This window comes from Lynx rufus, unplaced genomic scaffold (assembly GCF_022079265.1).
Source record: "Lynx rufus isolate CCGP_SWC_20201006 ecotype Redwood Valley unplaced genomic scaffold, mLynRuf1.p SCAF_1, whole genome shotgun sequence".
Classification (NCBI taxonomy): Eukaryota; Metazoa; Chordata; class Mammalia; order Carnivora; family Felidae; genus Lynx; species Lynx rufus.
Genome location: NW_025814823.1, coordinates 160,210,402 through 160,354,580, shown reverse-complemented (window position 1 = coordinate 160,354,580; position 144,179 = coordinate 160,210,402). Strand labels below are relative to the sequence as shown.

Here is a 144,179-nt window from a genome sequence, read left to right as displayed (position 1 = left end):
AGATTCTAGAGTCCCTCTCATAGATTATGATTTCAAAGGTCCAGGAAGTCATGTTTGAAATGACCTTATTAGGGGATTTTTATAATCAGGCACACTTAAAAGATACTAAGATTACTTCTAGGGCTCTATTCTGCTCTATATTTCCTGTTCTTTGTCTATAATTTCATATGTCTAGAAGAGGATGAAAGTGTGGGACAAAGGTGAAGAACATGGTTTAAGATGACTAGCTGGAGTTTGGTAACTAATACTCATACTCTCTCCTTTAGTCTTCCTTTTCAAGAGCAATTTTGAGTTTATAAGCCTGGTAGATAAGTAGGAATATCATTAGAGTATAGGGAAAGTAAGAGGAGAAACCGACTCAATGTATATACAAATTATAAAAATACTTTAGCCAACTTTCCATGAATAATCAAAACAACACCTTACACCTCTACAATGTTTACAACTTTCAAAATACTTTCCACTTCCTTTATCTGTTTTCATACTTTATGACAACCCTGTAAGTTCAGCAGGGAAAAACAGATGGGCAGACAACAATCATTATTCCCATTTTATACAAGTATTTTCTGAGTGACATTTGAGAAAAAAATAGAGCATTTAATATAGAAAAAAGCTATAATCTCCAATGCACTTGAAAGAAGTAAAGCTATCAAACTGTGTATGCACAGGCAAGGAATTATTGGACTAAGATGGAAAGATATCAAGATAATCCAAGGCCATCAAAATCTTCTTTTTTTCCCATCACCAATGGAGAGTTATTTAGAAAATTTCCACAAAAGACTTCTTGATTTTTAATTTACCCTTTAAAATAATTTCAGGGGGCGCCTGGGTGGCGCAGTCGGTTAAGCGGCCGACTTCAGCCAGGTCACGATCTCGCGGTCCGTGAGTTCGAGCCCCGCGTCAGGCTCTGGGCTGATGGCTCAGAGCCTGGAGCCTGTTTCCCATTCTGTGTCTCCCTCTCTCTCTGCCCCTCCCCCATTCATGCTCTGTCTCTCTCTGTCCCCAAAATAAATAAACGTTGAAAAAAAAAATTAAAAAAAAATAAATAAAAAAAATAAAATAAAATAATTTCAGAATGACAGGAAAATTACAAATGTAGTAGAGTTGCTTTATACCCTTCATCCAGCTTCCCCAGTGTTAACATTTTACATACCAGAGTATGGTCATCAAAACCAGGAAGTTAATATTGGTACACTACTAGGACTAAACTACAGACTTTAAACTGGTGACCATTTTTCTACTAAGGCCCATTTTCTGTTCCATATCTAATCCAGGATCCCACATTGCATTTAGTTGTCCTGTCTCCTTAATGTCCTTAAATCTGTGACAGTCCCTTGGTCTTTCCTTGTCTTCCATGACTTTGACACTCTGGAAGAGAGTCCTGGTGGACTTATTTTGCCACATATCCCTCAATTTGGGTTTGTCTGCTTTCTCCTGTTTAGATCAAAGTTTTGCATTTTTGGCAGGAACAGTCCAGAAATGGCATTGTGCCCTTGTCAGTGAGTGTCAGGAGACATAGTAGTATCTGCCAAGTTTCTCTACATAATCATTCTTTTTCCCTGGTCATTAATAAATGTCTTAGGGGAGATAATTTGAGGCCATGCTAATATCCTGTTTCTCCAAACTTTGCCCACTAATTTTAGCATCTTTCAATATATTTGGCCTGTGATAATTATCACTATGGTGTTTGTCTAATAAAGATTTAGATTTACCTTATTCCCTCTACATATATTAATGGGGATTTTTCTCTAAGGGGAAGCCATCCCGGGGTGCCTAGGTAGCTCAGTCGGTTGAGCATCCGACGACGTCAGCTCAGGTCATGATCTCACACTCCGTGAGTTCGAGCCCCGCGTCAGGATCTGTGCTGACGGCTCAGAGCCTGGAGCCCGCTTCAGATTCTGTGTCTACCCCTCTCTCTGCCCCTCCCCTGCTCATGCTCTGTCTCTCTCTGCCTCAAAAATAAATAAAAACATTTTTTTAATTAAAAAAAAAAGGGAGAAGCCATCCCTTCTCTCTCAGTTATTTATTTATTTACCTGTGCCCTTAATTTTTGCTTGTGTGTTCTTCTGCTTCCCTTCCTTCCCAGGCCAGTAGGAATTTAGCAAAGCAAACGATAAAAGTGAGTATCATTTGAAATGTTGATTCACAAAGAATTTTCAAATTTTTTACACTATGCTGTCAAACCAGAGGGCCTAGTCAAACAACAAAAATGTTAGATTAATGTCAGACACAAACACCATTGATCAAAGCAACAGAAATTCACAAGAAACGAATTGACCACAAAAGACAAAAGATGTCCTTACAACTGCCAATGGTCTTTTGTGGCAATTTTCTAAACACTTTAACTCTTGAGAGCAAAAGATAAGTCAATGCATTTTTTGATTTACGTTCATTTTGTTCCTTTCTCTTATACTGGGTAAACTTGTAAACAGAAGAAAAAACGAATTGTTTTATTTCAAAATGGATAGTAGCTTCTAATTTTTTTTAATTTTTTAATGTTTATTTACTTTTCAGGGACAGAGAGAGATGGAACACGAGTGGGGAGGAGCAGAGAGCGAGGGAGACACAGGATCCAAAGCAGGCTCCAGGCTCCTAGCTGTCAGAACAGAGCCTGATGTGGAGCTCGAACTTAAGAGCCATGAGAGCATGACCTGAGCCAAAGTCGGATGCTTAACCTACTGAGCCCCTTCAATGGTTTATTTTGGGTTGGAGCTTTTTCTCTCCAACCAAGACATCTATTATTTTTCAGAGAACAACCAGCAAATAAATTCTTGGTACTGGATTAGTATGCCTATTGATACCATCAAATGTTTTTACCTTAAAAAATATTATTTCTATACCTATATCAATGAAATGTTTTGCAAAATACATTGTTTTTGCAACAGACTGGTATATGATAAATTAAAAAAAATTGTTTGCATATGAGAAGAATAATTGTTGATTCTGGAAATTAGCTGCAATTTCTTGGATGGCCTAAGAACAAGTCACCAAACTTGCCTAGACCTGATTCTCCCATCTATGAAATGATCATAGTTTTAACTACCTAATTAAGAGATGTCAGGCATTAATTAATGTTCATAATGGGTTTGAGATCTGTGATTAAAATCTGTTATCCTTGATGGAAAACAGAGCCATTCAATCATTAAGGAGTAGTAAACAAATCAAAGAAGATGTGTAGACAACTAGAAGAAATACTAGAGTGAAAATGTACTCTGGAATGATGAGTTGTGTCTGGGACAAGAATCTCTTTTGACGAATAAAGTACCTGTGCACTTTTTTTCTTCAAAGACTTAAGCAATACACATTTCCAATGTCTCAATAAAGAAACTTCTTCCTTATACTAAGGTCCTTAACTTTTTTGTGCCATTGACCTTTTTCACATTTTAGTATAACCATAGACTTCTTCTCATAATAGTTTTTAAATGAATTAAAAATATGTAAAATTAACAAAAATAAAATGGATGAAAGACCTAAATGTGAGACAGGAAACCATCAAAACCCTAGAGGAGAAAACAGGCAACAACTTCTTTGACTTCAGCGGCAGCAATTTCTTACTGCACACATCTCCAACAGCAAGGGAATTAAAAGCTAAAATGAACTATTGGGACCTCATCAAGATAAAAAGCTTCTGCACTGCAAAGGAAACAATCAAAAAAAACTAAAAGGCAACCAATGGAATGGGAAAAGATATTTGCAAATGACCTATCGGACAAAGGGCTAGTATCCAAAATCTATAAAGAGCTCACCAAACTCCACACCCGAAAAACAAAAAATCCAGTGAAGAAATGGGCAGAAAACATGAATAGACACTTCTCTAAAGAAGACATCCAGATGGCCAACAGGCACATGAAAAGATGCTCAATGTCACTTATCATTAGGGAAATACAAATCAAAGCCACACTCAGATACCACCTCAGACCAGTCAGAGTGGCTAAAATGAACAAACCAGGAGACTATAGATGCTGGTGAGGATGTGGAGAAACGGGAACCCTCTTGAACTGTTGGTGGGAATGCAAACTGGTGCAGCCACTCTGGGAAACAGTGTGGATGTTCCTCAAAAAACTAAAAATAGAATTACCCTATGACCCAGCAATAGCACTACTAAGAATTTACCCAAGGGATACAGGAGTGATGAGGCATAGGGGCACATGTACCCCAATGTTTATAGCAGCGCTTTCAACAATAGCCAAATGATGCAAAGAGCCTAAATGTCCATCAACTGATGAATGGATAAAGAAGATGTGGTTAATATATACAATGGAATGCTACTTGGCAATGAGAAAGGGAAGGAAGAGGAAAAAAAAATTTACAAACAGAGAGAGAAGGAGGCACACCATAAGAGACTCTTAAATACAGAGAACAAATTGAGGGTTGATGGGGGGTGGGGGAGAGGGGAAAATGGGTGATGGGAATTGAAGAGGGCACTTGTTGGCATGAGCACTGGGTGTTGTATGTAAGCCAATTTGACAATAAATTATTTTTTTAAAAATATGTAAAATTATGAAAGAATCCAATTTTATTGAGGCATAGTTATCAAATGTTTTTTTTTAAATTTAATTTTAGAGTAATGTGTTCTTCTTTAACAAATGAGATCTAATGGCAGTCAACAACCACCATAATTTCATAGTAGTGATATTTGGAGACAACATTTCAAGATATTTGCAACAACTCTAATGTGACATGAAAATATCTTTTTTCTACTAATTATAAGGTTAGAGGAACTGCTCTTATTTCCATGGCTCATTTCCTACATTTATAATTTTTTAATGCTAAGGTTTAGTTGGAGGTTACTAAAATAAAGATGTATTTTTTTTTTTTTTTGCCCATCCAAGTTTGTGGACACTCTAAATTTTAACCAGGAGTTGCTTGGGGGTATTTGGATCTCAGATTAAGAAACTCTGTTTTATAACAATATCAAAACAGACAAGAAATAAAATGTTGGTGATAATGTAGGAGAAAACCCTTGTCCACTGTTGGTGGAGATGTAAATTGGTGCAGCCACTGTGGAAAACAATATGAAGATTCCTTTAAAAAATTATAAACAGAAATACCATATGACCCAGTAATTCCATTTCTGGGTATTTACCAAAAAAAAAAAAAAAAACCCTCCAAAACCACTAGCTCAAAAAGATACATGCATTCCTATGTTTATTGCATCATTATTTATTCACAATAGCCAAGATCAACAGCTGAATGAATAAAGAAAATGTGGTGTATATATGCAATGGAGTATTACACAGCCACAAAAAGGATGAGATCTTGCTATTTGCACCAACATGGATGCACTAAGGGGGTATTACACAAAGTGAAATAAATCAGGCAGAGAAAGACAAATACCATATGACTTCACTTATCTGTTGGATATATATATAAAAAAAAACAACAATAACAAATGAACAAACAAAGAAAAACATACTCTTAAATACAGGGAACAAACTGGTGGTTTCCAGCAAGGTAGTGGGTGGGGAGATGGGCAAAATAGATAAAGATTAAGAGGTACAAACTTCCAGTTATAAAATAAATAAGTCACAGAGATAAAAAGTACAGCATGAGGAATGTAGTCAATAATACTATAACAATGCTGCGTATAGATGGTGACTATACTTAACTATGGTAAGTACTGAGTAATGTATAGAATTGTCAAAACAGTATGTTGAACACCAGAAAGTAATGTAACATTATATGTTAATTATACTTAAAAAAGAAAACAAAACAAAAGAAAAAATAAAGAAACGCTGTTCTATACCTATCTTGGGATCACTCAGATAGTCAAATACTTAATGTTATTTCTCCAAGTGGAGTCAGGTGATAACAGTTATGGAGTGTTTATTAAAAATGCAAATCTCGGGGCACCTGAGTGGCTCAGTCAGTTAAGCATCTGACTCTTAATTTCTGCTCAGGTCATGATCTCATCATTCATGGAATAGAGCCTCGTGTCAGGCTCCACACTGATAGCACAGAGCCTGCTTGGGATTGTCTCTCTCCCTCTGCCCCTCCCCCCACCTCTCTCTCTCAAAATAAACAAATAAACTTTAAAAATGCAAATCTCTTGGCCTTTTCCTAGATGTGTTGAATCTGTATTCTTAACACTCATCCAGACAACTGATATATACACTAAACTTTGAGAATTGCTTCAAAGGTGGTTACATCAACAGTTACCTTTGGTGGAACCGTAGTTATCAAGCCAGAGAGTCTTAAATATTAGTTTGAGATATTATAATATGATAGATCTGGAAGGCACCTAGAAATTTTAATTTTTTAACAAGCATTTCAAATATTGTGATGAATATGCTCTCAACTCCATTATGAGAAATATTCCTAAAGACACTAAAAGCCAAGTCAAATATCTGCATGGGAACAAGAGGAGCTAATGACTTTTGTATCAGAATCATCATAACAATATCCACCCCCTTTACCTTTTCCGTACTAGTTACACACCCTTCAACTTTCAACTACTGTCCTTTTTCTTCTGCCTTGCACATCTTTAGCCCTATCCTAGAACTGTCCTTTTTCTTCTGCCTTGCACATCTTTAGCCCTATCTTAGAACTCTGTAATTTGAGCTTTAGACCAGTATATCCAACTGCCTACTAGACTTTTGTCCCTGGATATCACAAAGAATTCAAACACTACAAGCCAAAACTGAACTCATCACATTCTTCCACATAATGGCTTTCTCTTTTATATTGTTTATCTTGGATATTGGTACCACCATCTAGAAAGATATTCAGAAATTGTCCTGAATGTCCCCCTATTTTTCATTAAGTTTTTCTTTCTTAGGGGATATTTTTGGAGTGATGACCAGTTTTAAATCTCCAGCAGTGGTCTGGTGCCCTTCGAGTCTGCACTTTTGGAGTGCCAACCTCTAATGTGGCCAATGTTCTAAGAGAGACGTAGTGATTGGAAGAATCCTCATATGGCTCTCATTCCCCAGACAATTAAAATATAACTTCAACCCTAAGAAAGTTTAGGAGGGTAGGTTTACCAACTCAAGTATAGGCCTCTGAAAGAAATGTCTTTTGTTTCTATGATTCATTTTGTCTTGTATTCTTGTTTTGTTGCCCTTCAGTCCATTCAAGCAGTATAATTTGAGGGTTCAGGTTTAGGGTGTAGGTCTTAGAAAATGGTCTGTCAGTCTGCCTCTAACCTACACAGGGAAATCTTTGGGAGTCACATGGTCCTGACTGAATCATGAGTAGACTACATTGGGGTAGGAGACCAAAGCCCAACCTAATAACCTGTACTTAGAGTTTGGAATTCTGATCACCAACATCTGGTGTAGTTAAGTGCACCAAAGTGATACATAGCTAAAGTTTGGGAGGTAAGATCACTCAAGAACCTCAAACTTCAAGGGCTGTTGCACTATTGACTGGTAAATTCCCACCAGAAGAGCACAGGTATTGCACCAGCACAGGACCAAATAAGTGGACCGTGGAGTTGATGAAGGCAAAGATTCAGTGCTAGAGTATCAAGATAGCCTCAAGGCAAAGCCTCAGTATATAAACTTCTCACTGGACTGCCAATTACATTGCCGAACTGCACTGTGCTCTCCACTCCAGGATCTATTTTCCTCTTTATCCTATTCTTCAGCCAGGGCAGAAGGAGTAATATGTAACTCCAGAGAAAATTGAGCAATTCCTTCTGGACCAGGAAAATGGGAAGCAGAAAAGATGATTATATCACTACAAGGAGACTAATCGCATGGCTGTGTGATTTCAACGCTGATGAAAGAGATGTAGGGAATGAGACTTGGGCAATGAGACATGGCAGAAGGGCTTCTGGATGAGCTCCTGCGTATACAGTGCTAGGCAGAACTTAGAATGGTGGTACGAGCAAATGAAGCTGGGGTTCTGCTGGGACTAAGGCAGTTTATAGAGTGGGCTCTGTTATTGAGCACAAGCCACGCTCAATTCAGGATTCTGGGGCCATAACAGTAAGAACCTTTAGGGATAACAGAATATTTCAGAAAAAGGGAGAAGAGGAGGATCTCAGGAAAGCCCGTGTCATGGAGGCGTAAACCTTACAGTCAGTGGACGTGGATTCCTGACTAACTGACAGGAAATGATTGGTCTGTTTTGTTTTGCTTTTTAATTTATGCATTATTTTACTTATTTATTTTTAAATTTTATTTTAACATTTTATTTTTCTTCTGTCGATTCCCTTACCCCAGAAAATACCAAAGCTCTTTTGGCCTATGGCTGGTAACAGCAATGCGAATCTAGACCTGCTGTTTCCAATCTAGTGGGCAGTAACCACTTATGGCTACCAACCACTTGAAATGTGGCTGGTCTAAATTAAGAGTTTCCTTAGATATAAAAAGTCTACTGAATTTCAAAACTTAGAACAAGAAAAGAATTTAAAATGTCTCATTAATTTTATTTTAATCACAAGTTGAACAATAGTATTTTGATAAAGTGGTTTAAATAAATACATTACTACAGTTACTTTCAGCTGTTTCTTTACACTTTTTAATGTAACTACCAGAAAATTCAAAATTACATGTGTGGCTTACATTACCTTTTTACTGGATAGTGCTCATCTAGACAGCGACATATATTGGTTCTGGGGCTATGGGTCTGTTGGTGCGTATGTGCTAAACAGAAGGAAATTAGTACTTAACCAATGGTTCTAAGTTTAGTTTGTTTAAAAATCAGCTGGGAAACACAACAAAATGCCATTCTTGTTCCCACCCTCCCAGCAAGATTCCAACTATTATAAGGAGGCAAACAATGAATTTGTATTTTCACTCAGTCCCCTAGAAGATTCTGATGCAGAAAGTTCTCCGACCATACTTTGAGAAATACTGGCTTAAGTTGTGCCTGCTGCACTGATCACATTTAATTCTAGAATGCTGTTTTTCAAAATTTTGTAGGTGAGAGCAGCTGCTGTAATAATCTCATGTTCCTGTTGACCCTCTGGAATGAGGAGAGAGGGAAATAAAATAGGGAATAATGGAATCTGGAAGGAGTTGCCTTTTGCAAATTATAATGAGCAAGTCTAGCTGAATAATATTCAAATTCAGTATTTATCAAAATTGCTAGCCAAATATAAAAAAATGTCTTTGAGTCAGATTACCCTAAACTCACAGTCAGCCACACATAGAGTTTACAGAATAGCCATGTGTCACCTCAGTTAAAGTAATGTCCCTTCCTATTTCAGATGTTTCTGAGGGAAACTCCAGGCACTGGAGAGGCTGAATGGCCCATGTCTGGGTGATGCAAAGGAACTGTGGTGAAGGATTATGTGCCCTTAAGGCATTTCCAATACACCGCAATCTCCCTTGAAAGGAATAGCAACACCTCAATGCTTGAGTGTTAAGACCATTTGGGTCAACAGGAGGAGGATAAAACATGGGTTACTATTGGCCATATTCCTGATGGAACTCAAGGTGTTTCTTGCTTCACTTCACACCCAAAAGAGGACAAGATAAAAACAAAAGTAGGTAACAATGCTGGTGGCTGGAGTTTTTAATGTGACAAATGAAAAAACTAAAGCAGTACTTTCTCAACTGGTTTCAGTTTGTGTCACAGCCTGAGGCAACTGGCATGGGTTTCTGATTGTCCGCCTTCCATCCCTCTATCTGCCCCAAAGACATACTTCTGACCCTTTCCTTTGAGAAGCACTATTTATAATCCCATGGGGGTACCTGGGCCACTCAGTCAGTCAAGTGTCTGACTTCAGCTCAGGTCATGATCTCATGGTTCATGAGTTCAAGCCCCACTTCAGGCTCTCTGCTGTCAGCACAGAGCTGCTTAGGATCCTGGGTCCCCCTCTCTCTCTGCTCCTCCCCTGCTTCTGAGCACTCATGTGCACACGCGCTGTCTTTCTCTTTCTCAAAATTAAACATTTAAAAATAAAATAAAATCCCATATACACAATGGTATTGTATATGGCTTTTCCTCACTTGGTTTTTCTCTAAGAAACTTGCCTCTGTTCTGGGTTAGTGACAGATGGCCCCAGGGCTCTTCCTAATTAGGAAGAGGGTTTCTCCTTTTATTTCTCTTCCTTTGCCTTTTTAAAGACTGTATGGGGAAAGAGGTCAAAGGGGTTATTTGAGTTGGCTATTCTTGGTCTTCAGGAAGAACATTGTTTTACTTGCAATATACTTTTGCTTGGGAGAGTTCTTCCTAACCTCTTCTTACCATCTGTGTGCCATCAAGAGGCCAGATTAGTAGGTGAGCATATGAGAAAGTGGTCAGGAGTGACAGATGGGCATTAGAAGAATGTGTTAAGATGTAGACACAGAGCAAAAGGAAAGCAAAGTTGCCTAAGCATAGTACAAAATTGAGAATCATAGTATTGATCTTTATCTACCAAGAGTTAGAATAACCTTGTTTAAGGTTAACCTTAGATTAAGATTAGTTGCTATCCATGTAAGATACTCAGAAGTATTAAGTATGGGAATGGAGGTGGTATATAAAACCTCAATAGTATTTCATAAAATCAGTCACAGCGGTACCTCTCTTGGTTGACACTCAATTAGGTCCTCACCCCGTCTGGCTGAAGTCCATGTTTTGATGAATCTTGCACTGAGGCTCCTTTCTAGTGCCTCCTACTCTCCAATATGAGTTGTAAACTTTCTTTTTTTTTTTTTAAATGTTTATTTATTTTTGAGAGACAGACAGACAGACAGACAGAGTGTGAGTGGGGAGGGGAAGAGAGAGAGAGGGAGACACAGTCTAAAACAGGCTCCAAGCTCTGAGCTGTCAGCACAGAGCCCAATGTGGGGTTCCAATACCCAAACTGTGAGAGCATGATCTGAGCCAAAATGGGACACTTGACTGACTGAGCCACCCATCACCCTGAGTTGTAAGCTTTCTAAGAGCTATATATATGTCCCCCAACTGATTTAAGTGAGTTGTGCTTATCAATATTATTAATAAAATGTTTATTTTTATTAAATTATAAGTAACTACTAATACTTTAATAAGATATTCTTAAATTTAATACAATATTTTTATTATATTATAAACAAGTGCCAAAATATAACAGTAAAATTCAAAACAAAAGAAATATGAATGTACAAGACAGTTTTTATCTATAAAAACTAAATTTAATGCCTTATAAAGACTCAATAAAGGTGAGTCATTTTTAAAAGGTTGCTGGCAAATTAGACTGTTCATGGCAACAGTAAAAATTGGGAGAAAGTCTTAAAAGTCAAAAGAGGCTGCACTCAAATTGCTTTATAAGTATCATTAATTCTTATTTCACTTTAAAGAAACAGAAACTACGAATCAGAAATGATGCAATTTGTGTATTCCATTATGACATTTTGAGTATTTTTTCATACCAGAAAGAAGACATAAGTAGACTTGCATTCAAAGAAAATTCATGAATTAATGGATATGCATGTATTAAGTTAAGATAAAATATTTAAGGTAGGTTTGTGCTTTTTTTTTTTATTTCCTAATCTTTATTGACTTTTGGTGTGAACCAAACAATTCTGGGTCATCTTTGGGTCCTACTATTAATGTTTTTGAAATTTGTAACTGAATGCATTTATGTAGTGCTTCATGGGACTATATTATTTTATTTCAAGGGGAAAAGAAATGGCATCATATTACCAGAGGATGTTCTGTTGTACCAGGCAATAATATATAGGGAGAGTGTGACAAATAGGTAAGTGATAACATAGTCTTCTCAGAATACAAATAAGCCATAACTTTAGAAACAGCCTTAAATAGCTAAATAGGATTTTTGGAGACTTTTTTGTTTTTTCACTTAACTTTTGTTAAGTGAACCCAAATTTTAGTGATAGTCTATAGGAATTAGTGAAAATAAAGTCATGTAATATAAACTGAAGTTTAAACATGATTTCTAGCACAAAATCACACTACTATTGAAGTTCATCAAGTTTTTATAAGGATATAGTACTCAGTTCCATCCTTTCTTTCTATCCCAAATTATATCATTTAATTTTAAGCTTTTATTTTTCTAAATTTTTTAATGTTTATTTATTTTTGAAAGAAAGAGAGAAGAGAGAGAGGGGAAGAGGCAGAGAGGCTCCTAAGCAGGCTCCAGGCCCTGAACTGTCAGCACAGAGCCCAACACAGGGCTCGAACCCACAGAATGGGAGATCATGACCTGAGCCAAAGTTGGACTCTTAACCAACTGTGCCACCGAGGCATCCCTAATTTAAGCTTTTATAAAATGCATAATGAATGTGCTAATCTGCAGGTGACTTTCAACAGACTAATTTTGCTGGGAAAACTGTGTAGCTAAAGAAGTAGTTACCCATTCATCTCTTTTTAGTGTGCTAACACACTTTAGAAAGCAAGAGATGAGGAGCAATATTAAATCCAGTGTTCAAAATTAAGGATTTTTACATAATGCTGTCAAATCACTTTTATTTATCCAATATTTATAAGCTTTATGCTTTTCATTGATTGGCTTTCTCATAGCAGGAGAACTTTTTAGTCACGATAACAAGTGACTAAAAGAAAAATTTTATGCCTAAGAGAAAATCTGAATTATTCTTACATTTAATTAAACATAAACAAACTTCTTAAAGTCCACATAAACTCCTGTCATAACTTGCCTGTGTCCCGTTAAAAAACATCTTCACTATCTCATTTAATTTATATTACTAGGAACAGTGATATGTTTAACATTACAGTAGAACGACTGATTAAAGCTTTAAATAAAATTCCATAACTCTTCTCATTAGAGCAGTTTTATGTGACACATTATGCCTCAAAAACTTACAATAAAACTCTTCTCTCTACTTAGGGATCCCAAAAGGATATAAAACACATTATGAAGTTCTACAATGATAATTAATTATGAAAATCTGCACTCTTAATGGCACATGTTTTTAAGTTGCCCCCCCCTTTTTTAAACAACCAAGGACATACACTTTTTAAATAACTGCATATCCCTCTTCACTTATAATGAATATGGAAATGAAATTATTTTGCTCTAACTGGATAGAAATCTTTATTTCTTCATTTAAAAAGTATTTATCGAATGCTAAATATGCCTGGCACTATTCTAGATGCTGGAAATCTAGCAATAAATAAAATAACCCTTTTGGAGTTTATATTACAGTAGAAGGAGGTAGACAATAATAAAATTAATAAGTAATTGATGACTAAGTTTTTCAGCCAGTGACAAGGGCTCAAAATAAAGCAGGGAAGGCAGATAGAAAGCATGGGGGATATGGGGGAATACAGAAGGCAGTTTGAAATTTTAAATAGGATGATCAAAATAGGCCTCACAAAAAAAGCTATTGGTAGGGCTTGCAGACATTTGTAAAGACTTTAACTACTATATTAAGTGAAATGGGAAGCTTTTGGAAGTTTGGAAATAAGTGACACAATCTGACTCATCTTTTAAAAGGATCCCTAGCTGCTGAGTTTAGCATAGAATGGTAGGCAGTGCTAAGAGACTGCAGGAGTAAGGGAGAATGCAGAAGATAAATTAAGAGGCTACTGTAGTAATAGCCAAATTATGGCAACAGCCCAAGTGTTCATCGATAGATGAATGGGTAAAGAAGATGTGGTATATATTTACAATGTAATATTATTCAGCCACAAAAAGGAATGAAATCTTGCCAATTGCAACAATACAGATAGAGCTACAGAGTATAATGCTAAACAAAATAAGTTAGAGAACAACTAGTACCATATGATTTCACTCATATGTGAAACTTAAGAAATAAAGCAAGTGAACAAAGGGGGGAAAAAAAGAGACAACACCTCCCCCCTCCCCGCCCAAACTTTTAACTATAGAGAACACACTGATGGTTACCAGAGGGAAGGTTGGTGTGGGGATGGATAAAATAGGTGGAGGAGATTAAGCATACACTTATCATGATTAGTACTAAGTAATGTATAGAATTGTAAAATCACCATATTGTACACCCAAAACTAATATAACACTGTATTTTAACTACACTGTAATTTAAAAACTTAATAAATTTCTTTTATCTGGTAAAAAAAAAGGCTAAAAGACTAAGATGGTTTAAAAATCATGAAAAAACTTTGGAATTGGGATATCTTTTGAGGGAGAATTCTAACAGACTTGGTAATTGGATGTGAGCATATTAAAAAAAAATCAAAGACTACTCCAAATTGTAAATTCCTTACTGTAAAACAGCACTCCGAAAAAATTAAATTAAGCCCTTGTTAAATAAGAGCATCTTTAAAAATAATAATAACAATAGCTGTATTACCAGAAAAGCCTAGATTAAGCAGCTATAAGGAAAGAAAAGGAAAGGAAAGGAAAGGAAAGGAAAGGAAAGGAAAGGAAAAGAAAAGAAAAGAAAAGAAAAGAAAAGAAAAGAAAAGAAAAGAAAAGAAAAGAAAAGAAAAGAAAAGAAAAGAAAAGAAAAGAAAAAGAAAAGAAAAGAAAAGAAAAGAAAAGGAAAGGAAAGAAAAGGGGAAAAAGGAAAAGTCTCAAATAAAAGTTAATTTCTTCTTTTAATACAAAGTTCATTGCTGGTTCAGGAGTTGTTCTGGGGCAGCTGTGTTCCACAGACTTTCCAGTAATTCAGATTGCTTTCATGTGTTGCCTCTTTCATCTCAACCTGAGCCCTCCTTCATGATCAGCAGGGAAAGAAAGATGAAGAATTGCAAATGGCCTTTTCACTACTCTGCCTTAAAGTGATATGCATCACTCTGTTCACATTTCATTAATCAAATTTAGCAGCACAACTTTATTAAATAGAGAGGGAGATGAGGACTAGCCTTCCATGTGTCAGGAAGGGGAGAAGAATGTATATTACTAAAAGCTAGCATTGTCTACTATATTGACTGACATTATATAGCATTTTCTATGTGATAAGCTATGTGTGCTGTGGCCCACAAATAAAGACTTCCAGTGGTATGTTCTCAATGGTTACCACCTTGATTAGAGCAGCACTTAGTCATGTTCAGTCTGGGCTTATTGTCCTAGACCACAACAGATGAGACTTCAAATGCTTGGGAAATTACCATTGACTTGGATTTACAAATGCTCTGAGAAAATTCAACTATTCCCAGATATGTACATGCAATAACAGGACAAGAATTATGTCTATCAGTTTCTACCTTAATTTGTGGGTCATAACATACCCCAGGGATGGTATTATGGTACCAACTAGAGACATACCCACGCAAATAAGCCACATGCTTAGCAGAATCCATGCTTGGGTATAAATATTCATAAACTCTGTTCTTCCAGTGTTTGGATATCAGATTTTATGTTTTAGGAAGTTGATAATGGGTCTGAAAAGATTAATGGAAGAAAGCCCTTCCCTGGGGCATCCTCCAACTTCATAAATGTTACTCCCTGACAACAAACAGTTAACTTTCACACCTCATAACACTGAAAGAAACCCAGGACATCAACATGGCACCATATAGGATGAAGATTCCTGAGCCAAGGACTGAATTTAGGCTCAGTGTTTCTGCTATGTTGTCATTTCCCTCAGGTCACTCATTGACCTAGAAGTCCAAGGGACTGTTAAAACCACTTTGACTCCCTCACATCTTTAAAAGGCATCCCACTACATTAATTGTCTCAGAGCCATTCTGCAATACCAAGTGGTGGTGGACAGGTTAATTATAATCAACAACTTATCTTTTATTCAAGGCCATACTCAGCCCCAGACATTACAATCTTTTGGTCCTCAATGGTACACCAAAACATATTCAGTTCAAGTTCAGTTTTTAGAAAATACAGACTCATTATAAAGGTGGAGAGATTTTTATTATCTTAAAAGCAAATGTAAAAATCCCTTTTATTGAAGAAGAGCTATTTTTACTTGGAAAATACTTAAAGTCAAGGGAAGGAGCTGGGGTCCTGAAAGTCTGGGTATTAGCTGGTATAAACACTTAAAAGGAAGGGAAAAGTAACTCTTCATAATAGAAACATAATAGAAGTTTGAGCTTCTGGGGAGTATTTGACAGGGGAAGAGAAGTGAGTTAAGTTGATGGATATATGAGCGAAGGGTCAGAGAGAATAAACCCCCACAGGCACGATTTCTAAGAAAGAACTTAAGAAATCAGTGACGTCCTACAAGAAAATGAACTGTGACATGAAACCATTCCTCCTTGTCCTCTACAGTAGCTCAAATGAAGCCCAGATTTATCACTAATATTTTAGTATGAGTCCATTTTTATACAGAATATCTGAGTTCTGCAACTTAGATGATATAAAGTAAAACAAATTGAGCATAAGGGGATGCAGTAGGCAAGGAAGAGGCAGTTCTTATTGTTACCTTTGTTATATCTTAAGACCACCATACCCAGGTTCTCTCATTACTGTCTACCAGATGGATTGTGTGACATGTGTTCTAAAAGAAATACTCTAATCTTATTACCAGCCAGTGGTTGTGTAGGAGAAATCAAAAGTACATTTAAGAGAAGAGTCAACAGTAGAGACAAAGGGAAATTTTTAGATCTTTTTTTGTGAAATTGTCTTACTTGATTAAGCCCATAACTCCATATTCTCTAAAATTGTTGCCTATCTCAAAAAGTATGGCAGATACTGTTTTAGATACCCCAAAATTCATATCTTTGCCTAAACACACAGATAGATGATATTTCCCAGCCTCCATTGCAATTAAATGTGTGATAAGATTGAGTTCTAGACAATGAAATATAAGCATCAATGACATAAGCCACTTTCAGCTTGACCCATAAAAATAGATCTCCTACCTGATTGAAGAGATCTTAGAGGAACTAGAATAGGGCACAGTCTGGGCCCCTGAAAAATACTTGGAAGCCCTCCCAATCAGGGCCACAAAAATCAGACTGCAAAAGAATAAGAAATAAATCACTATGTTAAACCACTAAAATTTGGCATTTAACTATTACAGTAGCTAATATTACAACTTAATTAATACAAAGAATAACAGTTTTAACTACAAGAAAAGACTCATGTTTTCTGATGCTTAAAAAAAGTCACAGAATTCTGGAGTTAAGCGTGAAATAAGAAATCATCCAGTCCAACATGTTCTGCATTTACCAAACCCCAAGATTGTCAATAATTCTTCATGAGCGCTCTTCTAAATGACATAATTAACTTCCGGCTCCATTTCTCACAGGCTCTCACTGTTTCCAGACTGGGTTTGCATATAGCTTCCCCAAATATGATATATGATATCTTAATTATTCAGGAATGGTGCTTGCTTTTAGGTTACTCCCAAGTGGCAATGTAAAGTCATAAGCAAATTACACATTATAAATAACAAGTTTTCAAGGTGCTAATGTTGTTTTGGAAGAAATTATACTCCAAACATTTCTGTAAGCATATAAATAAGGTTCAATATTTTCCTTTCAGATTAGTAATATCTAGGAATTTAACACTTAGACTATCGTTCCTGTTAAATAGTTATTGTGATTTTCCATGATTTTACCTTAGGAATATGTTTATTTCTCCTGAATCTATCTTTCTCATTATGGTTACTCTGTTATTTCAAAACAAGCTCCCACATATCTGTCACTGATGAAAAGTCTAGATTACTTTTGATCTTTGGCAAGCCATGATTCTTCCAGAAGCATCTTTTCAATATGGATTTTTTTATATATCCACACTTGTAAATATGTAATATATTTTTTGTATCACAAACATTTAGTCTCTATTTAAGAATCTTATTTCAGTGCTTAATAACATTAGCAACATCACTATATGATCTGCTTGATGAAATATTGTTTTGTGGTAAATCTTTCCAGACCACCTTAGGGCTTTCTGCTAACATGTTCTATTCCTTTTTTTACAAGCAGTTCACATTTAACCTTAAAGGAAGGACTCGGTTCACTTCTGTTGTACAAAAATGTCTTTATATCTCATATTCCTTTGCTACTATAAAAGTTTATATTATAGCAGGTAATATGCAACAAGATTTGTGTTCCATTACAGAGTCAGTAATCTCTTGAAAAGCCATGGAGCATCAAAATAGTTCTCTAATATTTGAAACATGTGTAGTCTTCCTGCTTTGTAGTAACAATTTCCATTGCATGTTTTCCAGCATATCTTATTTGCTTCCTTGCAAGATAGATCTCCTTTTTCTGACAAAACAGTAACAGAATTCCCATCATGTCTTAATAATTACAATCAAGATGTTTCATAAAACTTATGTTTAGTGTTACTATCTAGAAAACAATTTGATGAATTTTAGTATTATTTTAGTGGGGGGTTGTTTGGTTTTGAATATTTGTGATTCTTTTCATCTAACCCAATGGAAACATATACATTTATACTGATCAAATAGTGATGTTTTGTTTTCAGAATAAACAAATACCATTCCTAACTGTAAGGCTTCAGAATAGCTTCCCATTATATTATTTTTATGGACAATATCTATTAGAAAAAATAATATTTCTAATGCTTCCTCCATCTTAATGTCTCATGTATTATTTCTCTTTTCCTCTTTCCAATGACTTATCCTAGTGGGCTAGTTACTGATACCTTTGGATCAGTATGACTATCATAGATTCCTAATTATTCGCTCTCTCTCTCTCTCTCTCTCTCTCTCTCTCTCTCAAAACTTCAGTCTCTTCTATACACAATGGTCTTATTATTTTTCCTAAAATTATTACATCAGATCATTTTCTCATTCAATAACCTTCTATTGCTGACCAAAGTAGTAATTTCTTGGTCAATTGCATCTTATTCATTTTTGTAACCCTCACTCTAGTACCAAGTTCATCTACACTAAATAAATTATTTTAGCTAATGGCTTCAAAATTATTCCAAGTGGTACTAGAGGAGTACAAAGCAAAAAGCAAGTAATTCTGCAAGGCAAAGAGGAAAGTAAAGAAAAATACTATGTAATGAGCTCTTAGCATACTATCTTATATATTCCCCTCAACAGCCTGTGAGCTAAATATCATTATTTTCATTTCATAAATATGAAACTAAAGCTAAAGCTAAAGCTAAAAAGTTAAGTGATGGCCAAGTGCAGACAGCTAGAAAATGGCAAGCCAAAAGTCAAAGATGGGTTTTACTATAAAATCTTTTTTTTCCCCTTTTTCCGGCTCCAGGCAGTGCCATTCTTGTGTTGGAACACACATTTTGGTTTCTCAGCTGGGAAAGAAAGGGAAATTCTATGATAAGGAGAGGAAACAGTATGAACAAATAGGCTTATACACATGGGGCATTTGGGAAAACTTGAGTTGTCAACTATTGTTGAAGCACAGTTCCACCACTTCTTCCATTGGTGAATCAGGTAGATAGGCTGGGGAATCTGTCAGTGTTCCAGATCAGGACTTGGGGTAGAGGGTAGATTTACCCACTAAGCAGTTAGTGATATTGGTATATGTGTTACCAACGATACTGGTATATGTGTTCTGGAGCAAGATGGAGCTATCAGCTCTCGTATCTTCAAAGGTAACCATAATTCTAACTTCTGAAATTTAGTTTCTGAAATTTTTATTAATGGGACCATGAGTTATTTGACATCTGGTTTCTTTCAGTCAACATTATAAGATTCATCCATAATGTGTAGATTGAAATAAAATATGTTCATTTTCGCTGCTGAACAGTATTCTATTTTATAATAGTGCCACCCATTATTTATCCACTTTTTATTATTATTTTATTGTGGTAAGAATATTGTGGATTAACTGTAAGATCTATCCTTTTAACAAATTTTAGGGTATATTATTGTTGATTATAGGTACAATGGCAGAAAGCAGATCTCTAGAGTTTATTCCTATTGATTAACAACTCCCTATTTCCCTTTCCACCCAGCCCCTGGTAAACACCATTTTTATCTTTATGAATTTAACTATTTTAGATGCTTCATATAAGTGAAATCATGTAGTACTTGTCTTTCTGTATCTCGTTTATTTCACTTAGCATAATGTTCTCAACGTCCATCCATGTTGTCATAAATTATGGAATTTTCTTTTTTAAGGCTGAATAGTATTCCATTGTATAACATACATACCATGTTTTCTTTCCATTTATCCATTCTAATTCCATCTGGATTGCTTCCTGTTTGTAGTCATAGTAAACAATGCTGTTATGAATTTCCAGTGTAGTTTTGATGTTTATGTGTATGTGTTTCTATTGGGTGTATGTCTAAGACTGAAATCGCTGTCCATTGAGTGTACATAGGCTTAATTCTGGTAGGTAATATCATTTTTCCAAAGCTGTACCAATTATACTTCTACTAAATGGTATGAGAGTTCCAGATCAATACCAACACATGATATCCAAACCCACATCAACTTTTAGTATTGATATTTTTAATTTAGCCATTCTGGTCACTGCCTAATGTTAATTATAGTTTTTTTTTTAATTTTTTAATGTTTATTTACTTTTTGAGAGAGACAGACAGACAGAATGAGCAGGGAAGGGACAGAGAGAGAGAGACAGAATCTGAAGTAGGCTCCAGGCTCCAAGCTGACAGCACAGACCCCACACGGGGCTCGAACTCACCAACTGTGAGATCATGACCTGAGCCAAAGTCAGACGCTTAACCGACTGAGCCACCCAGGCACCCCATTGAATTATAGTTTTAATTTTCATTTCCCTATTGACTTTGATGAGTGCCTTTTCATATATTTATTGAAAATTTGAATATTATATTTTATGACATATCTATACAAGTTTCTTGTCCCTTTTACTATTGTTACCTATCTTTCTTATTAATATGAAGGGTTTATTTGTTATATGCATTGCAAATGTCTTTTCCTATCTTAGCTTGCTTTATCACTCTCTTGATGGTAGCTCTTGATGAAAAAAAGTTCCTAATTTTAATATTATCCACTACTTCAATATTTGCCAGTCTTTTCCTTTATGGTTAATGTACTTTATAATGATGGTCAAGAAATCTTTGCCTATAGAAATGGAATGATAAATAAGAAGTGTCTCTAAGAATCAGGAGTCAGTTAAGAACAAGATCAAAACAGATACAGAAAAAGAGCAAATGAACAAGGTCAAGTCTTGTATCTTTAGGTTCATGGTATGTGGATGTGTTTGGATTACTTAAGACTACAGAGTTGAAATGGACACTACATCGACTGAGATCCCCTCTGCCAAACAGGGCTCAGTCTAAGTTTCTTTGCAATGACATAAGAAAAAGCTGGTATATATTCAAAGCTAATCTTGGTAGGAGGTTAATTGCAGCATACTAGGTTACCAGTGTACTACTTTTACTATGTACTCAGATTCTGAAGCTATCTGAAGCTATCCCATCTGAAGCTATAGGTCCTAGATGTAGAGCAGTGTGTCTGTCAGCCAGGTTTGGCATGAAGAAATAAAAGATAGCATAAATGAGCAGGGGTAAATATAGGGGGGGGGATACTAAAGGGTTGGTTCACTCAGCAAATTATTTTAAAGAACCTTATAAATTATCCTTATAGAGATGCAAGTGTAAATGCCTATACGGTAGAGAAAGCCATCCAGTGTTTCCCATTGGTCTCTGTCTGCTTTGATATTTGGTATAGGTTCTATATACTTTATATTGTTCCTTCCATATTGGACAGTATATTATTCAGGTTTTCCAGTTTTGAGATTCAAACTGACTTCTGGAGAAAAGATAGGAAGGGGAGATAAATCTCTGCTTTTTTAATTGAAAAAAATCAAGATGTTTATAATTTCAGGCATAACTAAATATTCAGGGACTCAAAGACAACTTGGTCTCTGTCTCTCTCTCTCTCGCTCTCTTTTTTTCTGAAGTCTATGTTTTTGTAAGAGCTAATTACCAGTGTAACATACTGGTAATGAACACAAGTTCTAGATCCAGAATTGTCTAGGTTCAAGTCTCAGCTTTACCACTAGCTGTGAAACTTTGGGCAAAACATTTAGCCTCATTTACTGCATCTCTAGATTGGGGATGATAAATCTTTATCCTGCCTCTAAGGATTATTGTAAGACTACAACAACTTATAAGACTACAAGTTGTGTGGTTGACTGTCACATAGTAATTGCTCAATTCATATCATCTAGCCATATCTTGATTCTGTTTTCACCTGCATTAACTTCAATATCAGATAGGTTCTTCTTAAGCAGGCTTTTCACACATGGTGGCAAAATTGTCACTAACAGCTCAAGTTGTTTATTATTGGTTTAAATCTGTTATGAAGAGAGATATTTAGCTCCCCAGCAATTCCAAATATAGCTCAGAAATTATCTTCCTGTCTTCTGTTGCATAGTTATCCATGACCCAAGTACTATGGCTCGATTAATGTGATTCTCCAACTGGATCACATAATCAATCCTGGATCAAAGCCAGGAGAGGATCAGTCCCAACCTAATAAAGTGAATTAACAATGGAAGAGAGGTGATGCCCTAAAAAAAGCTGATGGCTTTGCCATAAGAAAAAATAACATGCTGGCCAAGTTGAAACATTAAATGTCTAAGAGAAGCAGGGACCGTACAGGTTTTCTTGAGCAGCTCATCCACGTAACAGTCAGAGCCTTGTATTTGGAAGGACAGGAAATGGGGAAGTAAGGATGGAAGCTTTGATTGCATGAATGTTGTGATTAGCTGAATGGGTAGAGCAATACACTCTGAAAATTACACTGTAGTGGATTATGCCTTGGGCTTGTATAGTAAGTAGCAGTGGAAATAATCTTCTAAAACATGGTTGGTGTAGTAACTGGTCTAAGACGGTCAGTGATGGACAAATGGATCTGAAGATACAGAACCTTGAGCAGAGAGTGTTGGAAGTATGTAGAATATCAGGAATAGGTAGTTTTTCTTAATAAATCATATGACAACAATGACTAGGGGAACTGAAGTTTCAGTAAAGAGAATGAGGCCTGCCATTTTGGTGAACACATCTACCAAGTTTCTGATGTGGTCTTTGAAAGATGTAAGTATTTTATCAATCTAGGGTGATGGTTTTGCAGATGGGCTAGGGGGATTGGAGTGAATAAAGAAAGTCTTCCAGAATGTCCTAATCCCAAAGAAAGAGATAGCTGGGTTGTGCCATAGTATAGGGCATTGTGTTTAAAGAGGGAGAACTGAAATTTCTAAGACCAACATCAGCATAAGAGTACAATTAAGACTTATGTCTGTATTTCCTCATTTAAATGGTGGAGCATGGTGTTTTTGTCTAGTTTAGGACCTGATGGGGGCTGTGTCTGGCTTACTACCAGACACTAAAAGGCATAATCTCTACTTGTTGTTTCTGCCTAATTGTCTCAATTATTGTCAACTGTGGCCAACTAGTGGACTCACAGTCTGGGCCAGCTTCCCAGTCAGCTCTCTCTTGAGGTCCTCCTGATCTAAGTCATAAAGTGTGGGCCAATTTCAGGCCAGTTGCTGCTAGAAGAACTTAAATTCTACACTTACACTTTCCAATACAGATGTGCTAAATATTCTGTTAGGGTAGGCTGGACATTTCAAACATAGTCTAGAAGATGGCCAGAAACCCACACACAATTCACCAATGGGAAACTGCTAGGTTACCTAAATAAAATTATGAATTTTCCTATGGCTAATTAGCAAAAGACTAAAAATATTACTTTTTAGATTCCATTTCCATTCATTAGAAAGTATTTATTGAGCACTTATTATGTGCCAGGAAACTCTGTGTGTGTGTGTGTGTGTGTGTGTGTGTGTGTGTGTGTGTGTGTTAAGTTCTGGGAATGTTTCTGTGATTACAGCAAATAAAAATTGCTGCCTTTATCTAGCACACATTCTAGTAAGGTAGGACAGACATTTTAAACATAGTAAGTAAAATGTACAGTATGGAAGGAAATGCCAGAATGTCTGAGATTTGCTTTAAAATATATCAAAAGTAGTGGGGGTATAGGTTAAATAACATTAGTAAAATATTGATAATTATTGAAGCTTGGTGATGAGACACGGCAATTCATTATACTATTCATACACACACACAATTGTTCATTTGTGATAAATGCTATATAGAAAAGTAAAGCAGAATAGGAGAATAAATGGTAGTTGGGGAACTATTATAAACAGAATGGTCAGAGAAGGCCTGTAGGAAGGTAACATCTGAGCAAAGATCATAGGGATAGGGTCACACATTTACTTCCTACACTCAGATATACAATAACTGGGGTATTTTCATTTTCTGTAACCTATCTGATCTTCCTTATAAGCCCCCACTAGCTTTTGGGAAGCACATAAGAAAAAATAAATAAATAAATCTAAACTTAATCCTGTCCAGGAAAACCGCAGCCTAATCTACTTGTTGCTTCAAAGGTGCAGGATGGGACACACTAATGAGGCAATGCAGACACACAAACTTTTATTATCTCTATACTGAACACGAACTTCTCAGTTAAATATAACAGGGCTAAGGCATCCAAGTACTTTCTATGTATGCAGGTCTATACATATTTATGCCTCACCCGAGTTTATTACCATTTTTATGTTCTCATCTTTCTTCCACAATTTCTCTCCCTTACCCTCCAATTGCTACCTTGTTTTTCCACAAGGTAACAATAAGTAGACCACAGGTTGCTCTACCGCTGTTTAACCATGACTTCATTTTCTTATTTTCTCTTCTTATTAAAATATCATTATCATGAAGAGGGATTACATTGCTCAGGACATCAGGAGTGTGGCCTTCTACAGCATAAGTCAGTTAGAGCCTCTCCTTTGGTCAAACTACAATTGTGGTCTTTAGCTCTTCCTATGCTTATCATCATAAGAATGTAAACATTCTGCAGTTGCCTCATCCTTATCTATTTTTCACAATGTTTTGCTGACCTTACACTTTCCCCTGAATTCAGTGACCTCATACATTTTGCTCTGGATAACCCACATTAATATAATTTCATCCTCTAATAGAAGATATTTTCCTTCTGATCAATTCTACTCCACATCAAGGATTTGAATAGTTTAATCCTTCTGATTCTCTCCCTTAAGCTTTGCCTCAGCCCCTGCTCTCCAGTCCAGAAACTGACTGAACCTTCCTTTTTCTGTCTAATTGAATTCTCCCTTTTAAAAAACCGCTAGGCTAGTTTTTTTGTTTGTTTTTTACTCTGATCACAGTTCAGTGTGTTGTGAATAGTGTATTAAAAAGAAATGAAATTATAATGAATAAAGTATATCAAAATACATTGCAAACAATAATTATGTAACAGCTTCGTTTCAACTATAACAGAGATAGATGATAGATAGAAAGATGGTGGATAGATAGATACTGAATATAATACATACAAGTGAACTGGGTCATAACACATTGTTTTCTATTGTGATTAGTGGTGCTTTGAAAGCCCAATAGCTATCAGGCCTAGCTTTTGATATGTTAAATGCAAGTAAGAGGAGTTTGGGAAAACCTTTTCACTCTCCAGGTTTGCAAGACAATTCTCTTCCTAGAGAGGTCAAGAAAGTCAGCTTTTGAGTCTAAAGCTCACCAATGTCCTTTTTGGTGCAGCTTCTTTTGTATAATAGTCTCTAGCTCTTTTTTGTGTAAGAAGTCTCAAACCCTGGGGGAGAAAAGATGCAAAAAAAAAAAAAGCACTAAATTGTATCAGTGTTATATTGTAAACTATTACCCTATTAAACATGCCAATTATAAGTCTTGGGCTTCCATGTAGATTTGCAGTTGCTTAAGCAAGAAAGGCATTTTTTCTCATTGACCTCCAGACATGTTTGAGGAGATGAAGCAATGTCGACTTGCAGATCCCTGGAACAGCTGTGGGAGAAGATGCTGGTACCTGCAGGACAAGCAGTTTCTCTTCTTAACTAACTAGTTCAGCCAGGTGGGTAGGTATAAATATTATGGTCAGCATTCCCCTCCCTCATCTCTGGGCTTCAACAGATGTGCTTATCCCACTAGACTACAAGCATTTTCGTTGACTGCTATATCATTAGCAATCAGAACTGCATCTAGCGTTAGTGTATACTCAAAAAATTTTTTTTGTTGAAAAAAAAAACTGATTTAAAGTGTATTTTTTGCACCTATCTTTAGGAAATGTATGTTCCTGGAATCAACAGCAGCAGAACGCCCATTGTCCCCACACAGGGATTAAGTATTAGGCTGCCCTGGGCTACAGACCTTCAAGCATGGGAATGACCACGGTAACTACATTGACTGCAGAGGCCCAGAATAAAAAAAGGTAAGTCAGAATCTCAAAATTCAAGATTTAAGAGCCAGAACATACACACAAATGCCAAGTTCAGGAAGTAGAAGACATGGAGTGAAGACTCAGTGTGTGTATAGGAAATGGACCAGAACCAGGGAAGCGGGGCCCAGAATGGGTTTTGCAAACACCACCGAGTAGTGTCTTTTATAGGCCTACAGTTAAGTGACCTATAGTGAATTAGACTAAGAGGTACAGGACTGAGAGAGAAAGTGGGGGATGGTTAAAGGAGCAAAACTTGATATTTTTGGGGGCTTTTGGGCAAAAAAAGTAACAAAAGAGAGAGAGCCTGAAGAAAGTCAAGGAAAAAATAGATTTGGGACACATTTGTTTTATTGTAATCTTCAAGATTTGGTGACCAAGTGTTTGCAAACTCTTAAGAATAACAATATTAAGGTAATCTACTTTGAGGAACTGAGAAGATAGTAATTGTATTAAAAAGGAATGGAGACTATGGGGGAGCAGTTTTGTTCGTTTTATGAGTTTACTTCTGAACATAATGAAGTGTCTGTAAAACATTCAACTTGAGAAATCAAAAAGGCCTTTGGAAAATTTTATGTACATCTTAGAAAAGACATTAGAGCTGGAACTAAAGACTTAGGAATCCAAAGCACCTGGGTGGCTCAGTCAGTTGAGCATCTGACTCTTGATGCTGGCTCAGGTCATGATCTTGTGATTTATGGGTTCAAGCCCCCACATCAAGCTCCTCACTGACAGCTCGGATCCTGCTTGGGATTCTGTCTCTCCCTCTTCCTGCCCCCTCCCCTGCGCGCTCTCTCTCTCTCTCAAAATAAAGAAATAAACTTTAAAAAAAGAAAGATTTAGGAATCCATTTGTAAGTGTTAATGAATTTCATAGGAGTAATTTGAATGTAAAGATTGCTCATGGAATCATATAGAGAAAAAAGAATGAAGCATGGAAGGATGAGGTAGTTTAACATTTAGGGATATATGGAAGAAGATCATCCAGTAAAAGGAATATAGATAAAATAGGGCCAGTGGTATTTAAGAAAATTTGTTATTCAAGTCTTATTTTCTTATCCTTCCCCCATGATTATGCTACATGTGATAGCGAAAATTAATCACTTCATTCAGATTCTTCCTTTCTCTCCTCCATTTCCACATATATAAATATGTATATTATTGCAGATTGGGATCCCAGGAAACAGACTCTAAGATTCTAAGATCTGCATGTAGGGGTCCCATGGAGGAGGGAGATTCTCTTGGAAAAAAGATCTGTGAGAGGTAAGAGAAATAGGATGGGAAAGAGGGAGAATTTGCTTATTTTTAAAAATGTGTATGTATGGGGCGCCTGGGTGGCGCAGTCGGTTAAGCGTCCGACTTCAGCCAGGTCACGATCTCGCGGTCCGGGTGTTCGAGCCCCGCGTCGGGCTCTGGGCTGATGGCTCGGAGCCTAGAGCCTGTTTCCGATTCTGTGTCTCCCTCTCTCTCTGCCCCTCCCCCGTTCATGCTCTGTCTCTCTCTGTCCCAAAAATAAATAAACGTTGAAAAAAAAAAATGTGTATGTATGTATGTATGTATGTATGTATGTATTGAGGCCAGAGCAGGGAGGGGGCAGAGAGAGAGAAAGGGCAAGAGAGAATCCTAAGCAGGCTCTGCATTGATGTGGGGGGGGGGGGCGGGGGTGGTGAGAGGAGAGGGGTTCAATCTCCAGACTATGAGATCATGACTTGAGCAGAAATCAAGAATCAGATACTTAACTAACTGAGCCACCCAGGCACCTCGGAAAGAGGGAGAATTTGAACTGTGATGCAGTTATAACACAGGCCTCAGTTAACCCACTTGGAGCTCGGAAGCCCCTTGAGAGAAATTCCCGACATCAACAGAGGGTGTAAATTTGATGCAGGAGTTTTTTTTAGGTCAAGATGAATTTCCAGAGAATACAAGTATGAACAGTCAGCAGCCAATACTCTAGGCAGATGCAAGCATGGGTGTCTCAGTCCTTAAAGGGTTGAAATCTGGGTGTAAAAGCACAGCATCCACTACAGACTCTCGTTTATATCTTCATAGACGTGAGCTCGCTCGCATGTGTGTGTGTATTTAGTTATTCTCTGGTTTATCAGTCAGTATATAGTAAAAAAATGATTATTGATGACAAAAGCATTTTGGCGATTTAACAAATATGTTGGTACACTGACTGAACCTGCTGTTGTTGTGAAGCTACTAGTAAGAACAATTTTCCAACTCATATCCCAGAGGTGGAAACAGCATAAACCTGGGTGGGAAAACCAAGGTCAAGAAAGCTTATCTCTTCCCTAAGAGAAACAGTCAATTAAAATGTCTATTTTGGGGTGCCTGTGTGGCTCAGCTGTTTAAGTATCCAACTCTTTATTTCAGCTCTGGTCATATCTCATGGTTTGTGAGGCTGAGCATTGAGGCAGGCTCCCCCTCCACTGGGATTCTCTCCCTCTCTCCCTGCCCCTCCCCCATTCTCTCTCACTCTCTCTCTCTCTCTTAAAATAAATACATATTTTTTTAAGGTCTCTCTTATGCCCTGATCTTTACAGTTTGCTTATATTGTAGCATTAGAATGGGAACTGTATTATATTATTCAGAGCTACCTACATAATAACAAATGAGATGTTTGCCAGAAATTTTCACAGCCTATCATAGTGCTTACTAAGGATAATTTTTAACAGACATATAGACATAATGTGTTGTAATGATTTTTTTTTTTTTTTTTTTTTTTTTTTGGAAGGGACTTACACTATTTCTGCTTGGGCTCATTTGGAGCTCTCAGAGGCACTTATATGACAGTGAGGGCCAGGCTCTGGCCAGGACTCTGGTGTCTGGAGGTTATGTGCACACAACATAACCAAGGTTTTAGCTTTTTGGTGGAAAGGAGGGGGGACCATAGTTCAGAGCAGGGAAAGCCCCCAGATGCACCATAAGCAGGGCAATGCAGAGTTCTTACTGACTGAATAATAAAAGAAGCATCTAGTCAAGCAAAGTAGTACAGACCTGGGATTTCATATGCAATTATTTTTATAGATCATCCAAACTTAATACTATAGTACAAAGCAAATCTAAGACTTCCACACTTTATAAAAATATGTTTCTGGGTTGTCTCAAATCCTCTTTGTAAAGAATTCAGATGTATGTAAATACTAACATAGTAACAGAAATAGTAGTAGTCAGTGAAAACCAGGAATAGGATCAGGAAGAGACATCAGATTTATTTGTGAATTCGGGTAATACAAATTAATAATTTTTGACTCATTTTTTTGAATTATTAAATAATTCTGAGGGGATAAACTTGACTTTATTCAAGCCTAAATTTCTTCAGATCTCTTCTAAATCTACTGCAAAGTTCCTAAGTAGTTTCCATTTCATGGACACATACTAAAAAAAATGGTTTGTTGTGTGGGTGATATTAAGGACAAAATCAAATTCTGCCATCAAGTGGTTACATAGTTTTGGATATATCACATAAACTCTTTAGGTTTTCATTTTCTTACCTATAAAATGAGGGGTTACACAATTACTAAGGATCCTTCATGCTATAAGGGATACATTTGAGGTATAAATGATTCATTAGTAATGAATTTTAAGAGCTTAAAGAACATAAAACTGAAGGAAGCATCTTAAAAGCAAAATTATAGAATTTTGCCTCTGACATATATGCTAAGCTATAGAATTCTTGAAAGTAGTCTGTTACTGCCCTCTCCTGTTAATTATATGGTGAAGATAAGAAATAAACCATAAGAAATGTGAAAGGTACTAATAGGTACATGAAAATATACACAATATCACTAATCATTTGGGAAATGAAAATTACAATCACAATGAGATATCACCTCACATCTGGCCATCATCAAAAAAAACAAGAGACAAGAAATGCTGATGAGGATGTGTAAAAAAGGGAACCCTCGTGCAATGTTGTTGGGAATGTAAACTGGTGCAGACATGACAGAAAATAATATGGAGGATCCTCAACAAATTAAAAATAGAACCACGGCATGGTCCGGCAATTCCACTTCTGGGTATGCATCCAAAGGTAATGAAAACCAACTCGAAAACACATGTGCACCTCCATGTTCACAACATTATTTATAATAGCCACGATATGGGACAATCTAAGTATCCATCAATGGATGAGTGGCAAAGCAGTCATTTACCCTCCTACCTATACACACAGTGGAATATTACTCAGCCATAAAAATCCTACCATTTGTTTTGTGACAACATGGACAAACTTTGAAGGCATTATGCTAAGCGAAATAAGACAGAGAAAGACACTCTATGGCCTCACTTGTATGTGGAGTCTAAAATAAACCAAAACCAAAAACCAAAAACCAAAAAATCAAAACTCATAGAAAAAGAGATCAGACTTGTGGTTAACAGAGGCAGGAGGGTTGGGGGAGAGGGAATTGGAGGAAGGTGGTCAAAAGGTACAAACTTATAGCTATAAGATAAATATGTATTAGGGATGTAATGTATAACATGATGACTACAGCTAATACTGCTACATGATATATAGAAAAAAAGTTACAATAATTCCTAAGAGTTCATCGCAAGAAGAAAATTTTTTCATTTTTCTTTTCTTTTTATTGTATCTATATGAGAAAATGGATGTTAGCTGAAGCTATTGTTGTAATCATTTCACAATATATATAAATCAAACCATGATTCTGTATGCCTTAGCGATGTATGTCAATTATTTTTCAATAAAACTGGAAAAAAGTAAACCAAATATGAAATATTTTTATTTTAAACTAACTTATTAGATTCCTAATACCTCTCCCAACAAATATTCATTTACTCAGAAAGGAGGAAAGATATTAAAATACTGCATTCATGTTGAGATTGATCAAACATTGTAAATTTTTATAGTTAATAAAAAAGCCCATGACTATCACTGCATTAAGAAATTGATTCAAGGAAATAATATGCAACATATGAGGCATCATGAATTCATGTTATTAAATTTAAGTGTAACACTTCCAAAGCAAAAAAAAAAAAAAAAAAAAAAAAAAAAAAAATTAAGTGCCATAAAGGATCACAGCTTATCTCATCACTATTTTGCCTTTGAAAAAACAGCAAGGAAATTTCTTTTATACGCAGGCTTGCCAAAATCTCAAAGTTCAAGGATATATCCCAAATATCTTTAATGTCTCCTGACAACTAATGCTGCTATTAGGTATTTTATGTATATTTCCTGTTTTTATTTTGTTTTCTCTTGTCTTTGGTTGTTGTTGTTTTATTCTGAGCATCAGAAATAAACATTTTACCCTACAACCCAGCAATTGCACTACTAGGCATTTATCCAAGGGATACAGGTGTGCTGTTTCGAAGGGACACATGCACCCCCATGTTTATAGCAGCACTATCAACAATGGCCAAAGTATGGAAAGAGCCCAAATGTCCATCAATGGATGAGTGGATAAAGAAAATGTGATATATATATATACACACACACACACACACACACACACACACACACAATGGAGTAGTACTCAGCAATCAAAAAGAATGAAATCTTGCCATTTGCAACTACATGGATGGAACTGGAGGGTATTATGCTAAGTGAAATTAGTCAGTCAGAGAAAGACAAAAGTCATATGACTTCACTCATATGAGGACTTTAAGAGAGAAAAATGATGAACATAAGGGGAGGGAAACAAAAATAATATAAAAACAGGGAGGGGACAAAACAAAAGAGACTCATAAATATGGAGAACAAACTGAGGGTTGCTGGAGGGGTTGTGGGAGGGGGGATGGGCTAAATTGGTAAGGGGCATTAAGGAATCTACTGAACTCATTGCTTCACTATATACTAACTAATTTGGATGTAAATTTTTAAAAAAATAAAAAATAAAGTTAAATCAAATAAAAAAACTGTACAGCATAGCACATTAACACTGAAATATAAATTTTGAAATATAATTACTAATAACTGTATTACCAGGTCATTATTTATTAAATATTGATATGTACAATCTGTGCATTAATTTTAGAAATGCTAGCATCTTGTAATGAATACATACATTACCTATAAAAATAAAATTCACAGGGAATAAGACAAAAAAAAGAAATAAACATTTTAAAATTGCTACATGAATTAACGTCTACATTCAAAATGCAACATTTTATTCACTCAACAACTTTTTTAACTGTTTATTTAGGTTTTGAGAGAGAGACAGGGCGGGGGCGGGGGGAAGAGATTGTGAGTGGGAGAGGGGCAGAGAGAGAGGGAGACACAGAATCTGAAGCAGCCTCCAGTCTCCAAGCTGTCAGCACAGAGCCCGACTCTAGGCTCTAACTCACAAAACAGGAGATCATGACCTGAACTGAAGTCAGAAGCTTAGCCGACTAAGCCACCCAGCCACTCCAGCAACTTTTTTAAATTGACATGTAACTCACATACCATAAAATTCACAACTCTAATGTATACAGGGCAGTGATTTTTAGCTAAGTCACAAGGGACAACAACTATTTATCGAATGCCTACCATGTTCCAGGTTTCTGGTCAATTTGATCTTCATGTACTAGCAGAGTTTTCAAATTACAACATGAAAATTCCTTATCTATACCACATAAATCAGTCAATGTTGGAATAATTCTTAGTTCCTGACCAGAGATGAATTTAGCCAATACAAAAAATGAAATATGCTTCCAGAGTTAAAGACAATTCAGAGTACAATCAAGTTTTGTTTCCCCTTTGGCATAGTCTGCCTTGTTTCATGAACCTAGATTAAATCTCTGTTATCACCTGGATAGATGTGGAATGGTTTATAAACAGGTAGAAGGAGATCATAGAATTTTCGGGCTGAGAAGTGCCTTAGAGATCACCTATATCCTATATCTCCACTGAGAAAATCAGGGAACCTAAGACCAGAGAAGGTTAATGACCAGCTCAAAATCACAAACTCAGAGCATAGCTTTCAAATTCTTACCTAGGGCTTATTTCTCTGTAACAGTTTCCCAGCTGCATTTGTTAGGGGCCCAGGATTCTTGAAGGAGCCAACAGGACTTCCAGGACTACAGAGAGGTAGCTGAGTGGAAGAACCTCTGCAGCCCTCCCTTACCTTCAATTCTACCATCTTTACTTTTACTTCCTTGATTGCCTATGATTCTAAACAAGTTTTTGTTTAAAGATAGCTTGCCTGCTAAAAAATAAATACATTTAAAATTTTGGAAATGCTTAACACCCAAAAAATAAATAATCTAATTTAAAAATGGGCACAAGACATTAATAACATTTTTCTTTTTTAAAAAAATGTTTGTTTATTGAGAAGGAGAGAGAAAGAAAGAGAATGAGAGGGGGAGGGGGAGGGGCAGATAAGGAGGGAGAGAGAATCCCAAGCAGGCTCCATGCTGTCAGTGCAGAGCCTGACATGGGGCTCAATCTCATAAACTGTGAGATCATGACCTGAGCCAAAATTAAGAATCAGAGGCTTAACCAACTGAGCCACCCAGGCGCCGCATGAATAACATTTTTCTAAGGAAGATGCACAGATGACCAACAAACACATGAAAAGAAGCTCAACATCACTCACCATCAGAGAAATGCAAATCAAAACTATAGTGAGATATTACCTCGTACCTGTCAGAATCACTAAAATCAACAACATAAGAAACAACAGGCTCTTATGGCAAGGATGTGGAGAAAGGGGAACCTTCTTACACTGTTGGTGGGAATGCAAACTGGTGCAGCCACTGTGGAAAATAGAATGGAGGTTCCTGACAAAGTTAAAAATAGAACTACCCTACGATCTAGGAATTGCACTAGTAGGTATTTACCCAAATAACACAAAAATACTAATTCAAAGGGATACATGCACCCCAATGTTTACAGCAGCATTATCTACAACAGGCAAACTATGGAAATAGCCCAGGTGTCCATCGACTGATGAATGTATACAGAAGATGGGGTATATATACACAATGGAAAATTACTCAACCATGAAAAAGAATAAATTCTTGCTATTTCCAACAACATGGTTGGAGCTGGGGAGTATTATACTAAGCCAAATGAGAAAGTCAAATACCATATGATTTCACTCATATGTGGAGTTGAAGAAACAAAACAAATCAGCAAAGGGAAAGAGAGAGAGAGAGAATGAAGGCAAACCAAGAAACAGATTCTTAACTATAGAGAACCGACCGTTACCAGAGGGGAGATGGATGGGGGGGATGGGTTAAATAGGTAACAGGGATTAGGAATGCAATTGTGATAAGCACAAGGTGACGTATGGAAGTATTAAATTATTATATCGTATACCTGAAACTGATATAACACTATATGTTAATTAAGTGGAATTAAAATAAAAACTTTAAAAAAATAAAATAAATTTTGGAAATGACTGAAGTACTCCATATTGTCCAGAGGAGGTATGCACCGTATTACTGCACACAGGGTAAATATTCTGCCTAGAAAACTGCTCAACACCACCTAAACACTTAAGAGGTTTCTTACTAAATGATATGTTTTACAAATTGCTCCTTTTTCATGCTAGCAGGATTTTAAAAATATATTGTGCATATTTGAAAGTCTAAAAAGGAAAGCATTTTTTCATTTACTGACCTCATATTCAGGTACTGAAACTACAGAAAACAAATACACATGGGGAGATGATTGTATTTATTAACTGAATGTAAATATACATGAAAAAAAAAAACCCAGATTCCTGACTATAGTTTCCATAGTATTAATTAATCCGAATTGAAAATAGATTAGCATCTTCCCAAGAACACTTGATTTTTAAAAGAATTTATAAAGGCTCGGGGCGCCTGGGTGGCGCAGTCGGTTGAGCGTCCGACTTCAGCCAGGTCACGATCTCACGGTCCGTGAGTTCGAGCCCCGCGTCGGGCTCTGGGCTGATGGCTCAGAGCCTGGAGCCTGTTTCCGATTCTGTGTCTCCCTCTCTCTGCCCCTCCCCCGTTCATGCTCTGTCTCTCTCTGTCCCAAAAACAAATAAACGTTGAAAAAAAAAAAAATTAAAAAAAAAAAAAGAATTTATAAAGGCTTTAAAGCCTAATTATGCCTAAAGGAGCAATATAGAGTAATACTTTACCAATTAGTTTACTCAAATATATACTCAGTACTAGTATCGTACTTGTACTAATATAGTATTTATTTCCTAGGGGAACCAGTCTTCAAGGAGTACAAAAGGCTGATCTGACACTTAGCGTGACCAGCTGAACTAGGGGGTAAAAAGAGTGGGGTGAACACAATAGATTACCAAAACTCTGAAAATCATGTCAATAAATTGTCTTCTGTACACTTTGATACTTTCTAGGTCACTTAGTATATTAGTTTTCCCCAAGAAAGTACCACAGATTGGGTTTCTCAGAAAACAGAAATTTATTTTCTGAGTTCTGTGATGCCAGAAGCTCAAGATCAAGGTGTCGGCAGGGTTGATTTCTTCTGGAGCCTCTCTCCTTCGCTTGTTGGCCATTTTCCCCCGCGTCCTCACACGGTCTTCCCTTCGTACCCATTTTCAAATTTCCTTTTTATGAAGACACCAGTCATATTGTATTAGCTTAATTCCCTCTTTTAAAACTTTATTCCCAAATGCAGTCGCATTCTGAGGTACGGGGAGTTGGGACTTCAACGTATGTATTTTGGGAAGGCACAATTTAGTTCACAATGCTTACCATGAAGCAATAAATGCTGCTGGTAAATGTTTAACAAGCAGCTCTCCAAAAAGGAAAGGTCCTGCATGGTAGCATTTGCTAGTTTCTATGATAAAAATTCTCCCACCACAGCCTATTTCAAGCTACCAATGTGATTTCTCTGAATACAGATTTGGGAAGGGATATGCCACAACACACCATTTTTAAAATTATTTCTGCCATAGAAATATACAGACATAACTAACCTTAAGAGAGAAGGAGTCAACAAACTTTTCCGTATAGTGCTAGGTAGTAAATATTTTCGATTTGCTCACCTCTTGTGTTGTAGGAAGAAAGCAGCCATAGGCAGTATATAAACAGAAGGTCATAGCTGTGTTCCAGTAGAACTCCACTTTCCCGTTGGCCTTTGCCTGGTGATACGGACTTGGAGAGATCTAGTGTTGTAATTGCTTCTTCAGTAGCTTTCAATCAGCCCTCCGTATTTCAGCCTTCCTTCCCATCCCCTGGATCAAGTTCTTTGGCTGCTTGTTGCTGGCACACCTGAGCCTTCTCAGGCTAGATCAGTAGGGCAGACATGGAAGTGCACTACTTCGATCTCCCTTCAAGATAGAACTTGCAGTTCAGCTGCAATTAATGCCATTAAAGTAATTGCCTCTACCTGCAGCATTTTTGAATTTTGATACAGCATTCCAGTGGAGACAACCTCTTCTCTGGTAGCCCTCAGCCAATGACTGAGCGTGGCAATCACACTAGGGCACAGCCATTTCTCCCAATGTAGGATTTCCCCAACAGGCAATATTTGTTCCAGAGCTCCATGTCGTGTTGTGTGAGCTTTTGTCAGATTTGTACCATAATCTGAAAGCTTTGTTTCCCGATGCTGCTGTCTTTCCCTTTACCTTTCTTCCAATAGACTTCCTGTACAACTAACTTCATGTCATCTTTTTCTTGGAACACTCAAGGCAGCACAGTTGATAAAAGGTGTCGTCTGAGAAAGCAGTAGATGGGGTTTGGGAAACTAAATCAGAACTGTCCCACTGTCAATGAACCTCACCACACATGGTATCTGGGGCACGGAGAGGCCCTAGGAGAAATGTGGTGGCCCAGTTATGCCAGTTGGCGCTAAGGCAATTATTCTGAAGCAGAGGAATGCCATGGCTGGGGCAAAAATTTCAGGCAATTCAAAAGTGTGTGTACATGTAGGAACAATACATACAAGGTCTTATGGAGTTGCACAAAGGCCTACAAAAGGTTAATGAAAACCAGAGAGCAGTTAACCAAGTGAAAACTCACTATTTCACTAGTAGCTTCCAAAGTCACTCTTATCCCCTACCCTGGGAAAACAGAAAAAGCTTGAACAGCAAACTCAAAACTTAATTAATCAAGAAAGTTTTAAAACAATTGAAGCCAAGGATAGGTAACTTGTTGGACAACTTGGGACCCTGACACATGGGATATGGACAGCTGTGCGTATGCCCCCAAATATTCTGGGTGCTGAGACTCATCTGAACACTCAGAGCCTACGTATGTTCCCCACTTTTCTGATTAAAAGTTAGCACTCCCTTCAGGCAGAAAGTTACTATAGTGAGTGGTTCTGAACAAAGCAAAAGGAGGCTCTCTCAGAAACTTACCTCACCTTCTCTCATGGCTGCCATACCAATAACTAGGGTTAAGTCATAGCATAATCCACATGGCAATAAGCTACCCCTGATTTATATCCCAAAGAAGAGCAAGAACTAGTCAGCATGTACTGATAGCAAACAGAGGAGTATTTGGGACTGGATTTTCAGAGTGCTTCATCAAGAGAGCTAGAACATAAACTAGACAAGGCTGAGCTTATTGACTTGGAAGCGTTCTTGGAATATGGGATTTAACACCCTGGCAGGGTCCCAGGGGGTGGTGCAAACCTCCTGTTAGGATGGTTCCTAGAAGTCTGGACAAAGTACTGGTATGCTGAGAGATGTTGAAATACCTGAATTGCCATGGCAAGCAATGGAGGGCGAGATTTAAAAGATCAGAAAAGTAGATATATTATTGAGGCCAGGAGCCCACAGGGAAGATTATGTTCCATGAGAGAGGTCAGAGGATACACCATTCACCAAAACATTGGGCATGCCCTGGTAAGAGAGGCATTACCCTTACAAAGAAGTTCAGTGACAGCTTGCCTTTAAAGGCCAGAGTTCATAATAGGTGATATTATCATAGAACTTGGCTTATTAACAGCAACAGGAATGTTGGGACCCAAATGCACAATAGATCCAGAAGACAAAACTTAATGCTAGAAGTCAGGGTATTCACAATTATCCTAATAAGTGTCAAAACCAGCATGATAGCTAAAGGAGTTAACCTGGAAAGAGTTGTAGAGATGTTTTCTAGAACTCAGTGTTCCTAGGGGGAGAAATTGATGGGCAGTCAACAAGGATACTGCCTAATATATGTAATCAAAGAAAGCAAGAGTGGATGAAGATACTTGGTCATAATAGAAAAAAAAGTCATGATCCCTTGCCCAGTTCCCAGATCTGAGCTCATTTTCAGGCCCAGAACCTGTTGATTATAGAGGCAGCCAGGTCCTGGAGGAAAGGACTCCACAATACTATGGAAAATAGATATTATACTGATTCTTCTAGTTAGTCCTTCTCCCAAAGGAACCTCGGCCATTTTCTCAGGTGACTGAACATTAAGGAAAAGGAAATATCCAGACATTTCAGGGAAAATTGGACATAGGGTATGAGTTGACATTGATACTTGGAGACCAAGAGTATTATCCTGGTCTCCCCATTAAAAATAGGAACATATAAAGGCCAGGTAATAAATGTAGTCCGGGACAGATCTGAGCTCGCAGTGAGTACAGTGCGTCTGTGGAAACAGCTAGCGCTCTCATTTCTTCAGTCCCTAAAGGTTACGAGTATGATTGACATATTCGGCAGTTGGAGTAATCCCCACATTGGGTTTTAGGTCCTAAAGCAAGAGCTGTTACAGTGGGGAAGGCTAAATAGGAGTCTTGGAAACTAATACCCCGTTCACTTCTGACTAAACTACAACAAAAACAAAGCAATATATCATATTTTGGGTACAGATGGTAAAGATGAGTGCCACTCCTAAGGATCACAAGGATGCCTGGGTGGTAGTCTGTAACGGTTAATTTTATGTGTCAACTTGACTGGGCCACAAGGTGCCCAGATATTTGGTTAAACATTCTGGGTGTGTCTGTAAGAGTGCATCTGGATCCAAATTTACATTTGAATAGGTGGACTGACTAGATTGTCCTCCCCAATGTGAGTGGCCCTCATCTGGATTTATTGAAGACCGGAATAAAACAAAAAAGGCTGAATAATGGAGACTTTTCTCTGTCTGTCTTAGAGCTGGGAATCAGTCTTCTGCCTTTGGACTCAGACTCAGACTTGAACTTACAACATCAACTCTCCTGGGTCTCAGGGCTTTGGACTAGGACCAGAACAATACCATCAGCTCTCCTGGGTCTCCAGCTTGCCAAATGCAGATCTTGGGAATTAGTCTCTAAAGCATGAGCCAATTCCTTAAAAAAAAAAAATTTAAAGATATATATATTCATCTAGCTCCTATTATTCCATTCCTCTGGAGAATCCTAATACATGGTCCCTATCATATCTGCATTTAATTCACTTGTCTGCCCCCTGCAAAAACTGGGTGAATCCTGGAGAATTATCATATACTACCATAAGCCCAAACAAGTAGTAGCCTTGGCTGCAGCCCAGGCTTGGCCTGTCCCTTTAATAGAGCATATTAATATGGCTTCAGTTACAAAGTATATGGTAAAGCAAACTGAGCACAGAATCTTCTGGAAGTTTATGCTATTTTACTTTTTTTTTTTAATAGTTGCCTCACACACACACCTCATTTATCTGAATATTCTTGGCCAGTTCTTTCAGGTTTTCAAAATCATTCCCAAAATTTTTGTAGAAACTAGTTTCCCTTCTTAGTTCACCAGTTTATGTAATTTTTTTCAATGACTTAACTACAATAACAAGTACAACTAGCATTAACAGGCTTCAAAGAACAAACACATAATTTAAAATATGCAATTCAACTTATAGGAGCAGAAATGTATATTGCACTATAGTAGCTTACCACCTATAAGCCTTTAGAAGTTCAGCGTGCTGATGACAGCAGTCAGTGTGTTTTACAGAGGGAATAGAAAGGGTGGGTTCTTCATTCCAAGGAGGTGTAGTGGATTTAAGATTAAGTGGCCCTCAGTTGTGATTATGTTTATACTCAGAAAGGACATGATTCTCCTCTCCTTCCTAGAGCCATGTATGTGTATATGGTGGGAGTGCAGATGAAATGAAAGGCAGTGGTACAGAAATGTACTTTTGATCTTTCCAACCCTAAACAGATCTGATCTTATCCTTTGCCTGCCCCAGACCATTGCTAGTTCTCATTGCTCTCAAGACAAATAAAAACTCCTTCAAAGTGCTGTGTAAATCCGTTCACCAGCTCAGAGTCCCTGTGTTTTCAATCATATTTGTACCTTTTTCCACTTCCCCCACCGACCCTCCTGCCCTGCCAAAGCAGAGGGGATCATGCTTTTCCACTTGCTTATGACTTTGCCACTCAGTCTAGAATGAAATTTTCTTTCTTCTTCAGGGTGACTATATAATTTACTGTCCAAACTGGTACATACTTGAGAGCAAAAGGGGATACGAACCAGGTGTGACAATGGGAGAAAATACAAAAACTGGGTTTGTCAATATTCATTATGGGCCCACTGATTTCCTCACTTCTGTGATCTCAGTGCCTAACACTCAGAGGATGCTCCAAAAATTTTGGTTGAAAATTGATTATTATATTCTATGATCTTCTCCTACTGCTGTTTTTTATTTCCCTCTAACACATATAGAAACTGTGTGAATTATCGAATGTGCCCTTTCTTCATGGCAACAAATTCCAGACTACATAGCAAGAGGACACAGGCTGGATTTCAGCCACTACTTTCCTCTCACGCGGGCATTTTTCTGTAGTGAAAAAAAAATTAAATGTGTCTCCAATTATTTATCCTATAAAAAATTAAGTGGTTGTGGGAGATACAGAAACACTCCACTAAAATATATGTTAGACAACATTTGAAATCTGGATGAGAAAAGATGCAAAGTGAATTTGTAGTAAGAGGAGGAAAGTATCAAATTATCCATCTAGAATTTTATGCAGAGTGAACAAGAGAGCACTGTGAAAATCTATAGGGGAACGATAAATTTGCTTCACATTGAAACAGGAAAATATTTTACAAGAGGAGCATGGGTCCATAATATTACTTAGAGAAAGCATACTGTCAGTATCAAACTAAAAAAAAAAAAAAAGAAAAACTGATACTCTTATTGCTCAGAAACAGGTTATAACAACTGTATACATAAAATGCTCATTTTGTTCTAAGAAATCTTAACAAACAAGAATTCAGTATTGTTTGGGTTGTTCAATACTTCTGCAGCATAGTACATACATTTAGAGATATTATCCACTGGGCACTTTAAAAATAGACAAACCTGCTAACTTTTTATCTTTTAAGAGCCTGCCTTTCTTTCTATGTGCACTCTCTATACCCCACTCTTCTATTACCATTCTCTACATCTAGGATGTCAGATACTTTGGTTAAAAAGTAATTAAAAAATCATTTTTTTAATGGACTCAGTTTAAAATTCTACACTTTAGGGTGTCTGGGTGGCTCAGTTGGTTGAATGTCTGACTCTTGATTTCAGCTCAGGTCATGATCCCAGGGTTGTGGGATCCAACCCCGAGTCAGGCTCTCTGCTGAGTATGGAGTCTGCTTGGGATTCTCTCACTCTCTTTCTCTCCCCCTACCCTCTACCCCTCTTCCCTGCTCATGTTCTCTAAAATAAAATAAAAAATTCTAAACTCCTTTGGTTCTTTTTGAAAAAGTCTAAAAAATTAAAGTACATGGTTAAAAAAATGAAGTAGTTTTGATGGACTAACAACTAAAAGAATAACCAATGCCTCCTTTCTCTTCTCTTCATCTCTGGGCCCTGAGGCAAACACTTTGCAGGTATTTAAAGCTGTTTCTTCTGTTAACAAGCCCCATTTCCTAAATAACATATATTAAAAGCTATTTTATTTCTTTATTTACATATTTTAGACAATGTCTCTTCACTTGTTAAGAGACTTATTAAGACAAACCTGATAGGGCAGAGGACACCTGCGTGGCTCAGTTGGTTAAGTGCCCAACTTTGGGTCAGGTCATGATCTCCAGTCCTGACAGGGTTTTGTCAGGTAGGATGCCTCAACTTCTAGTAATATCAATCCACCTCATTTAAGAAATAAGAACTGCACTGATTTCCACAATTGGAAGCCCAGAGTTTATTGTGAACCCGAGTCCACTTCCAGTGGCACTGGCTCCATTTCTCTGTGGTTCCCTCAGTTCTACTATCCTCAGTATGATGTCCCCATCCTTAGACTGCCTCTCCTGTGGAGGTAAATGGGTTGTAGGAATTCCTGGTTTCACATTAACACAGCTGACATCCAAAAGAAAAAGGTCATTCTCCGATTTTTCACATTAAAACAAAGAAATCTCTTTTTCTGAATACCTAGACAAACCACCTATAGACCTCTACTACAAATTGGGTTATATGTTCATTCCTGAACCATTCCCTGTAATCTAGGGGATGCCATGAATTTATTGGCTTCGAACTGCCTATCCACAGATTTATTAGAGTAGCAAGGGGAATTGGAGTACAATAATTGATTTCCTCAGGATGAGCTCTAAAGGGACTACATGACCACTATGCAATGGGGAAAGGGTGGAATGGATGTTGGATCAGCAATGCCAACTTCCACCATAGGCATTTAGCACTCACTTACTACATCCACCCCCTACCACTCCAGGAGGATTACATTGCCGTATGTATTAAAATCCCTAATAGTGTCAACTTCATGATAGCCATGAAAAAGATGGCAAGAGGGTACTACAATTTTATTTCCTTTCTGTAGAATGTTTGTTTTACCTGTAATTTTTAATTGCTTTTAAAAATCCTACCAAAAAAAGTTACTTTTAACGTATCCTCAAACTTTTCCACATGTTTCATCGTATCAACTGATCAGGAAGATTATCTTGTAGTAGGGGAGAAAACAATAGGCCAGTAAGACAAGTAAAATGAGATAACTGTAAATCCTAATCACTATTTGTATGAGGAAAATAAAGAAGGGAACTAGCAAAAGTAACTGAGGAAAGCCTCTTTAGAGAATGCTGTTTAGAGGGCCTCTCTGAGGAAGTGACATCTGACCGGAGACCTACAGGATGACGGATAGCCTGCAGGAGAAGAGCTGAGAGAAGCATTCCAGGCCTAGAAAGGACAAGAGCAAAAGCCTGCAAGTGGAGAAGAATTTGGCAGGCTTGCGGATAGAAAGGGGGCCAAGTGGCTGGGACATAATGAGTAGGGGGGAGAATGATGGGGTAAGACTCTGCAGAGCTAGACTGAAGTGAGGTCATGCAGGCTCTTGGAAGACCATGGAAAAAGGTTGGATTTTTCTGAAAGGGTGTCAAACAGTGGAGCAATAGGATTTACTTTACGTTTTTAAAGACACTCTACGGATTCTTTGTTAAGAGTAGATTCAGAGGGTGGGTGGGATAAGAGCTGAAATGGAAGTATGAGAATAGGCACGATACTGGCTGCCACTCCCTTCCTCATAGCAATTCTACAGACTGTACTCTTTATACTATGCTATTTATTTATTTATTTAATTTTTGTTTATTTATTTTTGAGAGAGACAGACAGAGCATGAGCAGGGGAGGGGCAGAGACAGAGGGAGACATAAAACTCAAAGCAGGCTCCAGGCTCTAAGCTGTCAGCACAGAGCCCAACGTGGGGCTTGAACTCACGAACCGCAAAACCATGACCTGAGCCAAAGCTGACTGAGCCACCCAGGTGCCCCCATCCTATGTTGTTTTTTTTTTTTTTAAAGTTTGAATAGTGTTGAAAATGTTTAATCAGCTTTATTTATTAATGACTAGATGTTAATTTAACTATGAAGACAGAAAGAACATCAAATTTAAAGTACTTGTTTGTCTTATTCATTTATTTCAGATGAATCAGGGAGGCTCACCTACCACCTTCTCTGGAAGTTTTGTTAGTGACATAAATAAAAGGATAGTGTCATGTAATTTTTACTTACATTTCTCTAATGAAAGTGATCTTAACTAGTCAGAGTAAAAAATAGGTGATCCACCATATTAAATAATATTAAGAAAGCATAAAATCAAATTGATTTTTAGTTTTTTTTTTTAAATAAAGCATTTATGCCTTAATATGCTATACCAAATCTCTAAATATTTCACATTTCAGGGTGAAAAATTAACAACTATGGAGAATTTAAAATGTGAAATGTGTGCCGGGATGGCTCAGTTGGTTGAGTGTCCGACTTTGGCCCAGGTCATGATCTCATGGTTTGTGGGTTCAAGCCCCACGTCGGGCTCTGCGCTGACAGCTCAGAACCTGGAGCCTGTTTCAGAATCTGTGTCTCCCTCTCTCTCTTCCCCTCCTCTGCTCATACTCTGTCTCTCTCTCTCTCTCAAAAATAAATAAACTTAAAAAAAAATTTTTTTAAATAAAATGTGAAAAGAGATAGAGAAGCTTCTGGATAAATGAGCACTTTTACTTCCTCAATTTTTTTTTTTTTTTTTTTTTTACTTCCTCAATGTTAATACAAAAATTAGTATAAACAAACAAATAATTTGAATGTGAGCGCTCACTCTACTGAACTCAAATTAGATTCCTTGTTTATTATTATGTACCCTCTGGCCTTATGGCTTTGTCCTCTCTCTTCCTTCTGCATGGAATGCCCCTGCCCCTGCCAAATATCTGCACGACTCTCTGCTTTACTTTATTCAGTTTTTGGCTCACATATCTATGACCTTATCAGAAAAGCTCTCTGTGACCTTGTTTAAAATACCATCTCCATCACCCTCTATCCCTCTGAAAATACGTTTTTTCTTCGCAGTGCTTACCACTACCAGATATAAGGTATGTTTAATTTCTGGCTCCCCACACAGGAATACAAGTTCCAAAAAAATGCAGAGACTTGGATTTTTTGTTGATTGCTGTGTATCAAACACCTAAAACAAAAAGCACAATATGTATCTGTTTCACATATAGCTGTTGAATAGAATGTGTCCCTATCAAAATAGGACCTACATTCTTAGCATTAAATGAGTCTCTGCTGTATTAAATTAATAATGACTCAACTATATTCTTTTCAATGGAAGACTTTCTTTGCCCCTATATAGTGAATCCCAGGGACAGGCTCTGGGGCATGTCCTCCTTGTCTCCAAAAATAAAAGGTCCTCTGAAGCTAATGTCACAGCTCTATCACTGGTCAGCCCTCCACAGCTGTCCACTTCTAGTCATTCTGTTATTTATTGACCGCTTTATTTCCTGGTTTATTATCCTATTTCCCCTTTCCAACACTATACGTAGTCATTCTCAGTGACTTTCAAGTATATTTAGATGATCCATCCAATGGATCTTTTTTACGTTTTTGTTTTTTAACCTCTATCATTCCTTTTTGTTTCTTTCTTAGGATTTTCAACTCTCTCCGTACATTGCCCATCTGCTCTTTTATGCTGCCTACTTTGTTCACTATTGTTCATTGTATATTAATCATAGTTGTTCTAAATTCCTCATCTGATAATTCCCAACAACTCTGCCATGTCTGGTTCTGATGTTTACACTGTCCAAGTTGTGGTTTTTTTTGCCTTTTGGTATACCTGGAAATTCTTTCTTCATAGTTGGACATAATGTACTGAATAAAAGGAATTGCAGTAAATAGACTTAGTGATACAGTGTTGAGGTGTTGGTGGAGGAGAAACATTCTACAATCAGGTGATTAGATCCTAGTCTTTAGTGTCCCTAGGTCTCTGAACTGTGAACTGGGTTTCTCGGTTTTTTTCTGTCCTCCTGAGGTGGGACAGGATGACTAGAGTGGGTAGGAATTGGGTGTTTCCCTTCCCCTAGGTCAGTCAGGCTTTGATAATAGCCTAGCAAGTTAGGTAGGTGCTGGCTAACTAGTTTCTCCTGAGGGCAAGCCTGTTTTAAAAGAAGAGAATGATCTGAAGTATGTTCAAATGGTTCTTTCCCCTTCCCCCTGTAGAAAGCACAAGGGAATTCTTGTCAGATATTTGCTGTGGGAACCTAGTCAAGCTCTTGGAGGTAAATCTCACAATATTTGGGTAGGCCCCTCTATGACTGGGTCCCCTGATTTTGTAACTCTCAGAGTTGTCTACACAAAGCCTCCAGCAATTCATCAATTACAGTTCAGACTTTTCTAATCTGTGTATTTGTCTTGCCAATCTTGGTGGCAGAGGTTTGTCCTGTGTTGTCCCTCCTCTTCCTGATCCAAGAAGAGTTGCTGATTGTATAGTGTGCTAGCATAGAGTGGAGACTTCCAAGCTCCTTACACATGGAACCTTCGTCACTTCCAAAGACCATTGCCAACCTCAGTTTATATCCTGGACTAATCCTGGACTGTGTAAACACTGATAACTGTACTCTGTGAAGTATCAATTTTTTTTTTTTCAACGTTTATTTATTTTTGGGACAGAGAGAGACAGAGCATGAACGGGGGAGGGGCAGAGAGAGAGAGGGAGACACAGAATGGGAAACAGGCTCCAGGCTCTGAGCCATCAGCCCAGAGCCCGACGCGGGGCTTGAACTCACGGACCGCAAGATCGTGACCTGGCTGAAGTCGGACGCTTAACCTACTGCGCCACCCAGGCGCCCCCGTGAAGCATCAATTTTGAACATCCTTTTTGGTCCACTACTTCCTATATGTCCAGCTCACTTTAGTTTGCTGTAAGTCTTTAGCTTCTTACAGACCTCCAGTTCATTGACATCCTCCTCCACTCCCACTGCTTTTTAATTATCTATATTCACTCTTACATTTACCCAGCTTGGATTTCATGTTTTCATCATACGACCATTCCTTTTGAAGTGAAATCAACTGCCTTGGTTCCCATCTCTCTGTTGAGCTCACTTCACAAAATCTGAAATCTGCTTGATTTCAATTATTTGTTTCTTTGTACAGAGACCCAAGCAATTTCATAAAGAAATAATACAATCAGCTAACTCATTTCTCTTTAAACTCATAACCACAGACTGCAAACAAACATCCAAGATAATCTGGCAGTCCTACTATGCTTCCCTAGGAAATTCATCTTTACATCCTATAAGGGGAAAATGCCATATATATATATTTTTTCCTATCATGTCAGACTCCTTCACTTTTACTCATTTTCAGCTGATGATCTATTTCCATAAGTCATGGTGAGTACAGAAACCATCAGACAGAATTTACTTCATTTTCATTATAACAAATATTCAAACCTCTCTGCATCTGCACTCACCTTCTCAGCCTTCTTTTCTGTTAAAATGGAAATAGTGTCATTTTCCCAATCATGGGCGACTGTAACTCTTGACACCTATATTTTCTCTTCTTCTCAGTGTTGCTTCTTCAGTTATTCTGTCTACAGCACATCATCAAACTTTCATTCTCTGCTTATTATTCATGCCAGTGTACCAACATATATCAGTATTTTCAACTAAAAAAAATGCTTTGTTGACTTATACCATCCATTACCACACACCTTTTCACAACAAAGGTTTTATGTACACACACATACACACACACTTTTTTAGTAAACAGTGATATGGAATGTTTATGGGGAAAAAAATAGCATCTCCCTCTCCCAGTCGTCTCCACTCTGAAATACCTTCAACATTTCTAGTGCTTTGGTATTTATCTCCACATTCCCCTCCAAAAATACTTGTTTGCTATTTACTGATATATTTAGATTCTACTGTATAGCAAATAAGGTCCTCAACTCAAATGTTGTTACTCTTCCATCCCAAATTAATCTTGATTCCACCTTTTCTACATTTCAAAGATACTCTTCTAATCCTCACAGCTATTGTATACTAGAATAGCTTTATAAGTGGAGAGTTAGAGCCATTTTCACTTTTGCTACTATTATCCATTTTCTACATAGCAGCTACAATTTTGTAGAAAGTAAATCAGATTATGCTATTCTTTGGTGTAAAGCCTTTCAAAAGCATCTTCTTGTGTTTGGAATTAAACCCAAATGCTTTCCAGAGACGACAAGGCTCTGGATCAAAGGAGGTTCCTTGAATGTCTTTTGAGTCCATTAGCAACTTAACTTCTCACACACTATGCTACAGCTATACTTGCCTCCTTTGGTTCTTCACATAGAAGAAACCCCTTCTTACCTTACGGTCTTTGCACCTGTTCTTCTTCCTGCTTTTCCCATGGTTCTTCATACAATAGGCACCTACCAGTAACAGCTCAAAGAAGCCTTCCCTGATCACTCTACTTCTCTTTCCATTTAAGTGTTTTTACTTTCTCGGGCGTTACCTCACCTTTCCCCTACAAAGCCCATCCCAATTTGTAACTTCTTTCCTTAATGATCTCTCTTCTTTCCCTCCCCCAAAGTAGAATATCAACTCCAAGTGAGAAAAAAACCCATGTCCATCTTAACACTGCTTTCCATGTACCTACCACAAGGATAGGCATAGAAAGCGAACTTAAGAGGGGTGCCTGGGCAGTTCAGTCGTTTAAGCCTCCGAGTTTGGCTCGGTCATGATCTCACGGTTCCTGAGTTTGAGCCCTGCATCGGGCTCTGTGCTGACAGCTCAGAGCCTGGAGCCTGCTTCGGATTCTGCGTCTCCTTCTCTCTCTGCCCCTCTCTTGCTCACACTCTGTTTCTCTCTCTCTCTCTAATAAACATTAAAAAATATAAAAAAAAAAAAGCACCTAAGAAATACTTGAATAGGGGCACCTGGAAGGCTGTCGGTTGGGCGTTCAACTTCGGCTTAGGTCATGATCTCATGGTTTGTGAGTTCCAGCCCCGTGTGGGGCTCTGGACTGACAGAGCCTGGAGCCTGCTTCGGATTCTGTGTCCCCTTCTCTCTCTGCCCCTTCCCCTGCTCACACTGTCTCAAAATAAACAGTTAAAAAAATACTTGAATTCTGCAATATGGGGACTAAATGTAAATTCAACTAGTTCAACTGAATTATATATTATATCCAGCAGGAATGGGATAGTAAATAGGCCCTTGAAATCTTATCAGGCATGAGCTAACAGACCCACTTCCTAGTAAGTTATTAGGAAATCTGGCTGCACCCCATTTCTATTCTCATTTACAGAGTCTTCCAGGGCCACCCCTGACAAGGGACACTAAGGTTCTTCATTTGGGTCAAGGGTGCCCACTTCTGGCTGGTGCATTCTTTTGTGCTGGAGAATGAGAGGTGTTTGAGGTAGTCTGTGGTCTGAGTCTACTCTGGGGTTTATGGCATGCAACCGTTCCACTGTGAAGGACTGCCTGCCAATTTTCTTTCAGGGAGATTTGTTTTGTATTTAGCTAATGCTGAAGACCTTAGTGGGTCAGGTTTCTCCTAAAGTTGTCAATTCTTCTGGACTTCTGTTTCTTAGCAACAGCTGTGATTCTGCCCATCCTCATTGTTCTGAGTTAGCCTCAAAGCAAACAAGAGGAAACGTGTGCATGACAGCTTGCAGTTTGCCATTTAGTAACATTCCCAGACACATAGTGCATTCCAATCTTAGCAGCTACTGATAGACAATCTAAAAGATCATCACACTTTTGTGAGGCATGGAAGGGGATGGGCAGTGAAAAATGTTTTGAAGGAAACTGAAAAACTGGAGTTCCTTAACATCATCTGCTTCTTCTTGAGTGTTCCATTGCTATTAATAAAACTTCACTTTCTGGAATTCAATGTAAAAACTTCAGTGTTAAGAACAAGGTGGCAAAAAAAAAAAATGTTGCAATTCAATAAACCCCTTAATTTCTGGAGCTGTTTATATGCTTTCAGACCAAAGGCAAATTGGCTTCCAATAATTGTCCAACGTGCTAAATTTGGCATAAATAGCCAAATTTGGTGCAACTGACTTTCTTCAGAGAACTTTTAGAATTTCTCTTTTCTAATCAACTTTTAAAAACTCAAGTGCATATAGTAACCAATGCACTTGACTTTTTTTTTTTTTTAATGTAGCTACAAAATTCTCTAATGCCTTGCCTCAGTGTATATATACTTTGAGTTCTAAGAGACTATTGGAGAAAGCCTAGGTAAAAGATTCAGAATTGTGTAACACAAGCTAACAAGTCCACATGTTAGGGGAGGAAGTATTGTCTACGATTCCACCTTGATTCAGTCAGTTTCAGTTACTCTGAGCTTTGTTATTTTCAATCCCATTCACAGTCAAACTGGAGACTCTTCTAGTTGCAACTGGCAGAAATTCACTCAAGCTAGTTTAAGCAACGGCAAGAAATTTTACTATAAGGATGAATTATGATGAAAAATTCAGAGATAGGAAGCAAACTCAATCTTTTCAAGGCAATGAGATCAAGAAATGGAAACCTATCTGGAGCCAAGGCAACTCTTACAGTTGTGTCTGATCTGTCAGCATGGCTTCATGGAAAGCACAGACTCTGGAGTCAAACTGCCTGAGTTTTATTTTAGCTTCCTCTCATGTTTACTTTGGTCAAGATTCTGAATTTCCTCACCTGTAAGGTAGGGATAATAGTACCAACCTCACATAGTTAGAACACTGAATGACATTATAATCTGAGATCATTCTTAGTCTGCAACACAACTCAGATTGAGTTTGTACTGGAGAGAGGTGCTTGAGAGGTTGAGGTATCTGTGGTCTGATTTGCTGCTCCCAAGTAAGGTAGCCTTGACCTAACTTCCTTTCTCAGAACAGATCAACTGATAAACTTTCTCAACCCCAATTTTATTGTTTTTAATTTTTTGAGAAAGAGAATGAATATGAACAGGTGAGAAGGGCAAAAGGAGAGGGAGAGAGACTCCTAAGCAGGCTCCATGCTCAGCACAGAGTCCAACGCAGGGCTCCATCCCATGACCTGAACCAAAATTAAGAGACAGACACACTCAACTGACTGAGCCACCAGGTGCCCCTCTCAATCCCAATTTCAAATGCTCAAGAGAATCTGACTGGTCCAGATGGGATTCAGTTGTTCATCCTAGCTAAAGACAGAGGCATTAAGTTACTTAATACATATATATTTGCTGAAGCTCACCCCTGGATGTCTGTAAATATTTCTCAGTGGTGGAGGATAATGAAATAAGACTAAAATTAAAACAAAACAAATGGTGGATTTTTCTATACTTTTAACTCACTGATCTTCTGTTCTTCCAGTCACAAAAAAGTCCCAATATCAGTGACTTGCCCAATGTCACATAGCTAATAATGAAGCTGTGGTTCAAAACTAGATGTAACTCCAAATCTGAAATTTATTTTCACTAAAGCAATGCATTAGAGTTGTTTGCATTGTGAACCTATTCGATAACACTGTATTTAACCAAGCACTTGAGATACAAGACTTCAAATAGTTCAAAATTAGGTTTCCTAGTTTCCTTCCTCAATTTTTTTTTAAAAAAAATAATATTTATTTGGGGGGGGGCAGAGAGAGAGGGAGACAAAGTATCTGAAGCAGGTTTCAGGCTCTGAACTGTTAGCACAGGGCCCTACAGTGGCAGGGCTCGAACCCGTGTACCATGAGATCATGACCTGAGCCAAAGGTAGATGCTTAACTGACTGAGCCACCCAGCACCCGTTTCCCAAATTTTTAAGAAATGGGGATATATTATGTACACAGTAACAAAACTAAAATGTTCAGCTCAAACTTTTTCATGTTTACACTCATAGAATCAGCCAGATCAAGATATAGAAAGAACATTTCCATCATTTCATTTATGCCTCTTCTAATATCCATGCCCTGAGAGATTACTATCCTTTTATCATCATAGTTTTTTTTAATTTTGTATAAATAAGATTATATAGTATGAGTTCTTTTATATCTATTTCACTGAACACAATTCCTGTGAGATCCATCCTTGTTATTGTAGGTCTTTTTGACTGCTGGGTAGTATTTCATTGCATAGATATACTTCACTTTGTTCCAGTTTGATGCGATAATCAATCAAACTGCCACGAACATTTGTATACAAAACTTTTAGCAGACACCTACATTAATTTCTCTCGGATATACACGGGATAGAAACTGCTGATATAGGGCAGGCGTAAGTTCAGCTATAATGGATACTGCCATCAATTTTCCAAAGTGGCTGTGACCAATTTATACTCCCACCAGCAATAAGAGTTTCAGGTATGCTGTATTTTCTTTTAAACAAGGAAAATAACAGTCTATTAATGCTAGTTACATTTCTTTGTTCCGCAAATGTATTTGTGGGTTGTTTTGTTGTTAGCTACAAGCAAGGCTGAGTTTAGGCTGTCAGAGTAAATCCTCCTTCATTAGCACCCTTACCAAACCACAACTCCACCCGTTAACATTTCACTAAAAATACTACCTTGCTTGTCATCTTTTATAGGAGGGTTTCTCAACAATGGTACTATTGTCTTTTGGGGCAAGATGACTCCTTGTTGTTGGGGCTGTCCAGTGGATTGTAGGATCTGTAGCAGTATTTCTGGCCTCTACCCACTATATGTCAGCAGCACCTGCCATTCATCTTGACAACCAAAAATGTTTCCAGATATTGCTAAATGTCACCTGTGGGCCAAAATTTCTCCTTGCCCCATTAATAACCACTATTGTCAAAATAAGTATCCTGGCCTCTCCACAGTTTATCTAAACTGTCATGAGTCAATGCCGTGTTAATACAATGATGTCCACAGTTTTCCAGTACTAATAGCACATTAGAATCATCTTTAAAAAAAGGTGAGCTTTTGGGGTGCCTGGGTGACTCAGTCAGTTAAGCGTCTGACTCTTGATTTCAGTTCAGGTCATGGTCTCACGGTTATGAGATGGATCCCTACACTGGGCTCTATGCTGACAGCACGGATCCTGCTTGGGATTCTCTCTCTCTCCTCCTCTCTCTGCCCCTCCCCTGCTGGTGCTCCATCGCACAGATGCACTCTCTCTTAAATAAATGTTAAAAAAAAAAAAAGAGGTGAGCTTTTAAAGAATGCATAGGCCAAGGCTTCACCTCAAAACAATGGGATGTAATCTCTTGAGGTAGGGCTTGAGCATTTTTCTTGCAAAGCCACCCAAAATTTCTTTTTCAACAGTTGAGAACTTACTTTATAGCATAGTACTCTTCCCAGCAATATATGCTTTAAAATAGATTTCTACCAACAATTTTTCAAACATTAGTAGAGTATGAGGCATACATACATTTGGGGAATAGAAGGCTGCCGGAAATTCTCAAATCACATTAACCACCTATAGCCCCTAAGTATAAACAGTGGTATCTTGCGTTTAGTTCCTGATTGAAAAAAAATATATTTTTTTCTCAGATCAGACTTTTAATGTATTTCCTTTTTTGAATGATGAATATGTTAATCCTTCCAGCTAATTCTTATCCCTCTTTTCTAATCAGCCTCTCTCAAAAGGGCATTTCTCACTGTCTTTGAAACATGTTAAGTCTTTCACCTAAACTAATAAAAATCCACAGCCCTTCCCCCGTCATAAGCAAACTGAGCAGTTTATATTTCCTCCCAAGTCAAAGTCAAACAATCTGAAAGAGAATTTTAGACTCAATGATCCAATTTCTTCATTTATCACATTCCACTCCAGTCTGGCTTCTAGCCCTATTATTCCAACAAAACAGTTCTAAGGCAAAAGATGCTTATCGTGTTACTGAATTCAATGGATATTTTGACTTTATTTCATGATTCTCAATAGTACTATACACTATTTACCTACCGCTCTTTCCTTGAAGTACTTGTCTTTGTTCTCCATTGAACAACACCCTTAACATCTGCAACTCCTTATCCAGCTCATCTTCCTCTACTGGCCAAAAATTAATTTAAGTTCTTGACTGCATACTCCTAGGCTGTCTTCCAAGTTAATTTCATGTATACTTAAGACTTTACTTCTCCGCACACACTTAACAGCTTTTATTCAGTCCAGATCTCTCTTCTAAGTTCTGGACTTCTATCTCAAAGACTTAGATGGCTCAGACGCATCAGAAAGTCAGTTAAATCCCAAATTTATGATCTCCACACCTACCCATCTCCAAACATTTTACAACTGAAGTGAATGCCATTACCATTTTTTCCATTCCATTATATGTACAGCTTCCCTCCTCCTCCTAACCCTGAATCTAGTTGCACCGGCAAATCCTGTGGACACTTACAAATCTGCTCTCTTCTACCATTAACACTATCAAGTTATTTTTTAGCCTAATTCACTCAAGAATGTTGTGTCTTCCTTGACATGCCACTAATCTTTTTTTAAGGCTAAACTTTCCAATTCGCAAAATAAACTCCACAGTTTAAACTCCTCCAAAAGTTTCCTTTTGTTCCAAGAACCCACTTCTTTACCTAGCTTTGGGCCCTGAATAGTCTGGCTCCTACACAGCTTCGTCTCCCTCAGTACTGTCTGTTCTAGCAGTACCAGCTTCCAGACCAGTCCAAACCAGAGCATTTCTAAAAGTGAAAAATGCCCATCCTCGGCAAACTGGGAGAGAAGTTGACCTCATTTCTCTGGCCCCAGAATTTTTGCCCATGTTATTTCTTTTACCTGTAAAGCTCTTTACATGTCGTTTGCTTACCTACTTCATATTAATTCTTCAGTTCTCAGAATGTCACTCCTTTGGGGAGACTTTTCTGACCAGGATTCTCCATTATGAATTCTCTTATGATTGATTCTTCATACCATTTTTCTGTTATGATTTCACACTAGGATTGTTTCCTGTACTAGACTTTAACTCTTTCAAGTATCTGTTTTTACTCTATTACGATCCCCTCACAACTCTCCCCCTCCCCCCGCAGAATGGCTGGTATGCAATTTATTGAATAAATATCAACATAATGCACTGGGGACAGACAGCCTGTACTCAAGGAGCTCACGATGTAGTATGAAAACAAATGCTTTATTACAAAGACACGGCTGCACTTAGAATACACAATTTGATGACCTAAAAGGGAGGTGTCGCATAAGGCGTCAGTACAACTGCATGAGGACACTCAACAATCCTTCACGACTTACTTAAACTTGTAAGAGGCTAATTCATAAGATAAACTATAACCATTTACAATGAAAGGTACCTTTAGGATGACCTGAAGAAATGTATGGCTAGTGTCATGTGCCTCTTAGGAATGACGGGAGGCAATGCTGGGGTCAGATTGTGAAAAGACTAAATAAAATATGTAGGCAGATTTGTGGTATATTTAAATATGTGTACTTAAATCAGGGGAGCAATTTCATTGGATTTCAAGTCTGAAAGGAAGCCTACAGCGTGAGCTAGAGGAAAAGAAGTAGAGAAATTGAGGCCTAAATAAACATAGTGAGGATTAAGAGAAAGGCTGAAGACAACATACATGAGGTAAAATGGACAATAAACAATCTGCAGGTGAGGAATGATACAGCATCAATGTACCAATTTGATATTAGTAGCTAAACTTTTTACCATCTGTACACTTAACTTTGAAATTAGAGGAGGTAGAATCTTCATATATACTCCAATGGTTAGACTTTATATATTGTTGCCCCTTAGTATCACCTCTTAAAACTTTCATTTGAAATTTAACTTGTGATTCAAGAATTTATCAGTAAAAATAACCCAAATGCAATGGCCATAAACATGGCAAATGAGATGCTGGTGGATGTCAGAAAAAATTTCTAAACACTATCCAGAACCTAGAAATTTCTGTGCATCAGAGAAGGGAAGGGAGTGCCCAATATGTATCTTTAGGAAAAAAAAACTTCCTAGGTACAGACTCCTGCCCCTTGCCCAACGCTGGGAACCACAGCTCCTGTTCTAGAATTTTAATGATTAAGAAAATAGAAAATGTAAATATTCACTATAAGGTGACTTAGAATTTCCTGGGTTCTATTTATAGAGGGCTCTGTAAATTTAAGTATCATATTTGGAAAGCTATTCCTCTGTTTGGCAAGGATCTGGGGGATGATGACATAGGTTTAGATTCTAAGCTATTTTAATACTATTCTGATTGTTTTAGCAGCTTCTCAAACACAAATTCTCTAGGCAACAAGAACATAATTATGGAATTAAAATCCTATCTTGGCATCCAAAACATTTATGAGAAAAACAAGAGTTACCATTGTCTTTATGTTGAACATCTTGCAATTCTGGATGTTTCTCAATCTACCTTCACCTACAGATACCCATCAGTAACTAGTCCCGGTAAAGCATATCAGAATCAAGGACCCACAAAGGGCTATCCTAGATTTTGTAAAAGTAATATGCTTTCCAAAGAATATGGAATTTCTCAAACAGGAAATAATAGAGACTTCCTGGTTGACATTAATTTTCAGGATTTTGCTAGTCATGTGCTGAGATTATCAACTGTCTTTTTAGTACCAATAAAGACAAAGTTTGTTCAAACAAAGTGAACCTAAAAATTTAACTGTACAGATAACAAATATCAAAAAAATACACTTGCTTTATTTATCAAATAACTTAAAAAACTTAACTGGCAAGAGTGTTCCCATTTTCCACTTACCTTGTTATTTCTTCACATTCTCAACAGTCATTCTAAAATTCTGTGGAGTCATAAAGTATATTATGATTTTACCAGAAATATAAATCTCCAAGGTTCAATACTTTCTTATAAATTTATTTTTTTTGCAAAAAAATCCGAAGTGTCTAGTGTTTATATGTAGTATATCACATCCGAATAGCAATCAGTAGTTTAAAAACATTTGCTATATGCTTTCAAAAAAAAAAAAAAAACAACAGAGTAAGTTCATACAATTGTTTTTGTAAGATAATGACAAATTACAGTACAGTTATAACTGAAGACTTTATTATCTGAATCATACTTCTGATGATTCAGAATGGTTACTGCAATGGTTACTGTTTTTCTGGGACTTTTTCTTTTTACTTACCACTCTAGTAATCCAAGAGAGATTAGAGGCACAAGAAGCCCCTATCAATAAGGCATCTTCATATTTTCAAAGCATAATATTAAAAACTAGCAGTTCCTACTTTTAGGGACTTCAGAAATGGATATTTGTTATGATCCTATCATTCTTCACAATCCAGCATTAGAACTATTTAACAACTAGGAAAAAACAAAAATAAAGAGACTGAGGCATACATCATTTTGCAAATTATGGTAGTGTTACATTTTGTTTTACTAGTCATTAATATTTTTTTGAGTAGACTAATTGCACCTGTTTGTCCTTCCCTACTCCCAAAGGGTGAGTGAATATACTCTTCCATATAACGACCAGGTATTTGGAGATACGTTTTGAGATCTTTTTGAAGGCTTTAAGCCAAACTATTTCAACAGCTGGTAGACTAAAACATGAATATTTCCCACAGGAGAAAATCATTATTTTGGGGATGGAGCTACCACATTCAAACTCATTTGGCTTGGAAGGGAGGCCTTTGCACCAAATCCAATCACTAGAGAATAGGATTAGAGAGTTTTATCATTAACCTCGATTGATTCAAGGCTGATCAATGGACTGGAAATAAAGTATAAAACAATTTTGATTTTAAAAATGCTTTCAAACAGAGTGAAACGGGACACCACCAGGCTTGAAAAGTGTTTCCGTCGACATTTCTAAAGGTTTGTAACAGGCCCGCAGTTACAGTTATGAAAGAAACCGTCAACTAAATTGCAGCAGGTTAAACTGACATAGTTACCAACGTCCCTTGAGTTGTTTTTCTGTTGCGAGTTGGCACCGCACCCTCCACCCCGCCCTCCAGGGACTTAGAAAGGTAGTAAAAGCTTTTTACTGAACCAGGCAAGGGATACCCACAAATGAAGAAGACTTATAGGAGGTCAATAACCCCGTCTCTATTTTTCTCCGTCTCCTCAGGTGCCCCGCCCGTTCGGATCAACAGCCACCCCCCACCCCCCCACCCCGAGGGAGCCTGTGTCGCAGGTCGCCTAAACGTAGTAGGCGGCGGGAGGTGACCACAGTTGCCCAACAGTTGGGTTCCCAAGCCTGGTGTGACGCACAGCCCCTCCACACCCCTCCGGACAGGCGCTCTGTCTGGTCCGGGAGCCCGAGGGAGATGCGATTTGAGGCCTGGGCAACCGGACCCCACGCAAGACCCTGCTCCCTCCGCGTATCCACCTCGGCCCACCCGCTGCACCCCCAAGCCCAATGTGGTTTTTAGCATTTCCCTAGCCCCCTTCCCCCCGCCCGCTTCCCCGATAGCTTCTCAGTCTCTTCGCCGCGAGGTCCTTGCGCAACGTTCCAAGTGACAGCAGCGTCCATACCCGCACGGAGCGGGCCTGCAGCTCCCACTTCCCGGAATTCAATTCCGGGCCTCTAAGGGAGGGCGCCGGAGCAAGGATCAGCAGCCCACGGCCGTGGCCAGAGTCCTGCGGCCTCCGCGCGGCCGGCGTGCGCGCCCCCAACCGTGAGCGTGCGCGCCTCACTCTCCGCCCGCCTCAGCACCAATAGCTTTCCTTCTACACCCCACGGCTCCACAACGTAGCCCCTCCCACCGTCCGCGCGCCAGCCGGAGGTGTTCGGCGTGCGCGCGCCCGTTCGCCCGCCGGCCCGCCTCGCGCCGAGTGGGGAAGGGGAGTGAGCAGAGGCGCTTACGTCGCGCGGGAGGCGGAGGCGACGACGACCTCGGTGGTGGTGGCGGCGGAGGCGGCTACGACGGAGACGGTTGCGCTCGCTCTCTCGGCGTCATGGCGGCTGCCGGGAGCCGATAAGCGGCGGGAGCGGGAGCGCGCGCGTGGCCGCGGCGACGACGACGGCTCGTTACTTCTCGCTTTTGCTGCCTTCGCCGTTGGTGCTTCAATAATGAATTGATTGTTGGAGCCGCTCCGCAGGGGATCGCGCGTTGGTGCCGCGGCCCGGGGCTTCCCCTTCCCCTCCGCGTCCTTCCCCTTCCCCCTCCCCCTCGCGGACTCCGGCTTACCCCGAGACGCCCGGAGCCCGAGGACTCACTCGGCGGCGGAGACCGCGGGCCCGGGCGCGGGGGAGGCCGCTGATCCGAGTGGGCTCTCTCCGCCCCGCGAAGCCTGCACGCCCGCCGGTAAGAAAGGGGGTGGCGGGCGGGTCAGGATGTGGCGGGGAGGACGGGAGCCGGCCAGGCGGAGGGCGGGGGCGGCGCGGTGCCCGGGCGGCGGCCCAGCGGCCGGGCGCCGGGCGAAGGCCGGGCCGCTCTGCGAGGGCCGGCGGTGGCTGACGGGCTCGGAGCACAGGGGGCGTGTGAGTGGTGAGCGCAGGCCGGCGCCGAGGAGCGCATCCTCGCGCAGGACGGGCGGGCAGCTGGGCAGTCGAGCCCGGGCCTCCTCGGCTTGGGGCTGGCCGGGCCGCGAGGGGAGAGCTGCAAGGCTCGAGCGGCAAGCACTTGCCCGGTGCGTTGGTCCCGCCGCGACCCGGGCTCCCAGCACGTGGGGAGCGGCGGGGAGGGGGAGGGGGCGGCGGCCCGGGCGAGCCCGGGAGGGCGCGGGGCGGGTCTGCGGGAAGTTTGAGGCGGGAAGAGAGACTCTGGGACCGGGATGAAGGCCCAGAGAAGGACGGGGCTGGAGTGGGGTCGTGTGCGTCTGGTTGGGAGGCTGCTTGAAGCGAAGCTGCGAAGTATAGATGAGGGAGGGGGAAGGTTTCCAACCTCCTTTCGAGTACCGCTTTGAAAACTTAGCAGGAGTGAAGCAACTGTGAAAAGACGGGGCTCAGAGAAGGAAGATTGAAGAGGTTTAGCCACTTAGGGAAGAGTCATTGTTAAGACGCGTGAAAGGCACCAGAGAGCTGCGTGCGCTTGGAGCTTCACAACTTAAGGTTGTGAGAAGGGTCTCAGAAAGAGGACTTACTCCGACAGGGAAGATGAGGGGGGGGAAAGGAAGTTACAATGTACGGAGAAAGCCATTTTGAGGGGCGAAAGGAAGGTGAAAAGGAAATAACGAAAAGATGAGTGAACTTTCTCGATGAAGAGAGACTTTCGAGAAAGAGAGGCGGTTTATTAAGTAGCTAGATTTTTAAGACCTAATTGTTTTATGGTGTAAAGCTCTTTGACTAGTTGGAATTAATATTTAGCGTTAAGAATAAATGTTGCGTGGAATGGTTACTTTTTGGATGACCAGTTCTTGCAAAGAGTCTACTGGACTGTAGTCTCTGGAGAATTACAATCCCAATGAAGATGCAGAGTTTGCTCTGATTGAGTTGGCAACAGCATATTTTCCCCCTCTTTTTTTGTGGAGTGGAAATAATCGTAGGAGTAAATTCTCTTTGCTGAGGTCGGCGGACAGCTCTGCTTTCAGTCGCCTGTCTCGGTACTTTCTGGCTGGGGAAGGATCTGACGTCTCCTTCCCCCGCTTCTTCCTCTCCCTCCCCTGCCAGAGATCTCCTTTGTTTATTCGTGGATGGCTTGTAGGTGACTCTCCACTGTTGTGCTGAAATCTTGAAAGGTGGAAATGCTGTGTCTTGGCTCATGATTTCTACCCCAAGCCCCTTTTCTTAAATAATCCTAGTGTATATTACCTTTTTTGTTGTTGTTTTTGAATGGAACCCTGCAAGCCCAAACTGGATAAATATTATTTAAATTTTATCACTCCACTCTCGGTTTACCTGTGAAAGAACACAATTGTTTTGACCTATACATTTTTCGCTGAGATTATGTGATACACTTTTATTCTGTTCTTAATGTGAGCATTTTCAAAACTTTTTCTCACTCAAGTACAAGAAGTTCTTGATAATAGGAATCAGTGCTTGATTAAGTTTTTCCCCCTTCATTTGTTTGACCAAGTATCCATTAAGACTTCATTTTCGGTTCTTGGGAAACATACATGTATGTATATGTTATGTACTACCACTTTGCTTTAGTTATCTGTTTATCTATAATGTGTATATATGTGTACTGACACACAGTTTTAGTCTAAAAGTTTTGTCATTCCACAAATACTTTAATTTCGTCTGTCAAAAATAAGCAATAGTGTGCTAAATTCTAGTAAGTAGGCAGGAGTGTAGTTAGTAGAAGCCTAAGCATTTTGAGTGAAAGACTCCTACTCCTTCCTTACCATCTCTAATTTAATTGGCCTCGGTAGATTTGTATAAGTTCTAAATAGATGGATTTATCTTTTTTTTCTATAGGATATTTTCTTAACTTTCTTAATATTTTTTTTTAAGGTGAATCAAAAGGGCCCCAGGAAGCCTGTGAATGTTGAAAAGAATTCATCTGTGAATTTTTGATGTTTAAGGAGTTCATATTTGTATTCATCTTTTTAACTGGGAAGATTTGTGTTTTATTTTAAAACTTCTTGATATTTACAATGAATGGACACAGCGATGAAGAAAGTGTTAGAAACAGTAGTGGAGAATCAAGGTAAGCACTTTATTATCAAGTATGTATTATGAAAAGAATGTAAAACTTGTGTGACTCTTTAGTTTTCCTAATAGGTGGCAGAGTTTTCAGATCAAATTCTTCCTCTTAGTTATCCAAACAGTTAAGTTTCTCATACACTTTGTCGATAATACAGGTTTTCTTTTCTTTTTTTTTTTTCATTGAGATGTACAAAGAAGAATTTAAATACAGAAAGTTGAGGTGACTTAAATCTCTTTGGTGGTTTATATTGTTTGGGTCAATTAATGAACTAGAGCAAGTAAAAAGAAACATTTAAATTGATTTGCCTGTTAGTGCACTCTCCAAATAAAGGCAGCAAGAAGTTCTTTACTTACTTTTTTCCAGGATTTTGTTTTCTATACCTGTCCTGTCCAGTATAGGAGCCACTAGCCACATATTGCTATTTAAACTATTTAAAATTACAGAATATTCAAAATTCATTTACACAGTCATGCTCAACACAATTCAAGTGCTCAAAGCCATATGTGGTTAATGGCTACCATGGTGTATTGTGCACATAGAAAACCTTTCTCTCACTGCAAAAGTTCTTTTGGGCAACACTGTTCTGGACATCTGTTAAAGTATTGTTGCAACCCTTTTTTTCCTCTATTTTCTTTTTAAATTTGAGTTTTAATTACATACGAATGAGTAACTTGGGCCATGTCTTTGCAAAGAAGATATAGTTAATGGGAATAAGCCATACTAAGCTGTTTGAATGTGTAAGAAACCTCTTAAATACAAAGACTCTTTAAATTCTTCTGTAGCCCCCTAATTTTGAGTTATCTGCACATTGATACAGCCCACATAGTTATGTGTACTTATCAGTAGAGATCAGGAATGTGAGTATTAGAGTCAGACTACCTGATTACTTTTCCCAGTTCTCCTTATTAGCAGTGTCAGGGAAAATTATGTTACCTCTAAGGTTTTGATTTTTCACTTACAGATGGGTATTACAATATTGTTTATTTTATTTAAAATTGAGGATAAGTGAGGTGTTCTATGTACAGGTCTTAAAATAGTTCCCGATATAATGAGCACTCAATATTTGCTTATTATAATTAGCATCATGTTTTATGTACCATAGGATACTACATAACTGGAACGTTAAATTACAGTAGTGGAGAAATGTGATGGACAAGAAACAGGAAAGTTTTGGCAGTTGGGAGGGTTTCAGAAAAAATGTTGGATAGAAAATGAGAAAATGAAGCAGTGGTATAAGTATTTGACTTGAAACTTGGTATTTTCTGGTCATGTTAGGTAGGGTTTATCAGCTTTCACAGGCAGACTATTTAGATAACAAGAACATAGAGAAAAAAGAGCAGTTATGGAAAGCAGCATTATTTAGTTGAATAGGTGTGGTATCAACATTACAAAACCTGAGTTGACAACTCTGTGTTAACTTCTTTCTCAACGGTAAAAAAAAAAAAAAAAGACTTAAATGATTTTGAAGTTTCATCCTACCACTTAATTTACAAAGTATAATAACGTATCAGACAACGGAGTTCCAGAATCACCAGAGTTGAGAGGTTAAATTATAAGAGTTGTGAATCTCATCTTTGATTCATATCTCTATAGTTGTCTTGACTGTATTAAGTGATTGGAAGAGTCACCTCGTCCACATTCTTTTATTCATCAGTGAGCAATGAAATGGTTAACAGAAATATCTAGAGAATACCCGGCAATTTAATAAACTACTCACAAAATAGGAAATAAGACTCGTGAGAGTAAATCTTATAGTTGAGTATTCAGATAGATCTTGTGCTTTTACGCTGTGAGCCCTTATTGCTCCAATCATGTTTTATGTATTTTGCTGCCATATCCAAAGCAAAAAGGGAGTAGTGGTAAGTCAGATTTAGTAGTATAAAGTGAAAAAAAAACCCTGTGAAATCAAATTCACTTAAAGCAATCTTTTATATGTATACTTATTTAAAATAATTGCAAATCATATTCTCTAATTATTCTGAGTCATTATTTCTAGTGTATAAGTTTTATGTCCTTCTGGGAAGTGTGCTTGTCAAGTTATCTTGTTCTTGCAACTGCCTTGGTGTTTATCAGAAGGAGGGAGACCTGCTTCTAATTTGCTTTCATTTTCTTCCTTATTGGTGTTATGCTATCCTTTTCCTTTGCTCTAGTGTCATTGTTACCAACCCTCAGTCACCATCACCCCTCACCCCAGAAAAAAAGTTTTTATATTAAGGCAGTACAGAGAAGGGAGATTGTGCCTAGTTAAGAGTGAGGATATGAATTTATATGTAGGGGGATTTCATGCAGAAACAAAATGTAACTATGAATATTAATATAGGGTTGAAAGAGGAGAAATACGCTCTGCTTTTAAAGTTGATATATATTCTAAATAGTTTTTAAGGTAAAATTTGATTTTTATTAGCTAGAAGTTTTAAATGTACTTGTGCTTTAGATTTTTTTTTCTTTGTGGAGGTTCCATTTGTTTCATGAAATAAAATTAAGCAAGTAGCCATTTGACAATTTTGGTTGGTATAATTAGCTTTCTACTGAAAGTTTTTTTTATTCTTGTCATGTGGAAAGGTATCTATGACCATTGACTGAAAGGAGGAAGAATACACAGGAAGATGTCTCTTTGGCTATGCTATAACTGACAATTTTGAAACTTATTTACTAAGAAATGTGGGTCAGGATGCACCTGCACATCAGTTTAAACTCAGCATAAAGTTTATTATATAACTGAAGTTAAGCTTTCTAAAGATGATATTGGAAGATTTCAAAGCATCAATTCCCAGTGTGTGGATTTGAGAAAAAAACAAAAATAAAAACAAAAACAATCCCTCCCCCCCCCCAGGTTTTCCAAATCCTAGTTAGACTTTTTATTTTAAAGTTCTCTTGAATGATGATTTAATCCAGAAATAGATTTGTGGATGAAGACCAGAAATATATAGTCACATTTTGCTAATTTTCAGATGATTACTACATGCTTAATCCTCAGAAGAATTTCTCTCCTTGGCCTGCAGATTAAATTTTTAATAATCTAGAATTGTTCATGTAAATTTGATTATGTATTTGAATCACTTTGATTAGCAAACTATGCTCTTGAAAAATTTTTAGAGTGAGGGAAATTGTTGGTGATGTGTTACAGTGGTCTTAAGCATTTACACTTAATGTATGTCTGGCAATTGAGCTTTATCAACCTTACTCTTAAAATTCTTTGGATTTCAACTTTTAAAGTGTTTTGTATAACTATTAAGTAGGAAATACTATCAATGAAAAGTTTCCAACTGAAAATCTCCTTTTGTAGAAACTCACAGTTCTTAAAAGGCTTTTTAAAAGACTTTCAGAAGCCCTGTAGTCTAAAGGACCTGTTAAATTTTTTTTTTTTTGATGTTTGTTTATTTTTGAAGAAGAGAGAGACAGAGCATGACGGGGGAGGGGCAGAGAAAGAGGGAGACGCAGAATCCTAAGCAGGCTCCAGGCTCTGAGCTATCAGCATGGAGCCTGCCCGGTGTGGGGCCAAACTCCAGAACCTGGAGATCATGACCTGAGCCAAACTCAGAGGCTTAACCTACTGAGCCACCTAGGCGCCCCTAGGACCTGTTAAATTTAAGGAACACCCAAGTTAAAGTTAACTTAGACACAGGCCATGTTGGTTTTTTTACCATATATTTATTTGTTAGTGTCTTGTTGAAAAGTATTGTGGTATACCATTTTTGGAAACATTGCATTTATGTACACACATTCCAGAAGGTTTTCTTGCATCAAAACAGTTTTTTTCACTAAGTAAATTTGAATAATTTTTAAAGACAATACTAGTTAAAATGGTATTTTCTAAGTTTCTTTGCATTTATCTCCGTTTTAAAAAAAGAATTCATTCTAAATTTTTTTTTTAATGTTTATTTATTTTGGGACAGAGAGAGCAAGTGGAGGAGGGGCAGAGAGAGACGGAGAGAGAGAGAGAGAGAGAGAGAGAGAGAGAGAGAGAATGAGAATGAATCCCAAGCAGGGTCTGCAGTGTCACTGCAGAGCCCCACTTGGGGCTGGATCCCATTGACCTTGAGATCTTGACCTGAGCCGACATCACGAGGTGTGCACTTAACTGACTGAGCCACCTAGGAGCCCCTCAGTTCATTCATAAATTTCAAAAGGTTGTGCTAAGAAACATTTTCCTATGATGTCATTATTTGCAGGAAAGTATAGCTCTTTTATGCCATATTCTGTTAATCCCCGTTTTTCAGCTCTGTATATACCGTCTTCATCTTTTCCTGTTAGTTTTTTCTTTCCTCAAATATTCTGTATGTGCTACTTAATCTAAGATCATTTCTTACATTTTGAAAATTCAATAAACCATTATCCAGGAGCTTTAGCAATAGGTTACTCTCTCTCTAAGTAGAATTTATTGAATTAAAATTTTCATAGTATTTCCTAGGATGATTGTTAATCTAGATTACTATAAAGTGTTTAAATGTACTTATAACTGGTAAGGATAAGACAACTGTGTATGATTTGACTTTCAAATACATTACTTTTATCTGCATAGGCATGAGATAGTGTGGAGACAGACATTAATTTGTAATTGCCCGTTTTTATACTGTTTACATAGTTGTTTGTTTAAGGACTTGGTGACTGGTAGGTTATATCTGGTACAGTTCTGTATTTAAAAATAAAGAGTATTTCTTTGTGGTGAAGAGATAAAGAATAGATGGAAAAAATTTTCTTACCTTTTTTACAGAAAATTAAAAAAAATACATAAATAGAAAAGTTAAAGCTCCAGTTGTGGTCCTTGGACCAGTAGAATCACCTGGGAGCTTGTTTGAAATGTACAACCTTGGCCTTCCCCCATCCCCACACCCAGCCCTCCTGAATCAGAATCTTCATTTTAACAAGATTCGCAAGTGATAACGTGTTCGTATTAAATTCATATGTATGTAGATGAAGCTTTTTGCCTGGAGTCATTCAGTGCCTTGCTATTTTTTTTGTTATTGAACTTGTTATTACACATGCTTTCTGCCCCCCCCTTCCCCAGAACCCCCAAAAGATGGTGTCATGGCCCATGCCAGCAAGAGGTTGAATACATTTCATATCTCTTGAAACAATCTTAATGGCATGCAGTAATTATTGAGCTCTTATTCTTACTGAGGCAGGCATGGTGCACATAGTGCACAGTGTATTACATGAATTTATCATAGTTCATTCTCATAAAATTCCTGTGATGTATGCAGTATTATGATTCCTACTCTCCAGAAGGGGAAACCAGATTTTTAGCCATTTTTAAAAATCTTTTTTAAAAAACTACTAACTAAATTCCACACTTTACTTGGATTTCATTGGTTTTTCCATCAATGCCACTTCTGTTCCAGGATTCAATCCAGGGTACCATGTTGCATTTAGTTGTCAACTGTCCCCAGTATCCTCTGGTCTGTGAGAGTTTGTGTCTTTCCTTGATATCCTTAACAGTCTTGATAAGTGCTGGCCAGGTATCCTATAGAATATCCCCCAATTTAAATTTTTCTGATGTTTTATTAGGGTAAACTGGGGTTATCAGTTTTTAGAAAGAATATCACAGAGATGAAGTGCTCTTCTAGTCACATAGTATGGGAAGCATTAATAGCCACATGATATTACTGATGATGTTAACCTTCATCACTTAGCCAATGTAATATTTGCCATACTTCTCCAGTTAAAGTTACTGTTTTTTTCCTTCCATACTGTATTCTTTGGAAGCAAGGTACTATATGTCCAGCCGTCTCTCACATGGCTGGGGGGAAGGTTGGAATTAAGTTCCATCTCCTGCAGGGAGGGGCTATCTACATATATTAAATAGAATTCTTCTGTAAAGAACTCTTCTCTTCGATTTATTCAGTCATTCATTTACATGAGCCTGGACTTTCATGTATATGTATTTTATACTTTGGATTATAATCCAGTAAATTATTTATTCTGTTGCTCAGGTTATTCTAGCCTTGCCCATTGGGAACTGACTTTCAAGTTGGCCACTGTATCCTTGTTACATACTTCTATCCTTTTGCCCTAGAACCAGCCATTTTTCCAAAGAGCTCTGGATCCTTTTGTTGGAGACAAGGGTATTAGAAACCAAGGTTTGGGTGCTAGGTATGCTCGTTACTATGCAGTTATCACTGCTTCCAGGTCCTCTCAGTGGAAAAAGCAGACAGAGCTATGTAGTATATATATGTATACTAAACTACCTATATCTGCCTATCTGTAGTTTCAGTGTCTATCAGTATGCATGTTAAGGTAAACATGAGTTCGTACTGATGTCTCCAACTCTAATTCTGTACTACAGGATTCATCCTAACCTTCCTTTCTTGCTCCTTTATAACTTCAATCTCCTTCAGAGAGAAAGCTGGCTCCTACCATCCACCATCCCATCATGCACTTCAAGCTCATATACAGGTAAAGCAGTTTCAGAATTTTTAGGCCATACTCCCAGAAGAAAAAAATTATCAGCTAGAATACAGTGTTTATGTATCGTATTTACACAGTTGGTAATATATTTAGCTTTACAGTTTCTAGTCAAAACACTGTTTTCTAAAGTTACCTAAAGTTAGCTTCTTCCTCCCACCCTCTTCAGTGTGGTTGTCATAAATTTGTAATAAAGTTAGATTCATTTGGCACAGTTTACATTCCATTCTGTGTTCTTCAGTCACATGGGTTGATTTTTTTTAATTTGCATATATTACATTTACTCTGTGATGTACAGTTTTATGAGTTTTGACAAATGCACAGAATCATTTATCCTCCACCCCATTACTATACAGAATGATTTTTTCACCCTAAAAGTTCTCCTGTGTCCCAGATATACTGAATCAGAATTTTCATTTTAACAAGATTCCCAGAAGATTTGTATGCATATTAAGTTCATGTGCATATAGGAGAAGCTGTTTATCTGGAATCATTCAGTATCTTGCCATATTTAAAAATTATAATTAACTTGAAGAAAGATTATTATGATTTAGAGGTGATAATGCAATAGCTAGGTATTAACGCACAGTGAAGTGAATATACTCAAATTCATGGAACATATAGGTATACAAGTGAGGTGAAAGAAAATGGAATTACTGGAGTAAATAATAGGCTGTAGGGAAAGTTTTCATGGAGCTCTTCAACTTTGTAATCTTGATGATAAGAAATGATGTAGTTTGGAAAGAAAGGGAGAACAAATGGTATATATTCAGTAGTGGGATGGAGAGGAAAGTTTTTGCAGAGGTCATAGTCCCCCAATAAAGAAGTATAAGTTCCTAATAAAGAGAATGTGTTGGACCTGCTACCTTTGCAGTTCTTTACTCTGACGTTTAGTCCCAAATGAAGGAAGGAGAGAAAAGTATAGCTGAATAAATGCAACGTGTATTTTTTTTAAATGTTTATTTGAAGAGAGAGAGAGAGCACATGTGTGCATGCAAATAAGTGCCAGCAGGGGAGGGAGGGAGAGAAGGAGAGAGAGAGAGAGAGAGAAAGAGAAAATCCCAAACAGGCTCCACGCTCAACTGGAAGGCAGACATGGGCTTGGTCTCACAACCTTGAGATCATAACCTGAGCCGAAATCAAGAGTCAGACGCTTAACCAGCTGAGCCACACAGGAGCCCCAAATGCATCATGTACTGAGAGAAAATCGCTCATGTGAATAGACTGGTCAGAACCACTGGTTTAAGGAGATAGTCTAGAAATTTATTGTACCAGAATCAAGTTCTTAATGTATGAATGACTGAGAAAATTGCTGTTTATAATTAAGGATATATTATCTGTCACTGTGATAGGAGGTGATTACTTAGTCAACTTTAAGTAAATGGTAAACTGTATTTGAAAGTTCTTTGGTGTGGATGTATTGAGATCTAAGTTATCATTGAGATTAAAGTACAAAGACATGGAAAGTTTTGTCTAAACAGTACTGGTTTCTGGCATCCAATGTCTACAGTAACTCTCGGAGATGAGCCATAAGGCACAAAAATAGTGAGGAGTTCCTTCCCTCCCTCCCTCCCTCCCCCTCCCTTCTTCTTTCCCTCCCTCCATCCCTCCTTCCTTTCTCTCCCTCCCTCCTTCCTTTCTTTTTCTTTTTTCTTTTTTTCTTTCAAGAGGGAGAGGAAGAGAATTCCAAGCAGGCTCTGTGCTGCCAGTGTAGAGCCCACCACAAGGCTTGAACTCATGAACCGTGAGATCATGACTTAAGATGAAACTAAGAGTCTGATGCCTAACCGACTGAGCCACCCAGGTGCCCCTAAGTCAAGTATTGGCAGTGTCAGGTGGTTATAGTCGATACAAACAGAATGACAGCGTGCATCAATTTGAAGGTAGGAGACAGAGAAGTTTAATTGTAAGACAAATGGTTAGTTTCTACATCAAGCCCAATGTCAGAATGAAATTTTTTATTGTTGTTTTTTAAAGAGATCTTGTAAAACCCTGGTGATCTTAGATTTTATGTGTTAAAAGTCTTGATAATGGGGCTTTTATGATGGTGAGGTATATTGACAGGCTTAGGCAAAAAGCAAAGAGAAATTTTTATACCCAGGAAAATGATTGGTTAGATGGCAGTAAATACTGTGCTGGAGAGCTATTATGTAAAGAAATGGGGCCATTGGAGAAGAGTGGAGTTGCAGTCTAAATTCCTTCAAAGGAGACCATTATTTTTGTGCTTGAAGTAGATTATAATATGATTATTGCCATTTGATGCAAACTACTACAATATTCCCATTTCTAAATGAGTAAATCCTGAAGTAATAAGAAGTATATGAAAGGAAATTTTATAAGAATTACAATTAGTTGTACATGAGTACAAAAAATGTAAATTTCTTTATTACCGTTTTTGTATGTATTTTATAGCAAATGATTGACTTAGGGTTTGGTAGTTTGTCTTAGTCATGTTATACTACTTTGGTGATTTTACTTAAAAAATTTTTTTTAATTGAGTGGTTCACAGTAAGTGGAGGTTTCTGTTGTGTGCAGTACACTCCCATGGGTATCTGCAGAGTAATGAAATACTATAAATAACTTTGTTAGTAAAGCATATAGTGCTGGGAACTTAGTTTTTGTAGCAGTATTCATTAAAGTAATAAAAAGTATATACAATACGTGTTTCAGAAATCTTTCTTTTTTAATTTTTTTAATGGTTATTTATTTTTGAGAGAGAGAGAGAGAGAGAGAGAGAGAGAGAGTGAGTGGGGGAGGGGAAGAGAGAGAGGGAGACAGAATCTGAAGTAAGCTCCAGGCTCTGAGGTGTCTGCTCAGAGCCAAGCTTGGGGCTTGAACTCATGACCATGAGATCATGACCTGAGCTGAAATCGGAGGCTCAACCGGCTGAACCACCCAGGAGCCCCTCGAAAATCTTTTTTAAAACAAATTAATCAAATGGATAATCTCTTGAATGTTTATTTCTTTAATATTTGAGAGAGAGAGAGAGAGAGCAAGCGAGCTCACGCCAGTGAGGGAGAGGGGCAGAGGGAGAGAGAGAGTCTGAAGCAGGCTTCATACATGTGGAGCCTGATGTGGGGCTGATCTCATGACCTGAGCTGAAATCAAGAGTCAGACGCTTAACTGACTGAGCCACCAAGGTGTTCCTGGATAATCTCTTTAAAAGTAAACTTTTAAATATAGTCATTTTATTTTATTATTACTGTTAACTTAAAAGTTGAGGATAATCTTAAGCATATGCAAAAGTAGTGACCAGTAGTAAAATGAACCCTCATGTACACATCATCTAGCTTCAACACATTTCATCTCATGGGCAATCTAGTTTAATTTCTAAATTCTCCAACTCATTTATTTTGAAATGTCGTAATTTCTACATAGATTAGACTTATGGTAGGAAATACTTACGGGGAAAACATAAATGTCATCAGTTAAGCTTTATCTACTTGTTATAAATTACAGAATTAGATTTGTGTCATGTCATTAATATTAACAACAGATTTTATGTGTTCTATGAAACTACTGTTTAGTAACTTTCAAATATATATAGTAGCCTTTATTTCTCATCTGTCTCCCTGAATATTTATTAGAGAAACTCTTGAGTTTACTGTCTTTACCTGATATTCAACATGACTAAACCTAGTCATCTTTGCAATTAGTGATGCTAAATGTGACCCTTCCTAGCATCTGTTTCTAGCAGTTTTATTCTTATTTATGCAACTGGAAACTTTAAGGTGGTAGAAGCATACTGTATTGTGAGTTTATAGTAGAATTTTGACTTGGTTTTGTAATTTAGAATGCTAAAAGGAACTGTTGGGTTGATGTTCAGTGTCTAACAAACAGTGACATTAGTTGGTTTTCAGAACCATACAGATGGATAGATACATTCCATATTTTCTCAAACCTTTAATATTTTTTTTTTATTTTTTTATTTTTTTAAATTTTTTTTTTTTTCAACGTTTATTTATTTTTGGGACAGAGAGAGACAGAGCATGAACGGGGGAGGGGCAGAGAGAGAGGGAGACACAGAATCAGAAACAGGCTCCAGGCTCTGAGCCATCAGCCCAGAGCCCGACGCGGGGCTCGAACTCACGGACCGCAAGATCGTGACCTGGCTGAAGTCGGACGCTTAACCGACTGCGCCACCCAGGCGCCCCTCAAACCTTTAATATTTATCTGATGGCTTATAGTGAAAGATAAGCTGGATAACAGTTTCTAATACAATGTAATTTTAAAGAACTTAAAGGTAGTCTGATCTTAGTTATCTAGATGAACTCTTGTCATTTAAAAAATTTTTTAAATATTTTTATTTATTTTTGAGACAGAAACAGAACATGAGCAGGGGAAGGGCAGAGAGAGAGGGAGACAGAGAATCCAGAGCAGGCTCCAGGCTCTGAGCTGTCAGCACAGAGCCTGACGCCGAACTCTTCTCATTTTTTAAATGATTGTTCTAGGGTAATATATTTTAAATAGTAAGTTGCAGCATGTTAGAGGATTATGAACAGTTCTTTTTTTAGTGAGAGAGGATAGTGTAAACTAGAACAGAAAATACAGTGTGCCTCTTGTACCAGTAGTAGTTCGCCACACTTTTATGCCTATGTGTGCATGCATGTGCATGTGTGCACTGCATCATGATATAAAACATATAAGTCATAGTCCAGAAAGTTTGAGAGCCATTGCCTTTGGCCACCAATTCATTTTCTTAGTTTTAAGTATTTCCTCAATACCTACTAGTTTCCATATTGTTTCTCTAGTCCTGTTGAAGTAGATAACAGTCTATAAAAATAACAGAAATGAAGTCCCTGACTTAATGAATCCTAGGATGTAGAGATACATGTGCACAAAAATAATTGTAATATTGTGAAAGAATAATAACATGAGCAAAATATCATGAACACATATGTTGGTACAGTGATGTGCCTGAAGAAATTGGAGAAGGTTACATAAAGAATATATTTTTGAGTAACTTTAGAGTGGATTATCAGTTACTTCAGAGATGACTCATTCTCTAGAGGGAAAATTATGGGGAATACTACCAGTGAGTTCTAAGATGACTCTTTCCATAAAGCCTTGCCCTTGATTCCATTTCCCTTACCTCTAGTTCCTTAATCAGGAATCAATGCATCTTTATATCTTTGATTCTCATAAGTTTTACTTTTTACCATGGTATTTTGTCTCTTCTAAAAACTCCTGTTAATTGAAGAGATGAGCCAGTGAATTCACATTGTATATGTATAGAACTTATTCTTTCAAAAGTGTGTATTGCATAAACGTTATTATAGTATGTTAAGTAGAGAACCTGTTAAAGTGCTGTATATACTAGATACCTCAAAACACAGGGGCTCACATAGTCACTTCTTTTCCACTCTCAGGTAAGTGAGCTCTATTCCTTGAGGTTATTCAGTTACCGTGACTAGTGGGACAGTTTTGCTATCCTTAATACATAGCTTCTTTTGCTCTACTAGTTGCCGTTTTCAGACCACAGGAACAAAATAGGGTAGGGGAAGATTTAAGGCAAGCCACTTTATTAAGGCTATGACATAATAATCCCACATCACTTCTAGCCATATCCCGTTGGCTGGAACCTGTTCACATGGCCACATGTAGCTGAAAGATAGACTAGGAAATCTAATCTTTAGCTGGGTGGGTGTATAGCAATGAAAACTGGACAACAGTTATGCAATACTAAAGGGCAAACAAAATGGATACTGGGTGAGTGTGGAGGAGCAAGTAGACAACGTACATAAGGCATAAATATAAAAAGTTACTTTAAAATAATCACTTATACTAAGAAATTAGTGGATTTTATTTTTCTGAATTTTCTTTCATTTCTTCACATGTGTTCATAATTTGTACACTTGTTACAATACTGGTATTTGGTTTCTTCACTTATCCTTCTCTGAGCCTCAGTTTATTTATTATAAAAAAATGAAAGGATTAAATGAGAATCCAGGTTCTGGCACATAGCACCAATTAGTAATCACCCTGTTTATCCTTGTTAGTAATTTGTATTGAAAACTTGAGTACATCATAGGTGTTATTCATAGACACTTTATATATTTATAATTATGACAGTCTGAAGAACAGCTGAAAGCAGAACTTGAAGTAATGATTCTGGTCTTGAACTCAGGAAAAAGACGAATTTTTTTTTTTTTTTTAATTTCTGATATCTACTAGTATTGAATTCCCACAATACATCAGACTATATGCTTTACATCTCTTAATCTTCACAGTAATCCTTAAGTATATTTATTATTTCCATGTGCAGAAACCTGAGGCTTGTCTAATGGGTGTACATATATAAATATAATTAACAATGTGAAGAAAGAGCTAGAAAGCTAGGAAAAAATAGGTTAGGGTTAAACTTCAGAGCATTCAATCAGGTTAGCCCTGAATTTCCCCCATAATTATTTGTCAAAAACTTCTTTCAAAACTTCCTCCAAAGAACTCCTTTTGCATGGTATTGATCTTAAAACAGTAATTAGGAGAGGGAACAAGGCTTGAAATGAGAATTTAATGCAGTATGTTTGTTCTTTAGCATAGTAAATATAGTTGTTTGTTTATGTATTACTATGTCAGGCATTTAATCTTTTATTAATATTTCTGTGGAAAAGCAGTTTACGTTTTGTCAGTGTATCCTATAGCATTCCTTCCCTATCTTTCCAGAGTCTAACCTACAGTTTCTTGACTTTGTCAGTCCATTCCTAGTCCTTTATCAGGGCCAGTTTCTTCTGTTGCCGATTTGATGGTAAGGGAAGCAGCTGCTCCTTGTTGCCATTTTCTTAGAAGATTATTTTATTCATTCTTCCTTTGTGTGCCATTGCAGACTTAGTTTCCAATTCCTGTGATAAAAAAGCAAAAAAATACTTGACTTTTTTTTCTTGTAATACAGAAGAATCTTTGTTTATTCACTTGAGAATATATTGTTTTCATGTACCCATTATAGGTCTTGGTGGGTTTTTTTTTAGTTTAAAGGACTGATTTGAGTGGAGTGTTGAGTGCAGATAAAGGAGGTGTTGCTATGCTGTCATATGCTAGGTTAAGCTAAAAGATTCTCCTAAAGTATTTCCTACCCACAAACATATGAAAATCTAAATAAAATAGTGCAAGTGGGCAAAAAATAGGCACACTGCTAAACTTCAAAGAAGACTTCATTGTGCCAGCAATAAAAAAGACCTCAAAGCCAGCATTAGGAGCAGTAAGCTCTGAGCAAACATGGCAGCACAGGGGTATTTGCAGGGGCTATGGGGTCTCTGGACAGCAGGGTGAGATTGGAATTGAAAATAAGTGTTTGACAATGGAATTAAGTCTCCTTAAAGTTGGGACCCTGTGTTGTATGGATAAATTAGAGTATAGTGATGAAGATATTTTGAAATCTGTGAAGAGCTACTTTGTTTTGTCTAAACTAGAGTATAAATGAGAGAAAGGACCATAGGGTCCAAGCCGATAACATAAATGAATGAAGTTGTCTGAATATAAGACACTTGTTTGTGGGAGGTGACCAGTGAAGGTCATGCAGAAATTTGGTGATTATGTGCATCATTGGAAGGAACCAGTGCTACTTGGATATAGACAATTGTGACCATGTGGGAAATAGATTCAGTGTTCTAGATTTTCTGTGTCCTCAAAATTATTTCCCCCAAACAATTTTATTTTTATTTTTTTACATTTATTTATTTATTTATTTATTTATTTATTTATTTATTTCTATTTGAGAAAGAGAGAGAGAGAGCACGTGAGAAGGGGAGAGGGGCAGAGAGTGAGAGAATCTAAGCAGGCATGGGGAACCTAACGCAGGGCTTGATCCCATGATCCTGGGATCATGACCTGAGCTTAAAATCAAGAGTTGGACGCTCAACTAACTTTACCACCCAGGCACCCCTCCTCCAAACAATTTTAAATTAGATGACTTAGAGAAAGAAACAAATCTGAAAGAAGAAAAGTAGAGGCAGAGAAACCAGGAGGAAGGAACAAGACAACTTTGAAAGACTTAGGCTTATGATATTTTGAATAAAAAGCCAAGAGGTGGTAGTACTGTTTACTTACATATTTTTAGAGTCTGTTAGAGTCCTAGAAAGTAGGGGTAGAATTAAGTAAAATACCCAGGCAATACAACTATCTTAATCATGTACCACTGCCAGAAATCTTGCTAGGTGTCTTATGTAATCTGGGGGTGGAGATTTAGAATAACTTGATTGGAGAAGTGAGGGATCAGTAAAGTAGGAGCACTAAGGAATAGTGCAGAAAAGTTGCAAAAATAGTACCAAGAAATTCTTTATATACCCTTTGCTCAGATTTGCTACTTTAACTTTTTGCCTTTATATTTATATATGTGATGTATATGTAATACGTATTTATTTTTCCTGAATTGTTTAAGAGCACATTGGAAAAACCATGCCACTTTACACCTTAGAATATACGTATTCCAAGAATATAGGCATTCCCTTACATAAGGCATGTATAGTTATTAAATTTACATTGATGGAATAATCTTCAGTCAGTAGTGAGTTTGGTCAATCCTAGTCATCTTTCCATATAGAGTCCAGTCTGAGATCACATATTGTATTTGGCTGTCATGTCTCTTTAATCTCCTTTAATCTGGAACACTTCCTTTTTGTTTTTCATGGCATTAGTATTTTGAAGATGATAGGCTAGTTATTTTATAAAATATATTTCTTAATTTGGGCTTGTCTTCTATTCACTTCGGGTTAGATCCAAGTAATGCATCCCATACCACATGCATCCCTGGCTGGAGTACTGTGTAAGTGGTGATATATCTTTCTCAGATATATCTGGAGGCTCATGTTGCCTGTTGGTCCCTATTCACTATGTTTGTTTTGATTACCAGGACAGGGTGGTTTCTGGTTTTTCATCTGGTTTCTCATTTATCAATTACACCAGAAAACAATTTCTAAGAAGACACCTTGAGACTGTGCAGGTATCTTACTCATCAAACTCTATCCCTAGATTTAGTGTCTCTTGATGATTCTCGCCCAAACTAGTATTTCTATGGTGATTGAAAATGGTAATTTTCTAACACTGCTCTCCTGGCCGTATTGACCAATTGGTGGTCAGAGCCCTATCAGAGCCCTCCACTGTCTTTCTTTCTGCCTGTCTGCCTACCTACCTACTTATTATCAGCATGGACTTGAGGATTCCTGTTTTATTTACTGGGTAGTAACCTTTGATGGACTGTTTCTATGCTTAGGTCAGATTTGCCAATGAAAGCTTCTTCAAGTTGGCTCCTATGTCCTGTTTTGTTTGTTTGTTTGTTTTTTCCTGTTCTTTTGAAATGCCTCCATTTCTTTCTTTTTTCTTCTTTCTTTCTTTCTTTCTTTCTTTCTTTCTTTCTTTCTTTCTTTCTTTCTTTCTTTTGCTTTTGGGTATAGCAGGATAGTTTAGGTTCGTCTTGTACTTTCCCTGTCTCTAGAACCTGCCATTTTTCAAAGCACTCCCAGTTTATTTAAGTGTGGAATAGTACTTAGCTATCAGGATCTGGGTGCTAGACGATTATAAAATTTGAAACTTTAAAGGGATATGTTTACATTGGTTGATAAGTAGCAAATCAAAACATATGCTGTCATAAATACAAAAAGATGTATGCAGTGGGCCATGTTTTTAGGCTTGGAAGCAAAGCATATTCATCTTTGAGGGACAAAGTGAAACTGTGATACATCTACAAAATGGAGTATGTGTACTTGCATAAAGGGAGAGGAAACAAATCTGTGGAATGATCTCCAGAATACAATGTATATATATCATTTAAGAGTGTAAATATGTTCATGATTTTTTATGAAAGAGGAGATATATACAAATATATCCTTATTCATAATTTGCTTATATTGAAGAAAAGGGAAAGTACATTTAGAACTTTAAAAAAGAACTATAGGGGGAGACGACATAGTGTAGAGGAGACAAAGATGGAAAGTAGATTTTGACTTTAACTTCTGTAGCCCTCACATTGGATCCAAGTAAATAACAAAGCAAAATTAAATCAAAATGAGTAAAAAGCAGTATCTAAAATGAAGAAAGGCAAATGATCCTAAGTAACCAAATTGGTGGCTCTACAGCAATAAATTATTTCATTTGTTTTAAAGCAATAATTTGATTCTAGGATTATTCTTGGGACAAAAGAATTTTAAGAGATTTTAACATTTAGTAATCATATTATTAATAAGGTATCATTTTGGAGCTATTATATACATTCTAAGATAAGGAAATAAATAATTTTAATGTCATTTGGAACAAAGAAACTCAACCCAAGTGATACTATAAATATATAACCGAAAAAATAAAAACCTACAAATTTAAATTGGAAATGTTAGTATAAATTCTTAATGCATTGTCTTTAAAAATGTATGTTACTAGTTCATTCCATTAAAAACAGTGACCAATCCCATAGTAATAGAGTCACCTAGTACTCAGATTGCAGTTTAAGTTGTAATCTAAACAAAAGCATTTTGATGAAATGGCTGAATTATATTCTGAAGCAGGAAATACACAAGGTGAGCCTGGTTCATCTTGTCAGACAAGAAAGTAAGGAAGCTATCAAAGACTACTTGAGGTCTTGTCAAAAGGACTCTGGAACTAATAAAGTATTTCCTGTGGGCTAAAGATGGGACAGTTTGAACGTCAAGAATGATATAGTGGATTAAAACTTATCAAAGAATTCAAAACCATGAGTTCATGAGACATAAAAACTATTGGTCAACTTTGAAAAGATGCTAGCAACTTAACTCACTTTCAAAACTAACAAATATAAGGAAAACAAATAAAAATGGCTTTCAGGTATGAACTGTACCTCAAGGTTAACAAACATGAGGGAAAGTTAATTAATGAATAAATGGTATAACAGGTAAGTGAAGAATGGTGTATTACCATTTTACTGCCTCTAAATAAATAGATGATAAAGCCATATGATCAGTGGCTGCTAAAAAATTAGGTGTAGAGGTTATAGGGAACTGTGTAATGGATGGATAAGGCTGAAAATGCCACAGCTAAAATTTATCTTTACTTAAAAAGAGACAACCAAACTTCAGTTTCTTCTAAGTCCACAACAGCTCTTTAAAAATATTTTTGCTGAAAGAAAAGCTGAAGTTGAATCTGAACCTCTTGTTCTAACAGTTTACAAGAAATACAGGGACCAGAAAAATATGTTAATACCACAGAGTTACAGTAAGCAAAATCTGAAAAAGCAGAAAAAACGACCTAATTTTTTCCACAAAATAAATTGCAAGGGAATGCAAAAAGGAAGAGGGAACTGTCACATTAAGAAGACTTAAAGAGTTAGAGAAAAAAAAACAAAACAAAACATGATTTTACTCATCTATGGAATTTAAGAAACAAAACAAATGAGCAAAGGGGGAAAAAAGGCAAACCAAAAAACAGACTTTTAACATAGAAAACAAACTGATGGTTACCAGAAGAGGTCAGGTGGGAGGATGCGTGAAATAGGTGATGGAGATTAAGGAGTACCCTTGTGATGAGCACAGGTGATGTATGGAAGTGTTAAAGCACTCTGTTGTACACTTGAAACTAATACTACACTGTATGTTAACTAGAATTTAAATAAAAACTTAAAAAAAAAAGATGCAAGTGCAATGTGTGAACCTTTAATATTCAGGAGTAACTCATGCTTTAAAGGTATAGTACTGTTTTTTTGGATATTTAAAAATAGTGTTCATTTATAATACTTTAATACTTAAATATTTATGGATAAAAGTTCAGAGTGCCTGAGATGTGTGTCTTTGGGAAGCTAGACTGTTTGAAACAAGATTGGTAAGAGTTGGTAATTGTGAAGCTGGTTTTTAGATATATGGTAATTCATTCTATTGCTCTCTTGTTTATATTTGAAGTTGAGTATAAAAATAAGCCCAAAAAAAGACTTTAATTTGAATTGCTCTTTTATTTTTTAAATGCTGTGTTTCTATTTAATTTACTTTAAGAAACAATATAATTTTATCAAAGTGCCTATAAACTTAACAGTGAATTTTCTTGTGTACATTGAGAAAGGTGAGGAAAAGAATTCAGTGTTTCTAGTAACTACTGCTTTATTGTTACTGTGCTAGTGAGATTTAATATAAATAATAAGGATAATTCTTAAGTGGCTTATGTTGTTTAAAAAGTTACTGGTATTGGTTATTACCTAAATAAATAAAATGTTAGAGCTCAGCAGTATTTCTTGTAGGCAGATATAATTGTGACTTTTATACAGGAATTCTAACCCATGTATCTTGGATTTATGTGTAAATCCATCTACCCATCATTTTTAAAAAATGTTTATTTATTTATTTTGAGAGAAATAGAACACATGTATGTGTGTGTTTGAGTGAGGGAGGGGCAGAGAAAGAGGAGAAAGAGAATCCCAAGCAGATACCACACTGTCCATGTGTGCAGAGCCCATTGCAGGGCTCCATCCCATGAAGTGTGAAATCAGGACCTGAGCCAAAATAAAGAGTTGGACACCTAACTGACTGAGCCCCCCAGATGTCTCCCCCCTCCCTATTTTTTTTTTTATTTTAGAGCATGAGTAGGGGAGAGGGACAGAAGGAGAGAGAATCTTAAGCACACTCCACACTTAGTTTGGAGCCTGACGCAGGGCTGGATCCCATGACCCTGGGATCATGACCTCAGCTGAAATCAAGAGTTGGTTGCTTAATCAACTGAGCCACCCAGGCGCCCCACCCATCAAACATATTGAGTTCTTTGTTTGGTGTAAAGGGCAACAAGTAAAAATCTCAACACTCTAGGAACATATGATATGATAGAATATTAAAGATGAGATACCAAAAAAAAAAAAAAGCCATGAAAGAAAGCAGAACTACAGTGATCATTGCATAGTGTACTCACAGCCAAGATAGTAGTAGTATGTATACAATGTTTTGGGAGTGCTGAGGGAGGATACCTAATTTACAGTTGGTTTGGGAATACTCTGGAGTCAGGAGAGATTTGTTGGAGAAGTGCCTCGGAGATGAGGCTCAAGTAGGAATTATATAGTGAGGGAAAAAAGAGAAGTACTTGTACAAAAGCAGGAAGTGGAAAGAGAAACCGGCTCTCAGAATTACAAATAGTTTACCATTTGTAGAACTAAAGGTGTAAGTGGCTGGAAATAGGTTGGCAAAGACAGATTCTTGAAAGGCCTCATAGGTACTTGCACTTTATTATAGAAACACTGAAAACTTTAAAAAAAAAAAAAAAAAAAAAAAAGGAGGGCCATGCCCAGACTTTTATTCTGGAAAGAGCATCTTATAGCAGTGAGCTGAAACAGAATTACTTTATTAGGGAAACATTAGTCACCGATTTTAGCTCATAATTTTATGTCTCAATATAGATATTTTTTCCTAAACCTGTGTCAATTTTTCTTGAAATTTTTAGGATTTTCTTTTTAAAAAACTTATGTAAAACATATACATGGTTTGAATCTGATGATTTATTTCAGACCTTGTTCCCTCTACTCTTCCCTCTGTCCCGCCCTCTGTAGTTAACCATTTTTAACTTAATTGTTGGTTTATCTTGCCATTATTCCCTTTTTTAAAAATATAGGCAAATATGTATGTTTTTCCATTATACAAAGGAAGCATAGTATAAAACACTGTTTTGAATTTTGGATTTTTTTTTAATTAAAAAAATTAATTTTTAATCTTTATTTATTTTTAAGAGACAGAGTGTGAGTAGGGGAGGAGCAGAGAGAGAGGGAGACACAGAATCCGAAGCAACTCCAGGCTCTGAGCTGTCAGCACAGAGCCCGACGTGGGGCCGGAACCCACGAACCGGGAGATCATGACCTGAGCCAAAGTCGGACGCTCAACCGACTGAGCCACCCAGGCTCATGTATTTTTTTTTTTTTTTAATTTAACTATATCCTGGAGATTGTTCTGTGACAGTATGTAAGATATTTCTTACTTAATCTTTGTATATATTCTTAATCCTACAAAAAGCAACTAAATAAAATAAATTCTTTGTGCTTCTAATGCATAAGGTGAAGACATTCTATAATAAATCTGTGTCATTAGAGTAACCTAGATTCAGGCTGTTTGCTTTTATCTCCAGCCAGAACTACTTCTACCTGAAGAGTATGAAAGGAAATATTCCTACTTTCACTTAGAGTTTTGTTATATTAACAAGGAATTTTGACCAGCCATTCATCTGGAATGGCTAATCAAGACATAATCAAGAATATAGGCCCATGATAGTCCCCCAAATTCAGTCATTCTCATGTGTCTGCTTTTCAAGTATCTATTGAGCACCCTCATTGTTAGGTACTCTGGAAAAAAATAAAAGGTGCTATTGTTAGGTACTCTGGAAAAAAATAAATGGTATCCTCCAGAAGCTTACAAGAAATCACAGAGATACCCCTCTGCTTAATACTCCTTTTCTATCAACTGCACTTTTTTCTCAGTGTTCCCCAATTACTTTTGTTAGACTTGGTTGTATCTTCAGTGCTCCCCATACGCCTGGATCTGTTATCTTAAAAATAGCACAGAACAGCATTTATTGGTGTATATGACTGTCTCTCCATACCAAGTTAGAGGTTCTTTTAATGGTAAAACTTAGTCTTTCCCAGTCTAATAACATACCTCTTACTAAAATTTATTGGGTAAATGAGTTATCTCTTAGTGGGTTAATGGAGAAACAAAATTCTGTGTCAGGAAAAATATCTTCTTACTATTCTTGCTGAAATTTCTCAGAAGGGACCTGAGTAAAATATGGGTAAGTGGGGTTTGTTGTTTGCTTATTTATTAATTAAAATGCATTGTGTTGTTTTTGATCTCTGAGCCATGTGACCATTGGTTAGAAATTGTGGCAAAAGTGATCTTAGTATCACAGCCTTTAAAAGGCAAATTTTGCTTACTGTTTTCTGTGAAGAAAAACATTTATTCCTCTAGATTCCCAGATTTTAAAAATATGCATATGTTCACACTTTGAGCATTTTGATTTATATCTAACTTTTGGAATCAAAAGTCTTCTTTCATATTTTTATGTCTGTGTTTCCATGTGAATACTAAACTCCTTGCTCTAGAAAAGGAGATATTACTTTTATAAATGAATTACTTTTAATATTGCAATCTATTTCCCTAGAGTAATACCTCCATCTGGTGGTATTTCTGAAAATTACAGCAGAGGACATGAAGTTGAATTTAGCTGTGTTGTGTATACACAAGCTATATTACCTGTCGTTTGTCATAAAGTCTGGTGAAATTACATCAAAAGCTGAGTCTACTGTGTGTGTAAAAAATTTAATGCCCTAGTTTTCAACAATTCATATGTAAATACTTTGTGAATAAACGGCCTTGGAAATAATAGTAATTTACACAATCACCTGTTTAGGCCAGACCATTTCTAGGTTACTTTGGACTGAAAATTAGTATTAGGAAAAAAGGTAGTTTCTCAGTGAACTGTTAATTGTTTTCATAAGTGTATATACAGAGTTTAAGAAAGACTGTGAGAATTTACTATTATTTCATATTTACTGCTGTGGAACCATGACAGATTCAATGATTTCTTCAGAGAAGCAATTACTGATTCTATCTTTCAGTAAATTGTATTTGATCATAGCTTAATATCAATAAATTATTTTCCCCTGGAATGAAAGAACATAGATATAAATTTGAAAATAAGTAGAAGCTACAAATTTTTTTCTACCTGTGACTGTGAGAATTTTCAGGATATGTATCCTTTTTTTTCCACACAATTTCTACATTATATTTACTATGGTTAAATATTAAACAGCCTTTTAAGGATAAGGATTATGCCTTCAATTTCTTGTTTTCCCAAGTTCGTAGCCCAGAATTCTGTAATTTGATAGATTTTGCTCATTATCTTTGAGAAAGATTGTGGTCTGATTGCTTATGTTTTTGCCAAAATTGTACTAAATTTATCAAGTATGTCAGTTACTATAGATTAACATCAATTCTTTTTTCTATTTGTTTGGCTGTAGAAAGTTGAAATATGAAATACAATTTAATGCTTTGGGGCTTTCTGCTGACTTAAGGAAAATTAAATTCCTAATAAATTTTGGTTGAAATCTGTTTATTTTCAAATTGTAGCCAGTCGGATGATGATTCTGGGTCAGCTTCAGGCTCTGGATCTGGTTCAAGTTCTGGAAGCAGTAGTGATGGAAGCAGTAGCCAAACAGGTAGCAGTGACTCTGAATCTGGATCTGAATCGGGCAGTCAGTCAGAGTCTGAGTCAGACACTTCCCGAGAAAACAAAGTCCAAGCAAAACCACCGAAAGTTGATGGAGCTGAGGTAATAAATACAATATCCTGAAAGGTAGATTTCTTGTACTAATTTGGGAAAATTTATAACAGTGGTTTATAGCATTCTTAATCTAGCTTTTAGAAAACATTAATTTTAAACATTGAAATTACTTTCAGTGATTCTTAAACTTGTGGTTAAATATCTCAAAAATGGTTAATTGGCTTGGAAGAGAAGCTGTCAAGCAAGTACAAAATAAACACAAATACAACTTTCTAAGGCATAAACTGAATTTCATAAATAGTTATTGTTTCATGGATAAAAATGAAAGGCTTTGTGAGGTCTTTCTGTTAATCTCAGTGTGTCTGATCTTTCAAGATCTTCAAAGGAGATACTTTGTTGCTAATAGGCGAATCTAATCGATTTGCTTCCTTGAAGGTACTTGGTAGAGTAGGCTAAGGGTCCCTCTGAACAAAGCTTCTGTAAGATTTACTAAAACCTGTCTATACCTCATAATAGAATACAGTAGTGTTACTTAGAGTACCAGTCATGATAAGATGGTTGGGCCAGGATATACATTAACACACTTCTTTTATGGAGGCAATCTTGGTATCTAATAAATAAAAAGTTCGTTGAACTGAAACTGCTTAGTGACATAGTTGATTTGCATTTTGACACAAGCTCTTCATCTTCACATCAATTAAAAAACTAGGCACTTTTTGAGTAGCACTGGTGTCACATATTGTCACATTGTTTTTTGAAAATAATATTCCACATCAAAGAATATGTTGATTAATATTGTTTGTCTCAGCACACCATAAGTTTTTTTATATGCAACTAAGGTCAGAAGTTTAATTGCTATAATACCATATTACATACAATGTAAGGAAAATAGTCTGAATTTATTATTTGGAGGCAGTGAAAATGTTCAGTAATTTAACCTTGTTAAAATTTTTTTCAAAACTTCATCCTTCACTAGTTCATATTTCTTTTTATGATAGTTTTGGAAATCTAGCCCTAGTATTCTGGCTGTTCAGAGATCTGCAATGCTCAAGAAGCAGCAGCAGCAGCAGCAGCAGCATCAAGCTTCATCTAATAGTGGATCAGAAGAGGTGAGTTTTCATTATGAAAGCTCTTATTTTAAAAGTAGATATAATGTGCCATCATTTAATTAGGTGTAGATATTTATGAAATTATTAGAAATAGTAAATGTTTTGAAAGGATAAGGAAATAACTATGTTTAAGTATATGTATCAAGAGCCTCGAAATATCAATATACTGTTATCCAATAATTCCAATTTTAGGAATTAATTCAAAATAACCAGTGAAAGTGTATGTGCATTTGTGCATCACAGCAAAACTGGAAATAAACTAAATGTGAATACTATGTGCACAGATCTACACATTTGTCTATTAAACCATATTTGTTGCTCATATTGAATAACAGAATTCTCAATATGTTTTTAAAAATACAGGCTACAGCTTTAAACAGTATAGTTCCTATGCACACAAAAGCAACACCTGCATATTTGCATGGAAACATTTAGGAAGAACTATATCAAAAGCTGTCTAGGGGCACCTAGGTGCCTCAGTCGGTTAAGCATCCGATTTTGGCTCAGGTCATGATCTTGTGCCTGGTGGGTTTGAGCCCTGCATCATGCTCTGTGCAGACAGCTCAGTGCCTGGAGCCTGCTTCAGATTCTGTCTCTCTCTCTCTCTCTCTGTCTCTGCCCCTCCCCTGCTCATGTTCCGTGTCTCTCTCTTTCTCTCAAAAATAAATAAATGTTAAAAAAAAAAAATTAAAAGAAAAAAAAGCTAATGGGGAAGAAAAATACTGAATCAAAATTTGACATACCAACAATTAGAATTCCTTTTGAAGGCCATACTAAGCAACAATAATGGTCTCTAAAGATAGTAGATTGTAATGTTTTCTTAATTTCAGTGGCTGTTATAAATTTGTAATAAAGATGTTATTAATTACTTTATGTGCTAATGATATAAATATAACATGGGAAAAAAGCTCTACAGTTAGTGTTATTAGCAAAGTGAATGTTAAATAGTATGACAAGCAAAAATTTGATATCATGGTCAAATTCTAATCATTAATAACATTAACCCTGGTTTTTTTTTTCTCTGTAGGATTCTTCCAGCAGTGAAGATTCTGATGACTCATCAAATGAAGTCAAAAGGAAAAAACATAAAGAGTATGTTATTTTGTTCAACTGATCATTTTCATACCAGGAAGACCCTAGTGATTTTTTGTTTCTTTTATGAAAAATTATTGCCAAAAGTAGACTTTTGTAAATTCTTGGCTCATGACATTTTATTAGGTTAATTTAAACCATTAATCCATAACATTTATCTTTCTGTGAGGACCTGAGATTTTTTTTGTGCCACTTGTTTATTGTCTGTGATCCCTCTCTCCAGAGGGGTGTTTTTAAACTCGAGAGATCCGGGGGCGCCTGGGTGGCTCAGTCGGTAAAGCATCCGACTTCGGCTCAGGTCATGATCTCATGGTCCATGAGTTCGACCGCCGCGTCGGGCTCTGTGCTGACCGCTCAGAGCCTGGAGCCTGCTTCAGATTCTGTGTCTCCCTCTCTGTCTGCGCCTCCCCTGTTCATGCTCCGTCTCTGTCTCAAAAATAAATAAACATTAAAAAAAAAACAAAACAAAACTCGAGAGATCCGCCTAGTCATAGTATCAGAAAATATTAATAACTTGGGAAACCTACATAGAAATGTAGGACCAGTGGATGATGAATACTGGGTATTTCTGTTAAATTTATGTTAATAGCTATCTTACTTTTAATCTGCACATGAAATTTGCTTTCCTGTAGAACTCATTTAGAGACTCACTATAATTTCCTCAAGATCTTGACCTGGAACGTGTTTGAGTACTTCAGATTTTCACTTATTTAGATGGTCTAGGTTTTTTTTGTTTTTTGTTTTTAAGTTTATTTATTTATTTTGAGAGAGTGTGTATGTACATGCATGAGAAGGTAAGGGGCAGAGAGGGAGAGAGAAGGAGAGAGAGAATCCAAGCAGGCTCCATTCTGTGAATGCAGAGGCTGATGTGGGGCTCAATTCCATGAACCATGAGATCATGACCTGAGCCAAAATCAAGAGTCAGACACTCAACCGACTAAACAATCCGTGTGCTCTCGGTCTGAGTTGTTTTCTCCCTTGTTTTGTCAAAAATACTGTTCCATTGTCTGTGTCTTATTTTTCTACTTTCCTTGGCTGTCCTGCAGTTTTACTTTGGTATATCTACCTTTGGATTTGTTATTTATTTGTTCCACTTTATTCACTCCTGTTATACATCTTTAACATGAAGATTCCTATCTTTTATTAGTTTCTGAAAATCCAGTCATTGTATCCTTGGACATTTTCTCATTTTGTAAATATCCCTGGTACTACTTTAATATATATCTTTTTTACTGGATTGTGTCTGTGGTAGATATCTATTGGATCATCCATCTTCTGTGTAAATCTTACTGTATCATGTTTTTTATCCCTTTATTGCTGTGTTACATCCTGGCTAATTTCCTCAGATCTGTCTACTGGTTTACTAGAAGTTTACTAGTTTACCTTTTCAACTACTGTGTCTCATCAGCTCTATAACTCTTCCACTGAGTTAGTAATTTCTAAACTTGGCATAGGTGCAGGCAAGGACTATTTTTAAAACTAGTGATTTGGGATGATGGGTAGGTTTGGTTAGGTATAAAGGTCATAATGTGTATTATAAAAAATATGGAGACATTTTCATATATTTTACCTATCTGTTGCTATTTCTAGTGTGCATACTCTCAAAAGATCTCAAGATAAAAAAGGGATTACTTCCCTGTTATGGTTTTACCATGAACCAGATTTTATCATATGTGCTTGCTTATGGAACCCTTAGCATAGTCATATTTGATGCTTGAGGTACAGAGCAGTGGAGTAGAAGAGTAGCTGTGAGACTAGTTAGGGCATATATATAAGAATTTAATGTGTATCTTCCACTTGAAGTTGATATTATAGCAGAATATTAATGTGTACATCCAGTAATTTTTCTCTACTAGAATTAAATAGACTGAGTCTAGACTCAAATTAGCAATAAAGCTAAGATAATAATTGAATGTTGGTTAAAATGCACTAGTTTTTTTTCTTTATTACATTTTTCTATACTGAGTATATTTTAGGTTTCTTTATGAACATGTATTTAAAAATAAGTTTCAGAGTGTATTTTTTTTAAGTTATTTATTTTGAGAGAGGGAAAGCGAGCGTACGTAAGGAAGGGGCAGAGAGAGGGAGAGAGAGGGAATCCCAAGAAGATTCCTCACTGTCAGCGCAGAGCCCAATGTGGGGCTCAGACCCATGGACAATGAGATCGTGACCTGAGCTGAAGTCCGATGCTTAACCAACTAAGCCACCTAGGCGCCAAGAGTGTATATTTTTAAAAATCAGTCTCCAGAAAATTAAAATGAAAGAGATTAGAATCTTTTTTTTTTTTTGAGAGAGCAAGTATAATTATACAGGATTTTCAAAATTAAACCCTGTGACTCTTTAAATTATCTTTCCATGTTTTCATTCGTAGTGATAATCAGAATAACATTTACTTATTTGCCACTCATTGAGGTATAACTAAATGATTAACAAAACCCTGGAGTTATAGGAGAACTGTATGAAGAATATTTTCCAGCATTTTTTTTATTCTACACACATTTTAATATGTTAGTGTAAATGAAAGCAGCAATTTTTTTGTATTAACTAAAACATAATTTATTTGATTTTTTTTGTACTTTCATAAGAGGTAAAATGTGCTATACAATATAAGGATAAATAAACATACTTTGTATATTCTGTATACAGTGAAGATTGGCAAATGTCTGGGTCAGGATCTCCATCTCAATCTGGCTCAGATTCAGAATCTGAAGAAGAAAGAGATAAAAGCAGTTGTGATGAAACAGAATCTGATTATGAGCCAAAAAACAAAGTTAAAAGCAGGAAACCTCAAAATAGGTAAGTATAGTTCTCAATTTCACGCTGGAAATTGTTGGTTACAGAGATACTCCTTTTGTATATAGTGTCGCATGTCTTGTTTTATGCCATTGTTTCTGTAAAACACCTCTATCTCATGGTCTTCCTTAGATCTAAGGCAAAAAATGGAAAGAAAATTCTTGGACAAAAAAAGAGACAGCTTGATTCATCTGAGGAGGAGGAGGATGAAGAAGATTATGATAATGATAAAAGAAGTTCTCGTCGCCAAGCAACTGTCAATGTTAGCTATAAAGAAGATGAAGAAATGAAAACAGATTCCGATGACCTACTGGAAGTCTGTGGAGAGGATGTTCCTCAACCTGAGGAAGAGGAATTTGAAACAATAGAACGTTTTATGGATTGTCGGATTGGGAGAAAAGGAGGTATTTTCTTAAAAAACCTATTTATTTGATTATTTCAGTGATATTTACTAGAGTAAATAAAGTATTTCTTGAAGTTATTTCAGTTTTGAAAGTCAAGAGGGTGGCTTTTCTTCTGTTTTACTTGTTATAAACTATACTTTTCTTAGCCTGAGTATTTTCTCCCCACAAAATGATCCATTTAACCTCACTTGACCTTACTTGATTTACTGCAGATAATTAGAAAAAATTTTAACCTGTGTATCAGAGTTTTTCTGTTATACCTAAATAATAGGTGTTACTTAGGTACTTTCAACTTTACAAATGGTTTGGTTATTTCAAAATGTTTTTATGTAGGTTATTTTTAGTTATCTTGACATGCATTTTTTTTCTTTTCGGTTTTATTGAGATATGACGTAGAACATTGTATAAGTTTAAGGTGGACAGCATAATGACTTACATATATTGCAAAATGATTACCGCATTAAGTTTAGTTTCTATTTATCCATCATTTCATATAGGTAGAATAAGAAAAAAAATTTGTTATGATAATTTAGAATCTGTTCTCTGAGCAGCTCTTAAATATACCATATAGCAGTGTTAACTATGGTCATTATGTTGTACTTTATATCCCCAGTACTTACTTATTTGTCTTATAACTGGAAGTTTGTATGCATCTACATCATTATCCCCCCTGCCCCGTTGCCCCCCCAACCTACATCCACTCGCTGCCTCTATTAACTACAGTTCTGATCTCTTTTTCTATGAGGTTTTGTTTGCTTTAAATTAGTGTATAAGTGAGATTATACAGTGTTTGTCTTTGACATTTCACTTGGAGTAATGCCCTCAGTGGTATTCTACATTGTTGCAAATGTCAGGATTTCCTTCTTTTTTGTAGCTGAATAGTATTCTATCATATATCTATATCTATATCTATATCTATATCTATATATCTACGTATATCACATTTTCTTTATCTTTTTGCCTGTTGATGGATACTCAGGTTGTTTCTATGTCTTCGCTATTATAAATAAAGCTGCATTGAACATGAGGGCTGCAGATATCTCCAACATAATGACTTTGGACATGGCAGTTTTTAAAGATGATTTTTCATTATTTTATTTGTAGTTATCAGGCTTCCAGTCATAAGTTGTTATAAATTGCTGTATGATCTTAGGTGTGTCACTGACTTTTAACCTTGTTTTTTCTAATTTTAAAACTGAGGAGATTAAATTAGATATTTCTGTTCTAAAATGCAGTTTCTTTTATGTATGTGCAATGCAATTTTACTTAAATTCTTGTACCCTGATATTTTGCCTATTTAAAAGAGAACTGGGGTGCCTGGGTGGTTCAGTCGGTTGGGCTGCAGACCTCGGCACCAGATAATGGTGAGGCATGTGGGTGGCTCAGTCGGTTAAGTGTCCGACTTTGGCTCAAGTCATGATCTCACGGTTCATGGGTTTGAGCCCCATGTCGGGCTCTGTGCTGACAGCTCAGAGCCTGGAGCCTGCTTCATATTCTGTGTCTCCACCTCTCTGCCCCTCCCTTGCTTGTGCTGTGTCTCTCTCAAAAATTAATAAACATTAAAAGAAAAACATTAACAAAATAAAATTTAAAAAAAAGAATATATTTTTCTATTTATATTGAATTTTTGAGTTGAAGGAAATAAGCTTATAACTGAATTATATGGAATGTATTGTGCTTTCTTTTTCAGCTACTGGTGCTACTACAACCATCTATGCAGTTGAAGCAGATGGTGACCCAAATGCAGGATTTGAAAAAAACAAGGAACCAGGAGAGATCCAGTATTTAATTAAATGGAAAGGATGGTCCCATATCCACAATACTTGGGAGACAGAAGAAACCCTTAAGCAGCAGAATGTTAGAGGAATGAAAAAATTGGATAATTATAAGAAAAAAGATCAGGAGACAAAAAGATGGTAAGTGTTTTATATTACACTTAATTTTTTAGCAGTTCAAAGGTTATTACTAGAGTTTTGTTAATAAGGAATACATAGTCAAGAATCCAGTAATAACCTAAAATAATTATTTATAGACTTATTGTATTGCATCTCAAGGTAAAACTTTTTAGAAACAGCCATATCTAAATTTCTCCTTGGTGACGGTCATATAGAATGTGTGTCATATATAATGTAAATATATATGCGTGTAATGTAAATATAATATAATATATAATGTAAATATAGCTTACACATTTTTAAAATTAAAAATTAATGATGCTTCACTTTATTTCTATTTCAATTACTTCCTTATTCAACTGAGTCATATTTAGATGAGTGGCAAAATGGGAGATTTTGTGCTATAGAGAGTGTGGGGGGGAATGGGTTATTTAGAGGAGATTTTTAAGTCTAATTCTGGATTAAAATAATTTTTCAGGTTGAAAAATGCTTCTCCAGAAGATGTGGAATATTATAATTGCCAGCAAGAACTTACAGATGATCTACACAAACAGTATCAAATAGTGGAACGAATAATTGGTTAGTAATAAATGATTCCAATTAAACTTTTATCTTTCCATGCTTGAAATCAGAAAAAATAAATAAATTTACCATTTATACAGCACAAACAGTAGCTTAGTCTTACTGTAATAGGGTAGTATAAACCAGATGGCTAATTTTTGCTTGTGGTGTTGTTTTACCAAAAATTAGTCCTTGGATAAAATTCATTGTAAAAATAAATAACTAACCTGATTTTTCTCACAGCTCATTCCAATCAGAAGTCAGCAGCTGGTTATCCCGATTATTATTGCAAATGGCAGGGCCTTCCATACTCAGAGTGCAGCTGGGAGGATGGAGCCCTAATTTCCAAAAAGTTTCAAGCATGCATAGATGAGTATTTTAGCAGGAATCAATCAAAAACCACTCCTTTTAAAGATTGCAAAGTGAGTATTGTTTGAAATTTGTAATTGTTGAGAATAGTATTTATGCATCATTAAAATATTACAAGCTCAAATAAAGAATGGATCCTGCCTGATTTCAGATAGGCTAAGAGAGAGAGAACTGCTTGGTTGGTAGGTCTTATAGGAAATGGTGTTCCTGTAATTGATATGTGGTCTTAGATGTGGCACTGTCTTCTGGCCCTGGTGAGTGAAACTACGTCAGTAAGATGATAAATTGGTGGTGGTGTTGTGAGGAGCGGCTTGGGGAGACCAAATAGGAAAATTTCCTGAAAAATAGGTGTGTGTGTGTGTGTGTGTGTGTGTGTGTATATATATATGTATGTATATATGCTTGGTTTAAAAGATAGGGAGTATTTTCTTTGAAGGTAGGAAAGAAAAAGAAGGATGTACCCATAGGAAAAAAGTTAGTACCTAAGATTACCTTGCTTTAATATAGGATGTTTATACTTAAAGTGATTATTAGCAGTAGTTTTGAGGATCTATATGCTAGTAAAACTTGTTTTCTTATTACAAGATTGAATTAAGTTGATAATGGTAATTAAGAAATCAGAAATTTAAGCCAGTTGTATGGTTTATTTCTGGGTCAGGGCTGCAGCAGCAGTTAATTGAATGAATTTAACATAGGTTTTGTTTGTGAACTATGTGAGACCCCAGGTATTTCAGTCAGAACTTACTTCTATCATTTTTTGTCCAAAAAGGGCAAAATATTTCACTATACTTTGTTATAGTAATAGAAAACAGTCTTTCGATGAATCCTGAGATACATCTTGAGTCATGGAATTTCTGATTTTGATGATTTGAGATGAAATGTCAAAATTTATGGTAAAAGCTGAGATTTTCATGTTTTAAAATAATTTCCCACATTTAATGGTTCTTATTAACATTTATTTCTACTAAAGGTATTAAAACAAAGGCCAAGATTTGTAGCCCTAAAGAAGCAGCCATCCTACATTGGAGGACATGAGAGTTTAGAATTAAGAGATTATCAACTGAATGGTTTAAATTGGCTTGCTCATTCTTGGTGCAAGTAAGTATATTTTGAATTATCTGTTTAATTTGAGAGCATACGAATTTTACAAGTAGAGGATTTGGAAAAGATTTCCACCAACATGAAGGATAAAGACTGGTTTTTATATGCAGGTTTTCAAATTTCCTTAGTATATAAATAATACTTATTATATACTAAGAAGAAGATCCAGTGGAGTTTGAGGTTTAACCTGTTTGCTGCAGCACTCCATATTGAATTTAAAATCAGCATACATATATATATTTCTATCCTACAGTCCTGGACTCTTTCTCTTCCAGTTATTTCTAATATTTAGGCCTCTTCCCCTGCCCCCCCCCCCCCGGCCCCGCCCTGTGTTTCTTGTTCTATTCTTGGCAATATAGGTAACCCTAGGGTGCAGATTTTTTGTATTTAAATTTTACTGTAGCTATAGTTTATCCTGCTGTATATTTTCTTTCTGCTAATTTTTTTACTTATTTAATATGTCTGGACTCTATCACTTGTAGATTGTGTTCTTGGCTGCATAACTGATTAAAAATAATACGTTAATCTTTAAGCTTCTTTTGTACTAAAATGGTAAACTTTGTCTACTTAAACTATTACAAAGGCCTTTATTTACATTTATTATTTATAGGTAATAAAAGTGGTGTATTGTTTGTATACCTGTCAGATTTATTTTAACTGTTCATATAAATTTGTACATAGGTTATGTAAAAAAGTTTCTTTACAAATTTGAATCTTTATTGCATACGTAATTTTTGTTTTTACTTTGTAGAGGAAATAGTTGCATACTTGCTGATGAAATGGGCCTTGGAAAAACAATACAGACGATCTCATTTCTGAACTATTTGTTTCATGAGCATCAATTATATGGACCTTTTCTGTTAGTGGTACCACTCTCCACTCTTACTTCCTGGCAAAGGGAAATTCAGACATGGGCTTCTCAGATGAATGCTGTGGTCTATTTAGGTGACATTAACAGCAGAAATATGGTAAGTTGTTTCTCCACAAATTTAGAAATCTAGATATACTTGTCTTTCAGGATAGGTATTGTATGTGTCTTTGTAGTCTTAATTTTTAGAGTAAAACTTGCCACAAGCAAGTGCTCAATACATGTTTAATTGGCTGAATACTAAAAGTCAATTTTCAGTTGAGTGTTACTTTATGAAATAATTTTTTCTCCTAATTTGTTGTGGAAAAGTTCAGATACACATGAAAGCAGACAGAAGAGTATAATAAACCTCCATGTTACTCATCTCCAGCTTCACAGTTTTAATGCATTGCCAGTTTTGTTTCCTCCCAGATATTGTGAAGCAAACCTGAATATCATTTCATCCATAAATGCCATGTTGTTAAATGAATTAATCACTTATGTTTTGTTAAATGAGAACTTCCTTTAGTGGAAAATGTGTAAGAAAAATATATCTGCTATTTTTTGTAGGTTTTGATATGCTGTGGCATTTACATTTTATTTATAAGTAAGATTAGTGCAGTTTGTTAGGCATTAAGAATAAAGTGATTTTTAACGAAAATTTAAATAAAATAAAATGATTTTATTACATAAACATATACATTGTTTTTTGTGTATTTTGAGATTTTATTTTAGATATTCAAGTACAAGTATACTTTTCATAATGATTACCTTAAAATTATCTTTAAAATTTCTTGATAGATAAGAACTCATGAATGGATGCATCCCCAGACCAAACGGTTAAAATTTAATATACTTTTAACAACTTATGAAATTTTATTGAAGGATAAGGTATGTATTACCTATGGTTTTCTGTTTGGTGTATATCCATTTTTCCTTTACCATGTGTTGTGGATAGGATGAGAAGATAACTTAAATCAGGGGTCAGCAGACTACATTCTGTGGGTCAGATCTGGTTTATTTTTTATGACCTTTGAATTAAGAATATTCTTTACATTTTTAGTGGGTGTAAAAACCAAAGAATATGCAGCACAGGTCACCACACATTTGTCTGCACAAGCTAAAATACTTCATGTGAGTCTTTACAGGAAAAGTTTGCCAACTGCTGACTTACATGCAACGAGTTTGGCATAGTGCTTTGATTTGTAAGGTCTTTGAAAGAGGAGGAGAATACCTAAAAGGATTAAGCTACCCATGGATGAAGCATTGTACTAAATGCTTGATAGATGTTGTCTTATTTAATTCTTTATAGTTAATATGTCAAGTAATTCTAATCTATTATGTAAGATCCTGCTGTCATCTCTACTTTATTGGAAAGAAAAATCATGTCTCAAAGTGGTTATTGAACTTGTCTCTTGGATCATACAACCACTAAATAGTAGAATCTGGCCTGTCTCTGTTTTAAGTCAGAGACCCATATTTATATACACAGATCCACAGTGTTTAAAGGTCATACAGTGAATTATTCCTACACTTGGAGTAAAGACACTTCCAAATTTATATCTTACTTTCTCCAAATTGACACTAATAGAAGCTTCTGCTGCCCTTCGGCTAAAAATCTTTTGTAAAAATTTTTAAATGATAACTATTTTAAATGATAGTTATCATTTAAATTTTTTAATTTTTTTCTCTCTTTTTTTTTTAGAATGTGTATGCTCTTATGCTCTGTTTTCCAGTGGGTGAATTAGTCATGGAGGGAACTTTATTTTGCATGTTGAGTTACTTGATTTGAAGATTCCAATAAATCTTGAAATAATACGTAGTTTTTATCTGAAAACAAGACAAAAGCATGTTCTCAATTTTAATTTGCCTCAGTTTAATAATTTGAATTTCACTTTTCTCTTAAAACATTAACTGTGTTCTTCTGTTCATTTTAAGGCATTCCTTGGAGGTCTGAATTGGGCGTTTATAGGTGTAGATGAAGCACATCGATTAAAGAATGATGACTCTCTTCTGTATAAAACTTTAATAGACTTTAAATCCAATCACCGTCTCCTTATTACTGGAACTCCTCTACAGAACTCCCTTAAAGAGCTGTGGTCTTTGCTACATTTCATTATGCCAGAAAAGTAAGATAAGTTAGGATATGCAATTTTAATGTTAGTTTTGAATGTTAAGCTTAGCAAGAAAACATTAGTATAGGTAGTAATAAGGTCTGTAAGAAGTATTAATTGTCCTTGAACATTAAATTACAGATTTTTAAGAAGGAAAAAAAAGGGGGGCGATGCAGCATTTCACATTTCTAATATTTTAACTTTTCAAATTTGTAAATAATAAGCTTGAGTCATGTGTAATAAATTACAACAGTTGATTCTGCCCATGTTCAAAATATACTTTGCTTGAAAAACAAACAGTATCATTCTTAGTACTTAATATTAGCAATAACAACAGTAATAAGGTACTGGTAATCCCTTTTTCTAAATGGGGAAAACTAGACTAGATAAGGATAAATAACTTGTTCAAGATCACAAAATTGCTCTCTTTCAATAGATTCAGAACTTTAATATATTCTTTGAGAAATATTTTAGTGACAATTCTGTACTTGAAAATATTTTATTTAATATCTTTAACTCCAGGAGAATCCTAATTTTCATAAAATAACCTATTTTTCACCTTTATGTAGATATAAGATGGGTTTCTTGGGAAGGATAGTCCTTAGAAGTGACTAATGTTAGCTAGTCTTTTCCTGAAAGTCTATATTTTGCTTATATGTGACTACCATGAAAATTTTCATATGCAGTATGACTTTTTCAGTGATTTTTCCATTTTCTTAAATTTTTAAGGTTTTCTTCCTGGGAAGATTTTGAAGAAGAACATGGAAAAGGCAGAGAATATGGTTATGCAAGCCTCCACAAGGAGCTTGAACCATTTCTGTTACGCAGAGTTAAAAAAGATGTGGAAAAATCTCTTCCTGCCAAGGTTGAGCAGATTTTAAGAATGGAAATGAGTGCTTTACAGAAACAGTATTACAAGTAAGCTGTAAACAGAGCACATGTTCTGGACCTTTAATTCTAAATAATCCCCTATCCTTGTCTCATGGAGGTGCTGTCTCTCCTCCCAGTAGGGTCTTAGAGCAATAACAATTCTTGAATATTAAAATAGGTTTATATTATGACATATTGAAGCAAAGAGAGATCAACTTGTCCAAGATAATGGGTAACCTAAGATTAATTAAATCATCATTAATTGCATTTGTCTACTTTATGCTCTTTTAACATACATAGGGTTTCTGTTAAATATTAGTTAATACTGACTACTTAAGTGTTAGTGATACTAAGGCATTATTATATAATTATGATAGTTACATAATTGACAGAGGTAGAGGCCAGAAAAAGAAAGTTTTAGGACACACCCTCTCTTTTCCCTCATGTGGAAGAATATTAATTGCACTTTCGATAAATTATATATGTTGGAGCACCTGGATGGCTCAGTTAAGCATCCGACTCTGGCTCAGGTCATGAACTCTCAGTTTGTGAGTTTGAGCCCCACGTCAGGCTTTGTGCTGACAGCTGGGAGCCAGGAGCCAGCTTCAGATTCTCTGCCCCTCCCCTTGCTCATGCTCTGTCTCTCATTCTCAAAAATAAACATTAAAAAAAAATTATGTATGTCAGAACTATACATAATGTTTCAAAGAATCAAAAAGAGAATATCTATCCTAATATCTGTTTAAACATTTAATTGCATAAAATCCATGGCTACCTGCATTTGGATTTTCAGAAACTTATGGTAAAACTGTAAGTGCCATACATTAAAAAAAAAAAAACATTCATTGCATGAATTTTAGGTTTGTATTATGGAAAATCTCAAGCATATACAAAAAGAGGATGACATAATAAACCCCCAACACTCAGCTTTGTTTTCAATTCAGATAGCCAGTCTTATTTTATCTCTAGACATTCCCATTTCCTATCATTTTGAGGCGAATCAGAGATAAATTATTCCAAGTTCCTTCAAAGACTAACCTTATAAAAATGAAGAAAATAAAAGGTGGTAGAAGACAAAGTACATCATAACGAGAGGCAATGTTACATAGTTATATAAATAGTTTGGAGTAATAAAATCTACCTATAATTTTTCTACAAGTTGTAATTGTATTGTGTTAACTGTAATTTAGAGAAGGCATTGTGGTTAAACCAGGTATGCTCATGAGGTTTTTTTATAAGTCTACATATTGGTTGCCTAATATACTAAGATTTGTTGGAAGGTTAATATAGATAATAGTTAACCATTAAAAAAATTTTTCTTTAATGTTTATTTTTGAGAGAGAGAGGGGGGACAGAGCGTGAGTGGGGGAAGGGCAAAGAGAGAAGGAGACAGTGTCAAACAGGCTCCAGGCTCTGAGCTGTCAGTACAGAGCCCGATGCGGGGCTTGAACTCACGAACCATGAGGTCATGACCTGAGCTGAAGTCAGACGCTTCACTGAGCCACCCGGGTGTCCCAATAGTTAACCATTTTGAAGTAACTTTGGGGGGAAAAGGATTAATACACTATACTCACTATGTTACATTAAGCCTTTACTGTATATTGATCGGATTCTCAGTCTTATGAACAAAGTTCATGAGTCTTCTGAACGATGTTTGGACCATAGTATATCCAGTTGTGAACTTCATAATGGTACAGTTTTGCTTTGGTGTTTGATTTTTTTTTTTTTTTTTATGGTTTTAGAATTCATCCTGGTAATTGTTCTGCTAACCATCATTTTCATGGTATTTTTTTTCTTTAAACAGATGGATATTAACTAGGAATTACAAAGCCCTCAGCAAAGGTTCCAAGGGCAGTACCTCAGGCTTTTTGAACATTATGATGGAGCTAAAGAAATGTTGTAACCATTGCTACCTCATTAAACCACCAGATAATAATGAATTCTATAATAAACAGGAGGCCTTACAAGTAAGGATTTTTACTTTGTAGTAAAGCAAAATTCTAGAAATGTTTATTTCAGTTATAACTGAAAATGGCATGATGCTTTAATATATTGGTTAGAAGTTTTCTTTGGTTATGGTATATTAAATAATGGTGTTAATTATTTTCTTTGTCTTTATTAAAAAAGCCTTCAGAATTATAATTCATACAATTATTTTGATCATTTTTCTAAAAATGGATTTGTATGGACTACCAAGAGTTATCCAGGAGAAATCCCTTAGTATATTCTTAAATGACAAAAATTCACATTATGATGCTGAATTTGTGATATGGCAAATGATAGTTTTTTAATAAATATATATATATTTTAATGTTTCTTTTTTTTTGAGCGAGAAAGACACCGCACGAGTGTGGGAGGGGCAGGGAAAGAGGGAGACACATAATCTCAAGCAGGCTCCAGGCTCTGAGCTCTCGGCACAGAGCCTGACCTGGGGCTTGAACCCATGGACCACAAGATCATGACCCCAGCTGAAGTCGGATGCTTAACCCGTTGAACCACCCAGGCACCCCAAATGATAGTCTTAAGAAAGGCATCTTGAGCTTAGAGTTTACACTTCCTATTGCTTCTGGTAGACAGATGAGGTGTGAAGAGGGCCACAATTGCCATTCAACCATAGTAGTGCTTTAAAAGAGCTAGGTTCAGTGGCTGATACATATAAATTAAAATCTGTTTTCTTTTAACCTTTAGCTGCTTAGTTGCTGCTGCTTTCAATGTATTGTTTTTCAGCTGAGATTTTTGGAGAAGTGGTGTAATAACTAGCAAATATAGTGAAACACGCCCCCCCTTTCCCCAAAACACAATGAAAATCTAGGTGCTAAATGGCAAGGAAAATTTTAGCTTAAATCGTAGATAAAAATGATCCTAGAAAAGGTTCTAGAAAATTTTGGAAACTGAAATAAACTTTTTCAACATTATAAAAATACAAAATCTCAGTTTTCAATAATTAAAGAAGCTAAAGTTTTAAGTGGGGCATTTGTTTCATTTGGTTGATTCTTTGCACATGCTCACATGCTCTAACCATTGTAATTTATTGTTTCCTAGCACTTAATCCGTAGTAGCGGAAAATTGATTCTTCTTGACAAACTGTTAATTCGCCTAAGAGAACGAGGCAATAGAGTTCTTATTTTTTCTCAAATGGTGCGGATGTTAGACATACTTGCAGAATATTTGAAATACCGTCAATTCCCCTTTCAAGTAAGCATTTCATTTTTTCCTTTTTGTTGACAAATTTCATTGGATCTTTACAAAATTACCTGTGAAATTCTTGTGTAAATGAAGTATAGATTTTTTAATAAACTGTATTTTCAAGATAATATATCTGTTTTAAACATTTCTATTTGTCATTATTCCCTTTTTTCTTCTTGACCTTATATTTAGCAGCAAAGTAATTTTTCTATTCTCTAGTCTTTATTTTAATTTTGTATTTCTTTTCTGTGCTCAAATGTAAATGGGCAGCCTTATGAGTTAGGCTTTATTTTGAGGAAGGGAGAGAGGGCAGCCTTTGTGAATGTTACCAGGACTGCTGCAGATTCTTTTGCGGTGAAGGGGAGGGTGTGCTTTTCCTGTGCTCACCACCCCCCCCCCCGACCCCTGTCTCCCTCCTTTCTCTGCAAGAAAAACAGCTCCCTGCCCTCCGCAGCTTCTCTCCCCACCAGTTCACCTCTCCGTGCCATGTACCTGCTGAGTTCTGTAGTTCAGGTTGTGCAGATTGTTGTGTTAATCCTTAAATCAGTTTTCTAGGTGTGCAGGATGGTTTAGTGTTGATCTGGGTGTATTTCATGGATGCGAGACGCAAAAAAAAAAACTATGCTGTTCCCTCAACGACTTTTTATTCAGTGCCTGCTGTGTGTCAGCCAATATCAGGGCTGTTACAGATTCTGAAGAATAATGTTCTATAATTATTCTAATGTATAGTTTACCGAATAAAACTTTTTAGATGACTTTAGGGAAGGTATTAAAGACCAAAATGAGCTTATATTCCATCTATTCAGTGTTTATGTTGAAATCTATTCAGTGTAATTAAAGGTAGTATGAATGAGTGTTTAATGTTAGAGTCAGGTGCTAGTTTCAGTACTTTTCTAATAATTTATTTAATCCTTATTTAATCCTTTCTTGAACAGTGCCTAGAACATAGCGAACATTCACATAGCTAGTAAATGATGAATGTTAGTGCAGGCAATAAAATAGAAGTAGAATTATAATGATGAATCTCAACAGACATCATTTGAGGGACGGGTCTTTGGTGATATGAACGTGATTGAGAAATATATGGTCATTTAGGCTAGGGAAAAATATAGAAAAAGTACTATTGTTTGATTTTCTTGACATCTTTATTGAGATGTGATTTCCATTCCATGCAATTAATTCATCCATTTAAAGTGTACAATTCAGTGATTTTTAATATATTCACAGAGTTGGGCAGCCATCGACACAATAAATTTTAGAATGTTTTTATGACCTCAAAAAGAAACAGTACCCTATAACTATCACCCTGTTTCCTTTCCACCCCTCTATCCTTACCCCAATCCTGTGTTGGTTTGTTTTTAGACAAATTATTGTGTCTACATGGTCAAACAAAACAAATAGTAAACAAGTGCTGGTAATTAGTTCTCTGCCCCTACTCCCTTCTCATTCCAGTATTATTTCCCAGAGAAAATTATTTTTAACATCCTTTTAGTTTAGATCTTGCCTTAATAAATGATCTACACTGGGTTTTCTTTTTTTGTTCTGTTTGTTTTTTTTAATTTATTTATTTTGAAAGAGAGAGAGTGAGCAGCAGAGGGGCAGAGAGAGGGAGAGAATCTGAGGCAGGCTCCGTGCTGTCAGCACAGAGCCTGATGTGGGACTCAAAGTCATTAATCATGAGATCATGACTTGAACCTAAATGAAGGGTCGGATGCTTAACCGACCGAGCCACCCTCCCTGGTGCCCTGATATGCCACTGTTTTTAAGAAGTTTTTACTGATAGTAATTTTTAGTGAAAATGAAACCAGTAGCACATTTAAATTTTTAAAAAATGTTTATTTATTTTGAGAGAGAGAGAGAGTGAGAACTGGGGAGGGACAAAGAGAAGGAGAGAGAATCCTAAGCAGACTCCACTCTACGTGGAGCCCATTCAGGGGATAGGGGCGGCTGGATCTCAGAACTGCAGGATTACTACCTGAGCCCAACTGAGCCCCCAGGCACCCTAAAATTTTTTTTTTAATTTTGGACATCAGCTAATGTTTAGTAAGCACTCAATATATATGCCAGACACTGTGTTAAGTGTTTTACTTTGTTCTCTCACTGAATCCTCTGAATTTTATGAAGAAAGTACTATTATGTTCATTACCTAAGAAAGAAACTGACAAGATGAAAAGTCAGATCGCTTGCCCAAGGCACCCATGGATATTGAAGATACTCAGATTTGGGCTTTTTGACTCAAATCAGTGACTTTGAAACTTTAATCATAGGCTTTGCTGTACCTCTTTTCTCAGAGTTTCTGATTTCAGTAGATTCAGTAGATCTGGGATGGGGCTCAAAAATTTGCATTTCTGAGTTCTCAGGTGACAACGATGTTGTTGGTCCACTAACTACACTGGACTTCACCACTGTTTTTAAAACTGTGGACTGTAACCTGTTAATGGATCTGGGAATCAATTTAATAGGTTGTACCAACATTTTGAAAAAATGAAATTTTAATATATGAGGCCATATCATGATACATGTGTCATGTAACTTGCTTTGGATGTACAGTTGTGTACTCATTCACATGTAAAATATATTTCTTACCGTGAGACTCAGACACAATGATAGCCAATGCTATTTACTATTATTATCTGGGAAAATAGTCCTAACGGTTAAGAGCACAGACTCTATAGACAGAATGCTTGGGCATTGTTTTCTTGACTAATAAGTACCTTCTACTCTTATAGTCTTAATGAAAGTAATGCCGCATTTTCATACTTAACTTCATAATTGATTTTAATACCTTTTTAAATATTTGATTCTGTTATGTGAAGTATTTTAATGTGTTTTATTTTAGAGATTAGATGGATCAATAAAAGGGGAGCTGAGAAAACAAGCACTAGATCATTTTAATGCTGAAGGATCAGAGGTATGAATGCTTTTAAAACTAAATAATTTTAGTCATAATTTTAGTAAATTATTTTTGTCATTATTGTTTTTTTAAAAAAAGTCTTATTAGCTAGTTTTACTTTCTAAATGAGGTTTTAAAATCAGTATTTTATGTTAATCTGGAGAATTTTGCCTTATCAATACTGTTTCAGCATAGAACAGTTAATTTGCTTCTAAATAAATTATCCCATTTTCATTTAAAATTCATTGTAGATTTGGTGTTCATTATTTCCATGTATATTTGTATTTTGCAATCCTGTTGATTGATTTTGCTAGAGGTTTTTGTATTTTATTAGTATTTTTAAAACTATCTTTCAGTTTTATTGGTAAAATACTTTTAAATTCAAAAAACCAGTTGTAAAATTCTCTTGCTGATTATTCATATTCACGGTTCAGAAGAATTTAAAGTTGAGCCTATTTATAATTTCTTACAGGATTTCTGCTTTTTGCTTTCCACAAGAGCTGGAGGTCTAGGAATTAATTTAGCCTCTGCTGATACTGTTGTTATATTTGATTCCGATTGGAATCCACAAAATGATCTTCAGGCACAGGCTAGAGCTCATCGAATTGGGCAGAAGAAACAGGTATTTTTTATTTTGTTTATTTTGCTTTTAGAATCTTTTTTTATGATTAGTGTTTGGAAGTGATTTTGGTTTATTCTCCTGGAAACCTCATTGGAACACAGTCATGTTGCTCTTTAACATGTAAAATACTAAGGAACTCAGATTTACCAAAATCACCTGTAAGGTTTGACAGAATTGAGGTAACTATGCCAAAATAGGATCATGCCCTGTCTTTTAGTCAGAGTGTTTACAACTGTAGAGTACAGTGTTTTTCATTCAATACATAAACCTTAAAATGTATTTACTTAATTTTAACTATTGGGATTTTGCTTAGTATATTACTACCTTTTTGTTAGCCTATATTTTATCCATTTGCCTATAAAATTCTTTATGCAAACAAGCCATTCTAAATTTGTAGTTTTTGTATTGCTCTCAGTAATAGGCCTTGAGAAAAACTATCTGTCATCATTCTGATGTGTTTGTTGTATTTTAATTGATTTACCACCATCTAGGGCAGTGCTTCTCAAAGTTCTTTAATGCAGAAGATACGAACGGGTAGCACAGAAGGACTTCACACATTTATATTACCCTTTAAAAATTTCATATTTTCTATTTAAAAATGTATCCATCATTTTAAACTAAAAAAGTATTTTACCCAAATAATTCTCATAAAACTATTTCATTGGGAATATAGTACACTTCTTTCTGTAATGTTTTAATACTCTGGAACGATGTTGTGCACCCTTAAGTGAAATCTTGTATTTAGAGTAGTAGTTCTTAACATCATCGGACCCAGTGACCCCTCTTTACAACAGCTCTTTTTAGCAGCCCCTCTTCCTTGAATTGGATACATTAATTTGGAAGGTAATTTTAATGTCCTAACACCAATTTAGGTTTAAAAAAAAAAACAGAGTTCTTTTTAAATATATATATCTATATATTTTTTACACTTTTATTAATTTATTTTTTATTTATTTAATTTATTTTTAAAATTTACATCCAAGTTAGCTACCTTATAGTGCAACAATGATTCAGGAGCAGATTCCTTACTACCCGTTACCCTTTTAGCCTACCCCCCCCCCCACCCCTGCAGTAACCCTCTGTTTGTTCTCCGTATTTAAGAGTCTCTTATGTTTTGTACCCCTCCCTATTATTATATATTTTTGCTTCCCTTCCCTTATGTTCATCTGTTTTGTATCTTAAAGTCCTCAGATGAAGTCATATATTTGTCTTTGACTAATTTTGCTTAGCATAATACCCTCTGGTTCTATCCATGTAGTTACAAATGGCAAGATTTCATTCTTTTTGATTGCCGAGTAACACTCCATTGTGTATATGTACCACATCTTCTTTATCCATTCATCCATCAGTGGACATTTGGGCTCTTGCCCTACTTTGGCTGTTGTTGATAGTGCTGCTATAAACATTGGGGTGCATGTGCCTCTTCAAAACAGCATATTCGTATCCCTTGGATAAATACCTAGTAGTGCAGTTGGTGGGTCATGGTAGTTCTGTTTTTAATTTTTTGAGGAACCTCCATATTGTTGTCCAGAGTGGCTGCACCAGTTTACATTCCCGCGCTGCACCAGTTTACATTCCCGCCAGCAGTGCAAAAGAGATCCTCTCTCCGCATCCTCGCCAGCATCTATTGTTGCCTGAGTTGTTAATGTTAGCCATTCTGACAGGTGTGAGATGTTATCTCATTGTGGTTTTGATTTGTATTTCCCTGATGATGAGTGATGTGGAGCATTTTTTCATGTGTCGTTTGGCCATCTGGATGTTTTCTTTGAAGAAATGTCTGTTCATGTCTTTTGCCCATTTTGTCACTGGATTATTTGTTTTTTGGGTGTTGAGTTTGATAAGTTCTTTATATAGATTTTGGATACCAACCCTTTATCTGGTATGTCGTTTGCAAATATCTTTTCCCTATTCCATTGGTTGCCTTTTAGTTTTGCTGATTGTTTCCTTTGCTGTGCAGAGCTTCTTATTTTGATGAGGTTCCAGTAGTTCATTTTTACTTTTGTTTCCCTTGCCTCTGGAGACGTGTTGAATAAGAAGTTGCTGCGGCCAAGGTCAAAGGTTTTTGCCTGCTTTCTCCTCGAGGATATTCATGACTCCCTGTCTTACATTTAGGTCTTTCATCCATTTTGAGTTTATTTTTGTGTGTGGTGTAGGAAAGTGGTCCAGGTTCATTTTTCTGCATTTCGCTGTCCAGTTTTCCCAGTGCCACTTGTGAAGAGACTGTCTTTATTCCATTGGGTATTCTTTCTGCTTTGTCAAAGATTAGTTGGCCATACGTTTGTAGATCCATTTCTGGGTTCTCTATTCTGTCCTTTGATTGGAGTGTCTGTTTTTGTTACAGTACTGTACTGTCTTGATGATAACAGCTTTGTAATACAGCTTGAAGTCCAGGATTGTGATGCCTCCTGCTTTGGTTTTCTTTTTCAAGATTGCTTTGGCTATTCAGGGTCTTTTCTGGTTGCATACAAATTTTAGGATTGTTTTCTGCCTCTGTGAAGAATGCTGGTGTTATTTTGATAGGGGTTGCATTGAATATGTAGATTGCCTTGGGTAGTATTGACATTTTAACAATATTTGTTATTCCTACCCAGGAGCATGGAATATTTCTTCAGTTTTTTGTGTCTTCTTCAATTTCTTTCATAAGCTTTCTATAGTTTTCAGTATATAGATTTTTCACCTCTTTGGTTCGGTTTATTCCTAGGTATTTTATGGGTTTTGTTGGAATTGTAAATGGGATTAATTCCTTGATTTCTCTTTCTGGTGTTTCATTATTGGTGTATGGGAATGCAACCGATTTCTGTGCATTGATTTTTACATCCTTCAGCTCTCCTGAATTCATGGATCAGTTCTAGCAGTTTTTTTGGTGGAATCTTTTGAGGTTTCCATATAGAGTGTCATGTCATCTGCCAAGAGTGAAAGTTTGACCTCCTTCTGGCCGATTTGGATGCCTTTTATTTCTTTGTGTTGTCTGATTGCTGAGGCTAAGACTTCCAATACTATACTGAATAACAGTGGTGAGAGTGCATCCCTGTCTTGTTCTTGACCTTAGGGGGAAAGCTCTCAGTTTTTCCCTCTTGAGGATGATATTAGTGTTGGGTCTTTCATATATGCCTTTTATGATTTTGAGATAGGATCCTTCTATCGCTACTCTCTTGAGGGTTTTATCAAGAAAGAAAGTTGTATTTTGTCAAATGCTTTCTCTCCATCTGTTGAGAGGATCATGTGGTTCTTGTTCTTTCTTCTATTGATGTGATGAATCACATTGATTGTTTTGTGGATATTGAACCAGCCCTGCATCCCAGGTATAAATCCCACTTGATTGTGGTGAATAATTTTTTTAATGTACTGTTAGATCCAGTTGGCCAATTTCTTGTTGAGGATTTTTGCATCCATGTTCATCAGGGAAATTGGTCTATATTTCTCCTTCTTAGTGGGGTCTTTGTGTGGTTTTAGAATCAGGGTAATGCTGGCTTCATAGAAAGATCTTGGAAGTTTTCCTTCCATTTCTATTTTTTGGAACAGCTTCAAGAGAGTAGGTGTTAACTCTTCCTTAAATGTTTGGTAGAATTCCCCTGGGAAGCCGTCTGGCCCTGTACTCTTGTTTTTTGGGGGGAGTTTTTTGATTACTAATTGGATTTCTTTTTTTTTTTTTTTCCAACGTTTATTTATTTTTGGGACAGAGAGAGACAGAGCATGAACGGGGGAGGGGCAGAGAGAGAGGGAGACACAGAATCAGAAACAGGCTCCAGGCTCTGAGCCATCAGCCCAGAGCCTGACGCGGGGCTCGAACTCACGGACCGCGAGATCGTGACCTGGCTGAAGTCGGACGCTTAACCGACTGCGCCACCCAGGCGCCCCATAATTGGATTTCTTTACTGGTTATGGGTCTGTTCAAATTTTCTATTTCTTCCCTTTTCAGTTTTGGTAGTTTTTATGTTTCTAGGAATTTGTCCATTTCATCCAGATTGTCCAATTTATTGGCGTATAATTGCTCATAATATTCTCTTATTGTTTGTATTTCTGCTGTGTTGGTTGTGATCTCTCTTTCCATTCTTGATTTTATTTATTTGGGTCCTTTCCTTTTTCTTTGTGATCAGACTGGCTAGGGGTTTATCAATTTCGTTAATTCTTTCAAAGAACCAGCTTCTGGTTTCATTGGATCTGTTCTAATGTGTTTGTTTGTTTGTTTGTTTGTTTTAATTTTTTTTCAACGTTTATTTATTTTTGGGACAGAGAGAGACAGAGCATGAACGGGGGAGGGGCAGAGAGAGAGGGAGACACAGAATCGGAAACAGGCTCCAGGCTCCGAGCCATCAGCCCAGAGCCCGACGCGGGGCTCGAACTCACGGACCGCGAGATCGTGACCTGGCTGAAGTCGGACGCTTAACCGACTGCGCCACCCAGGCGCCCCGTTTGTTTTTTGGTTTTGATAGCATTGATTTCTGCTCTAATCTTCATTATTTCCCGTCTTCTGCTGGTTTTGGGTTTTATTGGCTGTTCTTTTTCCAGCTCTTTAAGGTGTAAGATTAGGTTGTGTATCTGAGACCTTTCTTCCTTCTTTAGGAAGGCCTGGATTCTACATACTAATAATTTATCTGCACGTTATAAAGAGAGGGAAACTTGAAGTAGGAATAACATGCCAATATAAATTACAGATTGTCATAGAGGAGATGGTGAGAAAATAAGATAATTTCACAAGTGAGCTGGGCCTAATGTAGATGTGAATACTCAAAATAGACCTCTTTTATGAATGAGATGGGGAATAGTGATTAATTGCACTAAATAGCAGATACCTCCTATATCGAAATCCTCGACCATGGCTGAACTCGCATTCCGTTTATACTTCTCAAACAACTACTTAAAGACTATTTAAAGGCCACCATATTTTCTAATAGGTGATAGAAAATAGAGGGTATTAGAAGAACCAGTTAGGCAAGATACTGTAGAAAGTTGTGTGGTAGACCTCTGGGAAGAATATCTGAATAAGATGGCAAAATAATGATAACATGTATTTCTAACCATTATGTTACAAAACTGCATAAAAACAAATGTGATATAAATATGAATGTTTTAAAATATGATTTAATACATTATTTTACATTTGTTTAATACATTATTTAATAACATTTAAAATATAAATGAATATATAAATACATTTTTATTAATGATTTTGAGATGTTTTTAATTATTTCATTATTGATGCACTATGGTAAGATTCCTGTGCTTTTGTACCTGCTCTTTTTTGTTTTTATGTAAATTCCAATTAACATACATTGTATTATTAGTTTCAGGTGTATAATATAGTGTGATTCACCACTTCCATACAGCACCCAGTGCTGATCACAAGTGCACTGCTTAGTACCCATCACCTATTTAACCCATCTCCCCACCCCTTTCCCCTCTGGTAATCATGACTTTATTCTCTGTAGTTAAGAGTCTGTTTGTTTGTTTCTCTCTTTTTTTCCTCAGTGATCATTTGTTTTGTTTTTTAAATTCCACATATGAGTGAAATCATATGCATGTACCTGCTCTTTTTTTTACTAGTATTTGGTTCTAAATCTGACACAGGTGTTTCATATTTCTTGTTAAGTATTTCCATGCAAGAACTACAAAATGAGTATAGATGAGCAATACAGGTGAGCTTTATTTGTGACACCAATACTATACACATTTGGAGATGATAACTTTGGCAGAGATCCAAATAAAACAGTATCTAGTTATCTGCTGATTCATGCAATAGTTGCAGTGCTGAAAAAAACTATAATGTTCATTTAAACTCTTATTTACATTAAAATAGAGGGTGAATTGAGACTCAAGATAATTTTAAAAGTTTTGAAAAAATCATTTGAAAGAAAAGACTCAGGATAGTTTTTCTTTGTGTCTGAAGGTACAATTTAGGGCAGAGGGTCTAGTGTCCCAGGTCACTGTGCTCTTAAGTACTCGTAAGCCCACCTAATCATTGCAAAAGCTTCAATGTTCCTATAAATTTTCAAAATATCCCTTTGCGTGCTATTTGATATAGAACTGCTAACCTTGAGAAATAGGGCAAATTACTGCACATCAATTTTTGTGTATTTTGGAAGTCTTCGTTTTATGGCAGGATTTCATCATTAACCTGGGGTATGGTTCATAGAATTTTGAACTATGTGGAGTATTGAAACATTAATTAGAATTAAGGAAACAGGTAGAAATTGTTATAAATTTACCACTTTTTTTCCTTCTCAGCTAAAAGATAAAAATTACTGTTATCCCTTTAAAAAAATAAAAAGCAAATAAAATCTGTTCAAAATGCAAGAAGTACACAACCATAAAATACTTTTTAAATTGAAGAAATTTAGCTTTTATATATATTGTTATATATTTTTTAATTTTCATTTTGACTAGTGAAAATTTGACATAGTATGAGCTTCACTTTACAGTATTTGGGTATTTCGCATTAGCAAAACAAATACTTTTTGCTACATTGTATTTTCATTGTGTGTATCTTTACAGGTGAATATTTATCGTCTAGTTACTAAGGGATCAGTTGAAGAGGATATTCTTGAAAGGGCCAAAAAGAAGATGGTTTTAGATCATCTTGTGATTCAGAGAATGGACACAACTGGGAAGACAGTACTACATACAGGTTCTGCCCCGTCAAGGTAGTTACCTTAATATATTTTTAAAAAGTCATTTTATAATCGTACTGTACTCATTTTCCTGAAATATTACATGCTATAAGCAGATCTTTGAAGTACTATGTTTAGTATTGTGATTTTTTAAAGCATTGGAGTAATTTCTAGTCAAAGGCACACGTTCATTACTGGTTTTTATCACTCAAATTTTGTTAAGTCTTGGGAGAAATTCCTTTAATTTCCAGGTTTCAAGTACTTTACTTTTAAAATAAGTAAACTAGGGGCGCCTGGGTGGCGCAGTCGGTTAAGAGTCAGACTTCAGCCAGGTCACGATCTTGTGGTCCGTGAGTTCGAGCCCCGCGTCAGGCTCTGGGCTGATGGCTCAGAGCCTGGAGCCTGTTTCTGATTCTGTGTCTCCCTCTCTCTCTGCCCCTCCCCCGTTCATGCTCTGTCTCTCTCTGTCCCAAAAATAAATAAACGTTTAAAAAAATAAAAAAAAATAAAAAAAAAATAAAATAAGTAAACTAAAAATATTTCACCTCTGTCGAATAACTTCCATAGAGTTGACTGTGTCAATAATTAATAAAAGTGCAACATAAATGTTAAATTGTTAACTGTTAGTAGTATTAAGCTTTTTTTGTTTTTCTTGGTTTTAGTTCTACTCCTTTCAATAAAGAAGAATTATCAGCTATCTTAAAGTTTGGTGCTGAGGAACTTTTTAAGGAACCTGAAGGAGAAGAACAAGAACCCCAGGTTAAGAAAAATATATATATATGACATTTCTTTAAACTATAAGCATAAGGTGTATTTACTTTAAAATATATTAAAGTATACTTAATAAAGATTTCTTTCTAATTACAGGAAATGGATATAGATGAAATCTTGAAGAGGGCTGAAACTCATGAAAATGAACCAGGCCCTTTAACTGTAGGAGATGAATTGCTTTCCCAGTTCAAGGTAGATTTTCTTTCTTTTTTATTTTTCTTTGTAATTATTTCAGTTGATAGTGATTATTTTTTTGTCATGTGTTTTCTTAAAACCTCTTTAAGCACAATCAGCAAGATCATTTCTTAACATTTTTGTTTTAAAATTTGGTATGGTGTATGAAAACTTTTCTCCCTTATACTGACAAAGCAGTAGCAGCTTGATGTGGAAAGGACCAAATTGTATATGAATAGATACATTTAGTGGAATGAGGAGGGCAGTTATTTCCTAATTAGCATGTAAAAAAATGCTTGGCAAATAGCATGTCTTCAAATATTTGGGCAAATGAGGGAACGTGGTATCTCTAAATTTAGATTTCTGTGACCAAAGGCTTTTAGCTACTGTTTGTTGGAGTAGTTCTGCAGTTTTTGACATTAGATTAAATTAAGCATTATCACAACTAAGAAAATCCAAGTTAATCAGTCCAAGTAAGCAATGAGCTCCTGTTAGTACTTATAAATACTCCTGATAGTTCCTCTATAGCCATTTTCAACAAATTGAAGTTTTTCAAATATGGAGGGTTTTTTTTTTGTTTTTTTGTTTGTTTGTTTTAATTTCTTTTGTGTGTGTGTGTTTATTTTTGAGAGAGAGAGCAGCAAGCAGGGCAGGGTCAGAGAGAGAGAGACAGAATCCGAAGCAGGCTCCGGGCTCTGAGCTGTCAGCACAGACCCTGATGTGAGGCTTGATCCCATGGACCATGAGATCATGACCTGAGCCAAAGTCAGACGCTTAACCGACTGAACCACACAGGCGCCCCCACAAACTGGAGGTTTTAAGGAGCAGTCCAGTTTGTGTCATTTGTTCATTCACCAGTTATTTATTGAGCACCTGTAGTGTGCCATGCACCAGGGACATAGCAATGAATAAAAACTTTTTTAATTTTAGTGAATCACTCTGGCTGCAGTGTGGAGGATATACTATAATGGAACAAGAATTAAAAGCAAGGTGATAAGTTAGAAGACTATTCTTTAATCTTGAGAAATAAACGTTTCTGGAACCAGTACTCATTCTGGTGTGATGAACTCTACATTAAGTTATACTATTTGGTTTTAATTTGACTAACTGGCAGTCTGAAAAAAATGTCACTGATAAGCTAACCAAAGTAAATACAGATTATTTTTACACCAGTGAGTTGATACTCATACTGCTCGCTTTAGGATTTTCATCACACTTAAATAATAGACATGAGAAATGAACACTATTTGTGCAGTGTTATTCCTTACACAGGGTGAGCATAGGTTCTTTCATCTAGCTTCTGTAAGTTTTAATGTTCCACTATTGGCAGTTAGCTTTAATGAGTGCTTTCTGTGTACCAGTCTTCATAGTTCCTTAAATGTATTCTCTCATTTAATCTTCACAAAGTTAGTGAGCTCTTTTTATCCTTTTTTTTAAGAGATGAAGAAACTAGGAACCTAAGTAAGTTTATGGACTCAGAGCTCTTTGTGTTTTGTTAGCTCTTTGTACTATTTATTATGATCCTAAAAATAAGAATATTGTATTGTCTACAGCACTTTGTAATTAATGCATTGGTGTGGTATTTTCTGCAGAAGATGATTAGCATGTTACTATACATTATTTTGTTATTGTTCTGTTAACTAATTTTGTTGAGCAGCAGGACAAAAGAGAATCATTCATGGAAGAGATTTCTTACAAGTCTTTTGGTTTGATCTACTTCGACCTAATAAAGAAATCATAAGTAATAAAGAACTAATAAAGAACTTAGTTTAGCAGGCAATTTTGGTTCAGTCCATAGTCATATTCATTATCCTGAGGATATTTAAGTTTTATTGTCTTGTTCTGGCATGTCACTTCCTCTTCTCTGAAATGTAAAATGTAATTTAAGGATGAGTTCTTTAATGCTTACTATTTCTTAAAATTCTGGAATTTAAGGTTGCCAACTTTTCAAATATGGATGAGGATGACATTGAGTTGGAACCAGAAAGAAATTCAAAGAATTGGGAGGAAATAATTCCTGAAGATCAACGAAGACGATTAGAAGAGGAAGAAAGACAAAAGGAACTTGAAGAAATTTATATGCTCCCAAGAATGAGAAACTGTGCAAAACAGGTGACATTTTAATCTAAAATATATGTCTGTTGATGTAAGAGTAGTTGTACCTGGGCTGATCTGGTTTTGTTAATAAGGCATACTGGTCCATCCTTTTCTTCTTTTGTAAGTGTTTTCATCTGATTTGATAATTTTTGCCTTATAAAATGAGTTGGAAGGTATTCTCTCCTCTTCTGGTTTTGAGAAGAGTTTGTATAGAATTGGTATTCTTCACTAAATGTTTGGCACTATTTGTCAGGGAAACCATCTAGGCTTGGAGTTTTCTTTGTTAAAATTTTTAACTCTTAATTCCTTTTATAAACAACTATGCAGAATATTTCTTGAGTGAGTGAGTTTGGTAGTTCTTTCAAAGAAATTGTCCATTTTATCTAAGTTGTTGAATTTCTAGGCATAAAATTACTCATAATATCTCCCAAAAAATCATCCCAGGTTTCATTGATCTTTCTGTTTTAAATTCATTTATTTCTGCTCTTTCATATTTCTTCCACTTTGCTTTAATTTATTTTTTAGTGTCTTAAGATACACACAACAATTGAATCAAGACCTCCCTTTTCTAGTATTACTAGCATTTAATGCTATAATTTTCCCACTCTTAACTACCTTTTCTGAATCTTGTAAATTGTTGATACCTGTTATGTTTTCATTTTCATTCATTTCAGAATATTTTCTAATTTGCTGTGTAACTTCCTCTTTGGTGTTGTTTTTGTTGGTTTGTTTTGTGCTTTTTTGTTGTTATGAAGGGTGTTGTTTAATTTCCAAGTACTTGGGAGGTATTCTCAGTATCTTTGTTAATGAATTCTGTCATTGTCGTAGAACATACCTTGATTTGATTTATGTGTTTTGAATTTTTAAATATTTACTGTTTATGACCCAAGTGAAGACTGTAGATTTTTGAATAATGGTAAAAGTGCTTCGCTAGGCTGTATCAGATCCTACAGGAAAAGGAAAAAGGTTTAATACTAAATTTTTTTCTTTGCCTTAACTTTTGTTTTTTTGGATATTGTGTAACAAGATTATTATTGTTGATTACGGAATCTTTTGGTGCCTCCTTAAATTTTGAGTCTGAGGCATTGAGGGAATTGCCTAGTCATTATTCTGCTATCTTTCCCCCGGGGATAGAGTTGTTTTTTTTTCCTTTTTTCCTTTTCCTTTTCCTTTTCCTTTTCCTTTTCCTTTTCCTTTTCCTTTTCCTTTTCCTTTTCCTTTTCCTTTTCCTTTTCTTTTTCCTTTTCTTTTTCTTTTTCTTTTTCTTTTTCCTTTTCTTTTTCTTTTCCTACAACTGTATTAGTTCTTCTGTGCCCTCAGTGCAGTAGATGACTGCTCCCTTTCTCCAGGCCATCTTCAGGAAGGAAAGTTTTTTTCTGATCTCCTGTGCTCTGATTCCAGTCTTTCTTCTGAGCACCTGTTGGGAGTTTTGTGGAGGAGTGCCTGAGACGGAGTACAGGTTCTGTTCTGTACAAAGCTTGAACAGCCGTCCAGTTTGGGTGGGCGGGAATCTTTTCTGTCATTCTTTTCAAATGGATGATACAGATGGAGATAAAAGGTGGAAAATTAAAAAAACACCTTTAGCCAATTTTAGCTAACTTCCCTTTACCTGCTTATATATTATTTGGTGTCTACGACTCATGCTTTTCACCGGAAAGCCAGTGTTCAAGTATCATCTACTGTGTTTCCGTATGTTTTAGACTATTAGATTCCCTTGTGGTTTTGATGCGTATAAAAGAAGTTAGGCTTTGGAGATGAGGTTTATTGTTAGGATGGGAGCATCCTATCAACTTTCTACATCCCAGGCAGAAATGGAGCCAAATAATGTGTGTTTGGTTTGAAAGTGCCCATATACAGTTTGTTATTAGTGATTATTTCTGCCAACCCCAAAACGATCTCCTTTTATAGTACATGGGAAGCATAGCATTATATTACATCTTGTCAAAGTATGAAAAGAGGGTAGAATGAGTGAGAACTGTATACCAAGCTTGACTTTGAATTAGCTTCAACATATTTGGGGTTCAGAATATGCACTGTGACTGTGGAAAGACTCCAAAGACTTATAGAAAGTATGTTTTGATGTTTCTGTTAAATAATAGATGTTATAAATAAATAGTTACTTTAATTCTCATTTGAAAAAATTAGCAGTGAGGTTCTATAATTCTGTATTTATGTTATTTGATTAATTGCTTGTTGATAATTTTTCTCATATTTTTACCGAAGGACAATCTTGTATTTTCCTGCTGATTTATGAGAATGTTTTAAAAAAATATTAGGGCTGTTACTAACTCTTTGCCATTAACCTGCCATGTTTTTCTCTGTTTTGTTTGCTTTTTAATATTATTTATAGGAAAATTTTGATATACAGACCACATTTGAATTTGTTCTGTTGATCTTTTGTAGTGTTTTCTTTGCTCTTACCATAGAAGCCGCCTTTAAGCTTCGGTAAATATTTGTTTTCCAATTCCAGATTAGTTTTAATGGAAGTGAAGGGAGGCGCAGTAGAAGTAGGAGATATTCTGGATCTGATAGTGACTCGATCTCAGAAAGGAAAAGGCCAAAGAAACGTGGAAGACCACGGACTATCCCTCGGGAGACTATCAAAGGATTTAGTGATGCAGAAATTCGGCGGTAAGATGACATAAGACTATTTTACTTCAACTTGATTTTTTTAGAAGGTGAAATAAAATATACAAATTCCATATTTTCAAAGATTAAGATGAAAGTTTTAGAGGAGGCAAATATATGATTGTGCAGGGATTAGATGGTTCTGGTTTTGGGTGTTCATTATAGCTATGAAAAATAAAGTTTGATTTTCTAGTCTCTGCATGTTATTTATTGTTAGTCTATTTAGACTGCTACATTTTTTTGCTTTTACTAATCTGGTTCAGAATAGTGGCCCTATTGAATAATACATATTTTAGTACATTCGATTTGTTTATTAAAATTTCTCACTGCATTTATGATTCCCAGCGTTACTATTTTTATGTGAGAATACTTTAGTTCCATATTTTTCTAGGTTTTTTAACACTGAGATTTGCTTTTTGAAAGTAACAATGTTAAAAGTATTTCTGATATGTCCAGGTAGGAATTGAGGTAAGATAGTCATGTAGGATAAATTGTAGTTCTCTTTCAAAATATGCGTTTCTTTATACACGTTTATTTAAGGGGAACGGGATAACAGCCAACTTTTGTTTATGTCAATTTTTGCTTATGAAGTTTGTGAAAAGGTTGCTCATTGCTGTATTTTGGGAGTTTGTTGTTTGTTTCAAGTCATTGTAACTCTTTTCTTTTAAACCATAGACCTGACTGATAAAGTTCTTCCTCCTTCTTTCTGCCAGAAAACTAAATATATTGTTAGATTTTATTAAGAGTACTTTTATGACCACCTGATTTGCTGGACTTTCTGTCTTTAGTTGAAGAACATTTCAGCTTCTACTTTTCCTGGATATTTTCCCTCATCCATCAACCACTTGGGTAGCTTTGTTCTTAAGTAAAATTTTTATTTTCCATTGTTGGTATAATAACCATACATCTGAGTTAAAGGTATTATTCAGAAAACAGTACTTGGAATTTGAGGAGGTGTACTATGATTGATTGATAATTTGGGAGACACTTCCTGTGGTAGCCTTGAACTTGTCTTGTGAAAATAATAAAGTAATTTCTAAAATAAAATTTAGCTTCTATTGTTTTATTTATATTGGTTTCTGAACATCATCCTGGGTGTTAAAATATGTCTTGTCTTACTTGGTATATCTTAATGTTTTAACATTTTTGTCTTTAGCATAGTTTATTCATTTGTGTTGGTAGTAAACAGTACCTTGAATTAATTTTTGAACTAACAAGTATTTTCTTCTGTATATTTACAAATCTATTTTTTAATGGATAGTGAAGCCCACATTTAAACCAAACAATTATTTTCTGTTAGGTTTATCAAGAGTTACAAGAAGTTTGGTGGCCCTCTGGAAAGGTAAACATGTTTGTCATTCTCATAGAATTACATGTGGGTTACATGCAGTCAACTTTATTTACTTATGCTAATACTCACTTTAGCTACTTTGTTAAATTTGCTTTAAAAGTCATTTACAAAGTCTGTAGAAAGCAAATTTCAAGTAGACTTTTAAAAAGATTTTTATATTCTCAATTCCTTCTAGTCTCTAAAATTTTATCTACAAATGAAGTTTTCTTTAAAATACATAGATCTATAAAATACTCAGCATTTTTTTTTAATACTCAGCGTTTTCATAATTGTACTTTGCATATGCTTTTATCCCTTTTTTTCCATCACAAACATGAAAAGCAGATTTATCCTTCCAGAAGGTGAGCTGCTAATTTCAGTCTTTTGACTTAAAGGCCAGTTCTGTTTCCCTACTAGGGAAATTTTCTTAAGTTTCCCTAATTAGAGTTCCTTCTTACACAAGCTATTAAAATTCAGATTATCAGGACAGGTTTTTTGTTTTTTGTTTTTAAGTTAATGGTTAATCTCAGTAATTGTTGGTGATTTGAATATTCTTTGACCTTTGGTTGTGGCTAACCCACTGTCTGAATATACAGTGGCAAAGACTCAAATTGGTTTAGTTCTATTTTTTCTCTCTTAACCTCCATTTTAAAAGTATTTGTTTTATTTTGAATATTTAGAGTACTATACTGTATTTATCGAAAAAAATCCAGATAACTGGACCTGCCCAGTTCAAGCCTGTGTTGTTTAAAGTTCATCTGTATTACAGTGCTTAACTACTTTTGAATTTAATATTTGGTTATTAAAAGCTTTTACAGAATTATTACATAATCTTCAATTTGAAGCATACCATTCTGTAATGAATTGGTTAACTTTATTATTCTTGAATATATAAATGAATTGTTTCCCTGCCAAATATTTTCACATTTAAAATTTTTTTTTTTTTTTTTTTTTATGTATCTTGTGCCAGTTATCTGAACCAGAATTTGTAGGGCATGGAAAGTGACTTGTAGAGCTTGAGATAAAGTGAAACTCAGTCTCCCTTAAATGGTGCCACTTTATTCTGCATATTTACCTGAGAATTATATTATTTCATTAACAGATTAGATGCAATTGCTCGGGATGCTGAATTAGTTGATAAGTCAGAGACCGACCTCAGACGACTAGGAGAATTGGTACATAACGGTTGCATTAAAGCTCTAAAGGATAATTCTTCAGGAACAGAACGAATAGGTAATATTAAAGTGAGAATGATTTAAAGGGAGGTAAATAGAAGTTTCAAATTAATGCTTTTATTGAGTTTGGTATGTATTATATCTTATTAGCTACCTATTCATCACTCTTGAAAGATGCTTTAAAAAACAAAGCAGGACCATTCCTGGGTAATAGGAAATGGGTAATAGAATTGTATTACTGAAACCAATAGAGTTTGTCTTTCTGTCTGGTATATTCTAGCTGGTAGGTAGCATTAGGTGTTACTGTATTTTTTTGTATATAAATGGCTAGGAAAAGATAGTGTACATGTATAATATGGTTTTTGGACATAATTACTTCATTATGCTTATTTTGTAATTTATCTACCTAAATGAAAATATTTAGATAAGATTTAGTAATAAAATGTACTGGAAAAAATCATGCTAGAACTCTTATTTAGAAGGTGACAGCATTAATAGATTGAAGTATCTTGTGCAATTGGTAAAACAATTAAGAAATGCTTTCTGTGAAATGCTTTCTGTGAATTCACATCTGCTATAATGTAAGTACTAGTATGTACTGAAAAATCTTGTAGTGAATTTAAAGTTTGCCAACAAGTGCCCCCTCCCAATAATATAAACAGGTAAAATGAATTGATTAGCTAAATAAGTAATGCTTATTAATATACATCATAGTGTATCTTGCTTAGAATTGTATACTTCATACTTTTTTATGTCTTAAAAAAAATTAAGGTGGTAGACTTGGAAAAGTGAAGGGTCCAACATTCCGAATATCAGGAGTACAGGTGAATGCCAAGCTCGTCATCTCCCATGAAGAAGAATTGATACCATTGCATAAATCCATTCCTTCAGATCCAGAAGAAAGAAAACAGTGAGTTATTTACTATACCCATTATAAAATATTTATTGTTACTCAATAATTCGGCTGTGTATGGATGTTCAAAATGTTTTTTTATGTCACTGGCTAGCTTGAATGAAATGTTTTTAAAGATAAAATAAGGCATAGTATTTTGAAGTTCTAATCAAATATGTTTCTCAAAATTTGAATATGGCAGTTATAAACTTGACAGTGGTTATTAACTTTGTTATTAGGTATACTATCCCATGCCATACAAAGGCAGCTCATTTTGATATAGACTGGGGCAAAGAAGATGATTCCAATTTGTTAATTGGTATCTACGAATATGGATACGGAAGCTGGGAAATGATTAAAATGGATCCTGACCTCAGTCTAACACACAAGGTACTTAAAATTTGTTTCTGTTGACCACTGATGTTAGATTTTTTCTTTTAAATTATGTTAGAAATTAATTAGACTGATGGGAAACCAAGGCCCTAGAGAGCTGTATGACCTTGGCTTCTTGGTTTTCATGAAGGGATTGAATTTAAATGATGTGAGATTTTGCTTTACCTCTAAAATTATATACTTGTTACGAAGGCATAGGTATATTTTTCTTCATAGCATTAAGTTTAAAGTAAACCTCTAATTCCATCATTATCTTATTTTTAGCAAAAAAATGATTCTGAAATATTTTATAATTTTTTGCTAAAATCAAACAATGTTTAGGGATTTTGGTGATTTGATACTACCCTGGTAGCTAAAATCATTTCTTTGCCTAAACTGGAAAACACTGGAAGCATTGCCTTATCTTTTTATCTTATTTAAATTATATTTTTATATTTTACTTTTTCATAGACAGAGGGGAACCTTTTGATATTGGTGCTGTGTCATTTGTTGCCTGTGAGGCCAAACTTAAAATAGTTTAAAGTCCCGCTGTGGATATTTTCTCAAGGTGCATGCTTTGGGTCACCTTAAATAGATGATAACATTGTTCTAGGACTCTTTGTATACTGTACAGTTAAATGTACTGTTACTGCGAAAGGAAGGATATCTAAGAATACTGTAATGTTTAATAACACTGGATGCTAAATACACTTGTATATTGGAAAAGAAATTTTTAACCTCACACTTTGTATTATTATTTTGAATGTAGGCATTTTTTTTTCATGTATTTATTTAGAACTTATTCGCAGGCAAATTAAATCTTTGCTGTGGGGTAGGTATATAAAAATGTATTTTGCACTCTTAGTTGTTTAATGCCCATAAATTTTAACAGTTGTAACCTGTCAGTAAATTATATGTATTTCTTTCAATGAGTGAGAATTTTTTAGGCAGTAACATTTTCATGTAATTTATTAAGAACAACCTGAAAAAGTTAATTTCTTTCAGATTCTTCCAGATGATCCTGATAAAAAACCACAAGCAAAGCAGTTGCAGACACGTGCAGACTACCTCATCAAATTACTTAGTAAAGATCTTGCAAGAAAAGAAGCTCAGAGACTTTCTGGTGCAGTAAGTTAAAATTTAGTGCTTGAGAGCAATTTACTTTTCAGTAAATGTAGTTTAGTGATAGCCCTAGACACCTGAGTCTAATATGACCTTATAAGTGTATTTTTCTATATTTTAGTAGCTTTAATTGTATATGGTGATATTTGCCTTCAGTTGTCTCTGTATTTCTTTTAAAACTGGTAAGTCTTTCAGAAGTAGGATCCTGGGTTGTGTGTGTATGTGTGTGTTTCCTGGTGTTTGGATAGGTGGTGGGGGCAACTTGTTTAGAGAGGAGTAATTTTTGAGAGGTCGGGCCTCTATGACTATTTTATTTGGTGTTATTAGAGAGCTAAAGGTACAGCATTAAAGGTCACAGTAGGAAAAATACACTGAAAGAGAGGTCATTAGAAACAGTCTTTACAATTTACATTATAATCACAATGTGATTATATAATTACATTGTGTAAAATAATTTTTATGTAAAATAATTTTAATGCTATCTCTGTTAGGATCAAATTTAGTTGAAGATAATTGTAAATTATGAAGGTGAAAAACCTCCCATTTTTTTCAACTTCCACTTTGCTTTAATTCTTTTTTAAAGGAATAATTATAGTTAGTATCAGTTACTCATGATAATATGTACTTGACTCATTAAATTATGTCAGTTTTGTTGACTTTCTAAGATTGGTGTAACTTATTACCAATAGACCAAGGATTGGGTAGGAATATGTGTTAACTTTTAAGATTTACCACTTAAGGAATTTTTTAAAATTGAATCTCTGGAGTTGGTTAGAATAAAATAATTATTTTTAGGGAGGTTCAAAGAGGAGAAAAGCAAGAGCTAAGAAGAATAAAGCATTGAAGTCTATAAAAGTGAAAGAAGAAATAAAGAGTGATTCTTCACCCTTGCCCTCAGAGAAGTCTGATGAAGATGATGATAAGGTAAGAATGTGTTTTGGAAGAACAGCCTTTTTATATTAGAAAGGGAACATAACGTGTTTTAGTATACTTGCCATTTAAAAATTGAACTAAGACCTAAAATTTTACATTTAGGTACTGAAGTTCCTTTTGTGTAGTTTATTACATAGTCTCACATGCAGAACAGAATTCTACTTGTCCCATAGAATGTCACTAAGAGGGATAGAGCAAAGGTTCTTCCTTTTCAGAGGTTTGCCATTTAAATGAGGTTCTGTCTCCTTTGATTTTATTTTGAATGGGACTGGCTTGCTTTAGTTTTTATAGGAAGGTTGAACATTGCATGTATCATTATTAATGGGATTCTGGGTTCTTTCTGTCCGAATCCACATACATGCAATCCATAGTCATACAAAGAAAGAAATTAGTCTTTGTCAAGATTTGGTTAGTAATACATTGGCCATACTTGCACTTTTCAGGATGAGATCACTTCTGTGAAACATCCAAATAAAAAAATTAAAACAGAAAGAGACAGTGAAGAAAGACCTGAGCCAGATGTTTTTATAAAGAAGGAATCAGAAGAAAAGAGGGAAGCAAAAGAAAAAGAGAATAAAAGAGAACTTAAAAGGGAGATAAAAGAAAAAGAGGATAAGAAAGATTTAAAGGAAAAAGATTTTAAAGAGAAAAGAGAAAACAAAGTAAAAGAAGCTATACAGAAAGAAAAAGACATAAAGGAAGAAAAGGTATGCAAATCATAATGTAAAACTTAGAAAGTGACAAAGTCAACATATTTACATTTTAGGAAAATAAACTGCCTATCAGCCCAAATTAGCCTGAATAAGTTCTTTAAAAATACATGTGGGTATCTAGAAGAGGAGAAAAATAGGTTTGGATCTGTTTTTTTAAATGCCTTACCTGTAGGGTAATGTTACATAGTAATTTATTTTTGGTTTCCCCAAGTAAAATTGGGGAAAGATAAAGAGTATGGAATGTGAATAAGCAATTATAGAATAAAAAGAGACATTAATTGTTTTCTGAAAGTGTTAATCATTTCACCTTTGTTGTTGCTGGATTTTTTCCCCCTCTTTTTCTTTAGTTGAGTGAATCCAAGTCTGATAGCAAGGAAAGATCCAAGAAATCTTCAGTGTCAGATGCTCCAGTTCATATCACAGCAAGTGGTGAACCAGTTCCCATATCTGAAGAATCTGAAGAGCTAGATCAGAAGACATTCAGCATTGTAAGTAGTAGACTTACTGGTTATTAGTAAGAATTCATATAATATTTTATTTTAATTGGCAGTTTTATCTTTTGGAGCTTTTAATTTAGAAATGTATTTGAATTGGGTAGTATTGCAATTCAGATTGATAAAGGCAATAGATTTAAATTTTGAAAGTTATCATAAATGTACAATTAACTTGGAAAAACTTCTTATTAAAGACTTTAGGGAAAGTCATTTAAGGAACACTTAGAGTGAACTTTTTTCCCTTCAGCTTCAGAATTTTAAAGTTTTCAGTTCCTGAACCTTTTATCTATATAAAACAGTGCTTCTTATCTACAGTAAATGACTAGCTATTTTCCCCCCAGTATTTTATAGGCCAGTATTCTTAGAAAGTATAGTAAAAAAAAAAGTATAGTTTGACATAAAATTGCACTGTCAAACTGATATGAAGGTTTCTAAAATTTCTGTACCTGTCCCCCATTGTGGACTAGTACAAGTTCATAGACCTTGAGTAACACTGGTCTAAAAAATACTGGTTTTACATGGTACCATGCTTTTATGTTCATCAAAGTCAGAGAGGAACTATCTTGGCCTTTTTCCAGATGATTTATTTACTGAATATAATCAGGAAACCAAAATAGTCTCAACTGTGAAATTAACTGTGATACAAATTTTGAGGAAAACTTTATAGTGAGGTTGCAGTGTGGAAAAACAGTTTGGTATAGTAATTGAATATACTGGCTCTGGAGCCAGTTCGAAAAGTAAGTATAATGATTAAATGAGTTAATACACGGAAAGTTTTTCAGCTAGTGCCTTTATCTTAAGAAATTGTTGTAGTGGATGTTGTTATTGAATATAGATATGCCATCAGATTGATAAAGGACTAAAAGAATCCAGATACAGAGCAAAATCAAGAACGAGTAATACTGTTAGAAAAAAAAAGACTGCATGATATGAGACCGGTACAAATTATCCTTGAATAAGAGACATGCTGTTATTGGTAGCACCCAAAGTGAAAATTTATGGTCTGATATATAAATGTATATCTCATTGGGGCGCCTGGGTGACTTGGTAAAGCGTCTGACTCTTGATCTCGAGATTGTCAGTTCAAGCCCTACACTGGGCACATCCCCTGGGCATGGAGTCTCCTCAGAAAGAATCATATTTATATATAGTTACAGTATGCACAAATACGTGTAAATATATATTCTTATAAGAAAGAGTATTTCCTCTTTAGGATCCCTAGAATCTGAATCTTTGGCACTGCTAAGGTCTAATCTTAAGTTTATCGCTGGTATAAATTAAATGCTAGACTTGAAAGGTGGAAATTTTCACTTCTAAAATCACATTTTTGTTTTACCTACTGTACCATTCTAGATTCCCCGGGTTAACTTCTTGTCCTGTTTGCTTCTACTTTGTATCCTAACTAGAGAAGGTTTATCAGTGAACCCATTTATTCATTCCTGCTAATTCCATGGCATGCCCTAATAGGGCTTCAAATATTATTCATGCACTTTAAGTATAATAGTTCCTACCATAGGTTTTTCTCCTCCTTATTTTTGGCTGTTCACATCCCTCCAATCCCTAATAATATTGGAGACATTCAGATAAGCTACTCTTGTTCCTGTCTTCCATCTTACTTATTTGTACATATCTCTAGACTTTTCATTTCTGTGTCTTCAGGTTTACAGGCTGGCATTACGTAGCATCTTTTTAAGATTAATCTTTCTGTTTGTGACTTGGTTCTTCTTAACCTAGCCTATCCATTTTCTATTAATTTTTTATTTTAAACCCCTCTCTGTTGGGTAGAAATGGGAAGGTAGATGGCGATGTGCTTTTGCTTTTCTGAGGTGAAAATGAACTCTTTGAACTGCTTCCTTTACCTGCTCATTACTGAGTTTGGTGAAATTGCACCTCTTGCCTCTTTTTTTTGCCCACATTTCCTCCTTGGCTTTCTGACTTGTTCATATAACTGCCTTAAAGGAAAGTTTCCTGTTGTGCCCAATACATGAATTTCTTCTTCACTAACCTTCATAATTGATCTTAAAATCTCTTGTATTATGGAGATGAAGAATGGAATAATTTTAAACATAGACTCTGGAGCCAGAGCTTACATGATTAGAATTTTACTACTGTATAAATTTTATTTGGGAATAGCTGTAATTATAAATTTAATGGCCTTTTCTCAGTCTTCATTTTCCTTCACATCCTTGCCTAATTTAACACCTTATTTTGTGCCTTATTGATCTGTCTCCTAAATGTGAGTATAATTTAATAGTCAAGAATGAATACAGAGTTCCAGGTCAGACCTGGGTTTGCCAGATGTTATTTCAGTCTGAACTTCAGTTTCTTCAATACAATAAATAGTATTTATTGCAAAGGCCTACTACTGGAATCAAAAGAGGTACCTTTTACACAACACACAGCTTCTGATACATAGTAAGTACTTTATAAATTTTTATTACCATTGCTCCATTTCCCATCTTCAGGCCCTGGCCTTAGTGCATGGATTTTTGTCATGAATTCCTCCTTTTTTCTTATCCCCTTCCCCCGCCCCCCAATCAGTCAGTGAACAAATGATACTGGACTAAGCAAATGATATTGGCTCTGCCATACTGCTTCAAGCTACAGCCATCTCTTCCCTGAATTCTTTCAATAGCTTCATAGCTGTTTTCACCATTCCCACTCTATCCCCTTCTATACTCTTTTCGTTCCTCAGTGCATACTCCCCACAGCAACCAGAGTGATAGCGACTGTCAGGGAGAATAAAGTCACCCCTCTTATTTTTTACTTAAAATCCTTGAGTGGCTTTCCCTCTCACTCAGGATTAAAAGATTCATAATTATAGGCCAAAAGATGCTGCATCTGATTTATTACTCCCATCATCTCTGCTACTTCCCTCACTTAGTAGGTCCCAGCCACACTGTCATTTATACTATTCCTTTGAACATAAAAATTTTAGAACTTCCTCTGCTCACAATGGCTTACTCCTTCATTTTCTTTAGATGTCTGCTCAAACATCACTCTTCTCTGATACTGTATATGAAGTAGAAACCTCTCTACTTTTTCTTGCTTTCTTTTTCTTTATCACAGTTGTCACCATCCATCACATAGTCTATTTATTTATTGGCTGTTTTCTCCTACTAGAGTACAGGTTCCACAAAGGCAAGGTGTCTTTTTTATTTACTGCTCTATTTCCTGAGTCTAGGACAATGCTGAGAACAGGGTATGCAGTCAAATGACATACACTGAATGAATCATTTTCTAGCAGAATATAAACTACCAAAATTGAACAAGAAGCAGGAAATGTAGAGAACAGATACAGGAGTAATGCTAAAAATTAGAAAGAAAAAGATTTCTTTAAAAAAAAAAAATCAGGCCTGGCTGAGTTCTAATTTTAAGTAAAAAATATTTGATTCTAATGTTATTTAAGTTATTCCTGACAAAAGTTGGATAACTTCCAAATGATTTGGACAAATAGGTCAGTAAAACAGAATAAAATCCACAGAAACAATTCCACACATAATATAGACAGTTAATTTATAATAAGAGTGGCCCTTCCACAGCAACAATACAAGGATTTTTTTTTTTTAATGTTTATTTCTGAGAAACAGCACGAGTGGGACAGGGGCAGAGAGGGGGAGACACAGAATCTGACGCAGGCTTTAGGCTCTGAGCTGTCAGCACCGAGCCCAACACGGGCTTGAACTCACTAAATATATTGTCTGTAATTGATCCATCCTTAACATTCCTGAACTAACCCAACTTTACTACTTGTAAATTATTATTATTAATCATTGTTCATTTTAAATTTGTTTTACATGTTAATATATATTAATATATATAAATTAGTTTGCTTTTTTAGTGATATTTTCATTCTACTTTTGGTGTAAGGTTATAGTTTGTTTTGTTTTGTTTTTTAAATCTTTTATTTATTTTTGAGAGAGAGAGAGCAAGAGCGAGCAGGGGAGGAACAGAGAGAGAGAGAGAGGGAGACACAGAATATGAAACACGTTCCAGGCTCTGAGCTGTTGGCACAGAGCCCAAAGCGGGGCTTGAACTCAGAAACCTTGAGATTGTGACCTGAGCCAAAGGTGGATGCCCAACCAAATGAGTCACCCAGGCGCCCCTAAGGTTATAGTTTTTATTGCACAAATTGTATTTTAACTGAATCATCAATTTTTGTTATGTCCTCTTTTTATTAGCATGCTAGTGATATGTAGGGTAAGGAAAAAGGTTGGTTTCTATCAAGTATCCCCAACTCTTTGACTAGCCAAAATATGGTAAGAGCAAAATTCATTAGTTACTTTGTTTTGTCCCAAAGGTTTAGAAGAATAGACAATTTATACTTACAGGTCAGTTGATTTTAATAGTTTGACAGCATATTTTATTTTATAAAAGATCCTCATATTTTTACATTTTGTTCTACATTAGAGTGAGTCTAGGGTATTAAGTTATAGTCTGAAATATTTTATTTTTTAACATTCTGTGTTTTAAGACTGCTTGATGATAATTGGGGTGCCTGGGTGGCTCAGTCAGATAAGCACCCAAGTGTTGGATTCAGCTCAGGTCATGATCTCAACCTTGTACTGTCAGCATGGAACCTGCTTGGGATTCTCGGTCGGTCAGTCGGTCTGTCTCTCTCTCTCTCTCTCTCTCTCTTTCTCTCGGCCCCTCCCTCACACAAGTGCACATTCTCTGTCTCTTTCTCTCTCGAAATAAACTTAAAAAAAAAAAAAAAAAGACTGCTTCATGATGTGTTGCAGTGCAGAAAGTAACCATTTTTACAGAAGGTAAATTAATCCAAAACTTTTACATGCACAAAGGTTGAATTTAAATGGTAATGAAAAACCTTACTTTCTGAAGAAAATCTAAGGGAAAAAAACCTGATATTTAAGAGCTGTGAGGCGAGCTTTAATGCTTATTTTAACATCAAACAGTGCTATATTTACTCATATAGATATCATTGAAAGTAGATCTTTGTTGAATTCTTATTTTTAATACATGTTCTTATTTTCCCATTTTAAAGTGTAAAGAAAGAATGAGGCCTGTCAAAGCAGCTTTGAAACAACTTGATAGGCCTGAAAAAGGCCTTTCAGAAAGAGAACAACTGGAGCATACTAGACAGTGTTTAATAAAAATTGGAGACCATATCACAGAATGTCTGAAAGAGTATACAAATCCTGAACAAATCAAGCAGTGGAGAAAGTAAGTGATGTACTTTTCAGGAAATGTTAATTTCCTAAATTGTAATTATGTAACCATCTAATTGTCTCATATTTCAGTTTATTTTTCCTATTCTGAAGTTTAGATAACAAAATACTATTTAAAGAAGTAATCTGAAGGCGATTGTTTTCATTTTTTCCCTTTAAAGCTTTTTATTTATGAATGATTGCTTAATTCACATCATGATAAGGCACAGGTGGCACCTCTGTCATTAAGAAATAGTCAACATTGTTTCATTAAAATTCAGATTGCATTTTATTTTTAAAAACCTCTACACTTCACCAAATTATTGTTAGTAATATCTTTAGTTTGCAGTTCCAAATAAACAAATTTGTTACATAAATTTAGCAATTCATCTTCCAGGTGTGAGTATATAGCCTTGTAAGAATTAATATTCTCAAACAGTGTAAAATGCACACTTTTATTTTAGAAGCAGCAGCACAGTTGATCTTAAAATTTTAAGTCTGAGCTGCTGTATTATACAAATCACTTAATGATTACCAGATCAGATCAGTGTTAAGCCAAACTGCAAGACAAGTTAGGAATACTATAAAATGACCATAAACCAGTCCTGTCAGTTTATTAGTCTGCTGATTTCTTGCTTTATGCAGTGCAGCTACATACCAAAGCAAAAAACTGTAATGACATATTTCTGAAGGAGTGATGATTAAAGTTAAAAAAGAAATTCTATCCTTGTCCCCTTTCTCCTTAATGCATATTATCTGATGGTATCTTTATTCAGACTACTAACATAGCTTGTTTCTTTTATACCTAATATAAATCATAATACGAGTCCCTTTTTGACTTGTAAATTTACATATTTTTGGTTTCAATAGGATGGATTACTGCTTTTTTGCTCTAAAAGGCTATAAAATTAAGGGATTTGGAAGAGAACTAAAACAATGTTTGGTTTTATTTGGAGTCTTACCCAAATGGGGACACCAATTTGGCTCAGTGGGTGGAGAATGCGATTCTTGATCTCAGGGTCATGAGTTCAAGCCCCACGTTGGGTGTAGAGATTACTTAAAAAAAAAAAAAAAAAAGGTTGGAGTCTTAGCCATATAAAGTTTTTATTTTATTTTTATTTATTTATTTTTGAGAGAGAAAGCACAAACAGGAAGGGGCAGAGAGAGGGAGACACAGAATCTGAAATAGGCTCCAGGTTCTGAGCTGTCAGCACAGAGCCCGATGAGGGGCCCGAGTGCCCGCACTGGAGATATGACCTGAGCCGAAGTCAAAGGTGTAAACAGCTGAGCCACCCAGGCACCTCCATATAAAGTTATTTGTTTATTTTTTTATTTTTTTTTAATTATTGTCAAGTTAGCTAAACATACAGTGTATACAGTGTGCTCTTGGTTTCGGGGATATATTCCCATGATTCATCACTTCACATACAAAACGCATTGCTCATCCCAATAAGTGCCCTCCTCAATGCCCATCACCCGTTTTCCCCTCTCCTCCGTACACCACCGCCCCCATCAACCCTCAGTTTGTTTTCTGTATTTAAGAGTCTCTTACAGTTTGTAGAAATAATCTCTTTAGACTTTGTTCTATGGAAGGCTAAGTATATGTGTATGTGTTTCTACCTAGGGGATAAGGATTTCATGAAAAAGCTAAATATTTTCTACCAGACTGATTACCTGTTCTTTTTCTAGAAACCTGTGGATTTTTGTATCTAAGTTTACGGAGTTTGATGCAAGAAAATTACATAAGTTATATAAGCATGCTATTAAAAAACGGCAGGAATCTCAGGTAAATTGATGCATCATATTTTTTCCTTTAATTTATGTTATTAAAACTGAGACATTCTTTCTTGTAGAATAATTCAATTAATAAATGTAGGAGGAATAAAGGAAATACAGAATCACTGTCAGACCACAATAAAAGTTGCTGCAGGTAGATGTTCTGAAGGAAACTAAAATTAGTGGGTGAGAAATTAAGATATTGGCATTGTCTAAAAGTATCTCATCTAAGATGTTTATTAATTACAAAGAGAAAAATAATGACTTTATAGAAGAGAAATCTGCGTACACCACCTTAAATGGTGAAGGGTAACATCAGCTAAAATAAGACCTATCAACATCATGAACCATCAGTATAGTGCGCTAATAAGAAAGGTATATCACTTCTGTGGAATTCTTGGCAAAAATGTATTACCTTAATTTGATCATGTGAAAATACCAGACAAACCCCAATTGAGAGAGGTATTCTACAAAATAACTGTCTTACATTTCCAAAGTGTCAAGGTCATTGAAGATAAAAAAATGTAAAAAGCTATTCATTAGATTAGAGGAAACTAAGAAGATAAGAAAACTCAATGTAATACGGAGTTCCAGATTGGATCCTGGAACAGAAAAGGGATCTTAGTGGAAAAATGTTAAAAATTTGAACACAGTTTCTAGTTCATTTCATAGTATTGTACCAGTGTTAACACTTAGTTTTGATTATCATACTGTGGTGTTATGTGAGATGTTAACATTAGGAAAAGCTGGGTAAACGGCATATGGGAACTTTACTGTTTTTGCAGCTTTTCTGTAACTCTAAAATTATTTCAAGGTCGAATTTTTTAAGAAAGACAGTCTATGTTTTAAAAAAAAATCTGCAAGTGATGCATTTATACATGTGTATGAGAACTTCTTTCAGCATCAGGATTTCCGCTTTGGGGTGTTTTTTCTTTTTCCTATTTTGTAAGGGTATTTGAAGCCACTTAAAAGATTCTTACATGTGTGCATTTATTTTAGCAAAATAATGACCAGAACAGCAGCCTGAATGCTCAAGTAATTAGAAATCCAGGTAAGTGTTACTAATTGTTTTAGAAAGTAAATTTAAAAACTGTTTTCCTCTTTCAGGTTTGTTTTAGATAACACATACTCAGGTTTTAATATTGAATCTTTTATCTTAAACAATAACTTTAGCTTATTAACCTTTCCATAAATCAACCTTTTTTGCCAGTTTCAAGAAATGATAGAATAATTGTTAAAATTAATGTATTTTTAAACAATATTTAGAATATGATGTATTCTGTCTGTGCAAGAATCACAAAAGTATAGTCTGAGAAGGAAATGGTCTCCAAATTGTTTCAGTTGCGGTTTTTCACACTTCAGAATACAGTAACCCTTTATAAGACTTAGCTCTGCCTTTATAGACCTGTTCTGAAGTCTTTAACAGTATTTGGCAACTGATTTTGTTTATCTGGATTTGAAATAAGAGTTCTTGTAATCTAGCAGCAAAGTTACTTTTGTTTACCATGTGTTTTTTTTAAGTCATTAACAAAAGCTGTACTCTTTTATCTAACAGATGTGGAAAGATTAAAAGAGAATACAAATCACGATGATAGCAGCAGGGACAGTTATTCATCTGATAGACACTTATCTCAGTATCATGATCATCATAAAGACCGACATCAGGGAGATTCTTACAAAAAGAGTGACTCTAGGAAAAGACCCTATTCTTCCTTTAGTAATGGCAAAGATCATCGTGACTGGGATCATTACAAGCAAGAAAGCAGGTAAACTGGATGGTTTTGCGGTTTTGCTTATTTGTGTCCTTCTCTTTTTGACCTTTATGTATTCTATTTGACCTTACCAGCCAATTCATTATTCAGGTAATCAGAACAGATCTTATGTGAAATTAATTTGTTTACAAATAAAAAAAAAAAAACAAACTGATATAGAGTACTTTTTGTTAGTATTAAGAACAGAATTTCTCCAAAAATTTTTTTAGTTACAAAGTATGCAGTAAGAGATGAAAGTATAGGGAGTTCTGTATAAGTCATAAGATTCATTTTTGTTGGTTTTAGAGGATATTGGCTCAAATACTCTTCAAAATACAATAACAGAGTAAAATTAAAGCTTGATGGAATATGACTGAAATTTGATGAGCAGAATTCTGTGTTCCATTCCACTAAAAACTCCTAGGGGAAAAATTAATTTATGTGAAAACACCCTACTGAGGATAAACTTAATCATGGCAGTCTGGGGTAGTCCTGAAATCAGGAAGTTTTCTCTGTTTAGTATTGTTTTGTTGTTTTTTGAAGCTTTAAGTAGCTAAACAATCTGAATATAACAACAGAATACATTTATTTCATAAAGGAGTATTTTCATCAGTTAGTTATAATTAAGAAAAACAAAAGAAAAAACTGAGGAGAAAAAAAGATCAGAAATAGAGGAATTAGTAGATTTTCTTCGCATTTTAGTTGTGCTTAACTTTAATCATTTCTTCTCTATGATAGAAGTGCTGTCACATAATAAGTATCAATTGTAGAATGGCTCTTATAATTAGAAAAGGGCACAAAATACAAAGCCCTGTTTGTAGCAGTAAATATTTATAATTTCACAGACTTATAGAACATAATTCATATTTTTTTTGTAACAAGGACTTTTCCCCAACCAGTGAAAGTTCTCTTCTACAAATTAGTTCATAGACTGAATTTTAGAGGTTTTTATTTTTTCTGCTTAGTTTCATAAAAGGCTCTGATTTCAAGGGTATTCTATATCGTTATCCTAACCCCCACTTCCAGATAATTAAGATGCATTAATACGAATGTCCCATAGAATAAAAAGTAACAATCAGTTGAAAAATGGGCATGTGAGCTAATTGAAATAAGTTAGAGAAAGACAAATAGCATAAAATTTCACTTGTATCTGGAATAAAAAACAAAAACAGTGGACAAACAGAAAAGCAAAAAAGACTCATAAAGACAAGAGAACAAACTGGTGTTGCCAGGAGGGAGGGGATTGGAGTCAGGGAGATGGGTGAAATAGGTACAGGAGATTAAGAGGTACAGATTTTCAGTTATAAAATAAGTCATGGGGATATAAAGTACAGCTTAGTAATATTGTAATAACTTTGTATGGTGACAGATGGTAACTATACACTTACCATGGTGAGCATTTCATGATGTATATAATTTCATATCACTGTGTTGTACACCTGAAACTAATATACTGCATGTCCATTATAGTTTAGTTAAAAATAAAATTATATTAAGTAAATAATTAAAAATGGCCATGTAAAATTAGATGGTATCTGAGGTTCTCTGTATGGTTCACTTTAGTTTTGTGAATTGAATGATTTTTCCACAGAGGCATGCAGAGACAGGTCCAGTGACTTAAGCTCACTGAGGAGGTCTTGTTGTGAAACACAGAGCTTCTATACAATTTAAAAGGATGCCTTAAAGTATTTTTCTGTTTTATTTTTTTAATACTTTTTCTATTTGGAAACATTTAATTTCCATCATTAATTTAATCCCTAATTTCTCTTCCATTAGGTATTATAGTGATAGAGAGAAACACAGAAAACTGGATGATCACAGGAGTAGAGATCACAGGTCAAATTTGGAAGGAAGTTTAAAGGACAGATCTCATTCTGATCATCGTTCTCATTCAGACCATCGGTTGCATTCAGACCATCGGGCAAGTTCTGAATATACACACCATAAATCTTCCAGGGATTATAGGTATCACTCAGATTGGCAGATGGACCACAGAGCTTCCAGTAGTGGCCCCAGATCACCACTAGATCAGAGGTCTCCTTATGGCTCCAGATCTCCATTTGAACACTCAGTTGAACACAAAAGTACACCTGAGCATACCTGGAGTAGTCGGAAAACATAACAAAAACTGATACTTTTTGTCTTTCTGGACTTTTCTTTTAGCCATATATCATAAACCAACACAGTAATTGCCTTACATGACTTGAAAGATATAAACAGATCTTCTATCAGTAGCAGTATTGTTACTTCTTTCCAGGATGCAAGGTCTATTATCCCAACAGAAGAGAAAATATTTTTATATTTAAGGATTATGCTGCACTGTACTACAAATACTGTAGTACTTTTTTTTTTTCTTTTTTAAAGAAATGGAAAATGTTTACTATTACAGGGACCTCAACACTGCCCTTCCATATAGGCTGGATAAAACTGTTTTTAAGTCAGTGATTTTAGACTGACCTCCATTTAAATTATGTTTGTATATGAACTTTACTCTGACCTGTGATCATGTTTCAGGAAGGAATGAAAGAGAGTTCTTTTCTTAATAAAGAAAAAACACTCAAGGACTTTGTTCACTTTCCAAAGCTACTTGTTTACATTGTACACTGCGACCACCTTGCCGCTTTTCATCACAAGCTTGAATATTTAAATTCTGTACTTATATCTGTAAAATAGCCAGGAATTTCCTGTTTGTGATCTGTTATTATGCCTTTTTACACATACACACACACATGGCTGTAAATTATTGTAAATGGATTAAATGAGCTTTCCTTCCTTTCCCTGCTCAGGCTTTTTTTGACTGTTCCTTTCCCTACCAACTCAGGCCTTCTTATCATTTAAAAAAAATTATCAGTGTAATAACACTTTTTAATGATTTGTCTTGATGGAATCATTGTTTAGAATGTAAAAAATGGGGAAAGGGGCCACTTAATTCCATTAGTCTCTTTTTATATTGACTATTTTATTAGATAAATGTTATTTCTTTCATTTTTTCTTTTTTAGTAAATATTGTGTTTGTAGTAACAAAATGGTGAGATAATATGTAAAATCTAAACTGCATGCTCTGGAAACATTTTTTTCAGATGCATTTGGTTTAAAAGGGTAGGTGTATGAACACTTTTCAGAATCCAAAATGGCCAAAAGTTATTGTAAAATCCATTTGTTTTCCCTTTTCATGTGGGCAATAATGTCAAATGTGCTATGCAGCCAGGTAACATTTTAGATAAACTTGATTGACTTTTAATATAAACTGTTACAATGCACACTGATTGTATATAAAAACCTTATATATGACAAATTAAATTTAAGAAAAAGGATATGTGGGCTCCTGTAATTTTCTGCTGCATTCTTACTCGCTCAAGCACTTAATTTTTTTTTTTTTTTTTTTTTAAGTAGTAACGTTTAGCTACCAGGCAAAAGGTATTTTGGTAAGCAGTTGAATATTAAGTGTGTGGCACTACAAAACTAAGTCTATTTTAAAGACTATATGAATCTATGAAGTAAAATTAGATCATAGAAATCTTTGTTGGTTTCCTGCAGATTTTATTTCAGAATGCCTTATATTTATTCACAGATTTTTATTTTGTTATATTCAGTGGGGATTTTTGAACATGTGACACATTCTTGGATGTGCGCTGTGATGTAACAAATTTGAATCTTAACTTTGACAAATATAAGTATATTGGTATATGCCTATAATAGTCTTTAAAGTGTCCCATGTTGATTAACTGTGGGAATAATCTACAGAAATTTGTCCATAGATGGATGTATTTTTTTTAAACATTTTAATTTTCTCCATTAAAGTCTAAAATTTTATGTGAACAAAGCTTTCCTTTTTTTTTTTTTTTTTTTGTGATCCCTCTTTTAGTTACGTGAAGAACGATAATCTGTTTTTTCCTGGCATATCAGATAACATAGGAACACTAACTCAATTTTTAAATGTCAATTTATAATTAAATTTAAAAGTGATAAAACATAGTGCCGGTACACATTTTTAAGCTTTTCCACTTTTTCCACATTTAATGTAAATGATTATTCCACAAGATAGCATTTAACACAACAAGATAATGCTTAACGAAGTTATAATATTGACATAGTAAAAAGATCAGGGTTGCATTTTTAATTCATCACTTTGTAGCTGGGATATTTGCATTATATCCTATTATACAAAATATCATAGAAGAACAATACTACATTTTTTGAGGCAATGGAATGGGCTCTTAACAATGCCATATTTAGTTGAATAGATCAATCACCTAATTAGCTGAGTTGAATGGAAAACCTAAAACTGTATGTAACATTAATTGATGGAAAATATGTTCATTATTTGTAAAAAGTCAGCAATCATGTAGAAGAGGAACAAGCCATAAACTTACTAAGACACAATGGAGAAGAACATTGGTACATAGATATAACAGGGAACATTCTCTAAAATATGCTTAAATTTTGTCTATTACATGCTCATTCTGCTTTGCTATTTATATCCATTTGTGTTTAAATTTTTAAGGGTGAGAGATTATGCATAGTACTGTACCAATTAACCCTCCACTTTAATAATATACAATAAATGATTTCTTATTAAAAGCAATGGCCTGTTTGCTTATAAAGAAAGTATTCTTGGTCAGGGTATGTTAGAAAATAATTTTAGACTGGAAAGCTGTGGAAAACTGGAGTGTGAATGATTTGTTCACTAATTTCAGAGTGAGTGGCTTAATAAAACTGAAATTTTTATAGAAGTTGCATAAGACATGGTAGATTACAAATAACGATAATTTCTGTAATTCATTTTTGTAGTTAAATTGTGAAAGGGTTGTATAGATACACTGATTTCACTTTCTTGAGATTTATCAAGACTGTACAGTGGTATAAATGGCATAATTCCTATCTTCGTTACTCTGTTTCTGACTAGACAATGATCTTTAAGCCATAAATAATAATGTAGGTTTATAGTTGTGATATTTATTGTCAAGGGCTGTGGTGATTTGAAAGGGGGAGGGGGTTGGAAAAGCAACTAGTTTTTAAATATGGGCTTCATTTAGACTTACCCTGCTTCGTCTGAAATTTTAATGTGAACTCGTAAATGTGGCTTAATTATTAAAATTTTGAGTAGTTCATTACTTAGCAAATAATGGAATAATATTTTTAAATGTTTCTAAATTGATGTCTAACATTAATATAAACAACTATCAAACCCATTGCTTAAGTTTAAGACTCGATTTAAAAGTACAGATAAAACTATTACATATGTTGCAGCACCTTATGCAAGATTTATGAGCGTGTTTAAGGGGAGGCAACTAGGTAATAGTACAACAAAAATATCTTGACAATGTCAGAATTTCTGTGTTAAAATTCTCATCTTCTCATTTTAGACGTTTAAAACAAACAATTCAATTGAAATTATATTTTCTCCTGACAATGACTGTAGTGAGTAATTTTATAGATTCTTTATGCTAATATTTTTCTTTCTTTTTTTTTTTTTTCTCCAAGAACCTAATAGACTGATTTTATTAGGAAATCTTTGGATTCTTTTATAAAGAAAGACCTAAGGATAGGAATATTAGCTTTGTTAAAGAATGAAAGATAAGATTACTTGGTAAAGTAGGATTAAAAATTACTTTCCAGACTGTTTCCAAGTATCTATACAAATTCTTCAATGGATCTTTATGTGCCACATTTTCTATCCTAAAAGGCTATTGCCATCTTGGCCTTCAGTTAAAAAACAAAAAAAAAACTGGGGGTGCCTGAGTGGCTCAAGTCAGTCAAGCATCAGACTTTGGCTCAGGTCATGGTCTCATAGTTCTTGTGTTTGAGCCCCACATCAGCTTCTATGCTGTCAGCATGGAGCTTGCTTAGGATCCTCTGTCTGCCCTGTCTCTGCCCCTCCCCTGCTCCTGCATGTACTCTCGCTCCCCAAAACAAATAAACATTACAAAAACATAACCAACCTTTATTTGAGACAAGATTGGTAGTTCAAACTGAAAAATGAGTAAGATGCTTTTAATTCTATGTCCCAGTCTACATTTGAGTCTGGATCTAAATATTAAGTTGAAAAGGTATAAATAGCCTCAAAACAAAACCTGAGCTCATAATGCTTCTGTTAAATGAGCTAGGATGATTGCATTGATGCGTTGATTTACATTATCTGGCAGAAGTGGGAATTGCATTTTAATTTTATTACTGTAGGCTACTATTAGGTTTCCAGTCTGTAGATGAGCTGTGGAATTAACCTGACACTCATTGTTTTTTCCTGTTACTACCTTTCAAAACTTTGCTTTGTCTCTGTTCTTCAGTTTCACTCTGCTGAGTCTGGGTGTGGTTTTGTTTATTTATTTATTTTTGTTCAAGTCTTGTCCCTTGACCAGTTCTATTTTCTGGAAACCTGGTATCACTATCACAATATTTTTGATTTCTGTCCTCTGTCTTAACAACTTTACTATTTTTCCTTCTCTTTCCATTTCTCTGCTTGGTCTCTTCAGCTTCAGCCATTCCCCTGAACTCGTCTCCACTTAGATATCTAATAGGTATCTACTCTTTTTCTTTATTTTTACTCCTTTTAGAGAGCAGGAGCAAGGGAGTGGGTCAGAGGGAAATAGAATCTTAAGCAGACTCCAGGCTAAGCCCTACTGGGGCTTGATCCCACACACCTGGGATCATGACCTGAGCCTAAATCAAGAGTCGGATGCTCAACCAACTGAGCCACTCAGATGCCCCTAATAGATATCTACCATTAAAATATAGAAAACCAGACTCTTCTCCACCAATGACATTAAAAAAAACTGGCAGGGTGCCTGGGTGGCTCAGTTGGTTGGGCGTCTGACTTTGATTAGGTCATGATCTCATGTCTTGTGAGTTTGAGCGCTGTGTCAGGCTTGGTGCTGACAGCTCAAAGCCTGGAGCCTGCTTCCAATTCTGTGTCTCCCTCTCTCTGCTCCTCTTATGCTTGTGCTCTCTTTAAAATAAACATTAAAAAAAATTTTTTTAAGAACTGCCAGTGTTCCATAATTTTTGATAAGGGAGTAAACTCAGCATTCACAACTTTTATAATCTATGGCGCTTTATCCCTGTTTTTTTTTTTCTATTTTTTCTGCCTCACTCACACTACCCTCTTATAATGCACCAAAGAATACATATGGATCTTTGTTTCGCTGTTTCCTCTGTCAAGAAAGCCTTTATCCCTGATTTGTACAAAGCTTGTTCCCTCACTTGAATGAGTCCCATCAAGTCTCTAAACTGGTAAACATGCCCCTACCATTTTTGTATCCCTTATCTTGCTTTTTCTTCTAGCACTCACTATTACTTGACTTCATTTTTTTTTTTTTATTTGTCATTCCCTCCTTACTAACATGTAAGTTTCATTAGGGGAGGGACCTTATCTTGTTCACCACTGTATCCCCTAGCACTTTAAACAGTGTCTCAACATATCAATTGTATTTTTTTCCATTATTTTGGTTCTTTCCCAGAAATGCTATGTCCCATAAGTGGCCAGCATTATTAAACTTTTTGTCTTTCCATTGATACCTGATCTGTTAATGTTTTTAGAGACATTTGTATCACTTATCATTATATAACTAGAGTCTTTTGCTATCTTTTGTTTTTTAACTCAACTAATAAAAATCACCTGAAACATAGAGAAACACCCAAGTCTCATGTCTAGAAATTAAAATAGGCAGAGAAAGCCCTCAAGTAATATGATTGTAAGAATTTTAATATTTATTCTGTTGACTTGAATAATACAGAGGTTAATTCTCCTGTTATAATTAAAACACTTACATAATGAAAAACTAGTTTTTGTAACTTACCGCTATTTAATAAATATGATACTTTGTGGAGAGAGATTCAGAGATGTATGTTAGGAAAATATAAAACATTTTGATTTGTCTTTATCTTTTGATAGGACATGTTTCTAGGTGGCATGATAGATTGTCTTTTTCTACTCATAAGGAGAGAACACAACTTGTAAAGGCACCATAATACAAGAGAAATATGTTGCATTTCCAATGTTTTTAAAGTGAAATAGAAAAAACATCTCTCTGGTTTTTGATGTTTTTTTCCCATTAAAAAAACTTTAGATCGTGTTTATATAAGGTAAATTCATCCTTTTTAGGTGTGCATTGTAATAAGCTTTGACATATCATACAGTTGTTCAACCACCAACATATTTAAGATCTAAAACCTTTCCATCACCCCCAAAAAGTAATCACACGCTGATTTCCCCACATCTAGTCCCTGGCAACCACTGATTTGTCCCTATAGTGTTTACTTTTTCATGTTATTTAAAGGAATCATACAAAATATTGGCTTTGAGCCAGCCTTTCATTTAGTATAATGTTTTTGAGATTCATCTGTGTTTTTGCGTTTATCAGTGGCTCGTTACTTTTCATTATGGAGTGATATTCTTTGTATTGAGTGTTTACAATTTGTTATCCATTCACCAACTTGGTTTCCAGTTATTTGGCCATTTTGTTTAAAGATGTTGTAAACTTTCACATACAAGTCTCTGGGTACATATTCTAAATTTGGGGGGAAGTGCTTTGGAGTGGGATTTCTAGATTGTATGCTAAAATATATGTTTTACTTTGTAAAAAACTGCCAAACTATTTTCCAAAGTGGATATACCATTTTATGTTCCCACCAGCTATAGATGAGAATTCTTGTTACTCTTCAACCATGTGAGAGCATTTTGTATTGTAGGGTTTAATTTTTCATGTAACCATTCTGATAGGTGGGTAGTGATAACACTTAATTTGTATTTCCCTAGTGACTGCTGGTATTCAACATCTTTTAATGTGTTTACTTGCCATTCTTATTTCTAGTATTCAATTTTTTTTTAATTTTACAGAGTAGATTTGTTGATAAAATTCATGTATCAGATAAACTATGATATGAGTTTAGATAAACTAGTCTATGGCTTATCTTTTTCTTAACAGTATCTTTTGAAATGGAGAATTTAAAAAATTTTGATAAAATCCAGTGTTTCCATTTTATTTCTACTATGGATGGTTCCTTCTTTGTGTGTAGAAATCTTTGCCTAACTCAAGATCACAAAGATTTTTCTGTTTTATTTATTAAAAAAATTTTTTTTAATATTTTGGAGAGAGAGAGAGACAGAGCATGAGCAGGGGAAGGGCAGAGAGAGAGGAAGACAGAATCCGAAGCAGGCTCCAGGCTCTGAGCTGTCAGCGCAGAGCCTAATACGGGGCTCGAGTTCACAACAAGAGATCATGAGCTGAGCTGAAGTCGGATGCTTAACTGACTGAACCACCCAGATGTCCCTCCTATGTTTTCTTTTAAAAGGATTATTATACCTTTAGGAATTGCATTAAGTCTATGAACCATTTCAAGTTGATTTTTGTATGTAGTGTGGGGTATGAACCAAGCGTTGGGGTGGGGGGGGGTTGGTTTTTAGTTTTTGACTTTGTTTTTTGGATATGCATATCTAATTTTTCCAACACCATTTGTTGAAAAGACTATCACTTTCCACTGAATTTCTATTTTACCTTATTGAAAATCAACTGTTCGTGTATGGCTGGGCCTCTTTCTGGGCTGCCTATTCTGTCTTAATTTATATTTGTTTATGCCAATAACACGTCTTGATTACTGCACTTGAATTCGTAAATTATGAAATCAGGTAGTCTAAGTTCTAAATTTTATTATTTTTCACAATTGTATGGCCTTCCAAATTCCTTGGCTTTTCCACATACGTTTAAAATCAAATTGTAGGGGCGCCTGGGTGGCGCAGTCGGTTAAGCGTCCGACTTCAGCCAGGTCACGATCTCGCGGTCTGTGAGTTCGAGCCCCGCGTCGGGCTCTGGGCTGATGGCTCAGAGCCTGGAGCCTGTTTCCGATTCTGTGTCTCCCTCTCTCTCTGCCCCTCCCCCGTTCATGCTCTGTCTCTCTCTGTCCCAAAAATAAAAAAAAAAAAAAAAGAAAAAAAAAAATCAAATTGTAAATTTCTACCAAAAGCCTGCTGGATTTTGATTGAAATTATATTGAACCTATAATCAATTTGGGGAATATTGTCACTTTAACAAGATTGAGACAGCTGACTTCGGAACACAGTGTTTGTCTCCATTATTTAGGTCTTTAATTTTGCTCAACATTGTGATTTTTCAGTGTATAAATCTTGCACATATGTTGTTATATTTACCCCCTTAAAATGCTTTTTTATTTCCATTTTTTAGTCTGTATTGATTTTTGGACTCAACTTTTTTCCTGTGGACCTTGCTACACTCAACAATTAGTTAAAATAGCTACTTCCAAGTGCTTTAAGATTTTCTACATCAATCTTCTCTGAAAAGTTTTATTTGTATCTTCACAATCTTTTATGCCTTTTGTTCTTGCCTTAATGTACTGCTAGGACCTCTGTTATACTGTCTGTAAGAATAGGTATCTTATTATAAGAATTGCCTTATTCCCATCTGGGGTGAATTCATTCTTTTCGCCAATGAGTATGGTATTAGCCATAGTTTTTTTGTATGTGACCTTTATCTTGTCGAGGAGATTCCCTTCTAATCTTAATTTTCTGAGTATTAAAAGAAAAAAATGGTATCTTTTGCATTGTTAGTATAACCACAAGTACTTATTCTTGAAATATGTGCACCTGTTGTACAACTTCTTAAATCATGGAATCAGATTGGAGTCTGCCACCCTCATTACCTATTCTACATTGATTTTCTCATAATACTTGATTCTTATGAAAGAAACCATCAAAAAACAACTTTGTAATGTAGTGGGATCTAATGATGAAACTGAACTATCTCAAGTGGATAGTTAATGTTGTTTTGGACAAATGGACATTATCAATATGTTTCCTTCAAAAATTTAAAATTTCCTGTAGTACCTCTGTTTTTTCTGCTTTTGCAAACCACAGCACTAGCCCACAATCAGCCTTTAAGAATCCATTAAAAATTAATGGATGGGGGGTGCTTGGGTGGCTCAGTCAATTAAGTATCTGACTCTTGATTTTGGCTCAGATCATGATCTCACAGTCATGAGACCGAGCCCCATGTCGGGCTCTGCACTGTATTCTCTCCCTCTTTCTCTCTCTCTCTCTGTCCCTCCCTCATGTGTGTGCTCTCACACACACACGCTCTCTCTCTGTCAAAAATAAACATTTAAAAAATGAAGAAAAAATAACTGATTTATTCTTTTAAGTTTATTTTTAAGTAGTCTCTACACCCAACATGGGACTCGAGCTCATGACCCAAAATCAAGAGTCACATGCTCTTCTGACTGAGCCAGTGAAATGCCTCTAACTTATCCTTAATTGCTTTATGCATGTCAATATACAGTTCATTTATATCAGCTCCCCTTGGAGAATCTTGTCACTTTTTAGAATTCAGCTCACTCTGTTGCCTGGTGACCTCTACTCTCTAATGGGCTCAAGTAAAAACTATGATTTTTAGATTAACTGTATTGTTTTCTTGTTAGGATAGGAGGAATGTTCTCTTATGACTATATCCTAAGAAGAAGCACTCCAAAATGTGTGTGTGTGTGTGTGTGTGTGTTTCTTTTTTTAGTCACCTTTATTGAGGCATAATATACCTACAACAAATTGCATGTACTGTACTTGTGCAGTTTGGTGAGGTTTGAGAAATGTATATATATTAACATAATCATGATACAGAATATTTCCATCACCCTAGAAGTGCTCATTGTCCCCTTCACTGTCAATCCCTACACTTAAAAGATAGCCCAGGAAAGCACTTACTGATTGGCCTTATATTACTTTATATTACTACAGATTACATTTGTCCAACTAGAGTTTACTAAGTAAATTAATGAAATCACACACTCTTTTTTTGTCCGGATTCTTTTGCTCAATATAGTGTTTTTAAAAAAAATTTTTTTTAACGCTTAGTTATTTTTGAGACAGAGAGAGACAGAGCATGAACAGGGGAGGGGCAGAGAGAGGGAGACACAGAATCCGAAGCAGGCTCCAGGCTCTGAGCTGTCAGCACACAGCCCGACGTGGGGCTTGAACTCATGGACTGCGGGATCGTGACCTGAGTTGAAGTTGGACGCTTAACCGACTGAGCCACCCAGATGCCCCTCAATATAGTGTTTTTAAGATTAGTTAATGTTGCATGTATCTGTAGTTCCTTTTTATTGCTTTATAATACTCCACTGTGTAGCTATACTGTTCACCTAACGAATGGGTTTACTGCTTTTAACTAATATAAATAAAACTTCTATGAAAATTTCTTTACACATTGTTTTGTGCATATGTTTTCATTTCTTGGGTAAATATCTTAGAAAATAATTGGCAAATCATATGGTAAATACTTAATGAACTTTTAATGAGGCTGGCAAACTTGTACAATGTAGCTGTAGCATTTTATATGAAAGTTCCAGTTGTTTTGCATCCTTGCCAGCACTAGCTATAGTCTTCTTTTTTAAGCTATTATAATAGTTATGTAATGCAATGACATGGTTTTATTTTGCATGTTACTGGTGACTGATATTAATCTCTTTGTGTGCCTTTGGCTATTTATATGTCTTATGTGAAGTACCTATCAAAACTTCTGCCCATTTTGTAGTTGGATTGTTTGCTTTCTTGTTACAAGTTGTAAGCATTTTTTTCTGTCCCAATTTTTTAATAGATTTTTTAAATTTTATTAGAGAGAATGCACATGTGAGCGATGGAGAAGGGCTTAGGGAGACAGAGAGAGAGAATCTTAAGCAGGCTCCATGCTGAGTGTGGATCCCAACGCAGGGCTCAATCCCACGATCCTGGGATCATGACCTGAGTGGAAATCAAGAGTTGGATGCTCAGCTGACTGAACCACCCACGCATCACTAGATTTTATTTT

General features: G+C 35.9%; 1 protein-coding gene across 3 annotated transcripts; it reads left to right on the top strand.

Annotated features, from left to right (window-relative positions):
- The first annotated feature begins 58,141 nt into the window (after nt 1–58,141).
- CHD1 (chromodomain helicase DNA binding protein 1) lies at nt 58,142–135,948 on the top strand. Of its 3 annotated transcripts, XM_047089596.1 has the most exons (38): nt 58,142–58,622; nt 60,713–60,908; nt 67,247–67,304; nt 83,357–83,558; nt 84,509–84,619; nt 85,647–85,711; nt 88,358–88,507; nt 88,637–88,908; nt 90,599–90,824; nt 91,282–91,382; nt 91,608–91,786; nt 92,704–92,831; nt 93,586–93,802; nt 94,483–94,572; nt 95,620–95,810; nt 96,525–96,713; nt 98,470–98,632; nt 99,708–99,860; nt 102,691–102,762; nt 103,217–103,366; nt 109,859–110,007; nt 110,637–110,733; nt 110,842–110,937; nt 112,855–113,031; nt 115,487–115,647; nt 116,945–116,986; nt 118,077–118,207; nt 118,921–119,059; nt 119,281–119,431; nt 120,419–120,541; nt 121,331–121,459; nt 121,912–122,175; nt 122,529–122,669; nt 127,681–127,859; nt 129,533–129,629; nt 130,619–130,670; nt 131,175–131,385; nt 133,147–135,948. In XM_047089596.1, the coding sequence occupies exons 2-38, from the start codon at nt 60,860–60,862 to the stop codon at nt 133,490–133,492; spliced, it is 5,451 nt and encodes a 1,816-aa protein (XP_046945552.1). In that variant the 5' UTR covers nt 58,142–58,622; nt 60,713–60,859; the 3' UTR covers nt 133,493–135,948. The 3 variants fall into 3 exon arrangements, with proteins under 3 accessions (XP_046945552.1, XP_046945533.1, XP_046945543.1); XM_047089577.1 differs by lacking the exon at nt 67,247–67,304 and having other exon boundaries at nt 58,143–58,622; XM_047089587.1 differs by lacking the exons at nt 67,247–67,304; nt 121,912–122,175 and having other exon boundaries at nt 58,144–58,622.
- The last annotated feature ends 8,231 nt before the right edge of the window (nt 135,949–144,179 follow it).

Coding starts and splice junctions, on each gene's coding strand:
- CHD1 (XM_047089596.1), top strand. CDS start 60,860: ATGGACACAGCGATGAAGAAAGTGTTAGAAACAGTAGTGGAGAATCAA. Junction 91,383..91,607: donor AATAGTGGAACGAATAATTG/GTTAGTAATAAA, acceptor TTTTTCTCACAG/CTCATTCCAATCAGAAGTCA. Junction 130,671..131,174: donor TCAAGTAATTAGAAATCCAG/GTAAGTGTTACT, acceptor TTTATCTAACAG/ATGTGGAAAGATTAAAAGAG.